A 139,762-nucleotide genomic window follows, 5' to 3' on the forward strand; every position below is an offset into this window, starting at 1 on the left:
CAATGTTATTATGGTTCACTTACATAGAACAGTTGTGCAGATGGATGTAAGTCCAGCAAAGAAGAGACTGTTGACTAATCCAGCTAAGGTGCAGTGCACAAGCAGTCTCTCTCTCTCTGCTGGTCATCCCCAGTACTGCAACTCCTCAGTCAGCTCTCAGCCTCCACTCAGCAGCAGCCACAAGTCACGCACTCCATTCTTCCCTCTTTATCCACTTATTTTCTCCTGATCTGGGTGCTGGGCTAGAAGCTACCCATTGGGATTCAACTCTATAAATATGGTGTCCCTGACATACTTTCCCAATGATCCATCATCCCAGCTCTACTAAGTCACACACTTCTCTCTCTCTCTCTCCGTGACTAAACTCTACAGTTAAAGTAGATATATATACACTAGGTGTACAAAACTTTAGACATCAACATCAGAACAGCCTCAATTTGATGGGGCATGGACTCTACAAGATGTCGAAAGTGTCCTACAGGAATTCTGGCCCATGGTGACTCCGTGAGTCCCACAGTTCTGTCATGTTGGCTGGTCCCTTGGGTGATGGATCATTCTTGATACACAGAGAAAACTGTTGAGTGTGAAAAACCCAGCAGCACTGTAGCTCTTGAAACATTCAAACCAGTGCGCCTGGCACCTACTACTGTACCCCATTCAAAGGTACTTCAGTATTTTGTCTTTTCCATTCACCCTCTGAATGGCACACACACACAATCCATGTCTCAACTGTCTCAAGGCTTAAAAATACTTCTTTAAACTGACTCCTCTCCTTCATCTACACTGATTGAAGTGGATTAAACAAGTGACATCAATAAGGGATCATATCTTTCACCTGGATTCACCTGGTCAGTCTATGTCATGGAAAGAGAAGGTGTTCCTAATGTTTTGTACTCTCAGTGTATATGAGGATATGATTATTATCCCTATCATAGGATGTGATCCCTATGTGAATCAGATGAATGATCATGTTATGTGCTGTCCCAACTGATCTGACTCAGGATCTCAGTCTTTGTTCATAAACACTATAAGGGCAGAGGCTCTGGCTTGGGTCATATTTCTGGTTCGTATTCAGTCATATTTTTGACAGTGAGAAGTACAGTATGTATGTACATTAACCTTTGGTGAATCTGTGGTACTTGTCTGAAAAGGTTTGTCTTGGTAATGGCGTATTCACTGTGGTGGATAGATGCACTCAGACTACTGCGTATGTGGTATGCCTAGAAAAGGTATATGTCCTGTCTTAACCAATTGCATAATTCCTCTGTTCTCTCATCTCGCCCCTCCAACTCCCCAACCCCCCCCCCCCCCCTCCCCTCCTCCTCCTCCTCCCTCAGGCCTGAGCAACATCATCGGGATCATTGTGTACATATCAGCAAACGCAGGGGACCCCTCTAAGAGCGACTCGAAGAAGAACAGCTACTCCTACGGCTGGTCCTTCTACTTCGGAGCCCTGTCCTTCATAATGGCCGAGATGGTGGGCGTCCTGGCAGCCCACATGTTCATCGACCGCCATCGGCAGCTCCGGGCAGGGGCCAGGGCTGCCGACTACCTCCAGGCCTCGGCCATCACACGCATCCCATCCTACCGTTACCGCTACCGACGCCGCTCGCGCTCCTCCTCCCGGTCCACAGACCCCTCGCACTCCCGCGACACCTCGCCTGTGGGCCTCAAGGGTTTCAGCGCACTACCCTCTACAGAGATCTCCATGTACACGCTGCCCCGGGACACCCTGAAGGCCGGGGGCACGCCGACCGCCACCTACAACTCGGAGAGGGACCATACCTTCCTGCAGGTCCACAACTGTATTCAGAAGGAAAAAGACTCGGCCAACACCAACACAGCCAACCGCCGCACCACACCAGTATGAGGGAGCCCTGAGAGCAGAGCCCGGGGGAGCGAAGGCAGGGAGGCCCCCACCCAGGTCTCTAATATACCATAGGCCAGGATGAGTTTCCATCTTTATAGAGATTGATGATTTTATTTCATTCAACTGCATGATTTTCCCATCTACCATTGTTGAGAGAGTCTAAAGGGGTTTGTTGGGTTCCTTTGGAGTAAATGGTTGTACTGGGAGAATGGGGCAGATTGTCCTTAGAGACTGAGTGATTTTTATGGGTGGGGATGGGTGATGAGGGTGGTGCACTGAAAGGGAGGGTTTTGATTTAAATTTGATTCATGATTTCATAACCTTTCGGTTTTGACAGTTTGGCTCCACAGTTTTGGTGGTGCAACATGCTGCTGTACTTTCCCATCATACCACCTGCCATATGCCTCTGATTTGTTGTCATATTTATTCATTTATTTATTTTCTGTATTAAAACTGTGAATTTTTGCAGCTTGGGGTTCAGTAAGAATTAGCCCAGTCTGTAAACTCTAACAAAGGTACTATATGTGTATTACATTTATAAATAAATGATTAAGTTAATAATCAAGAGATACAGACTTTACTGAAGAAGAAAAAAACAACAAGTAAACTAAACTAAGTGCTGTTGGTAACACGAGAAGAGACTCTTTTAGGATCTGCTGGAAGGATGACAGAGCCAGAGAGAATGTGCTGTAGTTACACTACACTACGGAGCTGCTGAGACTTGATGAGGGACAGACGCACACAGTCAACAGTAGAAAAATAGAGATTATTTTAATAGAACCTTCTCGCCTTTTTCTGAGTCCCTGTTCGCTTTCTTTTTTTTTTGGGGGGGGGGGGGGGGGGGGGTCATGGGGTGTCATTTTTGGGGGGGTGTCATGGGAGTGTTGAACCCCTCAAGAGAAACCACCAACAACAACAATGGGGTCAAAGTTCAAACCAAGAAAAAAAGACTCCAAACACGTCTTCTCGAAGAAAAGGGAAGGAGGAGAGGGGGAGGAAAAGAAGAGGACGCCAAATACAACAATAAATACTTGCGTAAAAGGCAAGCAACAAGATAAATATGAAATAGTACAAGAGAAGCTAAGTGAATCAAATTTTCTGAAATTAAATGCATGCTATAAAATTAGAGCAAATCTGCTCTTTTAAAACGTACGTTTTAAAGGATAATGATAATTAGAAGTGGAAAAGTGATGACGGTAACATTGAAACTAGTCATGTTTCATGAGTATTTTCTCTCTTATGTTTTTTTGTTTACTTCATTTATCTTCATTTTATCTTATGCTTTTGTGAAAGAAACCAAACAATCGACATTGAACAAAATCAGATTTTTTTTTAATGGTTTGGTTTAATTCTTTATATAAATATATATATATACACAGTGCCTTGCGAAAGTATTCGGCCCCCTTGAACTTTGCGACCTTTTGCCACATTTCAGGCTTCAAACATAAAGATATAAAACTGTATTTTTTGTGAAGAATCAACAACAAGTGGGACACAATCATTAAGTGGAATGACATTTATTGGATATTTCAAACTTTTTTAACAAATCAAAAACTGAAAAATTGGGCATGCAAAATTATTCAGCCCCCTTAAGTTAATACTTTGTAGCGCCACCTTTTGCTGCGATTACAGCTGTAAGTCGCTTGGGGTATGTCTCTATCAGTTTTGCACATCGAGAGACTGAAATGTTTTCCCATTCCTCCTTGCAAAACAGCTCGAGCTCAGTGAGGTTGGATGGAGAGCATTTGTGAACAGCAGTTTTCAGTTCTTTCCACAGATTCTCGATTGGATTCAGGTCTGGACTTTGACTTGGCCGTTCTAACACCTGGATATGTTTATTTTTGAACCATTCCATTGTAGATTTTGCTTTATGTTTTGGATCATTGTCTTGTTGGAAGACAAATCTCCATCCCAGTCTCAGGTCTTTTGCAGACTCCATCAGGTTTTCTTCCAGAATGGTCCTGTATTTGGCTCCATCCATCTTCCCATCAATTTTAACCATCTTCCCTGTCCCTGCTGAAGAAAAGCAGGTCCAAACCATGATGCTGCCACCACCATGTTTGACAGTGGGGATAGTGTGTTCAGGGTGATGAGCTGTGTTGCTTTTACGCCAAACATAACGTTTTCCATTGTTGCCAAAAAGTTTAATTTTGGTTTCATCTGACCAGAGCACCTTCTTCCACATGTTTGGTGTGTCTCCCAGGTGGCTTGTGGCAAACTTTAAACGACACTTTTTATGGATATCTTTAAGAAATGGCTTTCTTCTTGCCACTCTTCCATAAAGGCCAGATTTGTGCAATATACGACTGATTGTTGTCCTATGGACAGAGTCTCCCACCTCAGCTGTAGATCTCTGCAGTTCATCCAGAGTGATCATGGGCCTCTTGGCTGCATCTCTGATCAGTCTTCTCCTTGTATGAGCTGAAAGTTTAGAGGGACGGCCAGGTCTTGGTAGATTTGCAGTGGTCTGATACTCCTTCCATTTCAATATTATCGCTTGCACAGTGCTCCTTGGGATGTTTAAAGCTTGGGAAATCTTTTTGTATCCAAATCCTACTTTAAACTTCTTCACAACAGTATCTCGGACCTGCCTGGTGTGTTCCTTGTTCTTCATGATGCTCTCTGCGCTTTTAACGGACCTCTGAGACTATCACAGTGCAGGTGCATTTATACGGAGACATGATTACACACAGGTGGATTGTATTTATCATCATTAGTCATTTAGGTCAACATTGGATCATTCAGAGATCCTCACTGAACTTCTGGAGAGAGTTTGCTGCACTGAAAGTAAAGGGGCTGAATAATTTTGCACGCCCAATTTTTCAGTTTTTGATTTGTTAAAAAAGTTTGAAATATCCAATAAATGTCGTTCCACTTCATGATTGTGTCCCACTTGTTGTTGATTCTTCACAAAAAAATACAGTTTTATATCTTTATGTTTGAAGCCTGAAATGTGGCAAAAGGTCGCAAAGTTCAAGGGGGCCGAATACTTTCGCAAGGCACTGTATATATATATATGTATGTATATGTATGTATTTTATTTTTCAAATTCACACAGCCTTAGTCATTTCTTTGTTTCTTTTGATTTTCAATGTGTTGTTCAAATTGAAAATGAAATCTTTAAAGGTGCCAAAACCGAATGATCCTTTACTTGGATGCATCAAGTCCTGATGAATAAAATGCCAATCCTAGGGAGAACAAATCAGCCTGTTTCACTGTGTCTCTAACCTACTGTATCCTTACACTTAACACCCTTGTTCTATGTTTCTGATACACTCTCACACTGTCTCTCTGTGTGTCTCTACTCTCTACACTTGTGTTAACAAGCATGTTTCTGTCTTCAGGCTACAGAATGGGAGAAACCATGATTGTAAAGATAAAACAGCACATAAGACACATCACCGCATGGTGTCTTTCTAGGACATGACATTCCTGGAAAAGGAACACAGGTTTTCAATAAAACCAGGACTCTGTAGGTGGAGCTATCCATGTAGAAATTATATACGACACCCTTCTACACGACAGCCCTAAAAGCATCACTTTCAGGACCTGATGCACCCCTTTTTCTCTGCAATGAGGTGAGAGCGTGTGTGTGTGTGTGTGTGTGTGTGTGTGTGTGTGTGTGTGTGTGTGTGTGTGTGTGTGTGTGTGTGTGTGTGTGTGTGTGTGTGTGTGTGTGTGTGTGTGTGTGTGTGTGTGTGTGTTTGTGGCAAGCATGAACATGTGTGTGTTTATGCGAGCACACGTGAGTGTGTGAGGCAGACACGTAATAGCAGCCCTCTGAGTGGAACCAAAGGGTCTGAGGCTGTGGCAACACTGGCTGTGTTTGTGTATTTTTTATTAAGAGGGAGCAATATAGTGGTCTCTCTGTCCAGCATGGCTCATGAAGAGGGAGTAATATAGTGGTCTCTTTATCCAGCATGGCTCATGAAGAGAGAGTAATATAGTGGTCTCTATCCAGCATGACTCATGAAGAGGGAGTAATATAGTGGTCTCTGTCCAGCATGGCTCATGAAGAGGGAGTAATATAGTGGTCTCTCTATCCAGCATGACTCATGAAGAGGGAGTAATATAGTGGTCTCTCTATCCAGCATGGCTCATGAAGAGGGAGTAATATAGTGGTCTCTCTATCCAGCATGACTCATGAAGAGGGAGTAATATAGTGGTCTCTCTATCCAGCATGACTCATGAAGAGGGAGTAATATAGTGGTCTCTCTATCCAGCATGACTCATGAAGAGGGAGTAATATAGTGGTCTCTCTATCCAGCATGGCTCATGAAGAGGGAGTAATATAGTGGTCTCTCTATCCAGCATGACTCATGAAGAGGGAGTAATATAGTGGTCTCTCTATCCAGCATGACTCATGAAGAGGGAGTAATATAGTGGTCTCTCTATCCAGCATGGCTCATGAAGAGGGAGTAATATAGTGGTCTCTCTATCCAGCATGGCTCATGAAGAGGGAGTAATATAGTGGTCTCTCTGTCCAGCATGACTCATGAAGAGGGAGTAATATAGTGGTCTCTCTGTCCAGCATGGCTCAAGAAGATGGAGTAATATAGTGGTCTCTCTGTCCAGCATGGCTCAAGAAGAGGGAGTAATATAGTGGTCTCTGTCCAGCATGGCTCATGAAGAGGGAGTAATATAGTGGTCTCTGTCCAGCATGGCTCATGAAGAGAGAGTAATATAGTGGTCTCTCTGTCCAGCATGGCTCATGAAGAGGGAGTAATATAGTGGTCTCTCTGTCCAGCATGGCTCATAAAGAGGGAGTAATATAGTGGTCTCTGTCCAGCATGGCTCATGAAGAGGGAATAATATAGTGGTCTCGCTGTCCAGCATGGCCCATGAAGAGGGAGTAATATAGTGGTCTCTCTGTCCAGCATGGCTCATGAAGAGGGAGTAATATAGTGGTCTCTCTATCCAGCATGGCTCATGAAGAGGGAGTAATATAGTGGTCTCTCTGTCCAGCATGACTCTCCAGGAGAGCCAATGAAGAGTGTGGGATCAGCTCCCGCACAGGCCAGTCAAAGCCCTTCTCTGTCCCATTACTCCAATGGTGGAACCAGTTTCCCCCTGATGCTTTTTATTATTGTATTTTACTACTAGCACTAACTTTGTGATCTCTGTGCAGTGTGGGAGCAATGAGCCATCTGCAATCTTTTTGGGCTCCAACTCTATTCAAATTAAAGGTTCAGCAGGTTCATGGGGAAAAGAAAAAGACCCCAAACTGTTTATATTAGACAAAGTGCTGAGATCTTGATTCACTGTATTATCTGAGTTCACTGACAAAAGCTTCTCTCCATAAATTTGTCTAAGGATGTGTCCACGAAGCACTCTGAATGAATAAGGCTTTTTTATGTACAGGATAGGCATTTTTATTTAGAATTCATAAAGAGCAGCCATTTTACAAGGCTGGATTACATTAAATCCTAAATGGAGGAGAGGAGATTCTGATATTACCATGAAGCCACATTGAGTCCTACTAGCCACACACACACACACACACACACGTCAGTTTATTATGTTTTGGGAATGGACGTTCTCCCTCTCTCTTCCAACTCTATCTCTGTCCCTCCCTCTCTCACTTCCTCCATCTTGTCTGGCTAACATGCTTGTCCTTAATTTGCCTCTCCTGCACAATCTCTCATTCTCTATCCCTCTGTGACTTACACACTCACATACTATCTCCTCCCTTCTCCAACCCGTCTTCCCCCATTGACTTATGCTTTGTTTTGTTCTTGCTATCACCATGCCTCTTCTTGCTTATATGCCCCTCTCCTCTACTTTCTCATCTCTTTCCTCTTCCTCTCGCTCTCTGTCTGTCTCTCTATGTTCTCTGTCTCTTCTGTTGTTTTAGCTTGCTCTCTCATGAATGCAGAACATCTCTCTCCCTCTCTCTCTCCTTCCCTCTTCATCCCTCCCTCTCTATTTATCTCTCCCTCTCTCTGTCTTAGAATGCAGGATATGTGATGAAAGGAGGGAAGTGCTGTTGACATCACTGAAATCTAATTGACAGTGTGGCGATGGTGTCCGTCCATACAAGAGTCCCAGCTCACTGCGGGGGAAGATGCATTTGTGGGCCACACTCCTAATGAGCTCCTTACCACTGGATTCTCTGTGGCTTCAACATCCCCGTCTCCCCATCCTGACAGTGGAGAGTTCAAGTCTGGAGTGGCTAGACGTGCCCTTGAAGAGTCAAGTTCTTTCTTGGCAGGCTAACAGAGTTGGACATTCCATGGGGACGTCATGGAGGGTTAACTCTCCGCGCCCACCGCAGTGAGAGGAGAGCAAGGCTCCGGCTACACGGTTCGCATCATAGGCTGGGTTTCCTATGCTCTGTCGCTGAAGTTTACAGAGTGTCATATCTGAAATGGAGGGGGGGGGTGGAGGAACATACTGTCTCCTTCTGGCTGGGAATACTAAGAGACCATCTTCTTCTCTGGGCTGTCTTTGTGTCTAAGTACAGCAGTCTCCAAGGTTACATAACCTCGCATCAAATCAACAATGACCTTTATCTGACTTTAACAGCCAGTGTCCTGGGACAGAGCACCCCATGGGACCGTCAGGCACGTCACCTGAAGACTCGCCTCTTATCCCCAACGAAAAGGCCACCGCAAGAGAAGGCTGGAAACTGTTCAGCTGAAGAGTGACCCCACAAGGTTAGCTGTACAAGACAGTGAGAGAGAGAGAGAGAGAGAGAGAGAGAGAGAGAGAGAGAGAGAGAGAGAAAGAGAGAAAGAGAGAGAAAGAGAGAGAAAGAGAGAGAGAAAGAGAGAAAGAGAGAAATGGCCTCTTGTTTATGCTGACTAGAGAGTTGCTGACTGCGCTCACCTAGGTTATTTTGGGGTCAGGGAGAGGTGAGGCTACAGATAGCTAGGCATGGCTCCTCTACAAGACATGTACTTTCACAAAAACATTTGAAACAGTAGTAGAAAAGAAACAGGTTCCTCATGAAGAAACAGTAGCAGAAAAGAAACAGGTTCCTCATGAAGAAACAGTAGCAGAAAAGAAACAGGTTCCTCATGAAGAAACAGTAGCAGAAAAGAAACAGGTTCCTCATGAAGAAACAGTTGTTGAAAAGAAACAGGTTCCTCATGAAGAAACAGTTGTTGAAAAGAAACAGGTTCCTCATAAAGAAATAGTAGCAGAAAAGAAACAGGTTCCTCATGAAGAAACAGTAGAACCACTAGACAGCATGACAGGGATTTCTTTTTAAGGCAGTGGAGGAAATGGGCCATGATATCCTACACATCCTGCACTCTGGTGGTGAGAGGCAGTACTTCATGAAGGGAGGAAGGGCACTCCTGCTCCTATAAGCTTGGGGAAGAAAGGAAAGCTGTGTCCATGGGAACGGGCTTGGAATACTGATGCCACAGTGCAGGGGTGCATTGGAGCTGCAGTCTATTCTGGCAAGCTCAGGCTAAGGCCTTAGGTATTCTCGTTACAGCTGTCCTCTAAATGTCTGAAGGCTATCATCAAATATTGCCTTTTTGTCAGAACTGGGCTTACAAGGTACCCCCTGTCACTATTATTTGATTGTGAATATCTTAAAGATAATAATACAACATTGATCAAATAGCAGCAGTGAAATAGTCTCTCATCATGTCCACATTGCGTTTGTCACTAAGCTTGTCAAAGTCCCCAGTCAGTCCTTCTGGTCCCCATAAGGGATTGTATGATTTGTGACCCACTGCCTCTAAATGTTGAAAGTAAAGAGACATTAGACTAAAATGCACCATGAACTCCTTCTTTTCCTCCACTGGTAACGGCCGTGGCCAAACTTGGAGATGTTGTCGATTAACTTAAGGTCGATCTTCTCCAACAGAGACTGAAAACAGAAGTGAAACAATATGACATTTTGCAACCACACATGCCTTTCATATACAGTGGGGAGAACAAGTATTTGATACACTGCCGATTTTGCAGGTTTTCCTACTTACAAAGCATGTAGAGGTCTGTAATTTTTATCATAGGTACACTTCAACTGTGAGAGACAAAAATCCAGAAAATCACATTGTATGATTTTTAAGTAATTAATTTGCATTTTATTGCATGACATAAGTATTTGATCACCTACCAACCAGTAAGAATTCCAGCTCTCACAGACCTGTTAGTTTTTCTTTAAGAAGCCCTCCTGTTCTCCACTCATTACCTGTATTAACTGCACCTGAACTCGTTTCCTGTATAAAAGACACCTGTCCACACACTCAATCAAACAGACTCCAACCTCTCCACAATGGCCAAGACCAGAGAGCTGTGTAAGGACATCGGGGATAAAATTGTAAACCTGCACAAGGCTGGGATGGGCTACAGGACAATAGGCAAGCAGCTTGGTGAGAAGGCAACAACTGTTGGCGCAATTATTAGAAAATGGAAGAAGTTCAAGATGACGGTCAATCACCCTCGGTCTGGGGCTCCATGCAAGATCTCACCTCGTGGGGCATCAATGATCATGAGGAAGGTGAGGGATCAGCCCAGAACTACATGGCAGGACCTGGTCAATGACCTGAATAGAGCTGGGACCACAGTCTCAAAGAAAACCATTAGTAACACAACGCCGCCATGGATTCAAATCCTGCAGAGCACGCAAGGTCCCCCTGCTTTTGGTCTAAACTCCACTCGCTGTGTTTGGAGGAAGAAAAAGAATGAGTACAACCCCAAGAACACCATCCCAACCGTGAAGCATGGAGGTGGAAACATCATTCTTTGGGGATGCTTTTCTGCAAAGGGGACAGGACGACTGCACCGTATTGAGGGGAGGATGGATGGGGCCATGTATCGCAAGATCTTGGCCAACAACCTCCTTCCCTCAGTAAGAGCATTGAAGATGGGTCGTGGCTGGGTCTTCCAGCATGACAACGACCCAAAACACACAGCCAGTGCAACTAAGGAGTGGCTCTGTAAGAAGCATCTCAAGGTCCTGGAGTGGCCAGACCTGAACCCAATAGAAAATCTTTGGAGGGAGCTGAAAGTCCGTATTGCCCAGCGACAGCCCCGGAACCTGAAGGATCTGGAGAAGGTCTGCATGGAGGAGTGGGCCAAAATCTTTGCACACACTGCTGCAGTGTGTGCAAACCTGGTCAAGAACTACAGGAAACATATGATCTCTGTAATTGTCACGGTTTTCTTTAGGTGAAGTAGAGGCGGACCAAAATGCAGCGTGGTTGTTATTCATTGTACTTTAATAAAGAAACTGTACACGAATAAACTAACAAAACAACAAACGTACGAAAACCTAAAACAGTCCTATCTGGTGCAAAACACAGAGACAGGAACAATCACCCACAAACACACAGTGAAACCCAGGCTACCTAAATATGGTTCCCAATCAGAGACAATGACTAACACCTGCCTCTGATTGAGAACCATATCAGGCCAGACATAGAAATAGACAAACAAGACATCCAACATAGAATGCCCACTCAGATCACACCCTGACCAACCAAAACATACAAAGCAAACTATGGTCAGGGTGTGACAGTAATTGCAAACAAAGGTTTCTGTACCAAATATTAAGTTCTGCTTTTCTGATGTATCAAATACTTCATGCAATAAAATGCAAATTAATTACTTACAAATCATACAATGTGATTTTCTGGATTTTTGTTTTAGATTCCGTCTCTCACAGTTGAAGTGTACCTATGATAAAAAATTACAGACCTCTAAAGGCTTTGTAAGTAGGAAAACCTGCAAAATCGGCAGTGTATCAAATACTTTTTCTCCCCACTGTATATAGGTGCATGATTTGTGATCCGCCATCTACTAATGAGATTCCATGTTTTATTCATCAACTGTCTTCAACAGTTCATGTTTCAGCATGTTGAAATATTGTACTGTATCGTCCCTCTATTACCTGCTGGATGAGGGACAGGGGAGGGGCCTCCTTCAGACAGACAGACTCCTGACCATATCCTCTCCATGAGACCTGAGTGTGAGGTCCTCCCTGATGGTCTGTCTCCCTGGCTGTCAGACTCCCTGCCATAGTGGCGCAGTCAGTTCCCTCACCCTGCAGGACAACACTGACTCTCTGCCAGCCTATCTGCCAGGCCCAGGCCAGGACACCCCTCACAAACCTACACACAGGCACACGAGCATGCACAAACACACACACTCACACAATGCTTGGCCCTCCTCTCTCCTGTCTCAGCATGCTCCCAGGCTAGATGGCTTCAGTCCCACTACTAACAGCTGCTGCCTCAGGCCTGGGGCCCGGACCCACTGTACTGGACTGCAGGTTCCACTGCTCCAGGCCCAAAGCCCCAGCCCAGTCCAGCCCAGGACAACAACAAACAACCTTATTCCTCTGACTGGCACTACAATTACATACCAGGTTATCTGAGACAAACCTACATAACACACCAGTTGAAAAAATAATAAAACATCATTACAGTAGAAGAGCAGAGGCAGGGCCTCCCGAGTGGCACAGTGGTCTAAGGCACTGCATCACAGTGCTAGCTGTGCCACTAGAGATTCTGGGTTCGAGTCCAGGTTCTGTAGCAGCCAGCCGTGACTGGGAGACCCATGGGGCGGCACACAGCGTCGTCCGGGTCAGGAGAGGGCTTGGCCGGCAGGGATGTCCTTGTCCCTTCACACACTAGCGACTCCTGTAGTGGGCTGGGTGCAGTGCACGCTGACACGGTCACTAGGTACACATGCAGTGTTTCTTCTGGCACATTGGTGTGGCTGGCCTCTGGGTTAAGTGGGCATTGTGTCAAGAAGCAGTGTGGTTTGTGTTTCAGAGGACACACAGCTCTTGACCTTTGCCTCTCCCGAGTCCATACAGGAGTTGCAACAATGAGACAAGACTGTAACTACAGTGCCTTGCAAAAGTATTCATCCCCTTGGTGTTTTTCCTATTTTGTTGCACTACAACCTGGATTTTTATCTGGATTTCATGTAATGGACATACAAAAAATATGTGAAATGAAAACAATTACTTCTTCCAAAAAATTCAAAAAAATATCAAACGGAAAAGTGGTGCGTCCATATGTATTCACCCCCTTTGCTATGAGGCCCCTAAATAAGATCTGGTGCAACCAATTACCTTCAGAAGTCACATAATTAGTTAAATAAAGTCCACCTGTTTGCAATCTAAGCGTCACATTATCTCAGTATATAACAACTGTTCTGAAAGGCCCCAGAGTCTGCAACACCACTAAGCGAGAGGCTCCACCAAGGATGCGGCACCATAAAGACCAAGGAGCTCTCCAAACAGGTCAGAGACAAAGTTCTGGAGAGGTACAGATCAGGGTTGGGTTATAAAAAAATATCTGAAACTTTGAACATCCCACGGAGCGCCATTAAATCCATTATTAAAAAATGTAAATAATATGGCACCACAACAAACCTGCCAAGGCAAGGAGGGTATTAATCAGAGAGGCAACCAAGAGACCAAAGATAACCCTGAAGGAGCTGCAAAACTCCACAGCGGAGAGTGGAGTATCTGTCCATAGGACCACTTTAAGCCGTACACTCCACAGAGTTGGGCTTTACAGAAGAGTGTCCAGAAAAAATCCATTGCTAAAAGAAAAATAAGCAAATATGTTTGGTGTTCGCCAAAAGACGTGGAGACTCCCCAAACATATGGAAGAAGGTACTCTGGTCAGATGAGACTAAAATTTAGCTTTTTGGCCATCAAGGAAAATGCTATGTCTGGCGCAAACCCAACACCTCCCATCACCCCAAGAATACCATCCCCACAGTGAAGCCTGGTGGTGGCAGCATCATGCTGTGGGGATGTTTTTCATCAGCAGGGACTGGGAAACTTGTCCGAATTGAAGGAATGATGGATGGCGCTGAATACAGGGACATTCTTGGCATTCTGGTTTCAGTCTTCCAGAGAATTGAGATTGGGACGGAGGTTCACCTTCCAGCAGGACAATAACCCTAAGCATACTGCTAATGCAACACTTGAGTGGTTTAAGGGGAAACATGTAAATGCCTTGGAATGGCCTAGTCAAAGCCCAGACCTCAATCCAATTGAGAATCTGTGGTATGACTTAAAGATTGCTGTACACCAGCGGAACCCATCCAACTTGAAGGAGCTGGAGCAGTTTTACCTTGAAGAATGGGCAAAAATCCCAGTGGCTAGATGTGCCAAGTTGATAGAGGCATACCCCAAGAGACTTGCATCTGTAATTGCTGAAAAAGGTGGCTCTACAAAGTATTGACTTTGGGGGGGGGGGTGAATAGTTATGCCTGCTCAAGATTTCTGTTTTTTTTGTCTTATTTCTTGTTTGTTTCACAATAAAAAATACTTTGCATCTTCAAAGTGGTAGGCATGTTGTGTAAATGAAATGATAAAAACCCACAAAAAAATCAATGTTAATTCCATGTTTTAAGGCAACAAAATAGGAAAAATGCTAAGGGGTTGAATAATTTCACACGCCACTGTACCAATTGGATACCACGAATTTGGGTAAAAAAAGAAAAATTTCAGAGGCAGAAATGTGCTGTTTCATAATTGATAAAGCCCTGAGAAGGTATTTCAGAGCAGATGGAGAGATTCTTCCAGAAAGAGACCATTACCTGAACAGTTGACCTCACCTTCATTAGAAAGGCAGGGAGTAATTAGTTCTGTATTTTACAGTGTTACTGGCAGATTTGGAGAAAGAAGTGATATTATGTATAAGAGTGCTGTAGGTGTTGGGACTGGACGTATCTGTGCTTGCGCTGCAGTGAGGGTCAGTGCCTCTGGAGATAATTATTACACAACACAGGCCATCTCCATGACTCTCCCTCCAGACACTGTATCACTTCTTTCAGTGGATGCATCATGTTCATATCACATTCTTTGGGATTTGTTTCCCCTCCTTGGACCTCAACAACGAGAAATGCTTCCGTTGGGGAAAGTTTTGAAAAACTGAAATGTGCTATTGTGTGAACAATGCTCCAAAGACTTAAAGTAGCACTTCAGTCTCATTCTCACCTCATTGAACACCTGATTTATTTAACAAAAGGCACATCTCAATAGGTGGTCCAGTGTAGCCTAGTGGTTAGAGCATTGGACTAGTAACCGAAAGGTTGCAAGTTCAAATCCCCGAGCTGACAAGGTACAAAATCTGTCGTTCTGCCCTTGAACAGGCAGTTAACCCACTGTTCCTAGGCCGTCATTGAAAATAAGAATTTGTTCTTAACTGACTTGCCTAGTAAAATAAAGGTTAAAAAAAATGTCTGACACGGCACAAGTGGGGGTGTTCTCTATTGCTCCTCTATTGCTCCTCTATTGTTCCTCGAGCCAATGGACTTCCCATCAAACCAACTCCTTGAATGACCTCCTCCTGCAGTTGTGTCTAAAAAACACTATTTTAACCCTTTACTGTGTGTACTTTACTGTCTTTATACTTGGGATATCACCTTCACAGGAAAAGTTTAAAAATCACTGGAGGACATCTTTAAGTTAATAGGAAATAAGGACCTTGAAAATCCTTCTGAAAATCCTTTTTTTTGCAAAGGGTGCAGAATACTGTATTATGCAGAGATGTGTAGCGGGAGACGTGAGGGACGTCTAAATGGAGTGCGAGGCCCTCAGGGTCCTCCTCATTACCTGCTGAAGTGGAGGTGAAAGCACTTTTGAGTGGAAGGCTTAATTGCTGTATAGAGCTAGGTGAGCTCTGTACTGAAGCCAAATATGGGTAGAACACATGGACATACACAGAGTGTACAAAACATTAGGAACATCTGCTCTGATTTTTAAACCATGAGACAATTGAGACAAGAATTGTGTATGTGTGCCATTCAGATAGTGAACGGGCACGACAAAATATTTAAGTACATTTAAACAGGGTATGGTAGTATGTGCCAGGCGCACCAATTTGTGTCAAGAACTGCAATGCTGCTGGGTTTTTACATGTTCAACAGTTTCCTGTGTGTATCAAGAATGGTCCACCACCCAATGGACTTCCAGCCAACTGTTGGATAAAACTGTCAATAATCAACTGACTGGCTTTCTTGATGTTTATAGTATTCTCTCAAGTATGCAATCTGGCTTCCGCTCAGGTTATGGGTGTGTCACCATTGCCCTTGATTCTAAGCAACATTGTGCTATTTTTATTGACTTGGCCAAAGCTTTTGATACGATAGACCATTCCATTCTTGTGGGCCGGCTAAGGACTACTGGTGTCTCTGAGGGGTCTTTGGCCTGGTTTGCTAACTACCTCTCAAATAGTGCAGTGTATAAAGTCAATCTCTGCTTTCTCAGCCACTGCCTGTCACCAAGGAAGTACCCCAAGGACGGTGCACTGTCCTCTCAGCACATAAAGCTGCAGGTAGGTTAAATCTAGACTTGGTTTCTATCGTAATCACTCCTTTCACCTCAGCTGTCAAACTAACCCTGAATCGGATGACCATCCTACCCCAGCTAGATTACAGAGGCGTAATTTATAGATTGGTAGGTAAGGGTGCTCTCGGGCGGCTAGATGTTTACCATTCGGCCATCAGAATTGCCACCAATGCCCCTTAAAGGACACTACTCTGTAAACGGGTCATCTCTGTATACCTGTCACAAGACACACCGATTAATGCTTATTTATTAAAGTCTTAGGCCTCACTCCCCCCCATCTGAGGCATCTACTCTTCCTCCACATACAACACCCGTAGTCCAGTCACTTTCTTAGTGTTGATGGCATAAGTGCCAGGATGTTACCCTGACTAAATTCCCATTACACACAGATTTTAGCAGAGCATTTATACAATCTTGCAGTGTAACTATGCAGGCAGTCAAAATTCACAACCCATCTATTAGCCTTGAACTGTACTAACCACAGCTGCTGTTTTCATTATTCACCGAGCTGTCATCTGCAGCTTCCCAATATGCTGACAGGCAACTGTACAAGGCCACAAGTACTGCCCAAATGCATCAACATCCTTCAGCTCCCTCAAGGTAGGCAACCACGACCTTGGTGGGCCTGGACACAGGCAAGCAGCGCTTTTAAAGTCACCAATTTCATGAGCCATGTTGACCTTGACAAGTTTGAAACAAGTGTGGAACCATTCTTGCCCACGTGGGCCGATCGTCAGGCAGTACGCACAGCCAAAATGGACTATAAAAATATTGAATTGCCAAAATTTTTAACTGTATTATTTAACCTGGTGGTCAACGTGACTAAGTCACAGAAATGTGAGTTAGAGGCACTCAAACGCAAGTCTTAAGGGGCAGGCCAGTTATGTGCATCTGTTAAGTTTGAGTCTTTGTACACCAGTGTCAGACAATAGGTGGTACAAACAATAGCTACATGACTTTGTGACAAAAACTAATCTAGTCAAATTCCCTGAAGGTTGCTGGGCTGTCAACTGTCCTACTTATCAAGACTCAAATTTATCAAGCCACATTTAGCAAATAAGCAATTCATTTTTTGTTGAAACAAATTCATGCATCGACCCAAATACAAGAAGTCAATTTGCTGGGCCACATAGGCCTCAGATTAGTGTGAGATTATGCATATCATAAGAAACGAGAAAGGGCTTTTCACTTGTTTTATTATTAAACAACTCCGCAGTGCAGCATGAGGACTCATACCACCAGACAGAGCTAGAGGACGACATTTAAGCAGTCTCTTCCTTGGCAATGCGGTCCTTCTTGAGTGGTCCCTGTAGACAAAAAGGACAAGTGGTCAGTGACAATGCATATACAGAGTTGAATAAGCAGCCTCTACACCATCTGTGGCTCCAGGGGTGATGTTCCCAGAGAGTGAACAGGGAACAGCAAAAAAATGATGCCGCTCCCCTGCCTCACTGAAGTTTGATCTAGCACCTGAATGGAACCCAAATTCATACCAAGAGTGAACCAGGTTACGATAAGTGCACTACAGGCATAGGGGACTGAGCTGCAATGCCGGTTGTATGTGAACTAGTGGGTCCACTACATTGATCCAGGGGACTTGTGAATCAGAGTGAAGACAAGGGAAGAGACAAGTAAATGTCATGGAAACGGAACGCACCATGAACGCCTTCTTTTCCTCCACTGTCTGGAAGCGGCCGTGGCCAAACTTGGAGGTGGTGTCGATGAACTTGAGGTCGATCTTCTCCGTGGCACGACGGCTGGACTGCACCAACAGAGACTGAAAGAAAGCAGCATATATTTTTTAAATACAGATTAGTGATGCATTCCTTTAACGGGCCATACAGGACAATAACATTTAGCGCATTGTCCATCTGGTATGAAACAAATGCCCTAAAGTCAATACACGCCAGAACTCTACATGCAACAGGGCCAGCACACGGCCATTAGTTTCATCGGCCCAGGGAGGGAACTACCCGTATTTAAGTACCTATTCAGTTCAGCCAACCTATAAGTACCTAAATGCCAACTGACAATGCATTGGAATAAGCATGCATAAGATGGAATTGTCTCTTTCCTCACCTTACGCAGGGTTAGCACCCTCTTCTTGACTCCAATTGTGCAGCCCTTCAGCATGACAAAGTCATTGGTCACCTCCCCGTAGTGGACAAAGCCACCCAAAGGGGTGATGCTCTTGTTGGACAGATCGTACTCGGTGGCGGCGTTGTTCTTCACCAGCTTGCCGTCCTTGGTGTGGTAGCCCTGACCGATCTTGTAGATCTTCTTGTTGATCTCTGTGCGGTGGTGGTAGCCCTTCTGACCAGCGCGGGCCACGGAGAAGGCCACACGGGAGGGATGCCAGGCACCGATACAGGCCACCTTACGCAGACCACGATGGGTCTTACGGGGGAGCTTCTTTGTGTGCCAACGGCTGGTGACACCTAAAGGGGAAATTTCAGTGTTTAGTACCTGAGGACTTGGCATGAATAACTGAAGCTTGGTTAACTAGTCATTTGTGGGTTGTGGTCTCAGAAGTCAACATGGAATGCATCCTCATGCCTGACGCAGTGTTCCGTGGTCTCACACACAAAGCCCTTAACCTTGTGACTAGGGGGCAGTATTTTCATTTTTGGAAAATAACGTTCCCGTAGTAAACGGTATATTTTGTCAGGACCAGATGCTAGAATATGCATATAATTGACAGCTTAGGATAGAAAACACTCCAAAGTTTCCTAAACTGTAAAAAGATTGTCTGTGAGTGTAACAGAACTGATGTTGCAGGCGAAAGCCTGAGAAATCCAAACAGGAAGGGACTCTTATTTAGAAGGCTCTGCATTCCTATTGAGCAGTGAATGGGCTATCAACCAGGTTACTTTTTCTATGGCTTCCCTAATGTGTCTAGTGTCACAATACATAGTTTCAGGTTTTTATTTTGAAAAATGGGCCTGAACGTCAACATTACATCAGTGGTCAGCTGAAGTCTCTCAGAGTGTTTGGTGCATAAAGGACAAATGCGGCCATTGTTTCGCTCTATCCTACTAAGAAGCCACCAGTCCCGGGTTGATATATTATCGAATAGATATTTGAAAAACACCTTGAGGGTTGATTATAAAAAAACATTTGCCATGTTTTTGTCGATATTATGGAGCTAATTTGGAATATTTTTCGGCGTTTGTGACTGCAGTTTCCGGGCGATTTCTCAGCCAAATGTGAACAAACGAAGCTATTTCGCCTACAAAAATAATATTTTTGGATTAAAGGAACATTGGCTAACTGACTGCGAGTGTCGTGAGTGAAAACATCCGAAGCTCAAAGTCAAACGACTTAATTTGATTGCTTTTCTGATTTCCGTGACCAAGTCACCTGCTGCTAGCTGGACAAAATGCTATGCTATCGATAAACTTACAAATGCTTGTCTAGCTTTGGCTGTAGAACATATTTTGAAAATCTGAGATGACAGGGTGATTAAAAGGCTAAGCTGGGTCTCAATATATTTCACTTGTGATTTTCATGAATAGGAATATCTATGTCCACTGCGTTATGCTAATTAGAGTCAGTCGATGATTAAGCCCATTCATGCGGGATGGGGAGTCACTAGAGGTTAAGACATACCTTTGTATCCGTGACCCTTTGTGACACCGATGACGTCGATCATCTCATCCTGGGTGAAGACATTGGTGATGGGGATAGACTGCTCCAGCTTCTCACGGGCCCAGTCCACCTTGTCAGAGATGGAGCCTCCATTGAGCTGCACCTCCATCAAGTGGGACTTCTTCTGCCTCAGGGGCAGCAGCCTCATCTGGAGGGGGAGGAGAGAGGCAGTTGAGCCTGCTAGTCCTGGGACAAGGACCAGTATAGCTAGTACAAACACCGTGTGTTCAACCCAAAATTGGGTTAAATGTGATCTAGGGACATAGTCTCAGAAGGAAGGCAGCATGGAATGTATCCTCATGCGTGTCGGACGTCATGCATGACGCAGTGTTCCGTGGTCTCATCACAGACAAAGGGAGATCTGATTCATTAAAACTACGTGGCATTGCAGGGAGCGTTTTCTATCCTGCTCACTCACCTGCGTGTGGGCGATGATGCGGACGACCTGGCAGTACTTCTTCATGGAGGCGAAGTCCTTCTCCAGCTGCTTCTTGCCATCGTCATCCTGCCACTTCTTGCAGTACTTTGTGAAGGCCTTCTTCTTGGACTTGTACCTGAGAGCATGCAGCGTGACCGGAGGGTAGGGGAGAAGAGGCACACGGGTTGGCACAGGTCCTTCATAACCCCAGGGGGCCAGCGGAAGAACACTGTACTCAGCTGCTCGCCCAGCCTTCACAGGGGCGAAGGGGGCAGTTACAGCTTCAGAAAGGTTTTCGGCTCATGGCGCGGTTTCTAAGAAGCGCTTTCCACCGGCCAGAGGAGCCCGGAGCTCATCAGGTCACGAGGCACCCGAGCGGAGCTGCCACCAGGGGGGGCACCAGATGTTAAGTATACACTATCTAGTCAAAATGTTTGTTTAAATATCTATAAGTATACACTATCCAACCAAGTCAAAATGTTTGTTTAAATATCTATTATTTTTCACATGTATAACGACTCACCAGTTCCTGTAGAAGCGACGCTTGCACTCGTCACTGATGTGCTCAGCGAAGATGGTCTTGAAGGAACGCAGGCCACGGGGGGTCTCGACATAACCCACAACACCCACCACAACCATGGGAGGAGTCTCCACAATGGTCACAGCCTCAACCACTTCCTTCTTGTTCACCTCTGTAGGAAAATAGTCAGGTATGAAGGTTAGTAATACAGGAGCTCCACGGTAGACTTATATTGCATAATGTCAATGCTCAACGACTGCGCTCAGTGCTCGACATTCATCAAGGGTTAGACCCAATATGTCCGCCCGTCGAGGGGATCATCACAGGCAGAAAAAAACACACACTAATGCAAGACCGAAATTAATATGGCTTGGTTATGTATTCATAAATCCCACAGCAATATTCACCCAGTTAATTAAACAAAACCGAAAGAAGCCAAATACTCACTTGAGCCAGGTCTGTCGACTTCACGCACGATGTGAGTCATGCCAGCCTTGTAGCCAAGGAAGGCAGTCAAGTGGACTGGTTTGCTGGGGTCATCCTTGGGGAAACTCTTCACCTTACCACGGTGACGTCTGCTCCTCTTACGGGGCAGGAAACCCAAGGATCCGTGGCGGGGAGCCGAAAATTTACGGTGGGACTGTGAAGACAACGCAATTTAGCACATTGTCCTGTCCATGAGGCATACAAAACTATATGAACGCACTTGAGTCAGTATGTCAGAACTCGACATTGAACAGGAACAGCACGAGGCCAACCATTCTGTCCGCCCGTCGAGGGACTCGTCACCCATATTCAATGCAACCTCACTAAATAAATCCCAACTGAAGGATGTAAACAGAGTCTTGGAATAAACATGTGTAACGGTAGTCGTTAGAGGTTCGGAGGACCTGCTACTGTTGGGCGGGCTAATGGGTCAGGCCTCATAAAACGTAAAGCCCGTTATAAAACAGAAATTTAACTAACACGTTGTCAGTTTTAAACTGTTTGATTGTGAACCAACGTTACAAAATGTCTATTTAAAATGCAATTGAGAACGAAGCATGCTAGGCCTCAGTGGATCAGCCATTTTAAACTACCAGTATGCCAACGATTACTTCATATAGTCATTCTGTAATAATCTAAGACCATGTTATTATGGTAAGGTGTAACATCATACAACTATTAATTACAGATAGACACATCTTACCTACTGACTTAGAGGGGGAACATATAAGGTTTAAGAAGATGCTAAACAGATTGAAACCGCAAGTCCAAAAGAAAGAGGAACTCACCATTTTGTCTCAGAGCCGTTTGAAAAAGAGGCCTATGTAAGGGGGATGTTTGGTATTTATACAAGGACGTAACCCATCACGTGATTAACGTCGCAAAACCATGACATGGCTCCGCCTTCCTGCTGTACAAACGCTTGCTTCAAAATCTAGAATTCCACTGTACCAGAAATGCATCAGCTAATAGATAAGGCAAAAGCTCTTGTGATTGGTGCAACACCTTTCTTATTTTACAACTGTCCATCTCAACTTGTTCTCAACTAGCCTACCTGGTTAAATAAAAAATGATTAACATTTCTTTGAATCAAATTAGGCATTCTGTTAGATGATCTATATCCCTCTGACTGAATAAAAAACAACAGTAAAACCAGTCAGAGCATATAAAACATTCTATACATCCATGTAAGGTACACAATAAATAATAAACACACAAATTGAAGATCAAGGCAACAACTCAGTTCAGTCCAGTAGCCTAGTTAGTAGAACTCCAGATCTTTCTGAAATGCTGAAAAAAAATCTAATGAACGTTCTTCAAAAAACTATATTGACTCAGCCCAGGTCTGAAATGGATCAACAGAAAACCTGCACACATTCAATCATGTAAAAATATAAATAAAAAGTATGTCAACCCCTTTTAGATAGCACAGTCAATTTGCCAGCTGTTTTGTCTGAAGTATTTCATTTGATTGAATAACATGTACCAAATTAACTCATAAAACCCAGTTCTCATCCTAGGGGAATGAGCAATGGTAACCCACCTGGTATTTATTCCCATCACAAAAATGGACATTGAATAGTAAGCTACCATTGGTCAGATGACAAATCAATATGAGAGAATGCTACATTAAGAATATCCACTCATCTCAGCTCAGCCATGCATTTGGTCTGGGCTAGTAGTTGAAGGGAAGGTCTTGATTGAATGGATTACTTTGCATGCAGTTTTTTTAGGGTTGTTGTTAGAAGTGTTCTCCCAGGTATGAACAGCAGGGGGCTGTACTAGCAAAGATGAACACTAGCATGCTAAAGTCTGAATAAGTCTTAGGTCACAGGGCCGTTCCCCCACAGTTCTGAATTTAACTAATGGACACATTCATGGATACACTATGACAGTATTCACAGTTGTAGGAGTAGCCTCCCTGTGGGCCAATAGAAAGGGCTAGAAAACAGACAAAAAAGCCTGTGCATTGGCTGCTGCTAATAGTCTCTTCCCATTTTGACCCAGAAGAAGGTAGCCAACCCTGCTTCTCCACACACACAGCCCCTCAGCGGGCCTGTTGCTCCCGGTCAAGGTTTATCTTCTGGAAGAAGATCTTCCCAAACTCATAGGTGCTGATCATGACAGCACAGGCTGGGGCAACTTTGATCACCCTGGGTAGGAAACCTGAGGGGGATAAAGAGACACAATTTACCTGATTTAGTCCTCCATTCAGACTGCTTACTATACCAGCGCTTCAGGCATTGCAAATATATACCTTTTATATATCCTTTGGACTTACCTGCAAAGAGCCCCCTGTATCCCGATTCAGCCCAAATTCCCCTCATGATATGCCATGTGGATGTGGGATTCTTCACAGGGACTAGGAGGAAGGGGAGAAAGACAGAGATTTAGTGGGCAATCCTACGTTCTATCAGAGAGGATAAAATACGATTTCAGAGGTGAATGGCCATATGAGTACATAAGACCCTGTAATTACACACCTCCCAGTGTCTCCATCTCTCCCAGTTGGATCTGTCTTTGTGTCTTCACCACGTCAAAGGGTAAAGTCATGATGGCAGCAACCTGGGACAGAAGACAATAGACACACTCTCTATAAGCAATACCCAGTGAAATCAACAGCAATACCCAGTGAAATCAACATAACTTACCCCTTGATCTATTGATCAGCAGTATGTTATGTAACTAGACAGGTGAAACACTAAAAACAGCCTTTAACCAGGGGGTCCACCTGTTATCAATTATCAACAGTCTAATGGTTGTCACAATGACACAGCAATTCTCTATTTTATTCTGGTGTCAACTCAACCCTTATAATAACTCATGAGAGGACTGTCGAACTGCCATGATTTGACACAGGGAACTTCCTGTTTTACTACAGATCTAGGCTAAGTAAGTGTGTCCACTTCTCTCACACATGAGAGAATCTCTCTAAACAAACATAGGCCTGTTTTCAGCAGGGAGAGGCATTTTATTTTATTTATCATGGCCTCTTTCTGTGATAAATACAAATAACATCTGTGTTACAACTGGCTTTCCTTTCCTGGTGAGAGATAGCACACTCAACTCTTCTCCATATTTGTCAATGATCTACCTATAATAAAACACACCTCTGCCTCACTTACAGTACACTGAAAAGAATAGGAGCGGGGAAAAAATAATTTGACTATTTAGCTGTATACATCTTGCAATGTACAAACCATCCATCATCTTCTTCATGAAATCTAATAGAAGACATCTGCTTAACATGCATTGTAAATGCAGGGGTCCTGCACAGGTCCACCTGTTATCAATTATCAATAGTTTGGCCTAGGTCTCTGCTGGCCCAGGTCTCTGCTGATGATTGCCCAGGCGGAGAGGTGTGTAAGGAGGGAAACACCTGCTGCAAGGTCCCCTCAGATGGCTATGAATGTTGCCCAATGTATCAGGTATGTATGGGGTGGTACTGTTGATACTGTTTAGTGGTCTCTCTATCCAGCATGGCTCATGAAGAGGGAGTAATATAGTGGTCTCTCTGGTCCAGCATGGCACATGAAGAGGAAGTAATATAGTGGTCTCTTTATCCAGCATGTCTCATGAAGATGGAGTAATATAGTGGTCTCTTTATCCAGCATGTCTCATGAAGATGGAGTAATATAGTGGTCTCTCTATCCAGCATGGCTCATGAAGAGGGAGTAATATAGTGGTCTCTCTATCCAGCATAGCTCATGAAGAGGGATTAATATAGTGGTCTCTCTATCCAGCATGGCTCATGAAGAGGGAGTAATATATAGTGGTCTCTCTATCCAGCATGGCTCATGAAGAGGGAGTAATATAGTGGTCTCTCTGTCCAGCATGGCTCATGAAGAGGGAGTAATATAGTGGTCTCTCTGTCCAGCATGGCTCATGAAGAGGGAGTAATATAGTGGTCTGTCCAGCATGGCTCATGAAGAGGGAGTAATATAGTGGTCCCTATCCAGCATGGCTCATGAAGAGGGAGTAATATAGTGGTCCCTATCCAGCATGGCTCATGAAATGGGTCTCCAGGAGAGCCAAGGAAGAGTGTGGGATCAGCTCCCGCACAGGCCAGTCAAAGCCCTTCTCTGTCCCATTACTCCAATGGTGGAACCAGTTTCCCCCTGATGCTTTTTATTATTGTATTTTACTACTAGCACTAACTTTGTGATCTCTGTGCAGTGTGGGAGCAATGAGCCATCTGCAATCTTTTTGGGCTCCAACTCTATTCAAATTAAAGGTTCAGCAGGTTCATGGGGAAAAGAAAAAGACCCCAAACTGTTTATATTAGACAAAGTGCTGAGATCTTGATTCACTGTATTATCTGAGTTCACTGACAAAAGCTTCTCTCCATAAATTTGTCTAAGGATGTGTCCACGAAGCACTCTGAATGAATAAGGCTTTTTTATGTACAGGATAGGCATTTTTATTTAGAATTCATAAAGAGCAGCCATTTTACAAGGCTGGATTACATTAAATCCTAAATGGAGGAGAGTAGATTCTGATATTACCATGAAGCCACATTGAGTCCTACTAGCCACACACACACACACACACACGCCAGTTTATTATGTTTTGGGAATGGACGTTCTCCCTCTCTCTTCCAACTCTATCTCTGTCCCTCCCTCTCTCACTTCCTCCATCTTGTCTGGCTAACATGCTTGTCCTTAATTTGCCTCTCCTGCACCGGGGTGAGGCCGGAGGAACATACTGTCTCCTTCTGGCTGGGAATACTAAGAGACCATCCTCTTCTCTGGGCTGTCTTTGTGTCTAAGTACAGCAGTCTCCAAGGTTACATAACCTTGCATCAAATCAACAATGACCTTTGTCTGACATTAGCAGCCAGTGTTCTGGGATAGAGCACCCCATGGGACCGTCAGGCACGTCACCTGAAGACTCGCCTCTTATCCCCAACGAAAAGGCCACCGCAATAGAAGGGCTCGGTTGAGCACGGCTGGAAGTAGGTAGGTAGGTAGGTAGGTAGGTAGGTAGGTAGAGAGAGAGAGAGAGAGAGAGAGAGAGAGAGAGAGAGAGAGAGAGAGAGAGAGAGAGAGAGAAAGAGAGAAAGAGAGAGAAAGAGAGAGAAAGAGAGAGAGAAAGAGAGAAAGAGAGAAATGGCCTCTTGTTTATGCTGACTAGAGAGTTGCTGACTGCGCTCACCTAGGTTATTTTGGGGTCAGGGAGAGGTGAGGCTACAGATAGCTAGGCATGGCTCCTCTACAAGACATGTACTTTCACAAAAACATTTGAAACAGTAGTAGAAAAGAAACAGGTTCCTCATGAAGAAACAGTAGCAGAAAAGAAACAGATTCCTCATGAAGAAACAGTAGCAGAAAAGAAACAGATTCCTCATGAAGAAACAGTAGCAGAAAAGAAACAGATTCCTCATGAAGAAACAGTAGCAGAAAAGAAACAGATTCCTCATGAAGAAACAGTAGCAGAAAAGAAACAGGTTCCTCATGAAGAAACAGTAGCAGAAAAGAAACAGGTTCCTCATGAAGAAACAGGTTCCTCTCCATCTACGTAACATTGCAAAAATCCGAAACTTTCTGTCCAAAAATTATGCAGAAAGATTAATCCATGCTTTTGTCACTTCTAGGTTAGACTACTGCAATGCTCTACTTTCCGGCTACCCGGATAAAGCACTAAATAAACTTCAGTTGGTGCTAAATACAGCTGCTAGAATCCTGAGTAGAACCAAAAAATTTGATCATATTACTCCAGTGCTAGCCTCTCTACACTGGCTTCCTGTCAAAGCAAGGGCTGATTTCAAGGTTTTACTGCTAACCTACAAAGCATTACATGGGCTTGCTCCTACCTATCTCTCTGATTTGGTCCTGCCGTACATACCTACACGTACGCTACGGTCACAAGACGCAGGCCTCCTAATTGTCCCTAGAATTTCTAAGCAAACAGCTGGAGGCAGGGCTTTCTCCTATAGAGCTCCATTTTTATAGAACGGTCTGCCTACCCATGTCAGAGACGCAAACTCGGTCTCAACCTTTAAGTCTTTACTGAAGACTCATCTCTTCAGTGGGTCATATGATTGAGTGTAGTCTGGCCCAGGAGTGGGAAGGTGAACGGAAAGGCTCTGGAGCAACGAACCGCCCTTGCTGTCTCTGCCTGGCCGGTTCCCCTCTTTCCACTGGGATTCTCTGCCTCTAACCCTATTACAGGGGCTGAGTCACTGGCTTACTGGGGCTCTCTCATGCCGTCCCTGGAAGGGGTGCGTCACCTGAGTGGGTTGATTCACTGATGTGGTCATCCTGTCTGGGTTGGCGCCCCCCCTTGGGTTGTGCCATGGCGGAGATCTTTGTGGGCTATACTCGGCCCTGTCTCAGGATGGTAAGTTGGTGGTTGAAGATATACCTCTAGTGGTGTGGGGGCTGTGCTTTGGCAAAGTGGGTGGGGTTATATCCTTCCTGTTTGGCCCTGTCCGGGGGTGTCCTCGGATGGGTCCACAGTGTCTCCTGACCCCTCCTGTCTCAGCCTCCAGTATTTATGCTGCAGTAGTTTATGTGTCGGGGGGCTAGGGTCAGTTTGTTATATCTGGAGTACTTCTCCTGTCCTATTCGGTGTCCTGTGTGAATCTAAGTGTGCGTTCTCTAATTCTCTCCTTCTCTCTTTCTTTCTCTCTCTCGGAGGACCTGAGCCCTAGGACCATGCCCCAGGATTACCTGACATGATGACTCCTTGCTGTCCCCAGTCCACCTGGCCGTGCTGCTGCTCCAGTTTCAACTGTTCTGCCTTCTTATTATTCGAACATGCTGGTCATTTATGAACATTTGAACATCTTGGCCATGTTCTGTTATAATCTCCACCCGGCACAGCCAGAAGAGGACTGGCTACCCCACAGAGCCTGGTTCCTCTCTAGGTTTCTTCCTAGGTTTTGGCCTTTCTAGGGAGTTTTTCCTAGCCACCGTGCTTCTACACCTGCATTGCTTGCTGTTTGGGGTTTTAGGCTGGGTTTCTGTACAGCACTTTGAGATATCAGCTGATGTACAAAGGGCTATATAAATACATTTGATTTGATTTGATAAAGAAACAGTAGTAGATAAGAAACAGATTCCTCATAAAGAAACAGTAGCAGAAAAGAAACAGGTTCCTCATAAAGAAACAGTAGCAGAAAAGAAAGGTTCCTCATGAAGAAACAGTAGCAGAAAAGAAACAGGTTCCTCATGAAGAAACAGTAGCAGAAAAGAAACAGGTTCCTCATGAAGAAACAGTTGTTGAAAAGAAACAGGTTCCTCATAAAGAAATAGTAGCAGAAAAGAAACAGGTTCCTCATGAAGAAACAGTAGAACCCTAGACAGCATGACAGGGATTTATTTTTAAGGCAGTGGAGGAAATGGGCCATGATATCCTACACATCCTGCACTCTGGTGGTGAGAGGCTGTACTTCATGCAGGGAGGAAGGGCACTCCTGCTCCTATAAGCTTGGGGAATAAAGGAAAGCTGTGTCCATGGGAACGGGCTTGGAATACTGATGCCACAGTGCAGGGGTGCATTGGAGCTGCAGTCTATTCTGGCAAGCTCAGGCTAAGGCCTTAGGTATTCTCATTACAGCTGTCCTCTGAAGGCCATCATCAAAACCGGAAGGTTGCAAGTTCAAACCCCTGAGCTGACAAGGTACAAATCTGTCATTCTGCCTCTGAACAAGGCAGTTAAGCCACTGTTCCTAGGCCGTCATTGAAATTAAGAATTTGTTCTTAACTGACTTGCCTGGTTAAATAAAGGTAAAATAAAAATCTTACCTTTTTGTCAGAACTGGGCTTACAAGGTACCCCCTGTCACTATTATTCGATTGTGAATATCTTAAAGATAATAATACAACATTGATCAAATAGCAGCAGTGAAATAGTCTCTCATCATGTCCACATTGCGTTTGTCACTAAGCTTGTCAAAGTCCCCAGTCAGTCCTTCTGGTCCCCATAAGGGATTGTATGATTTGTGACCCACTGCCTCTAAATGTTGAAAGTAAAGAGACATTAGAATAAAATGCACCATGAACTCCTTCTTTTCCTCCACTGGTAACGGCCGTGGCCAAACTTGGAGATGTTGTCGATTAACTTAAGGTCGATCTTCTCCAGGGCCTCCCGAGTGGCACAGTCGCGGCTGGCTGCGACAGAACCTGGACTCGAACCCAAAATCTCTAGTGGCACAGCTAGCACTGTGATGCAGTGCCTTAGACTATAAGGCACTGCATCACAGTGCTAGCTGTGCCACTAGAGATTTTGGGTTAGACTGGGAGACCCATGGGGCGGCACACAATTGGCCCAGGGTCGTCCGGGTTAGGGGAGGGTTTGGCTGGCAGGGATGTCCTTGTCCCTTCACACACTGGTGGGCTGGGTGCAGTGCACGCTGACACGGTCACCAGGTGCACATGCAGTGTTTCTTCTGACACATTGGTGTGGCTGGCCTCTGGGTTAAGTGGGCGTTGTGTCAAGAAGCAGTGTGGTTTGGTTGGTTTGTGTTTCAGAGGACACACAGCTCTTGACCTTTGCCTCTCCCGAGTCCATACAGGAGTTGCAACAATGAGACAAGACTGTAACTACAGTGCCTTGCAAAAGTATTCATCCCCTTGGTGTTTTTCCTATTTTGTTGCATTACAACCTGGATTTTTATCTGGATTTCATGTAATGGACATACAAAAAATATGTGAAATGAAAACAATTACTTCTTCCAAAAATTTCAAAAAAATGTCAAACGGAAAAGTGGTGCGTCCATATGTATTCACCCCCTTTGCTATGAGGCCCCTAAATAAGATCTGGTGCAACCAATTACCTTCAGAAGTCACATAATTAGTTAAATAAAGTCCACCTGTTTGCAATCTAAGCGTCACATTATCTCAGTAAATTTATACAACTGTTCTGAAAGGCCCCAGAATCTGCAACACCACTTAGCGAGGGGCACCACCAAGGAAGCAGCACCATGAAGACCAAGGACCTCTCCAAACAGGTCAGGGACAAAGTTCTGGAGAGGTACAGATCAGGGTTGGGTTATAAAAAAATATCAGAAACTTTGAACATCCCACGGAGCGCCATTAAATCCATTATTAAGAAATTGAAATTATATGGCACCACAACAAACCTGCCAAGGCAAGGAGGGTATTAATCAGAGAGGCAACAAAGAGACCAAAGATAACCCTGAAGGAGCAAAACTCCACAGTCTAGAGTGGAGTATCTGTCCATACGACCACTTTAAGCTGTAAACTCCACAGAGTGGCCAGAAAAAATCCATTGCTTAAAGAAAAAAATAAGCAAACATGTTTGGTGTTCGCCAAAAGGCATGTGGGAGACTCCCCAAACATATGGAAGAAGGTACTCTGGTCAGATGAGACTAACATTTAGCTTTTTGGCCATCAAGGAAAATGCTATGTCTGGCGCAAACGCAACATCGCTCATCACCCCAAGAATAACATCCCCACAGTGAAGCCTGGTGGTGGCAGCATCATGTTGTGGGGATGTTTTTCATCGGCAGGGACTGGGAAACTGGTCCGAATTGAAGGAATGATGGCTGGTGCTAAATACAGGGACATTCATGGCATTCTGGTTTCAGTCTTCCAGAGAATTGAGATTGGGACGGAGGTTCACCTTCCAGCAGGACAATGACCCTAAGCATACTGCTAATGCAACACTTGAGTGGTTTAAGGGGAAACATGTAGATGCCTTGGAATGGCCTAGTCAAAGCCCAGACCTCAATCCAATTGAGAATCTGTACCAATTGGATACCATGAAATTGGGTAGAAAAAGGGGTAAAAAATAAATAATAGCAGAGGCAGAAATGGGCTGTTTCATATTTGATAAAGCCCTGAGAAGGTACTTCAGAGCAGATGGAGAGATTCTTCCAGAAAGAGGCTGAACAGTTGACCTCACCTCCATTAGAAAGGCAGGGAGTAATTAGTTCTGTATTTTACAGTGTTACTGGCAGATTTGGAGAAAGAAGTGATATTGTGTATAAGAGTGCTGTAGGTGTTGGGACTGGACGTACCTGTGCTTGCGCTGCAGTGAGGGTCAGTGCCTCTGGAGGTTATTATTGTAGTAGGATGTCCCTTGGGGGTATCCGTACCTATGTAGGACATGCGAGGGTTAGGTTAATAAACAGGCTGGAGCTAGAACCTCATTGTCGCGCGTCTTTATTTTAGATCATACTACATGGTGTCAGAAGTGGTTTTAAAATTCACATAAACGTGAAAGAGGTACCAAGTAAATCATACATTCAGGTTGTTTCAAAGCAGGGAGGGCACAGTGTTGGAGATAAAACAGAGTATATCATTATTTTGCTAGCTAACGAGCAAGGACTAAGTTATGTTAGATTTGCGTCAATTCGAATCTGGTATCAGGATAAATATGACAATGAGTCACAGATTGTATACTATGTATTTTTTATTAGCTAAGCAATAAGTGGTAAATGCAATTTTCGTATATACGGGCTCTCTGTCCCACCTCGCAGGGCAAACAGAGAACTGACTTGTTCTTGACAAAGATATTATAAATATACCCTGACAGAAATAGTTCCTGCTTCCAAGCCGGCCTGTCAGAGTAGAGATTGGGCGTGGTTTAGACTCACCCAGCCTATCGTTGATTGTTGGCGCAGAGGCTGGTCCCAGCCCCCTAAGCGCTTCAGTTGACAGATGTAACTGTTCCTGTGAAGAATATCTATGCGCACCTGGCTCCTGTTATCTAACAAAAGACTGTTTGTTCCCGCAACACTACGTTCTGAATGTGCCACCCCCCAACTCATTGCATAGTTCCTGTCTTCATGTTATTCTGTATTTCTCCATCATGAGAAAGGCCCATGGCCCTGAAACTGTTAACAATGTTTCAAGTCAGCTATGTTGCAAAACACATACATACATCCACACAAACCAACAGCAGATAATATTCAATCACATACATGGTAACGGGCTATAGTGCATAACACAGAATCCTCATAGTTACTGCTAAGCAGCATGTTGCAAGAGGAAGAAGCTGGCGGGATTTCAGGGTTTGAGACTCCAAGTTCAACGGGCTCTGGCGCAAACACAGACAGGCCAGTGGCTAGTGCTGACAGATTTCACATTAGTCCCCCAGATAATTTTGTTTGTATGGACATTCAAAACTGTCCGGAATGGATCAGGAGCTTTGAAAGGTAGAGGGTAGCATCAGGCTTAAACGTGAAAAATGAGGCATTTCAAGTTAATACACTGATCTACTCTATGGGTGATGAAGCCGAGGATATATTAAATGCTTCAACGTTGACTGAGGAAGAGAAACTTAACTACAGTGCCGTTAAAGACTGTTTTGAAATGCATTTTGTAGGGAGACACAACATTTTGAGGGAGCTAGGTTTAATATGCGCAAACAGGAGCAGGGTGAAACGACCAACAGTTGTCAGTTTGGCGCCCTCAGGGAAGAGCTGATCCGAGATCGGATTGTAGTCGGAATAAGAAATATATCACTTTCTGAAAAGTTACAGTTGGATTCCCAGTTTATCTGGTCCAAAGCTGTAAACCAGGTTAGGCAGAGTGAGACAGTAAAAAGACAGCAGACGATACTGCGCGACAGCAGCTCCTTGCAGAACGAAGAGAGTGAGGAAATACATGCATTTTCATACAGAGCAAAAATAACGGAGGGGAACAGAGAACAGAGACAGACGTGGAGAAAACAATCACAGACAGCACCAGTAGCTAGTTCCAATGTTTGTCGCAAATGTGGGAAAGATTGCCCAGCAAAGGATGCGGAATGCAGGAAATGTCACAGGAGAGGACACTTTTCAGCTGTCTGTCAATTAAAGCAAATGCATGATGTTTCAGAGGAGGTACAGCAGGACAGCATCTTTCTGGGAGAAGTAAAGGGAAACAATCCTGGCTGGCATTCAGACATTAAACTCAATGGGGAGGTTGTGTCATTTAAACTAGACACTGGGGCAGCAGTGACAGCTATCCCAACTAGGCTGTATAGCTATAGCAGAGATGGCCCTTTGCTCTCTACAAACAAAAAACTGTTGGTTCTGTTAGGGACAAAAGCACTGGACGACTTGCCTCCCAGAGTTCTGCGCTTCCGCCTCAGATTACTGAGGTTCACCTACAAGATGGTGTATGTGCCAAGGAAGGCACTGATCACAGCAGATCCACTCTCCAGGGCCCCAATTAAACATCCATTATCAGAGGAGGAGCCATGTCTAGAGGGTGAGGTACAGGTGTCCATTAATGCAATAAGGGACAGTCTACCTGCATCTCAGACCAGATTGCAGAGGAGCAACAACGAGACCACATCTGCCAACAGATAGTGTAGCAGTGCAAAAAGGGATGGCCCAGGCAGGAGGAACTGCCTCAGCTGCTGAAGCCCTATTGGGTGCACCAAAGTGACTTCCACTGTAATGGAGACCTTCTCATGAAAGGACAACAGATAGTTATCCCAGAGACTCTACAACCAGAAATGCTAGACAGAGTGCATGATGGACACATGGGGATAACCAAATGCAGACTGAGGGCTCAACAGTCAGTGTGGTGGCTTGGTCTGAGTACTCAGATTGCCAAGCTAGTGGCCCATTGTGAGGTCTGTACAAAATGTCAACCTTGTCACCCGGAGCCAATGATGGCAACGGAGCTGCCAAAACGGCCATGGCAAAAGGTAGGGGCGGATATGTTCTATTGGAAAAATGACACTTATCTGCTAGTGGTAGATTACTACTCAAGATACATTGAAATAGCAAAGACACCCATAACCACATCAGCTGGTGTTATCAATGGATTAAAGTTTTAAAAATTCCAGGCAAGGGGTCGCTGAGGTCCTGGTTACAGATAACGCTCCCCAGTTCTCTGCGAGGTCCTTTTCTGCTTTTGCCGCAGAATATGACTTCATACATGTGACCAGTAGCCCCTACCATGCACAGAGTAATGGTGAGGCAGAGAGAGCTGTGAAAACAGTCAAGGGACTGCTGAAAAAGAACAAGGATCCATACAGGGCTCTATTAGCTTACAGAGTTACACCACTGCATCATGGGCCGTCGCCTGCCGAGCTCCTGATTGGGCAGGAGGCTGCGTTCCCCATTGCCTGTCTCGCCGGCTCAGCTTAAACCCCGATGGCCTAACAGGAAGGCCTTCACTGAGTGGGACAAACGTCTGAAACAAATGCAAACTGGAGACTTTAATCGGAGACACCGTGCTAAGGAGAGGCCAGAGCTGACCGAAGGTCAACACGTGTGGATTACAAACTCAAAGACACCAGCAATAGTGCTGAGGAAAGCGGATGCCCCACGCTCCTATGTGGTGGACACAGGCTTAGAAGAGGTACGAAGGAACAAAACACACCTCAGAGCTCTTCCAGATCTACCAGCCACACAGACTGAGGCCACAGAAAAGGCACAAAAAGAGGGTGAAGGAGAGAGAAAGCTCACAGAGCCACAAGCGCGCCCAAAAGGTATGTGAAGCCACCAGAGTGGCTGAAAGACTATGTTACGTGAAGAGAAAACATACTGCTGGGGAACATAACCAGCAAAAAGAGACTGTACCTAAGTTAATGTTCATACTGTGTGATTTAATACTTTCATACTGTTTCAGGATGGGAAGTAGCATGTTAGAGAATAATACTGGTTTCCAAATTGCATTTCAGTTATGCTTCAGTGGTTATGCATGTTGAGTTCTTGTTCATGGGAGAGGGGAAGATGTAGTAGGATGTCCCTTGGGGGTATCCGTACCTATGTAGGACATGCGAGGATTAGGTTAATAAACAGGCTGGAGCTAGAACCTCATTGTCGCGCGTCTTTATTTTAGATCATACTACAATTAATACACAACACAGGCCATGTCCATGACTCTCCCTCCAGACACTGTTTCACTTCTTTCAGTGGATGCATCATGTTCATATCACATTCTTTGGGATTTGTTTCCCCTCCTTGGACCTCAACGACTAGAAATGCTTCCGTTGGGGAAAGTTTTGAAAAACTGAAATGTGCTATTGTGTGAACAATGCTCCAAAGACATAAAGTAGCACTTCAGTCTCATTCTCACCTCATTGAACACCTGATTTATTTAACAAAAGGCACATCTCAATAGGTGGTCCAGGTATGTCTGACACGGCACAAGTGGGGGTGTTCTCTATTGCTCCTCTATTGTTCCTCGAGCCAATGGACTTCCCATCAAACCAACTCCTTGAATGACCTCCTCCAGGGATATCACCTTCACAGGAAACGTTTAAAAATCACTGGAGGACATCTTTAAGTTAATAGGAAATAAGGACCTTGAAAATCCTTCTGAAAATCCTTTTTTTTGCAAAGGGTGCAGAATACTGTATTATGCAGAGATGTGTAGCGGGAGACGTGAGGGACGTCTAAATGGAGTGCGAGGCCCTCAGGGTCCTCCTCATAACCTGCTGAAGTGGAGGTGAAAGCACTTTTGAGTGGAAGGCTTAATTGCTGTATAGAGCTAGGTGAGCTCTGTACTGAAGCCAAATATGGGTAGAACACATGGACATACACAGAGTGTACAAAACATTAGGAACACCTGCTCTTACCATGACAGACTGACCAGGTGAAAGCTATGCTCCCTTATTGATGTAACTTGTGAAATCCACTTCAATCGGTGTAGATGAAGGGTAGGAGACGGGTTAAATAATTATTTTTAAGCCTTGAGACAATTTAGACAAAAATTGTATATGTGTGCCATTCAGATAGTGAACGGGCACGACAAAATATTATTATTAATATTTGAACAGGGTATGGTAGTATGTGCCAGGCGCACCAATTTGTGTCAAGAACTGCAATGCTGCTGGGTTTTTACATGTTCAACAGTTTCCTGTGTGTATCAAGAATGGTCCACCACCCAATGGACTTCCAGCCAACTGTTGGATAAACCTGTCAATAATCAACTGACTGGCTTTATTGATGTTTATAGTATTCTCTCAAGTATGCAATCTGACTTCCGCTCAGGTTATGGGTGTGTCACCATTGCCCTTGATTCTAAGCAATATTGTGCTGCTATTTTTATTGACTTGGCCAAAGCTTTTGATACGATAGACCATTCCATTCTTGTGGGCCGGCTAAGGACTATTGGTGTCTCTGAGGGGTCTTTGGCCTGGTTTGCTAACTACCTCTCTCAAAGAGTGCAGTGTATAAAGTCAGAATATTTGCTTTCTCAGCCACTGCCTGTCACCAAGGAAGTACCCCAAGGACGGTGCACTGTCCTTCTCTCAGCACATACCAAAGCTGCAGGTTAAATAGGTTAAATCTAGACTTGGTTTCCTCTATCGTAATCACTCCTCTTTCACCTCAGCTGCCAAACTAACCCTGAATCGGATGACCATCCTACCCCAGCTAGATTACAGAGACGTCATTTATAGATTGGCAGGTAAGGGTGCTCTCAGGCGGCTAGATGTTTACCATTCGGCCAGCAGAATTGCCACCAATGCTCCTTATAGGACACTCTACTCTGTAAACGGGTCATCTCTGTATACCTGTCACAAGACCCACTGATTGATGCTTATTTATAAAACAGTCTTAGGCCTCACTCCCCCCTATCCGAGGTATCTACTCATCCTCCACATACAACACCTGTTCCGCCAGTGACATTGTGCCAAAGTTGCCACAAGCGAAAACATTCCCGGCCCAACAAATTGAGGCTGAGGGCAAAAGGGTGTGCAACTCAATAGAAAGGTGTTAATGTTCTGTACTTTGTATAGCCAGTTGGCTGAATGGAAAATGACTTGCATTTAGAAAGACATGTGGCTGTATACTTTCACATTCATGTAAAGCAATGGTCTAAATCGGACAAGGAATTTATCTCGACATACCATCATCCTGATTAGTGCGCTCTGGACTGCAGTGTTCTTTCCCTTGAAAATCCAGACAGCCTGCAGGAGCAGGCCATATCACAATAGTCCAGTCCATTTCTCAGTGTTGATGGAATAAGTGCCAGGATGTTACCCTGACTAAACTCCCATCACGCACAAAAATGATTTTAGCAGAGCATTTATACAATCTTGCAGTGTAACTATGCAGGCAGTCATGAGATTCACAACCCATCTATTAGCCTTGAACTGTACTAATGAACCACAGCTGCTGTTTTCATTATTCACCGAGCTGTCATCTGCAGCTTCCCAATATGCTGACAGGCAACAGTACAAGGCCACCAGTACTGCCCAAATGCATCAACATCCTTCAGCTCCCTCAAGGTAGGCAACCACGACCTTGAGGTGGGCCTGGACACAGGCAAGCAGTGCTTTTAAAGTTGCTAATTTCATGAGCCATGTTGACCGTGACAAGTTTGAAACAAGTGTGGAACCATTCTTGCCCACGTGGGCCGATCGTCAGGCAGTACGCACAGCCAAAATGGACTATAAAAATATTGAATTGCCAAAATTTTTAACTGTATTATTTAACCTAGTGGTCAACGTGACTAAATTCACAGAAATGTGAGTTAGAGGCACTCAAACACAAGTCTTAAGGGGCAGGTCAGTTATGTGCATCTGTTCAGTTTGAGTCTTTGTACACCAGTGTCAGACAATAGGTGGTACAAACAATAGCTACATGACTTTGTGACAAAAATAATCTAGTCAAATTCCCTGAAGGTTGCTGGGCTGTCAACTGTCCTACTTATCAAGTGTCAAATTTATCAAGCCACATTTAGCAAATAAGCAATTCATTTTTTGTTGAACAAATTCATGCATCGACCCAAATACAAGAACTCAATTTGCTGGGCCACATAGGCCTCAGATTAAAGTGTGAGATTATGCATATCATAAGAAACGAGAAAGGGCTTTTCACTTGTTTTATTATTAAACAACTCCGCAGTGCAGCATGAGGACTCATACCACCAGACAGAGCTAGAGGACGACATTTAAGCAGTCTCTTCCTTGGCAATGCGGTCCTTCTTGAGTGGTCCCTGTAGACAAAAAGGACAAGTGGTCAGTGACAATGCATATACAGAGTTGAATTAAGCAGCCTCTACACCATCTGTGGCTCCAGGGGTGATGTTCCCAGAGAGTGAACAGGGAACAGCAAAAAAATGATGCCGCTCCCCTGCCTCACTGAAGTTTGATCTAGCACCTGAATGGAACCCAAATTCATACCAAGAGTGAACCAGGTTACGATAAGTGCACTACAGGCATAGGGGACTGAGCTGCAATGCCGGTTGTACGTGAACTAGTGGGTCCACTACATTGATCCAGGGGACTTGTGAAACAGAGTGAAGACAAGGGAAGAGACAAGTAAATGTCATGGAAACGGAACGCACCATGAACGCCTTCTTTTCCTCCACTGTCTGGAAGCGGCCGTGGCCAAACTTGGAGGTGGTGTCGATGAACTTGAGGTCGATCTTCTCCGTGGCACGACGGCTGGACTGCACCAACAGAGACTGAAAGAAAGCAGCATATATTTTTTAAATACAGATTAGTGATGCATTCCTTTAACGGGCCATACAGGACAATAACATTTAGCGCATTGTCCATCTGGTATGAAACAAATGCCCTAAAGTCAATACACGCCAGAACTCTACATGCAACAGGGCCAGCACACGGCCATTAGTTTCATCGGCCCAGGGAGGGAACTACCCGTATTTAATATGTACCTATTCAGTTCAGCCAACCTATAAGTACCTAAATGCCAACTGACAATGCATTGGAATAAGCATGCATAAGATGGAATTGTCTCTTTCCTCACCTTACGCAGGGTTAGCACCCTCTTCTTGACTCCAATTGTGCAGCCCTTCAGCATGACAAAGTCATTGGTCACCTCTCCGTAGTGGACAAAGCCACCCAAAGGGGTGATGCTCTTGTTGGACAGATCGTACTCGGTGGCGGCGTTGTTCTTCACCAGCTTGCCGTCCTTGGTGTGGTAGCCCTGACCGATCTTGTAGATCTTCTTGTTGATCTCTGTGCGGTGGTGGTAGCCCTTCTGACCAGCGCGGGCCACGGAGAAGGCCACACGGGAGGGATGCCAGGCACCGATACAGGCCACCTTACGCAGACCACGATGGGTCTTACGGGGGAGCTTCTTTGTGTGCCAACGGCTGGTGACACCTAAAGGGGAAATTTCAGTGTTTAGTACCTGAGGACTTGGCATGAATAACTGAAGCTTGGTTAACTAGTCATTTGTGGGTTGTGGTCTCAGAAGGCAACATGGAATGCATCCTCATGCGTGTCAGACGCCATGCCTGACGCAGTGTTCCGTGGTCTCACACACAAAGCCCTTAACCTTGTGACTAGGGGGCAGTATTTTCATTTTTGGAAAATAACGTTCCCGTAGTAAACGGTATATTTTGTCAGGACCAGATGCTAGAATATGCATATAATTGACAGCTTAGGATAGAAAACACTCCAAAGTTTCCTAAACTGTAAAAAGATTGTCTGTGAGTGTAACAGAACTGATGTTGCAGGCGAAAGCCTGAGAAATCCAAACAGGAAGGGACTCTTATTTAGAAGGCTCTGCATTCCTATTGAGCAGTGAATGGGCTATCAACCAGGTTACTTTTTCTATGGCTTCCCTAATGTGTCTAGTGTCACAATACATAGTTTCAGGTTTTTATTTTGAAAAATGGGCCTGAACGTCAACATTACATCAGTGGTCAGCTGAAGTCTCTCAGAGTGTTTGGTGCATAAAGGACAAATGCGGCCATTGTTTCGCTCTATCCTACTAAGAAGCCACCAGTCCCGGGTTGATATATTATCGAATAGATATTTGAAAAACACCTTGAGGGTTGATTATAAAAAAACATTTGCCATGTTTTTGTCGATATTATGGAGCTAATTTGGAATATTTTTCGGCGTTTGTGACTGCAGTTTCCGGGCGATTTCTCAGCCAAATGTGAACAAACGAAGCTATTTCGCCTACAAAAATAATATTTTTGGATTAAAGGAACATTGGCTAACTGACTGCGAGTGTCGTGAGTGAAAACATCCGAAGCTCAAAGTCAAACGACTTAATTTGATTGCTTTTCTGATTTCCGTGACCAAGTCACCTGCTGCTAGCTGGACAAAATGCTATGCTATCGATAAACTTACAAATGCTTGTCTAGCTTTGGCTGTAGAACATATTTTGAAAATCTGAGATGACAGGGTGATTAAAAGGCTAAGCTGGGTCTCAATATATTTCACTTGTGATTTTCATGAATAGGAATATCTATGTCCACTGCGTTATGCTAATTAGAGTCAGTCGATGATTAAGCCCATTCATGCGGGATGGGGAGTCACTAGAGGTTAAGACATACCTTTGTATCCGTGACCCTTTGTGACACCGATGACGTCGATCATCTCATCCTGGGTGAAGACATTGGTGATGGGGATAGACTGCTCCAGCTTCTCACGGGCCCAGTCCACCTTGTCAGAGATGGAGCCTCCATTGAGCTGCACCTCCATCAAGTGGGACTTCTTCTGCCTCAGGGGCAGCAGCCTCATCTGGAGGGGGAGGAGAGAGGCAGTTGAGCCTGCTAGTCCTGGGACAAGGACCAGTATAGCTAGTACAAACACCGTGTGTTCAACCCAAAATTGGGTTAAATGTGATCTAGGGACATAGTCTCAGAAGGAAGGCAGCATGGAATGTATCCTCATGCGTGTCGGACGTCATGCATGACGCAGTGTTCCGTGGTCTCATCACAGACAAAGGGAGATCTGATTCATTAAAACTACGTGGCATTGCAGGGAGCGTTTTCTATCCTGCTCACTCACCTGCGTGTGGGCGATGATGCGGACGACCTGGCAGTACTTCTTCATGGAGGCGAAGTCCTTCTCCAGCTGCTTCTTGCCATCGTCATCCTGCCACTTCTTGCAGTACTTTGTGAAGGCCTTCTTCTTGGACTTGTACCTGAGAGCATGCAGCGTGACCGGAGGGTAGGGGAGAAGAGGCACACGGGTTGGCACAGGTCCTTCATAACCCCAGGGGGCCAGCGGAAGAACACTGTACTCAGCTGCTCGCCCAGCCTTCACAGGGGCGAAGGGGGCAGTTACAGCTTCAGAAAGGTTTTCGGCTCATGGCGCGGTTTCTAAGAAGCGCTTTCCACCGGCCAGAGGAGCCCGGAGCTCATCAGGTCACGAGGCACCCGAGCGGAGCTGCCACCAGGGGGGGCACCAGATGTTAAGTATACACTATCTAGTCAAAATGTTTGTTTAAATATCTATAAGTATACACTATCCAACCAAGTCAAAATGTTTGTTTAAATATCTATTATTTTTCACATGTATAACGACTCACCAGTTCCTGTAGAAGCGACGCTTGCACTCGTCACTGATGTGCTCAGCGAAGATGGTCTTGAAGGAACGCAGGCCACGGGGGGTCTCGACATAACCCACAACACCCACCACAACCATGGGAGGAGTCTCCACAATGGTCACAGCCTCAACCACTTCCTTCTTGTTCACCTCTGTAGGAAAATAGTCAGGTATGAAGGTTAGTAATACAGGAGCTCCACGGTAGACTTATATTGCATAATGTCAATGCTCAACGACTGCGCTCAGTGCTCGACATTCATCAAGGGTTAGACCCAATATGTCCGCCCGTCGAGGGGATCATCACAGGCAGAAAAAAACACACACTAATGCAAGACCGAAATTAATATGGCTTGGTTATGTATTCATAAATCCCACAGCAATATTCACCCAGTTAATTAAACAAAACCGAAAGAAGCCAAATACTCACTTGAGCCAGGTCTGTCGACTTCACGCACGATGTGAGTCATGCCAGCCTTGTAGCCAAGGAAGGCAGTCAAGTGGACTGGTTTGCTGGGGTCATCCTTGGGGAAACTCTTCACCTTACCACGGTGACGTCTGCTCCTCTTACGGGGCAGGAAACCCAAGGATCCGTGGCGGGGAGCCGAAAATTTACGGTGGGACTGTGAAGACAACGCAATTTAGCACATTGTCCTGTCCATGAGGCATACAAAACTATATGAACGCACTTGAGTCAGTATGTCAGAACTCGACATTGAACAGGAACAGCACGAGGCCAACCATTCTGTCCGCCCGTCGAGGGACTCGTCACCCATATTCAATGCAACCTCACTAAATAAATCCCAACTGAAGGATGTAAACAGAGTCTTGGAATAAACATGTGTAACGGTAGTCGTTAGAGGTTCGGAGGACCTGCTACTGTTGGGCGGGCTAATGGGTCAGGCCTCATAAAACGTAAAGCCCGTTATAAAACAGAAATTTAACTAACACGTTGTCAGTTTTAAACTGTTTGATTGTGAACCAACGTTACAAAATGTCTATTTAAAATGCAATTGAGAACGAAGCATGCTAGGCCTCAGTGGATCAGCCATTTTAAACTACCAGTATGCCAACGATTACTTCATATAGTCATTCTGTAATAATCTAAGACCATGTTATTATGGTAAGGTGTAACATCATACAACTATTAATTACAGATAGACACATCTTACCTACTGACTTAGAGGGGGAACATATAAGGTTTAAGAAGATGCTAAACAGATTGAAACCGCAAGTCCAAAAGAAAGAGGAACTCACCATTTTGTCTCAGAGCCGTTTGAAAAAGAGGCCTATGTAAGGGGGATGTTTGGTATTTATACAAGGACGTAACATCACGTGATTAAAGTCGCAAAACCATGACATGGCTCCGCCTCCTGCTGTACAAACGCTTGCTTCAAAATCTAGAATTCCACTGTACCAGACATCTCACTCAGCAATTTGGTCTGGGCTTGTAGTTGAAGGAAGGCCAATGGATTGGTTTGCTGCAGTTTTGTTAGGGTTGTTGTTAAAGTGTTTTCCTATGAACAGCAGGGGACTGTCTAGCGGGGCAGGAAACAAGGATGTGGCGGGGAGCCGAAAATTTACGGTGGGACTGTGAAGACAACGCAATTTAGCACATTGTCCTGTCCATGAGGCATACAAAACTATATGAACGCACTTGAGTCAGTATGTCAGAACTCGACATTGAACAGGAACAGCACGAGGCCAACCATTCTGTCCGCCCGTCGAGGGACTCGTCACCCATATTCAATGCAACCTCACTAAATAAATCCCAACTGAAGGATGTAAACAGAGTCTTGGAATAAACATGTGTAACGGTAGTCGTTAGAGGTTCGGAGGACCTGCTACTGTTGGGCGGGCTAATGGGTCAGGCCTCATAAAACGTAAAGCCCGTTATAAAACAGAAATTTAACTAACACGTTGTCAGTTTTAAACTGTTTGATTGTGAACCAACGTTACAAAATGTCTATTTAAAATGCAATTGAGAACGAAGCATGCTAGGCCTCAGTGGATCAGCCATTTTTAAACTACCAGTATGCCAACGATTACTTCATATAGTCATTCTGTAATAATCTAAGACCATGTTATTATGGTAAGGTGTAACATCATACAACTATTAATTACAGATAGACACATCTTACCTACTGACTTAGAGGGGGAACATATAAGGTTTAAGAAGATGCTAAACAGATTGAAACCGCAAGTCCAAAAGAAAGAGGAACTCACCATTTTGTCTCAGAGCCGTTTGAAAAAGAGGCCTATGTAAGGGGGATGTTTGGTATTTATACAAGGACGTAACATCACGTGATTAAAGTCGCAAAACCATGACATGGCTCCGCCTCCTGCTGTACAAACGCTTGCTTCAAAATCTAGAATTCCACTGTACCAGAAATGCATCAGCTAATAGATAAGGCAAAAGCTCTTGTGATTGGTGCAACACCTTTTTTATTTTACAACTGTCCATCTCAACTTGTTCTCAACTAGCCTACCTGGTTAAATAAAGGTGAAATAAACATTTTTAAAAACAGGAAAACCAGTCACCGCATATAAAACATTCTATACATCCATGTAAGGTACACAATAAATAATAAACACACAAATTGAAGATCAAGGCAACAACTCAGTTCAGTCCAGTAGCCTAGTTAGTAGAACTCCAGATCTTTCTGAAATGCTGAAAAAAAATCTAATGAACGTTCTTCAAAAAACTATATTGACTCAGCCCAGGTCTGAAATGGATCAACAGAAAACCTGCACACATTCAATCATGTAAAAATATAAATAAAAAGTATGTCAACCCCTTTTAGATAGCACAGTCAATTTGCCAGCTGTTTTGTCTGAAGTATTTCATTTGATTGAATAACATGTACCAAATTAACTCATAAAACCCAGTTCTCATCCTAGGGGAATGAGCAATGGTAACCCACCTGGTATTTATTCCCATCACAAAAATGGACATTGAATAGTAAGCTACCATTGGTCAGATGACAAATCAATATGAGAGAATGCTACATTAAGAATATCCACTCATCTCAGCTCAGCCATGCATTTGGTCTGGGCTAGTAGTTGAAGGGAAGGTCTTGATTGAATGGATTACTTTGCATGCAGTTTTGTTAGGGTTGTTGTTAGAAGTGTTTTCCCAGGTATGAACAGCAGGGGACTGTACTAGCAAAGATGAACACTTTTAGTGTGCAAGGAAAGCATGCTAAAGTCTGAATAAGTCTTAGGTCAAAGGGCCGTTACCCCACAGTTCTGAATTTAACTAATGGACACATTCATGGATACACTTATGACAGTATTCACAGTTGTAGGAGTAGCCTCCCTGTGGGCCAATAGAAAGGGCCAGAAAACAGACAAAAAAGCCTATGCATTGGCTGCTGCTAATAGTCTCTTCCCATTCTGCTCCAGAAGAAGGTAGCCAACCCTGCTTCTCCACACACACAGCCCCTCAGCGGGCCTGTTGCTCCCGGTCAAGGTTTATCTTCTGGAAGAAGATCTTCCCAAACTCATAGGTGCTGATCATGACAGCACAGGCTGGGGCAACTTTGATCACCCTGGGTAGGAAACCTGAGGGGGATAAAGAGACACAATTTACCTGATTTAGTCCTCCATTCAGACTGCTTACTATACCAGCGCTTCAGGCATTGCAAATATATACCTTTTATATATCCTTTGGACTTACCTGCAAAGAGCCCCCTGTATCCCGATTCAGCCCAAATTCCCCTCATGATATGCCATGTGGATGTGGGATTCTTCACAGGAACTAGGAGGAAGGGGAGAAAGACAGAGATTTAGTGGGCAATCCTACGTTCTATCAAAGAGGATAAAATACGATTTCAGACGTGAATGGCCATATGGGTACATAAGACCCTGTAATTACACACCTCCCAGTGTCTCCATCTCTCCCAGTTGGATCTGTCTTCGTGTCTTCACCACGTCAAAAGGTAGAGTCATGATGGCAGCCACCTGGGACAGAAGACAATAGACACAGTCTCTATAAGCAATACCCAGTGAAATTAACATAACTTACCCCCTTGACAGGTGAAACACTAAAAACAGGCTTTAACCAGGGGGTCCACCTGTTATCAATTATCAACAGTCTAATGGTTGTCACAATGACACAGCAATTCTCTATTTTTTTTCTGGTGTCAACTCAACCCTTATAATAACTCATGAGAGGACTGTCGAACTGCCATGATTTGACACAGGGAACTACCTGTTTTACTACAGATCTAGGCTAAGTAAGTGTGTCCACTTCTCTCACACATGAGAGAATCTCTCTAAACAAACATAGGCCTGTTTTCAGCAGGGAGAGGCATTTTATTTTATTTATCATGGCCTCTTTCTGTGATAAATACAAATAACATCTGTGTTACAACTGGCTTTCCTTTCCTGGTGAGAGATAGCACACTCAACTCTTCTCCATATTTGTCAATGATCTACCTATAATAAAACACACCTCTGCCTCACTTACAGTACACTGAAAAGAATAGGAGCGGGGAAAAAAATAATTTGACTATTTAGCTGTATACATCTTGCAATGTACAAACCATCCATCATCTTCTTCATGAAATCTAATAGAAGACATCTGCTTAACATGCATTGTAAATTCCCAGTAGTGGTATTAATGAGATACTCACAGCTCCAGAGATGGCCCCTGCTGTGAAGCTGATGGAGAAGGTGGCCTGAGACACATTGTACTGATCACACAGCTGGGCCTTCACCAGCTCATAGTTGAACCAGTACAGGGCTGCACAAACAGAAAAACAGTCAGGTTGAAAAGTCACTGAGAAACATTATCACACCGAAGATAGTATTTATTATTCACCCAAACAGGCGGTCTTCATTATGTAACCCGCCAACTACTATCAACCAGTCCAACTAAGCTCTAGCAGTTACAGATAAATGGTTAGTGACATAACGTCCATGGAGGTGAAGTCTCACCTGAGAAGGGGACGTCTCGTAGGACGGTGGGTCCCCAGCCCCTCCACAGGGACAGCCAGCCATCCTGGGCAACACTAGAGCGGATACACACCCTCAGCTCGCTGTAGGTCAGCTTCCGGGACTGCATCTTGGTACGCACCAGCTCTAATGGGCTGATCACACTCACTGCTCCCACTGGAGAACACACAGACACAGGGGAGTCAACGGAAGAGGGGCAGCAACAAACACATTACAGAAGGGAACAATGTAATAATGGCATTATTATATATCTACATTCTTAGTGTGGTGTGTGACAACTGAACTGTATCATAATCAAGACTTAATCAACTTCAAGACATTGTGAATCCCCGTCCCATGTAGTCCACTTACGTCTAGCGAGACCCCCAGCCACCAGGGGGATGTAGTTGCCTTGGAACCCCATGCCGTAGCGCAGTAAGTCTCTGAGCTGGTCATAGCAGGTGAAGTAGATGACCGTGGCAGGCACCGCCATCACCCTGTACACAAACAGCAAGAAACTGTCAATCTCAAAGCTCTGCAAGCTGTTACATGATTAGGTGCAAAACAACACACCGAAATTGAAACCATGAAGTCATAGTTCTGAGTTTCTCTCTTTTATACGATCAAGGACTGATTGCTCTTGTTACCGTTCTTTATTACAAATACATGTACTTGAAATACTCCAGTGACTCACAGTGTGGGAGGCAGCCCGCTCCACAGAGACCTGACCCCCTCGTTGCGCGTGATCTTCACAAAAGCATCCTGAGAAAAACAAACACCACACCGTGTTTGTCCTTGGGAACTGTGGAGTTCCAAAAAAATACAAACATTTGGGACTTCAAAAGACTGGTCGTTCCCCATCCAGTGTTTTAACGATGTCAAACCAGGTGATGTTGTGCTGTGTTGGTGGGAGCAAATAAGAGGGTTCTGAGTCTCTTACCAGGGTGCCACTGAAGTGGGTTGGTGTTTTGTACCAGCTGGTGCAGCTGGCCCCATACTGACACACATAGATGTGATCCATCAGGCCATTACAATACAGGAAGCACTTCCCTGAGACACAAAACACAAGAACAGGGTCACCAAAACAACCATACTGGTTAATATGTTACTGTATGAGACATGATGCTCTACTTCTATCTATACTATAGATAGGTAAATGTGAACCTACTGGGAGTAATGCCAAACGTTGGCGTCTCTGTAGGGCACGCATTCATGTGTCATTATAGTATGTCCGTTTGATACATCTATAGCTTCTAGTTCTATGTCAAATGAATGGATATTCAATAGTTCTGTAAAATAATGACATTGGTAAAAAAAAAAAAACTAAGTTTGTTTTTCAGTCAATAGTTGAACTTATATTGATGTGAGGGTGTCCATGACAGAGGTTAGATAAGCTATTAATAACAGAGGATATGGCAATGACCGGTCAGACAGACACTGGGAACGATAACACCAAGGCTGCTCTAGCAAAGGCCTGCTCTGGACTACTAGTGTTTGCCTTATTTTAGGTATTGGCAAATGGTCAATCCAAGGCAAAGTATTTGAAGAGAAATCTATAAACAAACAAATGAGCTCCTCTAGTAATAGAAAATTACAGAGTAAAATAAGTGTTATACAGTATAACCTATGAACTACTTGTTTGTTTCTTTGAGATTCATAAACACAAGTACCACAAGGCACAATTTGATACCCGGTAGCTATGAATCATGTTGAAATCTTTCAAGTACCAGAAAGCACTCATTGTTACCACATAATTTCCTTGTGAAGTTCAATATGCTAATACTAACTAGCTGGTTACAATATCTCCCTTAGTTTTCTTTATAAAATGTTCAGAGTGAGTTATGGTGTAGCTGAGTGGAGAGATAGAGAAAGAGCGCCAAGGCTGTAGCCCATATAATCATTCAGCTGAGAGTATGAGGGTGCACTGAGGAAGAGTATGAAGTTACACACACATACATACACACACACACACACATATATATAGACATTAGAGGTCGACGGATTATGATTTTTCAACGCCGTTACCGATTGGAGGACCAAAAAAAGCCGATACCGATTAATCGGCCGATTTACTTAAACAAATGTATTTGTAATACTGACAATTACAACAATACTGAATGAACACTTAATTTAACTTAATATAATACATCAATAAAAATCCATTTAGCCTCAAATAAATAAAACGTTCAATTTGGTTTAAATAATGCAAAAACAAAGTGTTGGAGAAGTAAAAGTGCAATATGTGCCATGTAAAAAAGCTAACGTTTGAGTTCCTTGCTCAGAACATGAGAACATATGAAAGTTGGTGGTTCCTTTTAACATGAGACTTCAATATTCCAAGGTAAGAGGTTTTAGGTTGTAGTTAATATAGTATTTATAGGACTAGTTCTCTCTATACCATTTGTATTTCATATACCTTTGACTATTGGATGTTCTTATAGGCACTTTAGTATTGCCAGTGTAACTGTATTAAAATATTCCATCAGTTTATGTTCCACATTATACTGTCATTATACAACATTATCTTCAAGTCTCCAAGTCTCAGAGCGAGTGACGTTTGAAACGCTATTAGCTCGCACCCCGCTCACATCGGTTACACCAGGCTGATAAGCTTGAAGTCATAAACAGCGCTGTGCTTGCGAAGAGCTGCCGGCAAAACGCACGAAAGTGCTGTTTGAATGAATGCTTACGAGCCTGCTGCTGCCTACCATCGCTCAGTCAGACTGCTCTATCAAATATCAAATCATAGACTTTATTTTTTATTTTTTTATTTTACCTTTATTTAACTAGGCAAGTCAGTTAAGAACAAATTCTTATTTTCAATGACAGCCTAGGAACAGTGGGTTAACTGCCTGTTCAGGGGCAGAACGACAGATTTGTACCTTGTCAGCTCGGGGGTTTGAACTTGCAACCTTCCGGTTACTAGTCCAACGCTCTAACCACTAGGCTTACATGGCACATATTGCACTTTTACTTCTCCAACACTTTGTTTTTGCATTATTTAAACCAAATTGAACGTTTTATTTATTTGAGGCTAAATAGATTTTTATTGATGTATTATATTAAGTTAAATTAAGTGTTCATTCAGTATCGTTGTAATTGTCATTATCACAAATAAAAAACATATATATATATTTTTCTTTCTAATAAATCGACCGATTAATCGGTATCAGCGTTTTTGGTCCTCCAATAAATCGGCATCGGCATTGAAAAATCATAATCGGTCGACCTCTAATAGAGGGTACATATAATTGCCAAAGATTTCAAAATCAATTTGCTCAGACTATGGTTAAAGCGCATTTGTTTTGTTTTCCCAGGAAACCCAGTTTGTTAGTAGGTCATATTGGCAGAGCAGTGCCAGATAGGCACATGTAGTCAGTCAGACTGGGCAAAGTCTGGGCATGCAGCGAGCGGCGCCGGCGGGTTTACTCACATTTGGAGGGGCGGATTACACCACTCCATGAAGCAGAATCAGCAGCTAAAGCTATGAAACAAAGCAAAGAGAGAGATAGAAACAGAGATAGAGAGAATGAAAGAGCACAAGACACACAAAATAAGCATTTGAGCAGAGAAAAGCTAAAGCATGTCTCACATTCCACTAAATGTAGCCCGACATGGCTGCCAAAGGTCAACATTGCAGACATAAGGACTTCTAAACCCCCTTTACCTCAACCCCTCTTCTATTATTTAGGCTTAGGGAGCAGATGGGCAAGAGGCTGAATGTAGTCTCTCACAGGGAAAGTGATGACAGTGCAGTTGAGTTTATTTATTTAATTTATATATTTTTTTATTTAACTAGAAAATTCAGTGAAGAACAAATTCTTATTTACAATGACGGCCTATGAACAGTGGGTTAAGTATTAGATGTTGAACACTGCCTTGTTCAGGGGCAGAACAACAGATTTATACCACGTCAGCTCTGGGATTCGATCTAGCAACCTTTCGGTTACTGGCCCAATGCGCTAACCACTAGGCTACCTGCCGCCCCAGTTTTCAGGGGTGGGGAGTGGGGACATAAACATCTAATACTTAGACTATCCCTGCAATGGTAAGAAGCAATAAGCAGACTCATCGTATAAGCAGTGAATGTTATCTGTTAGTGTTCTACCTTGATAGAATGGTGTTTGCTGGGCCTGCAGCCTTATCTTCACCACGTCCAGTGGTGTGACTGTGAAAGAGAGACAGATTCAATTATACTGATCTATTAACACCCATCGTGGGTCTCGTCATTGAGGAACATCTGCATACATGAGTGTGAGCATATGTTTGTGTGAGGTGCAGTGTGTGTGTGGATCTGGGAAAATGGAATAGTGTTCTACAAGAACGGTGTCTTCTCTGAAACAAAATCTGTGTGGGGAGGGGGGGGTTGTCCCTACACACAAGGCTTGGACACTTGTTCCGCAGGCTTTGGAGTCTGGTCAAACTAGCCAGATCTCAACCTGTACAACCAGACTGGAGTGGAGCTCAGATGGACACACAAAGTGAACCAGTGACAGCCTCTGATGCAGTTGTGGCAGACTCCTGTGTTGTAGTATAGTGGAGGCTTCGGTCACCCATGAACATGGAACATTTCATCCTAGTTCTTCAGTTGCCATGGCACCTAGTGGCAGGCTAGGCAGAGAGCTCATGTAAATTCTGTACATATTTAATAACATTTAATCGTTTTTATACAAATACTATTTTTTTTATTTTTTTTTACAAATATTTCATTTTTCAACAGCTAAAAGAGTGCAGATCAAGTCTTGATATCATGAATCGTAATACAGCCCGTAACCTGATGAAAATCAGCGTGGTCAACAAGTTAGCTAATTCTGTAGAGACAGTATCTAATATAGCTTTGTTACAATTGATTTCAGTACGGTATATCGATTCACTCTCCTTAAATATTTGTCATCTGATTTATTTGTTTCAGTCTCTGAATTGTTTAATCTAATTTTTCACCACCAGCTCCTGATATCAGGGCATAAAATCTATAATATGTCTCCTGAATTTGCCTGGGGCACATGCACACATTCGCACTAGGTCCGAGCTCATTTTCCCTGGCTAAACTAGCTGGCTACTGAACTATGCTAGTTTTTGTCCTCATTGCCAAACTTCAGAAATATTGCACCCTTAACTTCAAAACTCTTTTGCTACAACAGTTATAATTTTTTTTTTGTTTTTTTTAACAGTCATGACTGTTTTGTGAAATCTGTCGTAAGATGGTGGAGAAGGATATCATTGCTACTTAAAATGGACCCAACATCAGTTTTCAGATTCACCGGCGTCATTGGCATAGGGTTAGCTGGACATTTCCGACTGGTCTTGGAACTGTGACAACAGGAAGCCTCTCCTCGCTAGGTGCGATGGGATATGTAGTGATTTTGCCAACACAGCCAGATATGTACATAGCCTTGTACCTTTACCCATTTTTACACTGACTATTGTTGATTAAAATCAGACTTCTCTGGTATTATTTAGTGTTTACACTGTTCAAAATTGTCCGAAAAATAATATTAATAACCCTCCTATTTCTGGATCTCCTTATTGTTATCATTACTATTATTATGATCATCATTATAATAATAAATAATGACATAGGCTTAGAATAGCAGCCTTGTATAACCACCATCGAGCTGTAGGCCTAAGACCACATCCTGTGTACTGTAACTTTCTTAGGCCTATATTTCTATAGTTATATAGGCTACTGCATCAATCAATCATTAATTTGTTCGTGCCATCACACAGCATACGAGACATTCATGAAGGCCAGCATCCTGGAGTTGGCCTCATCACTGTTGACATTGAGACTGGTGTTTTACAGGCACTATTTAATGAAGCGGCCAGTTGAGGACTTGTGAGGCTTCTGTGCCCAAGACACGTTCACAGAGATGAGCAGGGACCCTGGGCATCTTTCTTTTGGTGTTTTTCCAGAGTCAGTAGAAAGGCCTCTTTAGTGTCCTAAGTTTTCATAACTGTGACCTTATTAATTGCCTACCATCTGAAAGCTGTTAGTGTCTTAACGACCGTTCCAGAGGTGCATGTTCATTAATTGTTTATGGTTCATTTAACAAGATTGGGAAACAGTGTTTAAACCTTTTAGAATGAAGATCTGTGAAGTTTGGGATTTTTATGAATTATCTTTGAAAGACAGGGTCCTGAAAAAGGGACGTTTAGTTTTTTTTGCTGAGATACATATTCAAACTCAGTTTCGCTGACATTTAATCCTAGTAAAAATTCTCCATCTTAGGTCAATAAGGATCACCACTTTATTTTAAGAATGTGAAATGTCAGAATAATATTAGAAAGAATGACTTATTTCAGCTTTTATTTCTTTCATCACATTCCCAGTGGGTCAGAAGTTTACATGCACTCAATTAGTATTTGTTAGCATTGACTTTAAATTGTTTAACTTGGGTCAAACTTTTCAGGTAGCCTTCCACAAGCTTCCCACAATACGTTGGGCGAATTATGGCCCATTCCTCCTGACAGAGCTGGTGTAACTGAGTCAGGTTTGTAGACATCCTTGCTCACACATGCTTTTTCAGTTCCACAAATTTTCTATGGGATTGAGGTCAGGGCTTTGTGATGACGACTAAAATACCTTGACTTTGTTGTCCTCTTCTATTTTTGTTTTATCAGACCAGAGGACATTTCTCGAAAAAGTACAATCTTTGTCCCCATGTGCAGTTGCAAACCATAGTCTGGCTTTTTATGGTGGTTTTGGAGCAGTGGCTTCTTTCTTGCTAAGCGGCCTTTCAGGTTATATAAATATAGGAGTCGTTTTACTGTGGATATAGATACTTTTCTACCTGTTTCCTCCAGCATCTTCACAATGTCCTTTGCTGTTGTTCTGGGATTAATTTTCACCAAAGTACGTTCATCTCTAGGAGACAGAACACGTCTCCTTCCTGAGCGGTATGACTGCTGCGTGGTCCCATGGTGTTTATACTGGCTTACTGTTGTTTAAACAGATGAACGTGGTACCTTCAGGCGTTTGGAAATTGCTCCCAAGGATGAACCAGACTTGTGGAGGTCTACATTTTTTTCTGAGGTCTTGACTGATTTCTTTAGATTTTCTCATAATGTCAAGCAAAGAGGCACTGAGTTTGATGGTAGGCCTTGAAATACATCTACAAGTACACCTTCAATTGACTCAAATTATGTCCATTAGCCTATCAGAAGCTTCAAAAGCCATTACATAATTTCTGGGAATTTTCCAAGCTGTTTAAAAGCACAGTCAACTTAGTGTACAATTGTTTACACATGGGGACAAAGATCGTACTTTTTGGAGAAATGTCCTCTGGTCTGATGAAACAAAAATAGAACTGTTTGACCATAATGACCATCGTTATGTTTGGAGGAAAAATGGGGAGGCTTGCAAGTTGAAGAACACCATCCCAACTGTGAAGCACGGGAGTGGCAGCATCATGTTGTGGGGGTGCTTTGCTGTAGGAGGGACTGGTGCACTTCACAAAATAGATGGCATCATGAGGATGGAAAATTATGTGGATATATTGAAGCAACATCTTAAGACATCAGTCAGGAAGTTAAAACTTGGTTGCAAATGGGTCTTCCAAATGGACAATGACCCCATGCATACTTCCAAAGTTGTGGCAAAATGGCCTAAGGACAACAAATTCAAGGTATTGGAGTGGCTATCACAAAGCCCTGACCTGAATCCTATAGAAAATGTGTGGGCAGAACAGGAAAAAGTGTGTGCGAGCAAGGAAGCCTACACACCTGATAGTTACACCAGCTGTGTCAGGAAGAATGGGCCAAAATTCACCTAACTTATTGTGGGGAGCTTGTGGAAGGCTACCCAAAACAATTGACCCAAGTTAAACAATTTAAAGGCAATGCTACCAAATACTAATTGAGTGTATGTAAACCTTCTGACACACTGGCAATGTGATGAAAGAAATACAATCTGAAATAAATCACTCGACTATTATTCTGACACTTCACATTCTTAAAATAAAGTGGTGATCCTAACTGACCTTAAGACAGGGAATTTTTTACTAGGATTAAATGTCAGGAATTGTGGAAAAACTGAGTTTAAATGTATTTGGCTAAGGTGTATGTAAACTTCCGACATCAACTGATATATATATATATATATACAGTGCCTTGCGAAAGTATTCGGGCCCCTTGAACTTTGCGACCTTTTGCCACATTTCAGGCTTCAAACATAAAGATATAAAACTGTATTTTTTTGTGAAGAATCAACAACAAGTGGGACACAATCATGAAGTGGAACGACATTTATTGGATATTTCAAACTTGTTTAACAAATCAAAAACTGAAAAATTGGGCGTGCAAAATTATTCAGCCCCTTTACTTTCAGTGCAGCAAACTCTCTCCAGAAGTTCAGTGAGGATCTCTGAATGATCCAATGCTGACCTAAATGACTAATGATGATAAATACAATACACCTGTGTGTAATCAAGTCTCCGTATAAATGCACCTGCACTGTGATAGTCTCAGAGGTCCGTTAAAAGCGCAGAGAGCATCATGAAGAACAAGGAACACACCAGGCAGGTCCGAGATACTGTTGTGAAGAAGTTTAAAGCCGGATTTGGATACAAAAAGATTTCCCAAGCTTTAAACATCCCAAGGAGCACTGTGCAAGCGATAATATTGAAATGGAAGGAGTATCAGACCACTGCAAATCTACCAAGACCTGGCCGTCCCTCTAAACTTTCAGCTCATACAAGGAGAAGACTGATCAGAGATGCAGCCAAGAGGCCCATGATCACTCTGGATGAATTGCAGAGATCTACAGCTGAGGTGGGAGACTCTGTCCATAGGACAACAATCAGTCGTATATTGCACAAATCTGGCCTTTATGGAAGAGTGGCAAGAAGAAAGCCATTTCTTAAAGATATCCATAAAAAGTGTTGTTTATGAGTTTGCCACAAGCCACCTGGGAGACACACCAAACATGTGGAAGAAGGTGCTCTGGTCAGATGAAACCAAAATTGAACTTTTTGGCAACAATGCAAAACGTTATGTTTGGCGTAAAAGCAACACAGCTCATCACAATGAACACACCATCCCCACTGTCAAACATGGTGGTGGCAGCATCATGGTTTGGGCCTGCTTTTCTTCAGCAGGGACAGGGAAGATGGTTAAAATTGATGGGAAGATGGATGGAGCCAAATACAGGACCATTCTGGAAGAAAACCTGATGGAGTCTGCAAAAGACCTGAGACTGGGATGGAGATTTGTCTTCCAACAAGACAATGATCCAAAACATAAAGCAAAATCTACAATGGAATGGTTCAAAAATAAACATATCCAGGTGTTAGAATGGCCAAGTCAAAGTCCAGACCTGAATCCAATCGAGAATCTGTGGAAAGAACTGAAAACTGCTGTTCACAAATGCTCTCCATCCAACCTCACTGAGCTCAAGCTGTTTTGCAAGGAGGAATGGGAAAAAATGTCAGTCTCTCGATGTGCAAAACTGATAGACATACCCCAAGCGACTTACAGCTGTAATCGCAGCAAAAGGTGGCGCTACAAAGTATTAACTTAAGGGGGCTGAATAATTTTGCACGCCCAATTTTTCAGTTTTTGATTTGTTAAACAAGTTTGAAATATCTAATAAATGTCGTTCCACTTCATGATTGTGTCCCACTTGTTGTTGATTCTTCACAAAAAGATATAAAACTGTATTTTTATGTTTGAAGCCTGAAATATGGCAAAAGGTCGCAAAGTTCAAGGGGGCCGAATACTTTCGCAAGGCACTGTATATATATATATATATATATAAAAAAGTTTTATAATTATATAGACCTGATCATCTGTTGAAGAAATTGACCAACACCGACTAGTTCAAGTATACCCAGTTTGTCATTTATTGATTTTAACAGATCGGTTTTGTCCTTTACCATTCCCGGTGGTGAAAATATTAAATTGTCTGTGTCTGTAGAAGAGTCACGTTTTCGTTTTGAAGTAGGTTCCCCTGTCTTACTCTCTGCCATGTTTGGGTGTTGCTTGTTTTCATCATATTTGTTGATACATTTCTCTAGTCTTATGATTTGTTTTGTGTTGTTATCCAGATTGAAGGTGCTAATATTTAGTCTAACTTACTGATTTTGAATATTACGTTTTTATCTTGAGGTAGTCTACATAGCTGTGTTCAGTCCACCATCTTGGTGTTTGCAATCTGTGCTTATACTGGTTCCCCTAAATTTCCCTAGATAGGTTTATTTATTTATTGGCACAGAGGACATGTTTGTTGTTGTGCCCCTCTATTGGACATTGATCTTACCGAACACTGATGTGAGCAGCGCCCCAGTGCCAGAGGCCAGCATCTGCTGCACTGGAGTGATCCCAGCTGAGGGAGAAACAACAGGCTCTTCCCCCATCCTGACCACCTGAGACAGACAGGGAGACAGAAAACATCAACTTTAACCACACTATTCAAATGTCATTGTCATAGTGTTACTTTAGTTCTCTCTTTTAATGAGAGGCTAGTTAGTGCTTGACAGATTCCATTATATGTGAAATAAACAAGGCTGTTGGGGAGTGCCTCTGCTTTGAGATAGGCTATACTCTGTCAAACTGTGCCTGATTACTGAGACAAAATACAGAATGTCCTCAGGGCAAGACAGCCAACCTGGTCACTGCCTGGACAACAGCATGACTATTGTAAAGCTTGAGCTTAGCCTAATCCTAGGCTCCTGCATATTATCCAAACGTGTGTCTTAGTGGTCCTTGAATAGCCAACAGCCACTACTAGTCCAAATAACAAACATCTTGTTATTCAGGAGTCTATTTCTAAGTGATAGTGACTAGACGTACAGTAGCCTCGTTCATGTGGGATAGGAGGGGTTATAATAGAGCGCTTGACACACTAAGATAAGGTATCTGTTGTGTGCACGTCTCCCCTCTCCTAGCTACTACACCCAGTTTTCAAACCCCACACACTCCCACAACACCTCACCGATACAATAGCACGTCTGGTAACTTAAAAACTACTATCCACAGAAGATTGACTAAGCCCACATTCAATACAGACAGCGGGGGGGATTAGAACCTGACGAATTGAAAATGGGTGATATCAAACGTGTTTACGAAGATACATTAATAATTGGCAGATTATGAATGAAAGAGTCTAGAAAGTAACAAGAGAGAACATCTACCTCTCTCTTTACAGTACCACTAACATAGGGCTAATTGTTTCTAGAGGAGATTTATAAACATTTCTAGCCCAGTTCTTGATCAGAGGGAGCCATCTCAAGCATATGATCAAATGTGTTGCTGAGAGGCTCTTGCTGCCAAGGGATTTTTTTTATTTTACCTTTATTTAACTAGACAAGTCAGTTAAGAACCAATTCTTATTTTCAATGACGGCCTAGGAACAGTGGGTTAACTGCCTTGTTCAGGGGCAGAACGACAGATTTTTACCTTGTCAGCTTGGGGATTTGATCTTTCAACCTTTTGGTTACTAGTCCAATGGTCTAACCACTAGGAATGCCTGACAGCTTGAAAGACATTTTGGACACTACAGTGAAAATGGTTAACTTTGTTAAAGCAAGGCCCCTGAACTCATGTATTTTCTGCAATCTGCAATGACTTGGACAGAGACCACGTAACGCTTTTATAACGTAGCGCTTTTATAACATACAGAAGTGCACTGGTTATCAAAGGGCAAAGTATTGACAATTCTTTTTAAATTGAGAGATAAGCTTAAAGTTCTTCACTGAGCATAATTTTCACTTATCTGACCGCTTGCATGATGATGAGTTTCTCACACGACTGGCCTATCTGGGTGATGTTTTTTCTCGCCTGAATGATCTGAATCTAGGATTACAGGGACTCTGCAACTATATTCAAAGTGCGGGACAAAATTGATGCTATGATTAAGAAGTTGGAGCTCTTCTCTGTCTCGATTAACAAGGACAACACAGGTCTTTCCATCATTGTATGACTTTTTTGTGTGCAAATTAACTCAAGCTTACGGACAATGTCAAATGGAATATAGTGAAGCACCTGAGTGAGTTGGGTGCGCAATTATGCAGGTACTTTCCCAAAACAGATGATACAAACAACTGAATTCGTTATCCCTTTCATGCCCTACCTCCAGTCCACTTACCAATATCTGAACAAGAGGGCCTCATCCAAATTTCTGGATTGGGCTGTGCTCAGAGTATCCTACTTTGGCAAATTGCGCTGTTAAAGACACTGATTCCCTTTGCAACCACGTACTTGAGAATGTGAGAGTGGATTCTCAGCCCTCACCAGCATGAAAACTAAATACAGGCACAGACTGTGTGTAAAAATTATTTAAGACAGACTCTCTCCAATACAACCCAACATTGCAGAATTATGTGCATCCTTTCAAGCACAACCTTCTCATTAACCTGTGATGAGTTAGTCACAAATAAGGTTTTATATGTAAGATGGTTAAATAAAGAGATATATATTATTATTTGTGCTCTGGTCCTATAAGAGCTCTTTGTCACTTCCCACAAGCCGGGTTGTGACAAAAACTCACACTCATTCTTATGTTTAATAAATCTATCGTATAATGTGTGTGTGGCAGTCTTACAATGATGGCAAAAAACAACATTGTAGAGTGCACTGACCCTGGTGCTAGAGGGGGTACAGCTGGAGGTTGAATGTTTGAAGGGGACGGGACTATAAAAAGTTTGGGAACCACTGTGCTAGTTCAATCTCTCACTCACAGAGAAATGGCTAATTTAGTCTTTACATTTCCACCCTGTTGGGATTATGCACATAACAGATTGGAAAATGCACCTCAAAAAATGTAAGTGCCTGAGTTTGATCAACATGTTTTTCTGAAAGCTAAGTAACTGTAATATTGCACTGTACTGCATCTCATGTTTGCACTACACCCACATCTACAAAGATACATCTCCACCCAGTCAGCAAATCTGACTTTGTAGCCTTGTTGGCGTGGTGATATAATGATGATGAAGGACTAACACACGGACATGTTGTCGTGCTAAAAAAACGGAAAAAAAAACTAAAACATGTTGTCGTGCTCCTTTCTCAATTATAAAACGCTCACAAAACATTTGTTGTGGTAGCTAACGTTACATGAGCGACCATGCATGTACAGTAGAGTAGCTAATCTAATGGCAAAACAGGAACACATGACAGCCCTCCCCAATTCAAGATGCTTGATAGCTAAGGCTAGCTAGCTAACAGACACTAGCTAGCTGACTAAATATCGCAAAACAGAAGATAAAACATGTCAAAGCTTGATACTCACCTCTAGTCTATAGCGTAGCTATAACGGGTATCTATCTGCGTTGTGAATTTGATGGGATTTCATGGCATGTTGCCTGTTTCCCTAAGTGTTGAATGGACATGCTGTCCACAACCGTGAGCTGCTGTTAGCTAACTTGACAAAGCTATCGAGCTAAGAACAAGTAAACCGACCCCTGATTCGTCTGCCGTGACAAGACACGCCTTCCATTAGTCTGACCACGGTTCTTGCTTGGTTATTCTTCTTCTTCCCTTGCAAAAATAAATTTAACTATATTTTAAGACATTTAAATACTCTACCAACAAAAAAGCTGTTTGAATTATAAATGTGCGTCCTCCCCTCCCTGACTTGCCTCTTTACTTGAAATAAATGCCTCCCCTTCGTATCTCTATTACACTGTTCCTGCCATCTCTGCACCATCACTGTCCATATCAGGCGTGTTGCCTCTGCCTTTCTCATTGAAACTACAACATCCCCACTACTAAGTGCTTGTTTAGCCAGTACATCAACTGCCTCGTTCCCCTCCACCCCCACATGGGCTGGGACCCAAGTAAATCTTATCTGTATACCCATCTGTCTAATCTTGCCATGGGTTTGTAGACCCTCATTAAACATGGCCTTGTCTGCTACGTGACCTAAAGGACTGGAGACTCATCAACACTGCACATGAATCAGAGCAAATAACTACTCTGTCTGGCTTGACTTCCTCCACCCACTGCAAGGCCAACAGTATGGCTATCAACGCTGCTTTATATATAGCCAGATAATCTGTAATACGTTTCCTGACTGCCACCCCACATTCCTGCACCGCAAACGCTGACCCAGTACGTCCTGAACCATATGTGTAAACGGCCATATAATCCTGATACACAGTATCCAGACATCTCTTAAACAAATCAGATGGATCAACACCCTCCCTATCTTTCTGTAGTCTGATCAGCACTTCTAGATCAACTACTGGAGGCCGGAGTAGCCATTGTGGATTTACAGGAATAGCTACCGTCAGACTGAGCTCCCTTCATTACAGTCCCATCTCCTTCGCCTGGCTATTGCCCACCTGAAGCTTGTGTTCTGTCTTCGCTCATGTTCCCAGCATGCCTGTAAAATCCCTTTGCAGGATGCGACACCCCATGTCCCTGTAGGTTGACCCAATAATGAATTGCCAACTGCTGTCTCCTAATCTACAATGTCATATCCCCAATCTACACCTGTAGCGCAGCCACTGGTGAGGTCCGAAACGCCCCACTACATTATCTTGCCCTTGCTTGTTTCTCCTCCATCCTATCTGTTATTATTGGTTTGTCCCAATGACAGTATTTATATTTGTCCTTTGAACTACTGCACCTTCTAGCGGAGAAGCTTTTCTAGTACCTGTCAGTGGCGCGTGTGTGGTAGATTGACACCTAATGTAAACCATTCAGAATGTCGAATAGCTAGGAAGACATTTAGGGGCGTGAACATATTTCCTGCACTTGATATTTTGTTGTTGAGAAACTTCAGCGCGTTCAGGAGTCGGCTACATTGTCAAGGAGCGCTGACACCTGTAAAGTCACTGAAATAGAGGTAAGGTCAACTTTTTAAAATGTAGATAGTGGCAAGATCTCAATGACAAATATATGAAATTCTAAACTTCTCAAGTGAAATTGTACCAAATGTTCTACTTCAAATTAAATTGCATATATTGTTTATGCTATCCTTGTCATTGCTTTTAAATTATTGTCATTGTTCATTGTCTTTTGTGATAACAATTACAAATAATTTAATATGGACCTAGGTGGGTGGGTCCATCTTTTAAAATTCTAAATGCACTTTCTGACCAACATGGTTGAGTGTGTGCCAATAGAAAAAGAAGCATGATGATATGTCAGGGTCCACAGTTCTTCTGGAACTGTTAAAGACCATTTTCGTCTCCTTTTGAAACCACCTTGTCACAAAATACAGTAAGTGAACAGTACTGATTGTCAGGTGAATATTGTCTGTGGTTAATACACCTGTGTTCCCTATTGCTCTTGATACCACAATGAAGGAAAGTATCTCTTATGGGAGGCACTTGGCTCAGATTAAGGGGAATTTTTCTTTCATAAAAACAGGTAAACTGAAAGTAGAAATGCTGTATGCTGCATCATTTTTGTGTCTAGTAGCCTAAACAACACTGAAGCAATGGTAGACTGCTTTAATGATCTCCCATGTGAAGCTCAGCACTTAGTAACAGTATAATCATATCCCCTTTTCTGCATCATAGATTCATTATTTAAATGTGGTTGCATATGAGGATGGCTTTGTCATGGTAAGAATGTGGAACTGTTAACTTTCTGAAGCTCACCCCATGGAACATAAAAGAGGAAGTGAACCTATGGAAATAGCTTGGGGAATTTTGATATACTTTAGTAGGCTACAGCACTACCTAGTTAAGAGGAATGTGAGAGTGCTGTCTAGATTTAGTTCTGATGACTTCATTGTTGAGAATTTATGCATTTCTGTACAAAAGAGCTTTCTAACATTTGTCAGTTATTGATTGTACAATAAATGCATATAATATATAGTTTGTGTTACACGTTATTTCCATCTCTCTCTTTCTCTCCAGATGCAGAGGTATCTGGTGCTCTGTATGGCCCTGCTGGCCCAGGTCTCTGCTGATGACTGCCCAGGCGGAGAGGTGTGTGAGGAGGGCAACACCTGCTGCAAGGGCCCCTCCGATGGCTATGAATGTTGCCCAGTGTATCAGGTATGTATGGGGTGGTGCCTGCAGAGCTTAGCCCTTAGCTTTATTTGCAGCCTGAACCCGAGTTCCCGAACCCTTGTACACTGAATTATATCTATTAGAAGTGTACAAACCAAATAGGTAGACTATGGTGTCATTGTCTCTTACCCTGAAATAGATACCTCTTTAATTGCACCCTTGTGCTAGCATTCTCTCGTAGTATCTGTTTGGTCTGTAAGATGTGAGATTCTAACACACTTTGTTAATCAAACTACTCTCTTACCATTTATCTCAGGCTGAGTGCTGTGAGGATCATATCCACTGCTGCCCTGAGGGAACACTCTGCGTTGTGAATGAGTCCATGTGTGTGAATGGAACTGTCTCCCTACCATGGGTGGAGAGAATCTCTGCTAAACAGTCCATATATCCTAAAGTAAGAATGTCAGTGAATCCAGGAAGAAAGTTTAGATGACCATTAACAACGTTGAAATGCACTGTAACAATGACACCAGTTGACTTTCATGGCAATATGTGTCCCTGTTTTCAATCATTCACATTGTTGAGGAAAACTCGTTGGAGGAATCAGGCAGAACTCATTTATCAGCAATAAGAGTTTATTCAAGCAACTGCAGGGACGATCACTACACAAAGAACTGCTTTCAGGCTGAACTAGAATTCAGCCTGGTTACGCCTTTAGTGGCCTAGAGATAAGGAGCCAAAAACAAATCAACCCTTTGTGAGGTGTGTGAAGAGGGTACTGAAAATTAACAGTGAAAAGTACATACAGTACTATTCAACTCAAGCATTTACATAGCATTAGACTGTAACAAAACCATTTCTCCCCAACAACGTAATTAACCTAGATGAACGGAAGGAAATCAAAAATACTATGATCAATCATATTTTTTGTCATTGAAAAAGTCAAATGTATTTTTTTCTACCCCTCTAGTCTTTCAGAATGATCAGTGCATATGCCGGGGATGAGGATGATAACATCTGCCCTGACAAGTCCCACTGCCCTGAAGAGTTCTCCTGTCTGAAGGCCACTACAGGCTATGGTTGCTGTCCTGTTGCTCATGTAATAACCTAACCACTGCTGCAATCTAGCCTTTTGCGCCAGATTCATACTGTTATACCGTTCACATAAACATGCATTGGTGTCAATGGAAAAACTGGAGTTCTGTGCACAAAAATCAAGTTAGGATGCAGGCCTGAGTTAATAGTAAATGTATCTAATGTACACACAGGCTGTGCCTTGCTCTGATGGGAAACATTGCTGTCCTGAAGGCCACCAGTGCAGCACAGACTGCAGCTCCTGCATCAAACAGACAGGTTAGACTCTTGTGGAGTCACATGTTGCCATCTTATGCTTCTGTTGCAACATCATCACTAACCCCTCTGCCTTCTTCCACCCCGGTAGAGCCTGTTGTTGCAGTGATGTGCAGTGACAGAGAATCTGAGTGCCCAGTGGGAACCACATGCTGTGAGACTCCAGATGGGAGTTGGGGGTGCTGCCCCATGTCCAAGGTACAGGGGGGCTATATGGAGGGGGCTAGGGGGTTATTATCATGGATTTGCGAGTCAGGAATAATATCGGTCCTTTGAATGTGTGACATGTACACTCTCCAGTGTCTGTAATCACTCAATGGAGAGATGTCTAATCAAGGATTTGCATGGCCTATGTGCTAACCCTTTGTTTATATAAGGTCATCTCATGAGGTGATTCTCTGTGTGTCTATGTGCACTGACCAGGCCGTGTGCTGTGAGGATAAGATTCACTGTTGTCCTGAGGGCAGCACCTGTGACATCAAGCAATCCAAGTGTATATCCACTACCAACAAGGAAATGCCCATGTGGGCTAAGTTCCCTGCTCGCAAGAGGGCAGAGTGGGAAAACCAGAATGGTAGGTTTCACCTCCCCCAAAAAAAGGCATATTTTCCTGATCTATTTTTGTACCAATCACTGTCTGGATGTTAATGTGTATATGATTATTTTGCTGTACGTGCTTTCAGAAGTTGCCCAAGTGACGACACCTATTCCAGTCACTACCACCTCAGCCAATAGGAGTCCTGCTTCTCTTTGGGAGAACAATACAATAGTGTTGTAGAATATTTTGTTAGCTCGTCCAGTTGTGTTGATCACTAACACCCTGCTGTCTCTCCAGACGTTCCCTGTGATGAGACAACGGCCTGTTTGGATGGAACCACATGTTGTAAAACACAGGAAGGAGGATGGGCATGCTGTCCTCTGCCACAGGTATACTATGCCTCATACTGTAGGGGCCCATTCACTCTCTTAGCTAATCAATTTCTTCAAGATAGATCAACCTGATTGCATGTCTTTTGCTTCTCCTGTGACAGCTTCCCCTTTTAGTTTGGGTTCTTCTCTCTTCCAGGCAGTTTGCTGCAGTGACTTCGTCCACTGCTGCCCACATGGTAAGAAGTGCAACCTGGCTGCCCAGACGTGTGACGACCCCTCAGGCTCCCCCTCTGAACCCTGGCTGAAGAAGGTTCCTGCTGTGCCTCGGGAGGGTAAATTGCCAGGAGATGTTACCTGTGACCCCACCCACGTGTGTCCCGACAACACCACCTGCTGCAAGACAGTGTCAGAAGGCTGGGCCTGCTGCCCCTTGCCTGAGGTAGGGACAGAGAGATGTGGCTACTACTGCTGTGGATAGGCAAATTCATGAATGGCCTCTTAACTTGACTGCTCTGCGATGCGGTGAGAGATTCTGTATGACTAAGAAAGAGGCACTTGGTCTTTACGACATCCCAACATCACATCCTCATTCTTTACTCCTGTCAGCTTGCTGCTGCTTGTGATCTTAACCTTTCTTCTGCCTTGTTAAGGGGTTTTGGAGCTTGAACCAATTGTTGTTTTTATAGTATTGGAAAGTAGAACTGGGAAACTGGGTAATATAGAGAGTCACAACTTTTCTCTAACTTGCATCATCTCTTCTGCTACCAGCAATACCTCTACATAATTCCTATAAAGGCTTGTGAGTCTTAAATGTCAGAAAATGTTTGTTGTGTGTCTATCCCTTCCTCCCTCCAGGCTGTTTGCTGTGAGGACCATGAGCACTGCTGTCCCCATGGCACCACCTGTGACCTGGCTGGCCTCACCTGTGATGGTCCCTCAGGGTCGGAGCCCATAGTGGGGAAGGTGCCAGCTCTCACAACCCTGGCTTCTGATCATGAAGAGGCAGCCACAGACCAGCAAGGGGTGCAGATGGATGACATGGAGCTGCCTACAGAGGATGACAAAGGTGATGAAGATGAGGAGGGGCCCAGGACACAGTATGACGCCCACACCACCTGCTGCTTTATTAAATATTTTGTTAGCTCGTCCAGTTGTGTTGATCGCTAACACCCTGCTGTCTCTCCAGACGTTCCCTGTGATGAGTCAACGGCCTGTTTGGATGGAACCACATGTTGTAAAACACAGGAAGGAGGATGGGCATGCTGTCCTCTGCCACAGGTATACTATGCCTCATACTGTAGGGGCCCATTCACTCTCTTAGCTAATCAATTTCTTCAAGCTAGATCAACCTGATTGCATGTCTTTTGCTTCTCCTGTGACAGCTTCCCCTTTTAGTTTGGGTTCTTCTCTCTTCCAGGCAGTTTGCTGCAGTGACTTCGTCCACTGCTGCCCACATGGTAAGAAGTGCAACCTGGCTGCCCAGACGTGTGACGACCCCTCAGGCTCCCCCTCTGAACCCTGGCTGAAGAAGGTTCCTGCCGTGCCTCGGGAGGGTAAATTGCCAGGAGATGTTACCTGTGACCCCACCCACGTGTGTCCCGACAACACCACCTGCTGCAAGACAGTGTCAGAAGGCTGGGCCTGCTGCCCCTTGCCTGAGGTAGGGACAGAGAGATGTGGCTACTACTGCTGTGGATAGGCAAATTCATGAATGGCCTCTTAACTTGACTGCTCTGCGATGCGGTGAGAGATTCTGTATGACTAAGAAAGAGGCACTTGGTCTTTACGACATCCCAACATCACATCCTCATTCTTTACTCCTGTCAGCTTGCTGCTGCTTGTGATCTTAACCTTTCTTCTGCCTTGTTTTGGAGCTTGAACCAATTGTTGTTTTTATAGTATTGGAAAGTAGAACTGGGAAACTGGGTAATATAGAGAGTCACAACTTTTCTCTAACTTGCATCATCTCTTCTGCTACCAGCAATACCTCTACATAATTCCTATAAAGGCTTGTGAGTCTTAAATGTCAGAAAATGTTTGTTGTGTGTCTATCCCTTCCTCCCTCCAGGCTGTTTGCTGTGAGGACCATGAGCACTGCTGTCCCCATGGCACCACCTGTGACCTGGCTGGCCTCACCTGTGATGGTCCCTCAGGGTCGGAGCCCATAGTGGGGAAGGTGCCAGCTCTCACAACCCTGGCATCTGATCATGAAGAGGCAGCCACAGACCAGCAAGGGGTGCAGATGGATGACATGGAGCTGCCTACAGAGGATGACAAAGGTGATGAAGATGAGGAGGGGCCCAGGACACAGTATGACGCCCACACCACCTGCTGCTTTATTAAATATTTTGTTAGCTCGTCCAGTTGTGTTGATCGCTAACACCCTGCTGTCTCTCCAGACGTTCCCTGTGATGAGTCAACGGCCTGTTTGGATGGAACCACATGTTGTAAAACACAGGAAGGAGGATGGGCATGCTGTCCTCTGCCACAGGTATACTATGCCTCATACTGTAGGGGCCCATTCACTCTCTTAGCTAATCAATTTCTTCAAGATAGATCAACCTGATTGCATGTCTTTTGCTTCTCCTGTGACAGCTTCCCCTTTTAGTTTGGGTTCTTCTCTCTTCCAGGCAGTTTGCTGCAGTGACTTCGTCCACTGCTGCCCACATGGTAAGAAGTGCAACCTGGCTGCCCAGACGTGTGACGACCCCTCAGGCTCCCCCTCTGAACCCTGGCTGAAGAAGGTTCCTGCCGTGCCTCGGGAGGGTAAATTGCCAGGAGATGTTACCTGTGACCCCACCCACGTGTGTCCCGACAACACCACCTGCTGCAAGACAGTGTCAGAAGGCTGGGCCTGCTGCCCCTTGCCTGAGGTAGGGACAGAGAGATGTGGCTACTACTGCTGTGGATAGGCAAATTAGTGAATGGCCTCTTAACTTGACTGCTCTGCGATGCGGTGAGAGATTCTGTATGACTAACAAAGAGGCACTTGGTTTTGGTCTTTACGACATCCCAGTATCACATCCTCATTCTTTACTCCTGTCAGCTTACTGCTGCTTGTGATCTTAACCTTTCTTCTGCCTTGTTAAGTGGTTTTGGAGCTTGAACCAATTGTTGTTTTTATAGTATTGAAAAGTAGAACTGGGTAAATGGGTAATATAGGGAGTCACAACTTTTCTCAATACTTCTACATCATTTCTATAAAGGCTTGTTGTGTGTCCTTTCCCTTCCTTTCCCTTCCTTAAGGCTGTTTGCTGTGAGGACCATGAGCACTGTTGCCCCCATGGCAGCACCTGTGACCTGGCTACCCTCACCTGTGATGGTCCCTCAGGGCCAGAGCCAATGGTGGTGAAGGTGTCCACCCTCACAACCCAGGCACCTGATCATGAGGAGGCACCCGCAGACCACCAGGGGGTGCAGATGGATGACATGGAGCTGCCTACAGAGGATGATGACAGTGAGGAAGACGAGGAGTTGCACAGGACACAGTGTGACGCCCACACCAGCTGCCCAAAGGCCGCCACCTGCTGCTTTATGAAGTCCACCCAGAAATGGGGCTGCTGCCCACTGCCACAGGTGAGTGTTACAGTAATGGTTAGTGCTGAGCAATTGGTGCTTTTGAGATCTGTTCGTTTTCGGTTCGATTATTTAAAAAATAATAACGGATTTCGGTTTCGACAATTTGGGTTGAATGCTGTAACAGCACAGAATAAAACAATAAAAGTCCCATGGTGGAAGTGACTGGCCATTACTGCTCATCACATTGCTTTACTTTAATAAAATATTAGGTTTTGTGTGTATTACATTTGTTTTAATTTATAACTTTGTTATTTCATTCCAATTCATCATTTCATCTCTATAGAGCGGCTTCCTATGCTGTCTGACAAAATAACTATTTTGTAGTTCTTCAACATAAATAAGGCATACTTTTATGACTGCTGAATACCAACTATCAATCACTTTGATCATGTATTTTCAGGTAGAGATACCTGGTGAAGCAACAGCTGCTCCAAAGACAGTACACTATGAAGATAGGCAGAAAGTGCTTCTACAATAGAAATATCCAATCATGTCATGGCGACATTGGCTATCTAAGCTCATGTGCAGAAACGCCATTGGGTCTAACGGGCATCACGTGCCGAACTGCGCATGTTCATGCCACCAAATCAAAGGCACTTCTTCAATATAGTAATTTTTTATTAAAATTAAAACGTGTAAGATTGTCACTTTCATGAGGTTGGAGTAATAACTTGTTCAACTACTTAAGACGTTGGATCAAATCTAGGTTGTACCTTTAGATTTGAGGAAAAAAAATGTAAGGACACTTTTTTTTACTTGTCCCACTGACTTTTCAAACCCCAGCCTGGTCTGCTTCTCAAGCCTCTCTATATCCCTTCTGTAGCAGGCATAAAAGAAACACAGACCGGACAAGTCGATGCGCAATGGTTTATAGTCATTGTAGTTAATTACAATGTTTTATGCACTAAACTATGTAGAATATTGGCCTGTTGGAAACAACTCCCTACAACATCTCACAGTTCAGGCTGGATCTGATTTATCTCTAAAGAAACTGCAACGTGGGCATTGAGCTCATTAAAAAAAACTGAACGAAAAGGAATTAAAATAATTGAACTAACATCGGTCAATTAGTTGCTTGATAACCAAAATGTTGGTTAATCACTCAGCACTATTAATGGTGTTCCCATTAAGGAAGGATTTTAGGGAATGAAAGCCCTTTCCCTCACTACTCGCTGTTCCCTCTTCCCCAGGCAGTGTGCTGTGCTGATGGAGAGCACTGCTGTCCCAAAGACTACATATGTGATATGAGCAAGACTTCCTGCTCTAAGGGTGGAGTGGTGATCCCATGGTACAACAAGCTGGCAGCTGAGCCAGATGACAGTGCCCTCACTGCCCCCCTCTCTGTGAAGTGTGACACCCAGAACAGATGCCCTGAAGGCTCCAGCTGCTGCCAACTTTCCACAGGACAGTGGGGCTGCTGCCCCCTGCGCAAGGTGTGTGTGAGCGAGGGTGTGTGTTGGTATGCACATGCGTATAGAGAACCCTAGAAACAGTTTTGCTCTGCTATCTCACATGGGGAAACTTTCATGTCTGTACCACATCTGGCTGTGATTGGGAGTCCCATAGGGCAGCGCACAATTGGCCCAGCATTTGTCCAGGTTTGGCCAGGGTAGGCTGTCATTGTATATAAGAATTTGTTCTTTACTGACTTGCCTAGTTAAATTAAATAAAAATAATTTCTCTGTCTTGTCTCCCTGTATAGGCTGTGTGCTGTGCAGATGAGGAGCACTGCTGTCCACAGGGCTACAGCTGTAACATGGGCTCAGGGACTTGCCAAAAGCGAATGTTTCTTCAGTTCCAGACGGTACCCCTAACTCGGGTGTCTGCGCCTGAGCCCCCGACCCCACAGGAGAAGGAAATCCACTGTGGGGGGCCGTTTGTCTGCAATAATGAGGAGACATGCTGCAAGGTCTCCGCCACTACATGGGCCTGCTGTCCCGTTCCAAATGTATGATATACACCTCCGCCCTCTCACCACAGACACCACAAACGCTTCTAGAAATGTCATACTAATGTTAGTGGAGTTCAAGACTAAGGCATCTACTCTCCTTCTATTGAATAGTCAAATTCCTATATGGTTTCTCTCATTGCTTCCTCGATCTCTTTTTTTTACTCTCCCTTCCACCTAACCCTGTCCTCCTCCACCTGTCCTCCTCCACCTGTCCTCCTAGGCGGTGTGCTGCAGTGACATGAAGCACTGCTGCACTACAGGCTACACCTGTGGTGAGGGAGGGTCCTGCACCCAGTCCACTGGCTTCAAATGGGACCACTGGCAGGTGTTCTTCTCCAACAAGAAGAGAGCCCTGCGTGTGTGACAACATTGGGCTAGACCCATCACTCCAACCGTTGGTAGGCCCACACTCCACCACTAGACGCATTGCACTAATGAAGGGACGCAGGAGCTTAATATCACTGTTACAGTATATCAAATTGTGTTTTTTACAGAGGACAAATTGTGTGTGTGTATATATATATATAGGAAAGGGAAGTGAAAATAAGTAACATTTTGCGCCATTGGTAGGTGCTTGGAATGTTATTACATTTACTTCAAGAGATACCCATGCTTGCTCATAAACAGAAACTATCAAGGATTTGAAATCACTCCAAAAATTAGATGCCAATGTTGAACAATCTTTTAGGGTTGTGGCTCAGGGAAGGATTGGAATGTGATAAAACTAGTTGTAAGATACTATCAAGATTGACACAGAGGAGCATATAAATGACAAGAACTTAGTACTGTTTTACAATGTTTGTTACCTTTTAAACAGGAAAAGTGTTGTGTTTTTTAGTTGATCATGTGAAGTGCATTGTGCCTCATAGTTTCAGGTATACTTTTGAAATGCCATATGTAGGCCATCATTGTAAATAAGAATTTGTTCTTAACTGATTTGTCTAGTTAAATAAAGGTTCAATAAAATAAATATGCCACCCTGTGGCTGAACTGATACTGTCTACTTGGGAAAACTTGAAATAAATATATATATATATAAATAAATAAAGGTTAAAAATATATATATAACTAGGAAAGTCAGTTAAAAACAAATTCTTATTTTCAATGACGGCCTAGGAACAGTGGGTTTACTGCCTTGTCCAGGGGCAGAACGAGAGATTTTTACCTTGTCAACTCAGGGATTCGGTCTTGCAACCTTTCGGTTACTAGTCCAACGCTTTAGCCACTAAGCTACCTGCCGCCCCACATACCCTCCAACGCTCTAACCACTAGGCTACCTGCCACCCATATGCCCTCCAACGCTCTAACCACTAGGCTACCTGCCGCCCCACATACCCTCCAACGCTCTAGCCACTAAGCTACCTGCCGCCCCACATACCCTCCAACGCTCTAACCACTAGGCTACCTGCCACCCATATGCCCTCCAACGCTCTAACCACTAGGCTACCTGCCACCCCACATACCCTCCAACGCTCTAGCCACTAAGCTACCTGCCGCCCCACATACCCTCCAACGCTCTAGCCACTAGGCTACCTGCCGCCCCACATACCCTCCAACGCTCTAACCACTAGGCTACCTGCCGCCCCATATGCCCTCCGTCTTGTTGCTACCACGTTTTAAGTAAGAGATGGATTATCCCACTTCCTTGTGTTTTAGAAATGATGCCATTTTAAATAGTCCGTAATGATTCTGGCTGTTGCTACCAAAGGGAATTAATTTGCTGTAAAATGTGATTAAAAAAATAAAAGTAATTGCCAAACTAATTGTACACTATGCATGTGTTGGGTTCTGATCAGTGTTCACTCAAATCTGTGCCCAGGATGTAACTATAGTAGGCCTTGCAAGTAAAAAGGTAAAAACTCAAGAGGGGATAAAGGTGAGTACTGAGTGGACTATAGTTGGAGAAAAACCACATTCAACGTCTGATATGTTTTATGGCGGACTACACCCCAAAAGGTGTATTGGCGCCACCTACTCGATGGTTGGAAACCAATCAAATATGAATAAATCCATACGTAATAATGATACTAACTTAATCCACCCTAATAAAAAATAGTATATAGACAAAACAAAATCCAACTTTGTATTTTAGGTACCCATATCTCCCTTAGGTTCTAGGACCTGAGACGGTGGTACGGCTTGGGGAAATATTCCTTAACTCCTTTGCTGTGAAATCTTTCTGCCCCAGGAACCGCTCCGCCGCAATCACTATGATTTCCAACTTCCTGAACCTTCTCCCCACCTTGGCAGTGCCAATAATTACCATAGCTATAAAAGCCACAAAGTTCACCTTCTTAACCTTTAAAATGTCAGGATCCTGCTGGTGAAAGGCAACTCCTGCAGCTTAGGCCTATCCACTACCTTGGATTCTTCTGGAGCACCATTCAAACCTTTTCATAGCTGCTGCATATGAAATACTCTGTGCAACCCTGACTAAGCCACCTCATTCTCTTACACCCTTGTGGGCCATTCGGAAGACGTGGCTTCATTGTTCCCACCGCAATTGCAACATGTCACATATTCATCACTTTTATAAACATATGGTCCCTTCCACTTGGACATCTCAGCTTCTCCCTTCTGCAAACACTTGCTACATGACCAAAATCTTCACAATGATCACACTGCATTGGTCTTGGGATAAATGCTCTGACTGCATTTGAGTAGGGAGACACCACATCAAAAGAACAAATAGACTTCATTTTTTCACCATTCATCACATGATTCATCCAACGTGCTTCAATTACTCCAGGAATATTTTTCATCTCTTCAAAATCAACTTCCCACGAGACGCCTGCGGCGGCCTGATGTACCCCCCTTGAGGGGTGCCCTGTTCCGAAGAGACACACAAGACACTTTAAACTTGTTTTATTTTATTTCACCTTTATTTGACCAGGTAGGCTAGCTGAGAACAAGTTCTCATTTACAACTGCGACCTGGTCAAGAATAAAGCTAAGCAGTTTGACACATACAACAACAGAGTTACACATGGAATAAACAAACATACAGTCAATAATACAGTAGAACAAGTCTATATGCAGTGTGTGCAATTGAGGTGAGATAAGGGAGGTAAAGGCAATAAATAGGCCATGGTGGCGAAGTAATTACAATATACAAATTAAACACGGGAGTGATTGATGTGCAGAAGATAAATGTGCAAGTAGAGATACCCGGGTGCAAAGGAGCAAGATAAATAAATGCAGTATGGGCTAGTGTAAGCATGAGTATTTAGCTGAGCATGTTATAACCAGGCCTTTAGCTATAACACATTAACCTCTGCATATTAACTGTAGCTGTCTACTACACATTGCTCAACAGGAAGCATCACACAATTGAACTTACACGAATGTGCTGATGTCTCAACTCACAGCACATAGACAGGAACTGGCTCGACCACAAAGCCTTAAATCAGCAGTATCGGCCAAAGCCTGACCCTGTGAAAACAGGAGCACGCATACATTAAGACACATAGACTCATTGCACACATAAGCTGCATAAGATAAACTTATCTAGGACACACACACACACACCTTGGACTCAGGAAAACAACAAGGACATTAAGCAACGGCTGAAGCATGGGCTGCAGGAGCCAATCAGCAGAGGCTACGCCTGGACCTGATCCAACCAGAGAACCAGGACTTCAAGACTCAACCTACTTTCTGTGCTGTATAAAACATGTAAACAAACTGTATTAGCTCTCTCTCTTCTAGCTCACTCGGAGTTACTAGAAAGAGCCCGTGCACGCTGTACCAGATATCTTTACTCTGAATAAACTGTCGCTTGTCATACAATCTACCGCTTTGTCCGAATCTATCCTTGACCGGCTCACTCTCCTGCACATCTCAATTATCAACACTAGCAATTTAGAAAATCGATTAAGGCACGTTCCTTCTGATGAGCCCGCCTCTCGTGATCCTCACAACCTTCACTTTACCCAGTACTCTCTCCACCAGTTTGGTTAACTCAAATGGTTTCTTCAAGATTGGTACTCTACTCAACCACCGGATTAAACACCAACAAACCATACTCCTACTATTCTCGTCAGTGTGCCCCACTGGGAAGTTATGCTACGGATAGGTTAAAATGGCATATTGCTGTTTCTTGCAGGCAGTTCATATGCACACTAGATCAGTGCTTTTACGATGACGTGGCACTGTTTATGACGTTTGGAAGCCCGCCTCTCCCTTTGACGTATGAATCTTTCAAGATGGCGATGCACCTGCTTCATCGGTGGTAAAAAAAACGGTGTACATAAACGATAAAACAAAGCGTCGTTTCCAGTTGACAATAACTTTAATATCGGAGGACAACGTTGTCTTTATTACCTTTCAAACATGTCGACAGAGGAACTGTCAACTTCGGACAGCGAAGCTGCCTTTGCTGGGGCAGGCGAGCGATGGGCGCCCGTCGGCGCTGTAGCCAGTCCGGAGGATGAGAGCGGGAAGGGAAACGCGGTCGAGCCGAGGAGGAAAGGCTCAGCTGCGTCTGGTGAGACGGAGATGGCCGCAAGATTGAGGAAATTGGAGGACGAACAGGGCCTGCTGAATTCCTCGCTCCTCGCGTTGACATCTCATTTTGCACAAGTGCAGTTCCGCTTGAAGCAGATAGTTCACGCTCCGACTGATGAGAAGGAGAGGATGCTGGTAGAACTCGAGGAGTTTGCCTTCAAAGGCTGTCCTCACGTTGTGGGATGCAGGCCACAGGATACTCAACAGCTCGAAAACGCGGTAAGTAGTCCATCTAGCCCACGGCTGGTCAGACTTGGTAGATCTAAGAATGTAAACAATGGTTCCTCTTCAGTAAGTGAAAAAATGATGTCAACACAAACACTCAATTGCTTGAGGTTGTGTGATTATGCAAGCTATAAGCTATCCATTATGTGTAGAAAAATAGGTTATGTTAGTCCCCCACAAAACAGACCACAGACCGGCGTCAGTACACAGTGTTCCACCAGTAATAGCTGGTGAGGGGATGGGAGTGAGTGTGGTGGTCACATTAGTTGCTGCCCGTAGGCTGGTCATCATTCAGTGTCAGTAGGATAGCTGTGAGGATGACCACTGGACACACAGACTCAGACACACCCTGGGATGCAACACTCGGAAACATGCGATCGTACACACACAGGCAGTAGCAGCCACCGTCTTGTCAAACATCTCACAGGAAATGAAATTATCCTGCGGCTACCTGGCTTTTGATTAAGGCTTTGGTTTGCATCAAAACATCAAGGCTGTGCTCTCTGTTCTGTTCCCTGAGATCTGTTATCTCCAGAGGAAGATAGAAAATGGTGGTTTCTCATCAACACAATAAGTGACTCACAGGCTCAGTTAACATGCTTCCAGAAGATCATTATCACTATTATTACAGAGATCAGACCTGACCTCTGTAATCATAGCTTCTGTATGCACAACTAAACCAAACCCCATTGTTTACTCCATGCAACTCTCCATTTACCTTCATCATAAGGCCTGCTTATGTAATACTGTCTTTGATTAAAGGTTTTCTTTTTCTGATTTCCTCTGTGTCTACATGCTTTACTTGTAGGAGGACCTGGTGAGTATGGCTACAGCTCTCTGTTCCTTTCCAGCATGTGTTTAGTCTGTCTTTAGTAAACATGCACGATGAATAAGGGCTGTGTATAGACCCTCCCCATCACTCCCTGTCCCCTTTGTACACCCCAGTCCTCCACTGAAAGTGTATTCTGTGTTCTCTCTTCTCCACACAGAGTGAGAGGGAGAAGAGGGAACGTCTGGAGGTCCAGAGGGAGAAGCAGAAGGAGCTCATCGTCCAGCTGAAGACCCAGTTGGATGACCTGGAGCGCTATGCCTACCAGGAGGGCAGCTACGACTCCCTGCCCCAGTCTGTGGTCATGGAGAGACAGAAGGTAGGGCTCCGTTCATGTACCAGAAGTCTCCTAACAGTCTATTCAATACAATGTTGTTTCCTCCCCATGTGTAATGTCCTGGTAATACTCATGACGGTTCCACTCTTCCACTGCCAGGTAATCATTGACGAGTTGATCAAGAAGCTGGATGTGAACTTCAATGAGGACATAGGGAACCTGACGCCTGAGGAGCTAAGACAGAGAGTGGACGCTGCCATCGCTCAAATAGTCAACCCAGCCAGGGTCAAGGAGCAGCTGGTGGACCAGCTCAAGACCCAGATCAGGGACCTAGAGATGTTCATCAACTTCATCCAGGGTAGGTGGCAGTGGGCCTGGGATGCCATGTTGGCTGTGGTTAGGTGTCTTGGAAGCTCAGTAATACACACTTTGTTACCGAAATATTCCACCAATATTCTGACTTACTACTGTATTTTCCCTTTACCCAACAGATGAGGTAGGGAACCCTCTTCTGTCTGATGGTGAACCCAGCCAGCAGCCAAGGACAGCAGGGCCCAACACCAGAGCCCCTGGAGGGAGGAAGAAAAGTCAGTTATCACCCAGCATTATTATCATAGGCTCTACAACATCACTCACAATACATCTGTTCTAACGATTCTCTTCTCCTGCCCATAGTGGACCCAGAGCAGGCCCAGAAGATGAGGCAGACAGGCTTGCAGCTGATCCAGCGGGCCCTGGCTGTGCTGCAGATCTTTGCAGTGAGCCAGTTTGGCTGTGCGGCTGGCCACGTTCCCCAGAGCATGTGGTCGCAGGGGGAAGTGGGCCAGGACTACGGCCCTCTGCTGCAGCGTCTGGAGGGGGCTGTAGACCGGGTTCGAGTGCAGGCCTCATGCAGACAGCCCTCAGTAGATCACGTGGTCAGCTACAACAGCAGCTTGGCCCTGGGGTCCCGTGATGAGCTCACTGCCTCAGTGAGGAAGGAGCTGGCCATGGCTCTGAGAGACCTGCTAGCCCACGGTCTCTACTCCCCCTCCCAGGGCATGAGCCTGGTGCTGGCCCCCATCTCCTGCCTGCTGCCCTACAGACCTGGCCCATCGACCATCCACCCCTGGGAGCTCTTTGTCAAGTACTACCACTCCAAAAATGGCAAGGCCTTCGTGGAGTCGCCTGCCCGCCAACTCTCGCAGTCCTTCAGCCTACCTGTTGCGGGCAATCCAGTCACTGTCACACCCAAACAGTCTCTGCTCTGGGCCATTCACTCAGTGTTGCTGGAGCACGATCGCTACAAGCGAGGAGCAGACTCAGAGTTCAAGGCTCTGGTATGCATGGCTCTGAATGAGCAGAGGCTAGTGTCATGGCTTAACCTGCTGTGCAAGTCAGGGGCCTTGGTGCACCCGCACTACCAGCACTGGAGCTACATGGCCCAGACAGGCTTCGAGGGAGCCCTGCGCATCCTGGGACGTATCAGCCACCTCAAGTTTAACCTGCCGGTGGACCTGGCTGTGAGGCAGCTCAAGAACATCAAGGATGCCTTCTGAGAAGGGATTGTCGAGAGACACCCAAAACCATGCTTTCAGCTCACGTGGTTACCAGGCCTGATTTAAGGGTAAAAAATAATACAATCAACTGGCCTTTGAGGACCGGGGGAGGCATGGTTTGGGTCTTCCTCAAGTGCTGAAATTATAATTGGCATAAAATAATTGTGCTAATGTTGCTTTATCCGTTTAACTTTAAATGTATCTTGGGTCGTTGGGTCAAAATATTTTTGTTAGCATCCTGTCTAAAACATGGCATGAATTCCGTGCAAAGCTGTTCAACAAAAATCAAGTGTGCAATGTTGAGATGCATTATATAGCAAATCTGATTTTTATATAGCAAAACTGTAACTAACATTTTATTTATTCATGCCTCCCATAACCACACAAAGGGATCTTAATGACTTGTTACATTGCATTATATGGAGCTTGTTGCCTCCCCTTAGGAAACACTTCCTTTATGTGATGTTGTTTGACTTGTCCCTATGGAGATGAGATACAGTAGCTCAGACCTATGCAGATAATATCGTGAGGTTGGCCTTTTATAGTAATTCACTACTGTATAATGATTACCTATAGAATGGGTGATCATCAATGTGACCAAATGTATAGTCATTCCCTCCCCATACTCTAGTATGGGCAAAAACAGACCAGTATCCTGCACTGTCACTAAACTGTACATTTTGTGTTCTCTACGGAAGAGAATAATATGGGTTTACTACAGTTCACATTCACAGAGCATTGCTCTCTGTCTGTGGTTACGCAAAGCTCCACTGTTGTGTTCACAGAAGACGCGCACTATTCAATGCACTCAGGTCAAATGAACATGGCAACAGTGTATGCTCTCACCAATGAATGTACAAGAGAGGTCAAAATTCTAAAGATGTCACAAGTGTTCTGAAAATCAAAATAATCCCTCATGCAGCATGTAGTGTCTCTCCGTTGAGAAATAAGCAGAACCTGCCTAACGTGTCTTAAAGAAGGTGGATAACGTAGAGACCCTGTATTAACTGCTGCTTTACTGGTCCAAATGGAAGTGATTCAAAAAATTACAAAAATATATACGATTGAACTATTTAGCTTATATGTAATTATATATTTAATCGTCCAATATTTAAGATGATTGTGGGATGTGATTGTTTTCTCTTTCTATTCGTTTTTTGAATGGTGAATGAAAACCACTTGAAGTGAAATCTTCCTATTACATGTGAATCACATGGGGTGTATCCTGAAAAGCTGAATGTACAAACCATAGATACTGTTCATTTCCACATGAGTGAAAACTGTTATCATCCTTGGTATGGTTTTTCCAACCCTCATATTAAGGTGTTACATACTTGGTTATTGGTTAAGTGCTGCTCCCAGAATTTCTGTTCTATTCTCTTATGGTCTATGGTATTGTATTGAGATCTATTTTGTTGTATAGTAAATTGCAAATGCCTCAGCCGGACCACTACCAGACTATGCTTGGATCTGGTCTGTGCTTTACTGGTGTGCATCTACATGTAGTGTATGGGAGGACAGGTTGTCCTACATCGAAAGGGATACTTTGGTTTGCATACTTCTGATGTGCTAGTGTGAATATCAATACCCCCTTCATTTAGCCTGCATTGTTACTTATCACTTTTCAAATGCTCAAATGTGCTCATGTCAAAACTACTGTTAACGCAAACATAGACACACACACATCACAATACTACTACTAAGCAATGTACATTTCTCTATGAAATATGAGACTTAGTTACTGTCTCTGATTTGTTTTTGCTTTTCTGTGTATACCTTACTGGTCAGATTGAGAAAAAGTTATACAGCTGTTTGTTGTTTTTGTTCAATAACTATGAATGTGAGCAAATAAACTATTTCAAAAACCTATTTCAGCCCATGCACAATTTGTATCCATTCATTGCTTTCAACACACTTGTTGTCAATGCACATTAATAAGTCATATAAAATACAGGGGTAATAATGATGCCTGACACTTTTGTCTTTAGTCAGGTTGCAGGCCTTCACTTTGCATAGCAGCATCAGAGGACACTGGCAACTGTGCCATCAACTGAATAGGACACCTTGATTGCCACATGTCACAGAGAAACTCAATATAGGGCTGACTCTAGGTTGCCTTTTATAAGCGTGACATAAATGGCTCCTGAGTGGCGCAGCGGTCTAAGGCACTGCATTTCTGTGCTAGAGGCATCACTGCAGACCCTGGTTCAAACCTGGGCTATATCACAATTGGCTGTGATTGGGAGTCCCACAATTGGCCCAGGGTTGTCCGGGTTAGGATAGGCCGTCATTGTAAATAAGAATTTGTCCTTAACTGACTTTTAAAAATATATATGATGTTCCAAAATAAATTAACTGTTCCAGGACCAGTTCTGAGCATTTTTTATTATTTTTATTAAACATAATACAAAAATCAGCTTACATTGCTACATCAAACATGTCAAACAAAACAAAACACAGGTAGATATTAACAAGAAAATACTCGAACATACAAAAAATATCAAGAAAATAATACAAAAAATAAACAATTTTAGTGCAATTGTATTCACCCTGAAAAAATCTTATAATGATTCAGGAAGATGTTATTCACTAGGGTTAATGTTTTAATAAGATAATTAAATTCAATCAGAAAAATGTGTAATTTTGGTATAGAATTTTGGAATTTGGCAACAAGAATTTTAAAAAATGAACAATCATTTCAGTGGTCTTGTTATCATTGCAATAGTAACATATATCTTTCATGTCAAAAACATGGGTAGTGTTCATAATGGTAAATAAGTATTTTGCAAGGTTTTCTGACACAAATTTACATTCAAAGAACAAGCGAGAGATTCTCACTTGTTCTTTGAATGTAAATTTGTGTCAGAAAACGCAGATATCATCAATAGGAACACATTTGGATATCCTAGAATTACATGGATATATCTTATGTAAAATTTTGAAGTGCACTTCCTTAACTTTGTTTGGTATACAGTATTTGTAAGGCCTTAACCATGCATTTTTCCAGACAGTGTCAGAAAAATGTTCCTCTCGGTGTAAGTTGGTTTTGTGAATGAAGAATTTGTCTTATATATTTATTACAACAAGATCTCTCAAGTAAGCCCACACCTTCCAATCTGAGTTCTGGATAAACTTTGTGATCATTCCCAAAGCTATGATGAGTTTTCATTAGTGTAGTTAGACCACTGGGAACGGCTTTGATCACAGAAATAAACTCTCTGAAAGGTACTGGAAACTCATTCAATGTTATAAATTGTTCATATGTGAGAATATTACACTTGTTGTCGAAAACATGAAGAACAAAGTCAATATTCCTCTCATGCCAGCTGGGGTAGAACAATGACTTATTCCTTACAGTTATGTCTGAATTATTCCACAAAAGAGCTTTATGAGGGGAACAATTGTGCAGGAAACATATTTTCCAGGTCATTAAAGCTTGTTGGTGAAACCTAGCCAATTTAGCAGGTAATCTTTCAGGAATATAATTACATTTCAGTAAAAATTTAAGACCTCCCAATTTATTAAACACATTATTTGGAATGAAATACCATATTGAATCAGTATTGATCAAACATTTTTTTCAACCAGTTTATTTTGAAAGTGTTATTTATGTCAACAAAATCCAACACTTCTAGGCCGCCTTCAGCTCTTTTGTTAGAAAGGACAGATCTTTTTCCGTTTGTGAGACTTATTTTTCCAGATGAAGAAAGGTCTTATTGATCTCTTTACGAGTAGCTGAATTTACACATAACGATAATGAGGGGTACACAAAATGAGACAGTCCCTCTGCCTTGGACAGAAGTACACTCCCAAGTATAGAAAGATCTCTTTGTAACCAATTATTAAATATATTTTTAGTTCTCTTAATTTTAGTAGAGAAATTCAAATGTTGTCTGACTAAGTTGTTTTTTGTATTCCTAAATATTTAACACAGTCCTTTACAGGAATATTTTCTATTTCTTTATCATCAGAGTCAAATAAACATAAGATTTCACATTTAGAAACATTCAGCATTAATCCTGATGCAATAGAAAATGCAGTTATAGCATTAAGGGCATGGGTGACCTGGTCTTTGTCTCTTAAGAAAATAGTAGTATTATCAGCCATTTGGGAAATTTTGATTTCTTTGTTAAAAATGGTTAAGCCATACAAATTGGCATTATTCAGAATATCTAGAGATAGAAGTTCCACAACCAAAATGAATAAAAATTGTGAAATTGGGCATCGCTGTCGTACACTTCTGTTGATACTAAATATTTTGGAAGTATTAAGGTTTAGTAACACAGAACTATTTATATCTTTGTAAAACATGCAAATTACTTTAATAAAATGTTCACCAAATCCAAAAAGTTTAAGAGACCTAAAGAGAAATTCATGTTCAATTGTGTCAAAGGCTTTACAGAAGTCCAAAAATAGGACAACCGCATCTGAGTCAATCGCATCTGAATAATCTATAAGGTCCAAGACTAAACGAATGTTAGAGCTTATGTGACGGCCCTTCATAAATCCTGTTTGAGTCTAATTTATAATGGTATCTATTCCTTTCTTTAATCTTTTGGCATAAACCAGAGCAATCCATTTATAATCAACATTTTAAAAAGTAATTGGTCTCCAATTGTTAATGAGAGAAGGGTCTTTATCGGGCTTCGGAATCAATGAGATAAGGCCCAGTTTCATAGTGGAGACCATTTTCCCATTTTTAATGCAATCTTGAAACATATTGAAAATCGTGTCGTGTAGTAACTCCCAAAACTGTCTATAGAATTCAACTGACAGGCCATCGGGGGCCAGGTTTGCCTTTTTTCATTGAATTCAGAGCCTCTCTAATTTCTTCAGTTGACACAGGTGAATCGCAAACTGAGTGGAAATCATCCTCAATTACAGGGACATAATTCTAAATGTGGCAAATGTAGCTTTCACAACCATCTTCCTAAAATTGAGACCTGTAAAGATTTTCATGCCACCTTTACCAGTTCTGAGCAAAGAGGTGTTCCGCTCGGCGGAAATGACGCATCATTGATTTGATGTGAAAGGTCACGAAAATCTTCTCAACTTCCTTTCCTGCTAGCGGTGGCCACAGAATAGCACCAGTGAGTGAATTTCTCAACGCAATAATCTTCAACCATCTTGATAAATCCTGACGTTTACATACTTTTTAATTGTTTTTTTACCCTAAAGTATACGTTTAAGATCCGGGTTTGGGGATAATTTCCCTAAATTTTACATTTATATTGGAAAAAGGTGTACTTTTATATAGTGTCCGCTATCCATATAGCTAGCGTTTCAACATGGCAGCTTGCTTGAGGGTTCATGTCGATTCAAAACCAACCACTTCGGTTATGTAATTTATATAATCGGATAACTACAATGTGCTCGGTTAATGGCGTTCGGTTGCCTATTTAAATGTAATTGCATGAATGTATACAACATCTCACCTGAATAGGAACGTTAATAAGCTAGCTAGGTAAATAAACAGCGATGGCTGTCTAGCTGGGCTGGGCAATAGAACGAGTCAAAATTTACCCAAGGCTGAAAAACCGCAAAAGAAAGTTGGTTAAGACATGTAATTTAACTTTTCATGAAATACTGTTTTTCATTACATGACTTTGCTAATTTACGTCGTTGTTGCTCCTGCAATCGCGTTCAGTCATTGGTCATCTGACGTCCAAGCTGACGTAGCTAGTTTAGGTAATAGCATATCGGTATACCGTAGATAACAAAGATACTACTGATATCTAGAAGCAGTGAATATGGTCCCACATTGACCATTCCATGGCGTCTTGTGTTAGTAATCGTGCTTCTCTTTTATAACTCTTGTCACGCAGAGATGGGCAAGTTCATGAAACCTGGGAAGGTGGTGATGGTCCTTGCTGGGCGCTACGCTGGTCGTAAAGCTGTTATAGTCAAGGTAAGTTTGATCCTGAGCTATTGCTAAAAATGTTCATATTTCACTCCCAGTTTGATTAGTTACTGTTTGCTTGGATAATACTCTTGAAATGTGGTCCATAAACACTGGTAACTGAACAGCTAACTATATATGGATTCTCTTCCTACAGAACATTGATGATGGCACCTCAGACCGCCCTTATAGCCATGCACTGGTCTCGGGCATTGACCGCTACCCCCGCAAAGTGACCACAACCATGGGCAAGAAGAAGGTTGCCAAGAGGTCCAAGATCAAGGCCTTCGTAAAGGTGTACAACTACAATCACCTCATGCCAACCAGGTCAGTGCCAGGTGGACATGGGAGTAATGGTTTGGTTAGGTGGCTACCTGCTGACATGTGAGACTAAGCTGTAGGTGACTAGCAGTATTGCATCCATATCTACATTTTATGGAATTCTAGCAGTGGCCAAACTGACGGATCTTTTAAGTTGGATGCAATGTCAAGGAATGTATAGATGGTGTACAGACTGGACCCTTTTCTGTTTGATGTGGTGAACTACTTTCACACTCCTAAGCCATGTTGTACTGAGCTGACCCAAAGTATAGTTTGGGTCAGCACGCTAGTGAAGTCTGACTTCTCAACACATTTCATCTCTGCATGCATTAGTAAACTTGATAGATGGTTTGATTTTCATTCTTGATTCTTGGAATGTTCAGAGTAGTTGATGGAGAAGTGTTATCCACTCGTGTTTGTCCTTTTTTATAGGAATTTGAAGTAGGTGTCTTACTAAGTCTCTTGCTGTGTTTTTCCTTGTGCTCAGATACTCCGTGGACATTCCCCTGGACAAAACTGTCGTCAACAAGGATGTCTTCAGAGACCCCGCCCTGAAACGCAAAGCCAGGCGGGAGGCCAAGATTAAGTTTGAGGAGAGGTGAGTCTTTTCCCACACCAGGAACCAGGACTTGTGAGAAATGCACAGGTTCTTTGTCCTGATAATATCTGACACATGATACAAGTAGCTTAACTACTATAGGATAATAAAATAGCAGGCTTTTTCATCCATTGTAAACCTTTTCTAAAATGTTATTTTTTCTATCCACAGATACAAGACAGGCAAGAACAAATGGTTCTTCCAGAAGCTTAGATTCTAGGCGTTCATTGGTTTCACTAATAAATGTATAAAAAAATCTTGACTGGTGTTTTCATTTGTGGTTTTATCATAAAAAGCAGTAAAAAGGTGTTTACAAAAGCTGCTTGTTAATGATAATGTCATGAATTAACTTATTGGCCCAACCAGACTTGTGTGAACATGGCATTGACAAGTGGAAACGCTGGAAAGTACAAGCTTGTCCTTTTACATTTTGCTCATGTCCATTTCCACACACTCATATTGGTCTAATGGTATCAGTATGGCACAGTGGTCACCAAGCTACTGGATGCATGTTTTCCAGCCACTGGCACACCTGAGAAATCTATTCAAGGTAATTTTATATAAGTCAGCAAAAAAATATATTTTTTTCCCATGCTTGTTCAATGAACCATAAACAATGAACATGTGCCTGTGGAATGGTCGTTAGGACACTGGTCACAGTTATGAAAACTTCGGACACTAAAGAGGCCTTTCTACTGACTGAAACACAAAGAAAGATGCCTGTGGTCCCTGCTCATCTGAATTAGTTTTAGGCATGCTGCAAGGAGGCATGAGGACTGCAGATGTGGCCAGGGCAATAAATTGCAATGTCTGTATTGTGAGATGCCTAAGACAGCGCTGCAGGGAGACAGGACGGAGAGCTGATCGTCCTCGCAGTGACAGAACATGCAACAACACCTGCACAGGATCGGTACATCCGAACATCACACCTGCGGGACAGGTACAGGATGTCAACTGCCCGAGTTACACCAGGAACGCACAATCTCTCCATCAGTGCTCAGACTGTCCACAATAAGCTGAGAGAGGCTGGACTAAGGGCTAGTAGGCATGTTGTAAGGCAGGTCCTCACCAGACATCACCGGCAACAACGTCGTCTATGGGCGCAAACCCACTGTCGCTGGACCAGAGGACTGGTAAAAAGTGCTCTACACTGACGAGTCACAGTTTTGTGTGATGGTCGGATTCAAGTTTATCTTCGAAGGAATGAGTGTTACACTGAGACCTGTACTCTGGCATTGGATCGATTTGGAGGTGGAGGGTCCGTCATGGTCTGGGGCGGTGTGTCACTGCATCATCGGACTGAGCTTGTCCTCATTGCAGGCAATCTCAATGCTGTGCGTAACAGGGATGACATCCTCCTCCCTCATGTGGTACCCTTGCTGCAGGCTCATTCTGATATGACCCTCCAGCATGACAATGCCACCAGCCATACTGCTCGTTCTGTGCGTGATTTCCTGCAAGACAGGAATGTCAATGTTCTGCCATGGCCAGCGAAGAGCCCGGATCTCAATCCCATTGAGTACGTCTGGGACCTGTTGGATGTGAGGGTGAGGGCCAGGGCCATTCCCCCCCAGAAATGTCCTGAAACTTGCAGGTGCCTTGGTGGAAGAGTGGGGTAACATCTCACAGCAATAACAGCCAAATCTGGTGCAGTCCATGAGGAGATGCACTGCAGTACTTAATGCAGCTGGTGGCCACACCAGATACTGACTGTGACTTTTGATTTGACCCCCCCCTTGTCGAGGGACACGTTATTCAATTTCTGTTAGTCACATGTGTGGAACTTGTTCAGTTTATGTCTCCGTTGTTGAATCTTATATTCATACACATTTACACATGTTAGGTTTGCTGAAAATAAACGCAGTTGACAGTGAGAGGACGTTTCTTTTTTTGCTGCGTTTATATATATATATATATATATACATATATTCAGTAAAAGCTGATGTATTGAGTGCTGTGCTGGAGCATAATCAAGGATTTAATGAGTGGGCGTAAGGGCTACCGAAGCGCCTACCTCTTGTCGAAATCTGCCGTGTCGGATTGAAGAAACTGAAACTGAAAGAAAAAGACGTACCATTACACAACAGGTAAGTGGTTTACTCAGCTTTGTCTTCTATAAAATCGTAACTAAATGATTTTAAACTAATTTTAATTTCAAATGGATTGGATATGTGTTAAGAGTCATACTTTTTTAAATTAAAGATTTAAAATGAACGGTCAAGGGTACTTGGACGCGTTGATAGTTGGGCCGAATCAAAAAGGAATGTGTAACGTTAGCCTATATGAATACCGAAAGCTTTAAACTAGATCGTTTCAAACTACTTATCATTTTATGGTGGAGACGTTGGCTACGTTTAGACAGCCAGCCCAATTCTGATATTCTTCCACTAATTGATCTATCACAGCTCTTTTTCATTATTAACACATTTTCCACGACATTTTATAATCTTTACAGATTAGCGTCAATTTCTCCGACAGTCATGTGTGATGAGGTAAGGGGGACCACATCTTCAGTGAGTCCTATCATTTTTATAAACAGGCGGCTGACCTAATGGAATTGAATGGAATTGTTTTTCAGGATTTTCCCTTAATGACAGACACCCAGGGATCACAAAACACCTTGGATGGAATCCTACATGCTATCAGCAAATGCAAGGTATATTTGACCAAAGAAAGGATATTGATTGGGAAAGCCCCAAAACTTGTCTGACTCCAGTCACACAAGTCATAGACTGTTCTTTCTGCTACCGCATGGCAAGCGGTACCCGAGCGCCAAGTCTAGGACCAAAAGGCTCCTTAACTGCTTCTACCCCCCAAGACAGAAGACAATGAAATGGCCACCAGGACTATTTACATTTGTTTTTACACAGCTGCTACTCGCTGTTTATCTATGCATAGTCACTTTACCCCTACCTACATGTACACATTTCCTCGACTAACCTGTACACCTGCACATTGACCCGGTACCCCCTGTATAATGCCTCCTTATTGTTATTTTATTGTTACTTTTTATAATTGGTAAATATTTTCTTAACTCTTTCTCATTGTTGGTTAAGTAAGCATTTCACGGTAAGGTTCTGTTGTATTCGGCGCATGTGACAAAGTTGGAATTGCTAAATAAATGTGAAATATATATAAAAGTTTTTTTAAATTTGGATTTCATGTAGTGGACATACACAAAATAGTCCAAATTGGTGAAGTGAAATGGAAAAAAGAACCATATCAATGGAAAGGTGGATCGTGTATATGTATTCACCCCCTTTGCTAAGAAGCCCCTAAATAAGATCTGGTGTAACCAATTACCTTCAGAAGCCACATAATTAATTAAATAAAGTCCACCTGTGTGCGATCTAAGTGTGTGTGTGTGTGTGTGTGTGTGTGTGTATGTATATATATATATATATATAACTGTTCTGAAAGGCTGCAACACTGCCAAGAAAGTGGCACCACCAAGCAAGTGGCACCATGGAGACCAAGGAGCTCTCCAAACAGTTCAGGGACAAAGTTGTGGAGAAGCACAGATCAGGGTTGGGTTATAAAAAAATATCAGACATTTTGAACATCCCACGGAGCACCATTAAATCCATTATTTAGAAATGTAAAGAATATGGCACCACAACAAACCTGCCAAGAGAGGGCCGCCCACCAAAACTCACAGGCATTAAGCAGAGAGGCAGCAAAGAGACCAAAGATAACCCTGAAGGAGCTGCAAAGCTCCACAGCGGAGATTGGAGTGTCTGTCCATAGGACCACTTTAAGCCGTACACTCAACAGAGCTGGGCTTTACGGAAGAGTGTCCAGAAAATTATCCATTGCTTAAAGAAAAAAATAAGCAAACACGTTTGGTGTTCGCCGAACTGCATGTGGGAGAATCCCCAAAAATATGGAAGAAGGTACAGATGAGACTAAAATGGTCAGATGAGACTAAAATGGTTTTTTGGCCATCAATCTGGCACAAACCCAACACCTCTCATCACCCCGAGTACACCACACCCACAGTGAAGCATGGTGGTGGCAGCATCATGCTGTGGTGTTTTTCATCGGTAGGGATTGGGAAGCTAGTCAGAATTGAAGGAATGATGGATGGCGCTTAATACAGGGATATTCTTGAGGGAAACCTGTTTCAGTCTTCCAGAGATTTGAGACCGAGATGGAGGTTCACCTTCCAGCAGGACAATGACCCTAGCATACTGCTAAAGCAACACTTGAGCGGTTTAAGGGGAAACATTTAAATGTCTTGGAATGGCCTAGTCAAAGCCCAGACCTCAATCCAACTGAGAATCTGTGGTATGATTTAAAGATTGCTGTACACCAGCGGAACCCATCCAACTTGAAGGAGCTGGAGCAGTTTTACCTTGAAGAATGGGCAAAAATCCCAGTGGCTAGATGTACCCCAAGAGACTTGCAGCTGTAATTGCTGCAAAAGGTGGCTCTACAAAGTATTGACTTTGGGGGGGTGAATAGTTATGCACGCTTAAGTTTTCTATTTTTTGGTCTTATTTCTTGTTTGTTTTCAAAGTGGTAGGCATGTTGTGTAAATCAAATGATACAACCCCCCCCAAAAATATATTTTAATTCCAGGTTGTAAGGCAACAAAATAGAAAAAATGCCAAGGGGGTGAATACTTTCGCAAGCCACTGTGTGTGTATATATAGATATATAGAGAGAGTTAGAGAAAGAGAGGCTTTGTCTACTGTATAATAATTAATGCATATTTAATCTCCTTGGTTTGTGAGTGTAGCCTATAGCTCAAGGGCCTCATAGAATCTGTGTTCTCAGGTTCAACACAATCAGTTGCTGAAGGAGCAGCAGGACCTGTCCAGAGCCAGGGATGACCAGGAGGACCTTGCTAAACAGTTCAGACAGCGCGTAGTCAAACTGAGGATATCTCTGGAAGAGGATGACAACAACCAAGCCAGGGATGTAGACTCTGAAAGGGTATGACAACCTCTCGCAAACCACTAAACCGAAGATCAACACTAGAATTAAAATTTGTCTTAGGATATCACTATATTTCGCTTTTCCTATACTTAGTGGCTTTTTGCGGGGTTGAGAGAGGTCTTGATAGAGGTTTTGGATTCTGCCTGAATGACTGATAGGAGTAATGTTTCTCTGCAGAAGAAGATAGCCGCCCTGCATGATGAGGAGAGCAGACTGAAGAGGGAGATCCAGAGAGCAGAGGAAGAACTGCAGCTTGAGGAGGAGAGCGCCCACCACCTCAAGCAGCAGACTGATGTAGGGCCACACCCCAAAACTCAGGAGCTATATTATTAGTCTTGGTGTGGCTGTGTACTGTAGTAGGTGTGTTGAGATTTAGTTGACTGTTGAAGATGGTCTCTCTCGGTTTTAGGTGTCTACTGCTGCAGTGCCTGAAAAGAAGGTTGTGTTCACTGGAGAAACGGGTGATGGCGCAAACACACTCCATTTTAATGTAAAGCCACATATAGTGTATCCAATGGAGGAGGGCACTGCACTGATCACTTTTGACGATGAGGAAGGTAAGACCGAAACCTTTACTCTGTCTAGCACCTATTTTATTTCTGTGGTTATTATACCGCCTTTCCTCCACAGTGGCCCAGAAGATCCTGAGCCTGAGGGAGCATAAGGTGGATCTGGGTGGGGATTGTGCCATCACTCTGGAGGCCAAGCTCGTACAGCTGCTGGTGCCCTGTCAAGTAGAGGTACAACCACAGAGACCCATCTCCATTCACTAGTGTTTAGGTGTCAGGAAGATGATGTAATGAGTGCAATACAAGGGCCTGAACAACTGTGGCTCTGTTATGAAGAGTGTCATGTGCAGAATAACTTGGATTACATCCAGTTTGTTTATTTCATTTGTATGTATGTCATTGCATTCCTTTGTGTGAACCAGTGTCTGTGTGTGCACCTGTCTCTCTACCTCAGATGGACACTGAGGTATGTTCCCGCCGTATCCTGGTTTCCAACCTGCCCAAGAAGGCCGGGAAGGACCGCTTGCTCGACAAACTGGAGATCCACTTTGCCAAGAGCAAGAATGGAGGGGGGGAGGTGGAAGAGTCTGACATGCTGCATGATTCTGGCAACGTCGTCATCACTTTTATAGAAAACAATAGTACGCAAATCAAGTTCCTGTCAGAAAATGTCGTTTTCTTCATAAAGGGAAAAAGCTCAGACTAAATGAATTTTCATCATACTGTTATTTCTGTCCATTCCTTCTGACTTTATATAATGAGAAATGTACAACTTTTGATTATCTGAGCGTACTGTGCATTGTTTACCACAGTTGCCAAAGGCCTGACTGGCAAGCTGTACCACGATGTGGAGTTTGAGAAAGGGAGGAAGCACAGTGTGAAGGTGACTCCATTTCTGAACGGAGAGATCACAAGTTTCCAGGTAAGCAGATTTCATGTTCATGGCCATGAGTTTATCCCTTTAACTCCATGACAACCAGACCATAAAATAAGCAATTTATCATAGGCCAACTACACTATCAGCAGAAATACCTTTATGCCTAGTGAAATCAATTCTGAGAGTAATGTTATAAACCATACACAGTATCAGCCTGTGGTTCTGCGCCCATTAAAATTTGGTTACAAGTTACAACTACAATGGGATTGTTATTCAATTAGGAAACTCAAGGCCCTATACACAAGATAATAGGTGCTCAACTCATTGTTTGGGACTTACAGACAAGCTAGTCTAACCATTAGTGTCTAGAAGCTGTCTGCAGTAAAGCAATATCCTCAAATCTGACCCCTCTACCAGACACGGCTGTCAGCGTGTGGGCGTACTGTGCTGCTGACTGGCATCCCTGCCGTCATGGAGCAGGAGAACCTGCAGGACCTGCTGGAGATCCACTTCCAGAAGAGCAGTAACGGTGGGGGAGAGGTGGACGCCTTCCTCTACAACCCTCTGGGGCAGCACACCCTGGCCCTGTTCGAGGAGGACTGTCCCACTGAAGACCAGAGCCAGTGAGAGGGCCAGGCACTGATAGCCCTCCCCCCAGTGAGCTCAACAGACACCTTTCTATTGCTGCTCATCTATCCCATCTCAGTACAGGGTCAGTTAAATCCAGCCTGGGGATCTAATCCTGGCCTGCTATCAGCATGTTCTGATAGCATTTGATTGAAAGATGAGATCATACCTCTAATCTTAGGGGTTGGCACTGTGCCAAACCTTTTGTCTGAGGTTGTCCTTTCCTGTTTCAAAACCTAATTTGGTAGAACCATCTATTTATATAGAATTTCTGATTATGTATGCAGATCATTTTGGGTGAAACGTTTTTAGTGAAGAAAAAAATATTCAGAACAAAAGTTGCCAAAGAAATGTAAATTATGCTTGACAAGACTAATTTAGATATCTTTAAGTTAACATTTAGAAGGAATGTGTATTCTACAGCTCTCTAAAGGTGTCAATATTTAGTGTTCTATAATCGTGGTATTCTATTGTTTTCTGTCATTAGTATTGAATGAGCAATCCTGTACGGTAGAATCAGTGATTGTAATAAAGTCTGTCCAATGGACCAAGTCAGACATTACGATGGTGTGTGTGGTTCGTTCATTATTACTGAGAAGGGACTACACTGACAATGTGAGATTTAAGTTTTAATCGCGTAAAGTGCATGAGCATCAAAGCAGTACAAATAGTTTAGCAAAACCACATCCAGTCAGACAATGGAACACAGATGGAGTTTATTGTAAAAATCTAGTAACAATGTCCCACAACAAAAACACAAAGATCCAGCAGGATAGCCTAGTGCAACAACTAAAAACAAGTTAGATCCACAGGACAACGACAGTCCACACACCCGGTCAGGCACTTAGGGAGGAATGGAGAAAACCAAGCGATATGAAAGAGGCAAATACATGAATAGAAAGTAAAGCAGCAGGGTGAGAACATAAACCTGGATATACAGTTAATAATTGGGAAGACGGTTGTTCCAATTGACAAGAAAAACCCACAGACAAATAACTACTCATTGTTACCTTAAGTTTACATAATGATTACACACAACCTAGTGCGGAAGTCAGACAGTCTATAGCATCTATTGAACGTGGTCTCTCTCGTACTCTGAAGTCTACATTATAAACTGGTTGGCTGACAGCCGTGGTTTATCAGACCGTATACCACAGATATGACAACATGTATTTTTACTGCTCTAATTAAGTTGGTAACCAGTTTATAATAGCAATACGGCACCTCGTTTGTGGTATATGGCCATTATACCACGGCTTAGGGTTGAGTCCAGACACTCAGCGTTGAGCATATGAACAGCCCTTAGCCATGGTATATTGGCCATATACCTCAGGCCTTATTGCTTAAGTATATCATGTAGCTATAGCTAACCTCTGTGTATGCTTGAGTTCACTTGGACCTCTCCATTTTAATCTCAATCTTTTCAACATCACTTTCTTAGTGGCATCTTTCCAATCCAGAAAGACACGCGATCACTCGACTGACTTTCTTCTGCTCAGTCACACACATGCACACTTGACTTAAATCAAACTATGGTCAGTGTATCAGTGGCCTGATATACATAGGTTCTACAACAACAAAAAGTATTTTAAATCATATTCTACTTCCTCAAGTTACAGAGTGACATTTAGAAAGTAACAAATCCTGTGACGTGGTTTTGATCTGATCCGTTCCTACAGTCAACACATTCCTTATGATGTCAGCCAGTGAAAATGTCTAACAGACTCAATTGTTCCTATTAAGTACCTGTAAAAAGTTATTCCCATATTGCAAATGACCAATAACTTACCAGTAATCCCCTACAATAGTTGTGCGTATTTCAACTATTACAACAATACATCAGTTTGTGTCTAATAGCATGGACAATCCTATAGACCATCTCATGTAGTGTTTATTAAAAAGCTTGGAGGACGATTTCTTCTGTAACCTGTGCTACAGTATGATAAAGGACTGAATAGGAAGAAGACTGACTTTGTTCCTAATACAGACTAGACTAGGTTGGTTGAACCGAGGCTGCGGCCGTTTCACAGCATTACTTATACAGTATTGTGTAACTGTCGGTATTCCATGCAAGTTGCAACATTTGAATGACAGAATAACCCTATCCCTTCACAAGTCCCCACAGAAACACCAAGAGTAACAGACGTGACCTGTTCATCTCTGCCGGTCTGCCAGCCTATCAGAAGGAGTGCATTATGGGTTGTGCTGAAGCTGCTGGTCTTGAAGATGGAGCGGGGGACTGGCCGCGATATGATTGGCATGTGCAAACTGCCAATTAAACGACCAGTGGTGCCCATTCACTCTGTTTCCGGCCATACTGAGGAGTGGATGGCGCCAGGAGAAGTGAAGAGTGGAAACAAAAAAAGAGCATCATCTTTATTTTGTTGCTTAGAGCAAAATGTATTTAGTTCTAATTAATATCGGAGGGAAGTACTCTGTTTAAAGGGTCAAAGCAAGCATTAGGGCAGACCTGCTTACCTGCATGTCTGTCAGCTCTTTGTGGAATCGCTTGGCCAGGTCTGGACCATTCTGCATTGTAGGAATTTGGTAGGTCTGAGGGAGGGGAGAGAGAATATAATCTGGAGCGTTTTGTTTGAGGGCAAAACAAAAGGGTCTCAGAAAAATGTAAATACACCAAGGCTTGTGGTTACCTTCCCTTTGTAGAGCAGGCTGCCGACAGGACAGACCACACAGGCCGTCCCGGCACCAAACACCTCCGTAATCCTGCCTGAGTCCAGAGCACCGAGCAGCTCCTTCATGCCCATGGTGCGCTCTGTCACTTTGAACTCTCCCTGAAGGAAACAAAACAAGTCCGTATGACTGTGCATCACTAGAATCCCAATAAAATTATTCTGCTAACCATCTTCTGTCTTCTATGTCAATGGATTACACTGGTCTTAAATCCTCTCTATTGGTTCTCAAATAACTCATCTTTTCCCATTATAACCTCCCTCTTCCTCCCCTACTTACCCATTCTCTGGCCAGGTCTAGCAGAGACTGTCTGGTGACTCCTGGGAGAATGATGCCATCTAGAGGAGGAGTCAGCAACTCTCTCTCTGCATACAAACAGGTACTCTTACTCACATGCATAAGCTGTACACTTAACATCCAACAGGGGGAAGCACTGACACAGCCTATTTTGACAGTCCAGGCAGACACTAAGCAAACAAACAGACATACAGACTAGAGACAGTCAAACAGACATACGGTACCTTCAGAAAGTATTCATACCCCTTCACCTAGTCTGCATTTTTGTGTGTTACAGCCTGAATTCAAAATTGATTAAATATTTTTCTAAAATCTCTCAATCAAAGCAGACAACCAGGTTTTCCTCTAGGATTTTACCTGTGCTTAGCTCCATTTATTTTTTATCCTGAAAACCTCCCCAGTCCTTAACAATTACAAGCATACCCATAACATGATACAGCCATCACTATGCTTGACAATATGGAGTGGTACTCAGTAATGTGTTGTATTGGATTTGCCCTAAACACAACACTTTGTATTCAGGACAAAAAGTGAATTGCTTTGCCACATATTTTGCTGTATTACTTAAGTGCCTTGTTGCAAACAGGATGAATGTTTTAGAATATTTTTATTCGTACAGGCTTCCTTTCTCCCCCACTCTGTCATTTAGGTTAGTATTGTAGAGCAACTACATAGTTGTAGATTCATCCTCAGTGGTCTCCTAATTACAGTCATTAAACTCTGTAACTGTTTAAAAGTCACCATTGGCCTTGTGTTGAAATCCCGAAGCGGTTTCCTTCCTCTCCGGGCACTGGGTTAGAAGGGACGCCTGCATCATTGTTTGACTGGGTGTATTGATACACCATCCAACGTGTAATTACTAACTTTAACAAAGGGATATTCAGTGTCTGCCTTTCATTTTTTTAACACATTTACCAATAGGTGCCCTTCTTTGTGAGGCATTGGAAAACCTCCCTGGTCTTTGTGGTTGATTCTGTGTTTGAAATTCACTGCTCAACTGAAGGACCTTACAGATAATTGTATGTGTAGTGTATGAGGTAATCATTAATAAATCATGTTGATTACTATTATTGCACACAGAGTGAGTCCATGCAACGTATGTGACTAACTTATTTCGGCTTGCCAGGGATTAAATACTTATTGACTCAAGACATTTCAGAATTTAATTTGACATTGTGTGTAGGCCAGTGATAAAATCTCAATTTAACCCATTTTAAATTCAGGTTGTAACAACATTTGGAAAAAGTCAAGGGTTGTGAATACATCCTGAAGGCGCCGTACAGACAATAGACAGTGAAACAGACCTCCTCCCTCATTCGTCCAGTAGATGAAGAGGTTCATGGTGCCGACCTCTGTGATCTCCTCCTGCTCTCCATACAGCCACAGGACCTGCTGACAGCCCTGCTTTATAGCCTCATTCTGCACTGCTATAGTAGGCCCATAATTACTGACAGAGAGGGTAGAGAGACAGAAAGTATGAGAGTGAAAGGGAGGAACAGACATGGGAGAGAGGAGGGGTGATGGAATATTTCATTTCAGAAGGCAGCTCCCTTGGAAACACACAACCCTCATAAACAGCTCCTCCTGCTGGGGGGGCTGACCTTGTGAGAGAGGTCAAACAACATGGCTACCAGAGGACAGACAGGACATTAAGTTCATGTTCAGGTAACATGCAGCCAACATGTTGTCTAGAGGAATGTGCATGGTTAAAATAGCTAAACAATTACATTATAAGCCTCAAACTGTCTCTATTCAGAAGTAAACTTGGGGCCCCAGAGTCAGACCATATCTTCATAATTCCATGACGTTATACAAGAGTTGTTATATAGCTAATAAGCTATTAAGAAACCACTTTTTCAGAAATTCCAACGTAACAAAGCAACCCATTGTTGCTGTCGCAAATTGTTGAGTCACTTCTACTTGGAAGTGTGTGTGTTAGTGTGATACTCACCCCCCCATCTTGTAGGCTCCGACCCCCCCTCTCCAGGCCCTGACATAGCTTGGGTCTGCCAGCAGAGAGACTGGGCTAAAGGCCCCTGTGGTAAAGTAGGGCCCTACAGGACCCACGATGCAAAATAGTAGGGCTTGGCTGGCCCTCGACACACCCAGGGAAGGCTAAGGCCAGGAGGGGGAGAGGGGAGGAAGGAGAGGGGTGTTACTGGAGGAAACAGTGACAGCGCTATGTCACTACCTAGGGCTAAGTGTAGATGGTTAAAAAATAGATATGATCATTATTTTTATTTAACTAGGCAAGTCAGTTAAGAACCAGTTCTTATTTACAATGATGGCCAAGGAACAGTGGGTTAACTGCCTTGTTCAGGGGCAGAACGATAGATTTTTACCTTGTCAGCTCAGGGATTCGATCTAGCAACCTTTCAGTTACTGGCCCAACGCTCTAACCACTAGGCTACCTGCCCCCACCCCCAATGTGAAATGTGAAACCATGGAGACGGTCTCCTGTGTCTGTGAGAGGGGGAGCAGTGCTCACCTCAATCCCAATGTAGGTGGGTCTGATGTAGAGGCTGGCGTCTAGGGAGTAGGGGACCCAGTCCTGGTCCACCTCCACCAGCTTCCTGATGCACTCCAACAGCTCCACCTTATCAAACAACTACACAGAGACAGGAGGGACAGAGGACCTGTAACTACTTGGTTCAGTTCAATCGAGTGGAAAACCAGCGCTTACATGAGGTTCTTCAGGACCAGGTCTGAGAGAGACTCACAGGGAGACAGCTACGGTCAGCAGTGCGGTGCATCCTCTCCATGTTCAGGTTGGGTCGGAACAGACGGATGTGGTTGTCCACCCCTCTGAACGCCTTCATGCCCTCAAACAGCTGAGAGACAGACACAGACATACTGTTCATACATCTGGCAGAATGAACCATCTCTGAAAGAATAAGCTAGGTGACTTGTATCAAGGACCGAGGTCTCAGTAAGACAGGGCTAGCCTCGTCAGGCACTCTGTCTGCACTATGGCTCCTTCTCTCACCTCTATGGAGTAGTGCAGGGCAGAGGTGGCAGGGTGCAGCGACAGGTTCTGAAAGGGCTTGATCTGGGGAACCTTCCAGCCCTCTTTCTCTGACCAATAGATGGTCAGCATGTGGTCTGAAAACTGCTTGCCAAACACCAGGGAGGCGGGGTCTGGCTTGGGCTTCCCCGCAGTGTTGCGCTCGATAGTGAGGTCTGCGGCCTGAGAGAGGAAGCGGGGCAGAGCAGAAGAGACAGACGGACAGACAGACGAGGAGGGGAAAGGAACAGAGCGAGGGCCGAACACAATGATTTTCTTTATTGTAATGAAAGGGCTTGCTTGGAGCGGAAATTAATGGTGGCTTGGGAGCCAATTAAGCACTTAAATTAAACTGAATTAAATAATCAAAGCACAAGGAAGTGAGAGAAGGGAAGAAAGGGTACAGAGTCACGTGGTGGACTAAGAAAAAGTTTGATCAATAGACCCCCAGGCTGACTGGTAGGCTACTGAACACGTGCCAAATGACACTTCTACCTGTAAACAAGCTTCAGCCGGCCTCTGTTAATAAACAGCCATGCCTTAGAGTCATGGCAAGCTCCTAAAAACCTCCTGTGTTGGGGGTTGTGATGACTCAGACAATAGAGAGTAATACAATGACTCAGGAAACTGTCTCAGGTGTCTGGTCATTACTTCTCCTTTATATATTACCTTGAATGAGCTGGCAAACCGCAACGACCCCAAAGAGTAGGGGATGGCTTGAATGAACCGTCCATGAAGTGCCTAATAAACAAGAGAAAACATTACATTTAATAATCTCAGTAAAATAAAAAGAACATAGGCTATCAGCATTCACATTATGACAAATAACCTACTAAGAGCCTTGTAATACAATCTACTCTCACACTGGAAACTTGCCTTCTCAACCAAGGTGACAATGTTGTCCCTCTTCTAGATAGATGTAAAGCACCACGTGTCTGGCGTGATATTTTATTTATTTATATATTATATATTGTGTTCAGTACCTGCACTGTGTCTGTGTAAGGGACAGCTGGAGCAAAGCAGTAGGCTGTAAATACACTAATAATATATATATATATATATACATACACACACACACAAAAAGGTATGTGGACACCCCTTCAAAACTAGTGGATTTGGCTATTTCAGCCACACCCATTGCTGACACGTGTATAAAATCGAGCACACAGCCATGCAACCTCCATAGACAAACATTGGTAGTAGAATGGCCTTACTGAAGGACTCAGTGACTTTCAACGTGGCTCCGTCATAGGATGCACCCTTCCCAACAAGTCAGTTCGTCAAATTCCTGCCCTGCTAGAGCTTCTCCGGTCAACTGTAAGTGCTCTTATTGTGAAGTAGAAACATCTAAGAGCAACAACGTGCTGCGAAGTGGTAGACCACACAAGCTCACAGAACGGGACCGCCGAGTGCTGAAGCGCGTAAAAATCGTCTGTCCTCAATTGCAAAACTCACTACCGAGTTCCAACCTGCCATTGGAAGCAACGACAGCACAAGAACTGTTCGTCGGGAGCTTCATGAAATGGGTTTCCATGGCCGAGCAGCCGCACACAAGCCTAAAATCACCATGCGCAATGCCAAGCGTCGGCTGGAGTGGTGTAAAGCTCGCCGCCATTGGACTCTGGAGCAGTGGAAACGCGTTCTCTGGTGTGATGAATCACGCTTCACCATCTGGCAGTCCGACGGACAAATCTGTGTTTGGCCAATGCCAGGAGAACGTTACCTGCCCCAATACATAGTAACAACTGTAAAGTTCGGCGGAGGAGGAATAGTGGTCCGGGCTAGGCCCCTTAGTTCCAGTGAAGGGCTAGGCCCCTTAGTTCCTTAGTTCCAGTGAAGGGAAATCTTAATGCTACAGCCTACAATGACATTGTAGACGATTATGTGCTTCCAACTTTGTGGCAACAGTTTGGGGAAGGCCTTTTCCTTTTTCAGCATGACAAAATGTGATCCATACAGAACTGGTTTGTTGAGATGGGTGTGGAAGAACTTGACTGGCCTGCACAGAGCCCTGAACTCAACCCCATCATACAACTTTGGGATTAATTGGAAGTCCTTACACAACCTGGAGGTTTGTTTTGGGTTATTGTCCTGTTGAAAAACAAATGATAGTAGCCCAAACCAAATGGGATGGCGTATCGCTGCATAATGCTGTGGTAGCCATGCTGGTTAAGTATGCCTTGAATTCTAAATAAATCACAGACAGTGTCACCAGCAAAGCACCCCCACATCATCACAACTCCTACATGCTTCACGGTGGGAACCACACACGCAGAGATAATCCATTCACCTACTCTGCGTCTCACAAATACACAGCAGTTGGAACCAAAAATCGAACATTTGGTATCTTCTTATTATTGATGTCCTTTAGTAGATGGTTCATTGCAGCAATTCCACCATGAAGGCCTGATTCACAGTCTCCTCTGAACAGTTGATGTTGAGATGTGTCTGTTACTTGAACTCTGAAGCATCTATTTGGGCTGCAATCGGAGGTGCAGTTAACTCTAATGAACTTATCCTCTGCAGCAGAGGTAACGCTGGGTCTTTCTTTCCTGTGGCGGTCTTCATGAGAACCAGTTTCATCATAGCGCTTGATGGTTTTTGCGACTGCACTTGAAGAAACTTTCAAAGTTCTTTAAATTTTCCGCATTGACTGACCTTCATGTCCTAAAGTAATGGACTGTTGTTTCTCTTTTCTTATTTGAGCTGTTCTTGCCATAATATGGACTTCGTCTTTTACCAAATAGGGCTATCTTCTGTATACCACCCCTACCTTGTCACAACAACTGATTGGCTCAAACACATTAAGGAAAGAAATTCCACATTCACTTTTAACAAGGCACATCTGTTAGTTGAAATGCATTCCAGGTAACTACCTCATGAAGCTGGTTGAGAGAATGCCAAGAATTTGCAAAGCTGTCATCATGGCAAAGGGAGGCTACTTTGAAAAATCTCAAATATATTTTGATCCGTTTCACTTTTTAGGTTACGACATGATTCCATAACGTGTGTTATTTCATAGTTGACGTCTTCACTAGTAACCTACAATGTAGACAATCTACAATAGTAAAAATAAATTTAAACCTTTGAATGAGTAGGTGTCCAAACTTTTGACTGGTAATGTATGTTTTGGCCTGTCTTGTGAAGGTATGCGGAGAGAGAGAGAGAGAGAGAGAGCGTGTCTGTGTGTTGGAGACATAGCCAACACCTCATAGCAGGCATGCCATTTCTATGGAAAACCACCTCTTTTACAATGAAACGTAATTTGACACTGTATTTCCATGCATTGAGATTTCGCTTTTATCGTTAAAAAAACACCCTTCACATTTTAAAGCTTACATCTGTAGATTCTGACTGGCTAAAGATTAGGAATAATGTAATCCACCCTAAATATTCATTACTGCATTGTTATTTTGCATAACAATGAAAATCTGTTTAAAGATGCTATTTTTACGCCACACATTTATTTATCACCCCCGCTCCGAATGCTGGCGCAAAGACACCCCTAGGCCTATTCATATGTGACTGCACGCTTTATGTCCACACTGCCAACATGAATAACGTCACCAAAAGCAGTAGCTGCGCCTGTGTAGCTGATAGACTGAAGGTAAAGCAGCGCGGGACAAGTAGCACATCAGTTAAACAAGTAAATAGTAGAGGTCCATTAACTCTTACTTGTTCAACACATTAGCCCCTCATTGTTAACTATTTACAGAGACGATCGAGATAAACAGACAATAGCGATATAAGAGAGTGATCTTTGGACTCACCGTCCTCAGAGCTGCCATCGCCGCTACGTAGCTAATGAATGGTATATGTGTCCGTGTGGGAGCAAATTCTATAAGCAGTGCGTTCCGTATTGGACCTTGGCATAATGACAACAATGTTCTTGAGATTAAAATAAGAAAACACCAACCATGTCCAAATTCGTATCTGATATATATTTCTTATATATTTCATTTGTAAATTGTGCAAGAATAGGTTTGCAAATTCCATTGAATTTCAAGGAGGCTATTTTACCTTTACACGAAATAATAAAGACGTCATCTGAAGATATGCTGGTATGAATACTGAATTCATTGTTAATAAAATATACAGCAAATTATAATGGAAGATGGTAATAGTCAGCACAGCAATGTGTTGTTGAAGATGACATAGGCGTGACGAATCTCTGCCATCTGATTGGACAAAACAGACAGGGTTAGATGGGTTCGAATAAACGAGGTTAATCAAGTTCAAACGACCAAGAGTGGAGATGGCCACGATTGGTCTACTAATGGGGAGTTGTAGCAATCTTGTTATTTGATTGGACGTCGTGCTTTCGGTGGGATGGGCATTTAAATACTACAACGTAACCATCATTTGGATGTGTATTTGTTATATAATGCATAATTTCTCCTGTAATATTGTATAAATCTTTGTAATAATAATAATATGTTGAACCCTGTCGTTTTCTTTACATGCCAATGTTGTCCATCAGCATTCAGCACACTTGCATTGTCCAATACCGTGTCCACAAAGATTGTCTATTATATTAACAAGATAGTCAAGTGGCAGCTCTAAAAATAGAAATGCATGTCCTCAAAGATGGAAGATAGACGGGAGGAGGCGAGATCAGGTGGGACCATTCTAGCCAATGAGGAAAAGGAGGGCCGAACAGGCCCCCATTAATATCGACAGAACTGAAGTGAAGCGGGTCAAGAGTTTCAAGTTCCATGGTGTCCACATCACTAACAAACTATCATAGTTCAAACACACCAAAACAGTTGTCATGAGGGCACGACAACACCTTTTCCCCCTCAGGAGAATGAAAAGATTTGGCATGGGTCCCCAGATCCTCAAAAAGTTTTACAGCTGAGTAAAACATCTTGCTTCACATTTTCCTCTCTGGTGTGCATATGGAAAGCTGATGCAACTCTCGGGAAGCATTTCCCGGTTGCACACATTTTATGATCTTTGGGTTTCACAACTTCTTCTAGTGCACCACTGAGATATACAGTATATTAAATACTAGGCACTCTGGCTATCACACTCACATAACCTATGTAGCTAAGCCTACTGACTGAAAATAATGAATTTACCTTACATGCAAGTGGATGCTATCCTATGGGAGGGTTGCAAAATATTTTGTCTAATATATGTCTTATTGTTACTAATCAAATGTATTTTACTGTATTCAAAATGTGTGTATTGTAAATAAAAAATATTGGCATAAGTGAGGTTGTATAATCTATTCCAAGTAACCTAAGTTTAATCAATGTGGGCATCTGTGTTTTGTGGAGCCTGCATCACTTGTTGGTCTAGTTTCATTTCATGTTGAATTAGGCCTACTCTGGGGATTTCTCCTGGGGATTTGTTCTACCCTGTAGCAAAACAAATGACAAATCCATGTCACTGAGATTTGTGCTCTGTAGTTTGGAGCATTGTGAAGAACATTAAAATCATTCAAAATACTTCACCAGAAAGCATGACTTAGCCACAGAGGATCATTAGCTTATTTTTAAAAAATAGCAGTGGATTGTTTAAAATCACAAGCATGTAGGCCTATATGCCTAGTTGGGAAGCATTTCAATTTGGGCAGCGCATGTAGCAATAGGCCTAGCTAATTATTGAGATGCGCCTGTCAGTGAAAAGCAATGCATCTAAAATATGTGTGAAGATAATGTGCAGAATGCGCTCAGCTCTCCAGAATGTGATTAGCTGTCTCCCGCCAGTTCTTGCGCATTCCTTGTTTGTATTAGTTGTTTGACTGTTGAGTGTTCTTTTTTATAAACTCATCTTTACGTATGTCACCAGTAGTACATTTACCGTTAATCTGCATAATTTGGTTACATTCAATTCGGTTAATGCATGGATTAAAGGACAAATCCACCCCAAAACAATATTTTGGTATTTGTTTCATTAGTCCATTGATTACATAATCCCCAAATGTTTTGCTTGTCAGCACTCAAGTTTTCAAGACATGTAATTTTACAGCAAAGTGCATCATGTGGGGATGATTTCTTTTTTTTTTTGTTCACCTTTATTTAACCAGGTAGGCCAGTTGAGAACAAGTTATCATTTATAACTGCGACCTGGCCAAGATAAATCTAATCAGTGCGATACCAACAACACAGAGTTACACATGGGATAAACAAACATACAGTCAATAACACAATAGAAAAATCTATATACAGTGTGTGCAAATGTAGTAAGATTAGGAAAGTAAGGCAATAAATAGGCCATAGTTGTAAAATAATTACAATTTAGCAATTAACACTGGAATGGTAGATGTGCAGAAGATGAATGTGCAAATAGAGATACTGGGGTGCAAAATAGCAAAAAAAACTAAAAAACAATATGAGCTAGTTGGGTGGGCTATTTGCCAGAGGTGGGACCAAGTCATTGTTTTACAAGTCACAAGTAAGTCTCAAGTCTTAGCACTCAAGTCCCAAGTCAAGACAGGCAAGTCAGAGTCAAGTATCAAGTCCTAAACTTTGAGTTTCGAATCTTAAACAAGTCATAATGTGCTCTTCACCAAATGTAATACCATTTCATATGTTTAACAAGAGTAATAGTATATGATATTTACGCAAATCATGAATGCTTTTAAAAATATCTATATATTTATTACTTTCCAAATAAACCGTTATATTTCCATAGAAATACATGAGTAGCCATGAGAAAGACACACCCACCCAATAGTGATCGACTATCGAGGATCGCTATGGGGCGAAATCGGGCTATGTAGGCTTGTACACAATCGCCCAAACTTAACACACACACACGCTCTCTCTGTGTGGTTACAGTAGACTAACGTATGTCAATGGTTTTAGGAACAGCAGTAACATCAGGCAGGATTTAGGCTATCTTGGGTGCGATGATCACGTTCCCGCACTGACTGACTGTGTGGAGGCTCATTGATTTAACGTTACGTTAGCCTACATGATGCACCAGTAAAGTAATTAAATATATAGCTGTCGGCTATATTAGCCATGACTTAACATTCTATGTGCAGCTTCAAATGTCGAACAAAGTTGGAAATTTTTGCGCCTCCCCGCATGTTTTGCAAGTTGCAATCCGTTTTTTTGTTGACACAGCGTCGTCTTTATATCTGAAAATAATAATTTGGGGTATCATCTTTCCAAGGGTTCCATCTGAATTCACCCGCCGACCTTCCTCTGCACTGCCACGCACAACTTTTTCTCAGCTGGCACAATTTGCTTGGCTGCTGTCCGATTCAAACTATAATCAGTTAAATGAAGAGTTGATGCGCTGCACACGTTTTTTAATAGCATCATTTTTAATATTTGGGCTTGAGGAGGGTATCAGGTCGAGTTATAAGGCTCAAGTCCAAGTCAAGTCACCAGTCATTATGGCTGCTGTCCCCGTACAGGGACCAACATCAGGGGAAATTTCAGTGACAACTAAAAATACAATTTCGTAACATTAAACATTCTTGAAAATGCAAGTGTCTTACACCCTTCAAAAGATTAGAATCTTGGTAATCAAACTACATTTTCCAATTTAAAATAGCTATTGCAGAGAACAAATCCCATGCTTTTGTTTGAGAAGAGCAATCAAGAACAGAAACATTTTCCGCCATGACAGTTTTTAGACTTTCACATCTGAAGGTAAAATTATGACTTACATTCTGATATCTTGCTCTTATTTCTCTTCCTGAGTATACCTTTGATCAAATGAAGTGCCGTTTTCATTGATAAAATACATTTTTAATAGCCTAAATCTAAACATTTTGTAAACTATTTGTGCCGGGAATTCCAGGAGCATTCGGCGTGATTCGCCCATGTAAACAATCGCTTATATAGTCATGGTGGGTTTCAGTGCATTCCTCTGGATGTTCGCAACACAGTCAAACAACGTTGTTTTTTTTGCTGGGAGAATTGACCGAAGTGAGCTGATTTGAAGACAATGATAAATGACTACCTGACGCACCAATAATTTTAGCGAAGCTTCATTGATTGACTATATTTCTGCCCAATGACCACTGATCTTCTTGAAATCTAGCTGGGTAGTGTTGATGACTAGGTATATGAGAAACGAGACCAAGTTGCGACTCTGGACAAAGCGGATACGGTATAGTATAGGCAGTTTATTCAAGAGTAATGATATCTGGCAATTCGTGTGGCACGGCCCCGTTGAGACCGGACACATATCGGACAGTTCATTTTATACATTGAAATGACGTAGGTAGATTCTGGTAGTCCTGGCTTCTGGTAGGTTGCTTGTAGATGATAGACAGTCTCCTCCAGCCTGGTATCAGTATCCCATTGGTTCTCGACAGAGTTCTTTGTCTTTGGAGCCCATCCAGAAGGGGAGGGGCTGCGTGTGTGTATGTGTGTGCGTTACTGTCTTGGCAAGTCTGTGTGTCCTTTCAGTGAGTGTGTGTGTGAGAGATATCCTGTATGCGCCCTACCATGTTTTACTGTGAAAATACGTTGCTATGTGTTGTCTCAGTTATAGCAATGCAATAGCAGTAAGCTGGTCATTTGCATAGGAAATAGCACTTCATTACAGTAGATAGCCAATGAGCTGAGGTAAACGCCAGTAGGTAATGGTTTGGGGTTGGACCACAATTCCTTGGTTGTAATCGCACGCGCAGGCAACTCCATTTTCGCCTTGACGATCAGAGGGGTTGCTGTAAGGCTTTTTACACGCAGCTGTATTTCGGAAAGTTGTAGTTTCAACGATTTCATTGAAGATATCCTGGCGAATACTTCATGTAAAGCGAAGTCAAACGCTAAAGTAAAAGTGAAAGTGAGACAGATTTTTTGTTTGAGGAATCTTGGAGTGTTATGATTCAAACGAACTGAGGAGCTGTTTCTGCAAGGACAGGACGTACTTCTGGACGGGTAAGTGCTAATGCCGTTTTATGAAATATAAAAAAAAATGTATATATATATATTTTTTGCAATGAAATGTGTAGTTTGTTTTTGTGTGTGTGTGTTGGTTTGTTTGGGTGTGTGTGTGTATATATATATATATATATATATAACAATGGCCGGAGTTGAATGGAACACCTTAGTGACTGTTACCTCTGCTCTATACAATCAATACATATATGTTTATTTTATGTGATGATAAAAGGCTCATACAATACAAATATTTTTTAAATGTTTTCTTTCACAGTGATAGCGACTCTGACTGGGAGGCCCCGGTGCCAAGCTGCCCGCTCTACCTGTGCCCCCAGTGGTGTTCATATGCCACAGTTCATTACTGCAGGCATGACTGTGCCTCAGAGCCAAAAGGGCACAGCATGGAGGCGTCGTTGTGTTCTGTGTCGCATGAAATGCACCACTTGTTCAGTTTGCCTCTGCTTTACATCAGAAAGAGACTGCTATGGGACATGGCACAGGTAGCAAAATATTATGACGAGGACTTCCAAGGGGTGTGTACTGTTTTTAAAAATTTTGATATTTATTTTCTAATATTTTTAAAACATTTTTTTGTGTGTGTGTGTGTGTGTGTGTGTGTGTGTTAGAATTGCTTTTTGATATGTTGTATATAGTTATTTGCACTACTGTATATAGTTATAGGTCATTTCACCAATTCGGCCACTTGGGTACATTTGGGCAACTTGTGTGGGACACCTGGGTGACTTCATGCTAAATGTCATGTAGCTCACCAATTCCTGAAGTTATCAGTCTCAAACTTTGCACACCTACAGATGCCCTCTTGTGTTATCCATCAAAATTATCTCCAGCATCCTATCTGACTGTATGGCTATTCTAGTACATGTGAAAGATGATGCTACAACAATAAAAAACAGAAAACGTATGCTCTTTCTTTATCTTTTCTTCCACCAGATCTACTGTGTTATATTCTCCTCAATTAACATTTCCACAAACTTCAGAATGTTTCCATTCAAATGATACCAAGAATATGCATATCCTTGCCTCTGGGGCTGAGCTACAGGCAGTTAGATTTGGGTATGTCTTCAGGCAGAAATTGAGAACAAAGGGTTGCAGCCATAACAGGTTGTTAGTCAAAGTCGAGTTGCAAGTCATATTTGTGACTCGAGTCTAACTCGAGTCCAAGTCATGTGACTCGAGTCCACACCTCTGCTATTTACAGATGGGCTGTGTACAGTTGCAATGATTTGTAAGCTGCTCTGACAGCTGATGGTTAAAGTTAGTGAGGGAGATTTAAGACTCCAGCTTCAGTGATTTTTGCAATTAGTTCGATGGCAGTTATGTCATTTAGGACCTTGAGCGTGGCTGAGGTGCAACCATGACCAGCTCGGAAACCAGATTGCATAGCGGAGAAGGTACGGTGGGATTCGAAATGGTCAGTGATCTGTTTGTTAACTTGGCTTTCAAAGACTAGAAAGGCAGGGTAGGATAGATATGTCTAACATTTTGGGTCTAGAGTTTCTCCCCCTTTGAAGAGGGGGATGACAGAAGCAGCTTTCCAATCTTAAGGGATCTCAGACAATACGAAAGAGAGGTTGAAGAGGCTAGTAATAAGGGTTGCTATAATTGCGGCGGATAATTTCAGAAAGAGAGGGTCCAGATTGTCTAGCCCAGCTGATTTGTAGAAGTCCAGATTTTGCAGCTCTTTCATAACATCAGCTATCTGGATTTGGGTGAAGGAGAAATGGGGAGGCTTGGGAAAGTTGCTGTGGGGGGTGCAGAGCTGTTGACCGGGGTAGGGGTAGCCAGGTGGAAAGCATGGCCAGCTGTAGAAAAATGCTTATTGAAATTCTATTATCATAGATTTATCGGTGGTGACAGTGCCTCAGTGCAGTGGGCAGCTGGGAGGAGGTGCTCTTATTCTCCAGTGTCCCAGAACTTTTTGGAGTTTGTGCTACAGGGCGCAAATTTCTGTTTGAATAAGCTAGCCTTTGCATTCCTAACTGCCTGTGCTTATTGGTTCCTAACTTCCCTGAATCGTTGAATATTGCGGGGGCTATTTGATGCTAACACAGTAGGCCACAGTATGTTTTTGTTCTGGTCAAGGGCAGTCAAGTCTGGAGTGAACCAAGGGCTAGATCTGTTCTTATTTCAAAATTTTTTGAACGGGGCATGCTTATTTAAGATGGTGAGGAAAGCACTTTTAAAGAATTACCAGGCATCCTCTGATGGAATGAGGTCAATATCCTTCCAGGATACCCGGGCCAGGTCGATTACAAAGGCCTGCTTGCTGAAGTGTTTTAGGGAGCGTTTGACAATGATGAGGGGTAGTCTTTTGACCACGGACCCAGGAAATGAGGCAGTGATCACTGAGATCCTGGTAGGTTCCTTGATCATTTGTGTGAGATTGAGGGACGGCCGGGGTATTAAGCATATCCCAGTTTAGATCACCTAACAGTACCCACGCTGAAGATAAATGGGGGGGAACTAATTCACATAGTGTCCAGCGCACAGCTGGGGGCTGAGGGGGGGGTCTATAACAAGCGGCAACAGAGAGACTTATTTCTGGAAAGGTAGGTTTTTAAAGTAGAAACTCAAACTGTTTGGGCACAGAACTGGATAGCATGACAGAACGCTGCAGACTCTCTGCAGTAGAATAACCCCATCCCCTTTGGCAGTTCTAGCTTGGGCAAAAATATTGTAGTTGGGGATGGAAATTTCAGAATTTTGTGGCCTTCCTAAGCCACGATTCAGACACAGTTAGGACATCAGGGTTGGCGAAGTGTGCTAAAGCAGTGAATAAAACAAACGTAGGGAGGATGCTTCTGATTTAACATTCATGAAACCAAAGCTTTTACGGTTACAGAAGTCAACAAATAGCGGCTGGGGAATAGGAGTCAAACTGGGCCCCCAGTTAACTTCTACATCACCAGTGGAGGAGTAGGATAAATCAAATCAAATGTATTTATATAGCCCTTTGTGCATCAGCTGATATCTCAAAGTGCTGTACAGAAACCCAGCCTAAAACCCCAAACAGCAAGCAATGCAGGTGTAGAAGCACGGTGGCTAGGAAAAGCTCCCTAGAAAGGCCAAAACCTAGGAAGAAACCTAGAGACGAACCAGGCTATGTGGGGTGGCCAGTCCTCTTCTGGCTGTGCCGGGTGGAGATTATAACAGAACATGGCATGTACGGCAGGACCAAATCAGAGAGATAGGTAGGAGCAAGCCCATGTAATACTTTGTAGGTTAGCAGTAAAACCTTGAAATCAGCCCTTGCTTTGACAGGAAGCCAGTGTAGGGAGGCTAGCACTGGAGTAATATGATACATTTTTTTGGTTCTAGTCAGGATTCTAGCAGCCGTATTTAGCACTAACTGAAGTTTATTTAGTGCTTTATCCAGGTAGCCGGAAAGTAGAGCATTGCAGTAGTCTAACCTAGAAGTGACAAAAGCATGGATTCATTTTTCTGCATCATTTTTGGACAGAAAGTGTCTGATTTTTGCAATGTTACTTAGATGGAAAAAAGCTGTCCTTGAAATGGTCTTGATATGTTCTTCAAAAGAGAGATCAGGGTCCAGAGTAACGCCGAGGTCCTTCACAGTTTTATTTGAGACGACTGTACAACCATTAAGATTAATTGTCAGATTCAACAGAAGATCTCTTTGTTTCTTGGGACCTAGAACAAGCATCTCTGTTTTGTCCGAGTTTAAAAGTAGAACGATTGCAGCCATCCACTTCCTTATGGCTGAAACACATGCTTCTAGCGAGGGCAATTTTGGGGCTTCACCATGTTTCATTGAAATGTACAGCTGTGTGTCATCCGCATAGCAGTGAAAGTTAACATTATGTTTTCGAATGACATCCCCAAGAGGTAAAATATATAGTGAAAACAATAGTGGTCCTAAAACAGAACCTTGAGGAACACCGAAATTTACAGTTGATTTGTCAGAGGACAAACCATTCACAGAGACAAACTGATATCTTTCCAACAGATACGATCTAAACCAGGCCAGAACTTGTCCGTGTAGACCAATTTGGGTTTCCAATCTCTCCACAAGAATGTGGTGGTCGATGGTCTCAAAAGCAGCACTAAGGTCTAGCAGCACAAGGACAGATGCAGAGCCTCTGTCTGATGCCATTAAAAGGTCATTTACCACCTTCACAAGCGCAGTCTCAGTGCTATGATGGGGTCTAAAACCAGACTGAAGCATTTCGTATACATTGTTTGTCTTCAGGAAGGCAGTGAGTTGCTGCGCAACAGATTCAATATAGGCCGATAGTTTTTTATATTTTCTGGGTCAAGGTTTGGCTTTTTCAAGAGAGGCTTTATTACTGCCACTTTTAGTGAGTTTGGTACACATCCGGTGGATAGAGAGCCGTTTATTATGTTCAACATATGAGGGCCAAGCACAGGAAGCAGCTCTTTCAGTAGTTTAGTTGGAATAGGGTCCAGTATGCAGCTTGAAGGTTTAGAGGCCATGATTATTTTCATCATTGTGTCAAGAGATATAGTACTAACACACTTGAGCGTCTCTCTTGATCCTAGGTCCTGGCAGAGTTGTGCAGACTCAGGACAACTGAACTTTGAAGGAATACCTTCAAATATCAAATTTTATTTGTCACATACACATGGTTAGCAGATGTTAATGCGAGTGTAGCGAAATGCTTGTGCTTCTAGTTCCGAAAATGCAGTAATAACCAACGAGTAATCTAGCTAACAATTCCAAAACTACTACGTTATACATACAAGTGTAAAGGGATAAAGAATATGTACGTAAAGATATATGAATGAGTGATGGTACAGGGCGGCATAGGCAAGATGCAGTAGATGGTATCGAGTACAGTATATACATATGAGATGAGTATGTAAACAATGTGGCATAGTTTAAAGTGGCTAGTGATACATGTATTACATAAAGATGCAGTAGATGATATAGAGTACAGTATATACGTTTACATATGAGATAAATAATGTAGGGTATGTAAACATTATATGAAGTAGCATTGTTTAAAGTGGCTAGTGATATATTTTACATCAATTCCCATCAATTCCCATTATTAAAGTGGCTGGAGTTGAGTCAGTGTGTTGGCAGCAGCCACTCAATGTTAGTGGTGGCTGTTTAACAGTCTGATGGCCTTGAGATAGAAGCTGTTTTTCAGTCTCTCCGTCCCAGCTTTGATGCACCTGTACTGACCTCGCCTTCTGGATGATAGCGGGGTGAACAGGCAGTGGCTCGGGTGCTTGTTGTCCTTGATGATCTTTATGGCCTTCCTGTGACATCGGGTGGTGTAGGTGTCCTGGAGGGCAGGTAGTTTGCCCCCGGTGATGCGTTGTGCAGACCTCACTACCCTCTGGAGAGCCTTACGGTTGTGGGCAGAGCAGTTGCTGTACCAGGCGGTGATACTGCCCGACAGGATGCTCTCGATTTTTCATCTGTAGAAGTTTGTGAGTGCTTTTGGTGACAAGCCAAATTTCATCAGCCTCCTGAGGTTGAAGAGGCGCTGCTGCGCCTTCTTCACCATGCTGTCTGTGTGGGTGGACCAATTCAGTTTGTCTGTGATGTGTACGCCGAGGAACTTAAAACTTACTACCCTCTCCACTACTGTTCCATCGATGTGGATAGGGAGGTGTTCCCTCTGCTGTTTCCTGAAGTCCACAATCATCTCCTTAGTTTTGTTGACGTTGAGTGTGAGGTTATTTTCCTGACACCACACTCCGAGGGCCCTCACCTCCTCCCTGTAGGCCGTCTAGTCGTTGTTGGTAATCAAGCCTACCACTGTAGTGTCGTCGGCAAACTTGATGATTGAGTTGGAGGCGTGCATGGCCATGCAGTCGTGGGTGAACAGGGAGTACAGGAGAGGGCTCAGAACGCACCCTTGTGGGGCCCCAGTGTTGAGGATCAGTGGGGTGGAGATGTTGTTACCTACCCTCACCACCTGGGGGCGGCCCGTCAGGAAGTCCAGTACCCAGTTGCACAGGGCGATGATGACGAGTTTGGAGGGCACTATGGTGTTAAATGCTGAGCTGTAGTCGATGAACAGCATTCTCACATAGGTGTTTCTCTTGTCCAGATGGGTTAGGGCAGTGTGCAGTGTGGTTGAGATTGCATCGTCTGTGGACCTATTTGGGCGGTAAGCAAATTGGAGTGGGTCTAGGGTGTCAGGTAGGGTGGAGGTGATATGGTCCTTGACTAGTCTCTCAAAGCACTTCATGATGACGGAAGTGAGTGCTACGGGGCGGTAGTCGTTTAGCTCAGTTACCTTAGCTTTCTTGGGAACAGGAACAATGGTGGCCCTCTTGAAGCATGTGGGAACAGCAGACTGGGATAGGGATTGATTGAATATGTCCGTAAACACACCAGCCAGCTGGTCTGCGCATGCTCTGAGGGCGCGGCTGGGGATGCCTTCTGGGCCTGCAGCCGTGCGAGGGTTAACACGTTTAAATGTTTTACTCACCTGGGCTGCAGTGAAGGAGAGTCAGCATGTTTTGGTTGCTGGCCGTGTCAGTGGCACTGTATTGTCCTCAAAGCGGGCAAAAATGTTATTTAGTCTGCCTGGGAGCAAGGCATCCTGGTCCGTGACTGGGCTGGTTTTCTTTTTGTAATCCGTGATTGACTGTAGACCCTGCCACATACCTCTTGTGTCTGAGCCGTTGAATTGCGATTCTACTTTGTCTCTATACTGACGCTTAACTTGTTTGATTGCCTTGCGGAGGGAATAGCTACACTGTTTGAATTCAGTCATGTTTCCGGTCACCTTGCCCTGATTAAAAGCAGTGGTTCGCACTTTCAGTTTCACGCGAATGCTGCCATCAATCCACGGTTTCTGGTTTGGGAATGTTTTAATCGTTGCTATGGGAACGACATCTTCAACGCAGGTTCTAATGAACTCGCTCACCGAATCAGCGTATTCGTCAATGTTGTTGTTTGACGCAATACGAAACATATCCCAGTCCACGTGATGGAAGCAGTCTTGGAGCGTGGAATCAGATTGGTCGGACCAGCATTGAACAGACCTCAGCGTGGGAGCTTCTTGTTTTAGCTTCTGTCCGTAGGCAGGGCCTTATATGCATCGCAGAAGTTAGAATAGCAATGATCCAAGTTTTACCAGACCTGGTTGCGCAATCGACATGCTGATACAATTTAGGGAGTCTTGTTTTCAGATTTAAAGAGGAGTCCGTAATTTGCTTTCTAATAATCATGATCTTTTCCTCAAAGAAGTTCATGAATTTATCACTGCTGAAGTGGAAACCATCCTCTCTTGGGGAATGCTGCTTTTTAGTTAGCTTTGCGACAGTATCAAAATAAGGGTATGGCTAAAGGCTATAAGAACTGGTCGTCTAGTGCGTTGGGGACAGAATAAAAGGAGCAGATTTCTAGGCGTGGTAGAATGGATTCAGGGCATAATGTTGTCACGAACCGGCTCAAAGTTCGTAACAAAAAGGAGACAACGTGGAGACCAGGAATAACAAAATATATTTATTAAATAAAGTAAAATAAGTACGATTAACAATGGTGTGTGTAATCAGTAGTGCAAGTGAGTGTTTTGCATGCATTAATGTGATAATGCGGGGTGTTGAAAGGTGCCAAAGCAAAACAACCAAAGGCCACAAAAATACCACAACAAAATCTATAAAGGTGTCTGCATGGAGAGAGTCTCCTCCATGAATGGGGAGAGTCCAGGTGTGTCCCATTTCTCTGACAACCCTCCCGGCTCCGCCCACCGACATCCTATTTAGGAAAACAAGAGCAAAGAGAAATAATTCGTCAGACAGAGTGGGAGGGTCGTCCCCCGTCCCCCGTCCCCCCCACCATAAAACCGGATACCAACAAGGACCCCGAAACACCATACCAGTCACAAATACAAGTTGACCCAGTCTTTGCGTCCATTTGCCCTAGCCAACCTCATCCTCCCCAGACCTCAGCGAAGAGGAAGCAACCTTTAAGAGGAAGAAGAAGACAAGACCAGAAGGGAACTGACAGGAGCGACAGAACAGGACAATACCAAACACAAAATAACATTCAAGAAACACATTAGTTCCTTTTTAGTTGTTGGTGGTGGAAAAGTATCAATAGCTACTACCTTAGCCTGAACAGGACGCACTTCACCCTGCCCAACCACCTTTCGAAGGTATGTAACGGTCGCTTGAGCAAACTCACATTTAGCCAGATCACCAGAGGCAAACAGGCGTTGCCGGAAATCACACATACCATAACAGGGACTGAGGGGGCTCGGAAGACTTCCAGTCATCCTGGAGAACAGAGAAGTCTACGCACCTTATGTCCAAACAAGGTCATTTGGACTGAAACCCGTGCTCTCCTGTGAAACCTCCCTAGCGGCTAAATGTAACCAAGGCAACCCCTCCTCCCAATCCTTATCCAGCTCAGTACAATAAGCTTTCAACAAAGACTTAACTGTTTGATGGAAACATTCCAGTGCTCCTTAACTTTGCGCGTGATAGGCGCTCGACAAATTGTGTTTCATATGGAGCTGTTGGAGAACCTGACCAAATAGATTAGAGGTGAAATTAGATCCCTGATCACTCTGAATGACCTTAGGGATTCCAAACAGTGAGAAACTGAGTCAAAGCTTTTAACACAGACTTAGTCATCTTAGACCGGAGAGGATAGGCAGCAGGAAACCTAGTGGTCTGACACAGTGAACAGGTAACTACTACCCTTTTTATAACGAGGCAGAGGACCAACAGTCAATAATCAGATACTCAAAAGGTTGGCTGAGTACAGGAATAGGAAACAGTGGTACCAGCTTAATTAGGTTTACCAGTTAATTGACAGGCGTGACACGTTTTGATGAACTCAGAAACATCCCTCTTTAACCTAGGCCAAAAGAAATGTCTTAATATGCGATTGTAGGTTTTCCTCACAGCCATATGTCCAGCAACGTCGTTGTGGGAAGTTGTCAAAACCAACTCACGAAGCTTAACTGGTACAACAACCTGACTAATCACCTCCCCCAGAAAACTACCATGAGACACCCACTTTCTCATCAGGACATCCTCTAGGAGAAAATAGCCATGGGAGATGTCTACCAACTGTTCCACGGGCACAATTTGGTCCCGCAACTCTTCCAATGTGGGTTCAGTCCGTTGCGCATTGATTAGACCTGAGCGGGTTACAGATAACGGGATAACAGGGAAAGCAGTGACAGACTTCTTTGTGGTATTCTCGCTAGTTGGCACAGTGACCAGTTCACCACGGCTCATAGAACGCATCACTGCACACGTAGAGAACACCTCTGGGAAACTCTGCACACTCATCAGGAATCCCTGCAAATAACGGCTTAGTGGAAACCACTAGAGATGGAAACACGACAGGCCATATACGCTCACCAGCCAAGTTATTCCCAAGGATAACATTGATACACTCAATGGGCAACGAAGGACGCACCCCCACCTTGCACCAGTCCACAATCCAACATCAGTTTATGCAATGGGACTGACAGAGTGTTCAAACCTATTCCCCTAATTAGAACACTATTCCCCGAAGCAGCCTCAACAGAGAAGGGTAACAGACTCCAACACAAACAATTCAGAGGCACCAGTGTCTCAGGATCTTCACTGGCACTAGGTCCTTACTTCCCAACAGACACAAAACCCTCTGTAATGAAAGGTAAATAGTCTGGGTCAATATGGACTTTCACATGCCCCTGGGCCTGAGACAATGTGTCAGGAGTGAACTGATGTGGAACAGGTGCCGCTAACGCTGTAGGCTTAGATTTAACGTAAGCACACGTACTGAATTTACCCTTTGCCCTGAGAACCGGACATTCGTTTTTCCAATGACCTGAACCTTGACAGTAGTGATCCTCTTGACCAAAGTCAGCCAAAGTGAGCAAGGCCCAAGTCTCTCTGAAAGCCCCCACTCACTCCGAATAAGTTACCCAGTGGTAACTTCAAGAATATCACTCCCCATCAGATTGGCCTTCAACATTAAACTAATTTAATTTTAGACATTTATCACTAATTTCAACCTTGTAGTGTTCAGCAACCTTCAGCTGTTCTTCAGTACATCATTCTAACAGTTCCTCTGATGGAAAGCGAATGAACTTGTCTACATAAGACACCATAGTCACAAGAAAAAAAAATCTCGCTCTTCCCCTCTGCTGAGCACACCAGACCACAACCAGAGAAATGACAATCACACTGGGCACCACAGAAGAGAGATGGGATATATATGGAGCTTCCAAAACCTACAGTAACTCAACCCTAGTCTTCGTGCAGATTTGCGGTGGGTAATTACGCACTAACCCGCTGGCAAGGAAATAAACCACCCAGCACGCTGGCAGATTCCCCCAAGCCACGGACGTGTCCCCAAGACAACTGCTCAATCCACAGACACCACAAAAATAACCATGTCCAACGTATTCCAAAATGAAACACGTCGCTAAGCCTAACAGGGGAGAAAGGCTATAGCTCCAGGTAGCAAGTAACACTACCCTATCTAAATCTCCCACTGAGGTACACAGCCGATTGTACTCACTTCAGGCCGATGTCCCAACAGTGAGTAGAGCAAGAGGCCTGGAAAATAACCAATATAGTCTCTCCAACGCAGCACACAACTATCCACCGCAGTGGCAAGTTTACCAAACAAAAGGCAACCAACACTGGGCACCAAACATTACAAAAATCAAAAAAGCTGTAACAAAAAATGCAAACAAAGCATCTACAAAGTTTAACATTAACTCCACGTTTACTCTCAAACATAATACCTTCAAGATCCCGGATGAGCTCTCACTTGTCACGAACCGGCTCAAAGTTCGTAACAAAAGGGAGACAACTTGGAGACAAGGAATAACAAAATATATTTATTAAATAAAGTCAAATAAGTACAATTAACAATGGTGTGTGTAATCAGTAGTGTAAGTGAGTGTTTTGCATGCATTAATGTGATAATGCAGGGTGTTGAAAGGTGCCAAAGTAAACAACCAAAGGTCACAAAAATACCACAACAAACTCTATAAAGGAGTCTGCATGGAGAGAGTCTCCTCCATTCTCCTCCATGAATGGGGAAGTGGTGTATTTATTCCATGAATGGGGCAGTGGTGTATTTATCCTGGGACACACCAGGTATTTATCCTGGGAGTCCAGGTGTGTCCCATTTCTCTGACGATCCTCCCGGCTCCGCCCACCGACATCCTACTAAGGAAAACAAGAGCAAAGAGAAAGAATTCGGCAGACAGAGTGGGAGGGTCGTCACAATGTACAGACAATGGTATGGTAGGATGTGAGTATAGTGGAGGTAAACCTAGGCATTGAGTGACGATGAGAGAGGTTTCGTCTCTGGAGGCACCAGGGGGGACAAAAGAGCTATCTAAGGCATGTTGAGCGGGACTGAGGGCTCTACAGTGAAATAAAACAATAAGAACTAGCCAAGACAGGAGTAGACAAGGCATATTGACATTAGAGAGAGGCATAAAGAAATCACAGGTGTTGATCAGGAGAGCTAAGACAACAGTGTATCCGGTGCCTCGGCTAAGGAAAAGGCCTACTGTATGTCTCCCCAGCCTGGTGAGTACTGTGCCGGCTCCCAGCCCGGAGCTTCCAGAGATGCCGGCCTCCAGTCCGGAGCCTCCAGCGACGATGGCCGCCAGTCCGGAGCCTCCTGCGACGACGGCCCCCAGTCTGGGGCCCGCCCTGGCCAAACCGAAATACAGACATAAAAAGGATCTCTAAGGTCAGGGCGTGACAGTACCCCCCCCAGACCCCGCTCCACCGCTGGCTCCGCTGGCTGGCTCACCCCCGCAGGAGGCTCCGCTGGCTCACCCCACTTGATGCGGGGACCCTCGCCGCCGACCCAGCGGATAGATGCCCACCCAGATCCACCCCTATACTGTCACGCCCTGACCTTAGAGATCCTTTTTATGTCTGTATTTTGTTTTGGCCAGGGGGGCGTGAGTTTGGGTGGGCATTCTATGTTTTGTGTTTCTATGATTTTCTATTTCTATGTTTTGGCTGGGTATGGTTCTCAATCAGGGACAGCTGTCTATCGTTGTCTCTGATTGGGAACCATACTTAGGTACCCTTTTTCCCACCTGTGTTTGTGGGAAGTTAACTTTGTTTGATGGCACATAGCCTTAAGCTTCACGGTTTGTTTTGTATTGTTTATTGTTTTGTCGGACCACATCAGGCGATCACGTCTGCAGTCCAGTCGTGATGGATCGTTGGGGCTCCGTCTCGACAATAATGGTTCCAGGCCAATTGGCAAAGAAGGTATTATAGCCCTAAAATTAGCTGGTATATGGGCCTACCTCGAGGCTAGCTCAACGCTAGCTGGTGCTTTCTTCGGGGCAGAGGCGTTAGCTAACAGTAGCCACTCGTTTGCAGCTAGCTAGCTGCGATGGTCCGGTGTAATGATTCAGAGCGGCAGGAATCCGGTGATGTGGTAGAGAGAAGCAGTCCGATATGCTCTGGGTCGATATCGTGCTGTGGAGACTGGCAGGTATTGTCCGAGCTAAGGCTGGCTGGTGACCGAGAAAAAGGTGAAGACCGCTAGCTGTGGCTAACAAAGACTAGTAGCTAGTTAGCTGGCTAGCTCCTGATGGAGTTCCAGATATAAGGAATAAAAATAGCAGATCCGTACCACAATGGGTGAGGCAGGTTGCAGGAAAGTATATTTAGTTCGTAGATAGAAAGTGAGATTAATATATATATATATATATATACGAAAAAGACTGGCTATTTACACTGGATAAGACAAAGACAAACACACACGTCCTACTGCTGCGCCATCTTGTGTCAGACGCTTTGGGACTATGTCATCAATGGACTAATGTGTCTGGTTGCCTGTTTTGGGATGTCTGTTTTTTCTGATTGTCTTAACTCACCACCACTAATAAGCTGAGTTTCTGTTAATGGGATTTATATGTTTAAATTAATGATTAGAATATTCCACCCTGAAACCATATGATTGTATGAAATTGATTAGAATCATGAGATTGTTCTAATAATGTGTGTGGTTTTAGTCAGTAGAATTATATATCCGTGAGTGTAATTTTAGTCAGAATTAGGGTATAACAATACTGTGTATCTGTACAATATGTCTATTATAGTATCTTAAAAACAGACTGTCTGAGCAAGATTCGGTGCCGACCTTGGCTAGGGGCCACTGAGAATACTTCCCAGGGTCTCCCTATCTTGAGAGAGGACGGGGTGATTCTCACGGCCTCCCATAATCTTTGTCGGCTGGGTAGCAGGACAGTATGTGCATAGGATACTTACTGTTTGTGTGGAAGTATGTGCGCAGCTATAAAATGGATGTCTTTGTATTCTTGACTTTAGAACGTTCTCTTAATAAACTGTACTAACCTTTTGCATAAGCTGAGTCTGACTAATTATTATTATTATTCCCATGGTCTTATAAACCTCGGATTGGTCAGAGCTATTGATTATTATCATTGGGATTGAAAATTCTTGTGACAGTTTCTCAGCAATTTTTTTCTTCAGCAAGTCAATTAAGTGTATATATGCTACTGCTACATTGTCCTATAGGCTATCTCATAGTTCCATGTGCTCATTTATTTAGCCGCCAGTATGACTCAGTGTATTCACATGGCAGAGGCTGGTGCTCTCCCATTAGTGGAATTTGAACTTTTGGGGTTTTAATCATTTGAATCCCGATTTGTATTATTAGCCACGTGCGAATGATTTTGAGAAACGAAAACGTTACTCTTGAAATGAAACTGTTCCACGATAATGTGCATATCATAAGTGGTATGAAGATGGGTAGAAATGGTAGGATAAATTGTAAGCTTCTCCAAACTTTAATTTCACAAACTTGAAGGTGTACAAAGATTAAATAAAACACCCAGCACTGTGTTGCTTTCTAGACTAGTTGACTATTACCGCTACGTGTTTGACATGGGCAGCAGCAGGCCTGCGAGACAAGTGCGAGAGAACACAATTAGATTTTGTTCCCATTCCCTTTACGCCAAGTTTAGAATTGTAAACTAATAGAAAATGTAAGTGAAACTATTGCGAAAACTGCTCCAGATCACTTGATATCCACCACAAAGGGGAAAGAATAGAATATGGAGGGTGGAGAGGGTCAGACCCGATTTAACTTAAACGGTCTATCGTACAGCAGAGCGTGTCCAACTCCAAACCAACCACACTGAATAGATAGAAGCATATCATGAGTGCAGTTTACAAAACAGAGCTGAGTGCTCTCCATGCAAAATAGGTCCCATATATACATATCCCATGTTTTTTCCTCTCTCCCCTACCCCAATCCCATTATCATTTATATCAACAATGCAACGGAAAAAATAGTTTAATAATTTTTTATTGCAACAACACAAATTATTGCAGCTTTACCATCTCACCACCAGGGGGTGCTGTACCATCTCCAGCACCTCTACATCCCGTGGCAATGGATAAGACAGGGTGATTGGTTCAATAATCACAAGCAGGATGGCAATAGAACATAACAGGTCCTGTTATTGGTCAGGTAGGCACAAGGCCCGGAGTGACAGGCCTGCTCATGGGACCTGGCTCTTGTAGCCGTAGTTGAGTTCTGCCCCTCCACTAAGCAGCAGGTCTATCCCAGTGCAGAACGTAGCATCAGCAGCCAGGTACAGAGCAGCCAACCCACTCTCAGCTTCTGTCCCCATTCGACCAAGCAGCTGTTGGAGATGAGGAAGAATGTTAAAGATGAGGCATCAGGTTCATCAAGACGAGAGATGCAAGTGAAATTAGGAAGTCTCTACCAACCCTCCCTTTTCAATGCATTCTGAAATATGTCATTGTAACAGATCTTATATTTCATCATATATCTTGTATTGGCTCCTGTCCAGTGAGCACTTGCCTGAGCGTTCTCTCCTTCTTTAATGGTAGCTAAGGTATCTGCAGTCTGTCCAGCCAGCTCCTCCCACAGAGGTGTCATCACATTACCAGGGGAGATGCTACAAGATAATACACATTTAGACTGCAGCAAACAGAGCTAGAGATAAGAGGAAAAAGTGGAAAAATACAAAAGTATTTTTAAACAGGACAGACAAAAGTAGAAAATCCTAAATGTTTGTAAATGGAGACAGATGCCAGTTCTACTCACCAGTTGACTCTCACTTGGTATCGACTCTCATCTACAGCCATGGCTTTTGTCATGGCAATGATCGCCCCCTTGTGGAGGAAAAGAGACATTACCCCTGTTAGGCCTACTTCTCCAAGCCTCAAACAGTGGAATAAAGTACTGATGCATACTGTTATCTATATTTTTTGTTCACCTTAGTGGCTACATATGGTGCTGCATTTTTCTGACCAATGGAGCCCACCAGACTGGACAAGTTAATGATGTTCCCCTGTCGCTGTCGCAGGTGGGGCAGGGCATACTGAGGAGGGGAGATCCCGTGATGACGTAACACATATTATAAGGTATATAATAACCCATTATTAAGGCTCATACATGCTTATAACAAGTAATAAAGCATCATACCTGAAGGCTTTCAGTAAAGGAAATATAATGAGTGAATTATTTACTTTGGAGGCCAGGAAGTAACTGATGAGGTTAAGATTCAAAAGATCTCTGAACTCATCTGCAGTAGTGTCATCTGTGGGTTTATGAGGTGGGTCTGAAAGAGGATGAAAGTGAGGGAACTCAATGAATACAGCATAAACACTAACCAAATGTCTATGGAGTATGTGAATTGTAGAAGAGGGGGAAAAACATGCATTTCATATCCACAAAAAAAAAGTGTTAAGTGGTACAAAAACGTGTGCAGATCTTTAAAAAACGATGAAAACCAGTATAGCATTAAAAATACATCCGCGTTCCGACTTGCACCTTTGTCAGGGTGTGACGATCAGGTGATCGGTTTGATGGTGCAAGCTGCAAAGCGTATACACGAAGTACAAAACATTAGGAACACCTGCCCTTTCCACATCAGACAGACTGGGTGAATACAGGTGAAAGCTATGATCCCTTATTGATGCCACTTCAAATCAGTGTAGATGAAGGGGAGGAGACAGGTTAAAGAAGTCTTTTTAAGCCTTGAGACAATTGAGACATGGATTGTGTCTGTGTGTCATGCAGAGGGTGAATGGGGCAAGACAACATATTTAACTTCCTTTAAACAGAGTATGGTAGTAGGTGCCAGGCGCACCGGTTTGTCAAGAACTGCAACACTGCTGTGTTTTTCACCATAAATAGTTTCCTGTGTGTATCAAGTATGGTCCACCACCCAAATGACATCCAGCCAACTCTGGGAAGCATTAGAGTCAACATGGGCCAGCATCCCTGTGGAACGCTTTCGACACCTTGTAGAGTCCAGGCTGTTCTGGGGGCAAAAGGAGGGGTGCAACTCAATATTAGGAAGGTGTTCTTAATGTTTTGTACACTCAGTGTATGTGTTTTTAATGCTTGAATATGCCTGTTTAAATAATGGCTTGCCAGGGCCTCCCAAGTAGCACAGCGGTCTAAAGCACTGCATCGCAGTGTTAGTTGTGTGACTACAGATCCTGGTTATATACCGGGCTGTATCGCAGCCGGTCGCGCCTGGGAGACCCATGAGGCGACGCACAATTGGCCCAGCGTCGTCCGGGTTAGGGGAGGGTTTGGCCGGCCCGGGATTTCCTTGTCAGTGCATGCACACTGACAGTTGTTCGGTGCTTCCTCCGACACATTGGTGCAGCTGGCTTCCGGGTTAAGCGTGCATTGTGTCAAGAAGCAGTACGGCTTGGCGGGGTTGTGTTTCGGGACAATGGGACAAGACTGTAACTACCAAATTGGATATGACAAAATTGGGGAGAAAAAGAGGGTAAAAAAAAGTATATATATAATAATAAAAAGAAGTGCCTGGACGTGGATTGGTATACCAACTATCAGCTGATTTGTGTATATATCATTTCCTTTCTTTCTTTCCTTAACAACATCAATTCTCATACAAAATGATAACAGATACTCACGCCACCCAGCATTGTTGACCAGACAGTCTATTTGACCATAATGCTCCACTGTCACTGAAATCAACCTCTGCAGAGAGAATACCATACGTTGAGTTGACTGCACTCTGTCATTGACCACCACACTGTGTTAGACGTGTATAATTACTCTCTCCAGGTATGTGGACCTATGATCCCATTACCTATGTACCTACCTAACTTGCTACATAGAGCCTAAGCTGAAAAACCAGCTAGACGCACCACTAAAATAACATAGAAACATACACACATCCCTCAGTCAAACACACAAAACAGGTTATAGCAATGTCACTACTGTTCACAAGCACCAGGATCTGGACACTGAATGATGATTGGATGTGTAGAAAAAAAAGAAGTCGCTCTGGATGAGAACATCTGCTAAATGACCTAAATGTAAAACATTATGGAAAGCTTCCGTCTTGCAGTGTTAGTCTGACCACTAATACATTTTAATAGTCTGATGAGGCTTCATCTATCTGTCCACTCCAGTTGAAGTCGAAAGTTTACATACACTTAGGTTGGAGTCATTAAAACTTGTTTTTCAACCACTCCACAAATTTCTTGTTAACAAACTATAGTTTTGGCAAGTATATCTACTTTGTGCATGACACAAGTCATTTTTACAACAATTGTTTACAGACAGATTATTTCACTTATAATTCACTGTATCACAATTCCAGTGGGTCAGAAGTTTAGATACACTAAGTTGATTGTACCTTTAAACAGCTTGGAAAATTCCCGGAAATTATGTCATGGCTTTAGAAGATTCTGATTGACTCAAATGATGTCAATTAGCCTATTGGAGGTGTACCTGTGGATGTATTTCAAGGCCTACTTTCAAATTCAGTGCCTCTTTGCTTGACATCATGGGAAAATCAAAAGAAATCAGCCAAGACCTCAGAAAATTAATTGTAGACGTCCACAAGTCTGGTTCATCCTTGGGAGCATTTTCCAAACGCCTGAAGGTACCACGTTCATCTGTACAAACAACAGTACGCAAGTATAAACACCATGGGACCACGCAGCTGTCAATCCGCTCAGGAAGGAGAAGCGTTCTGTCTCCTAGAGATGAACGTACGTTGGTGTGAAAAGTACAAATCAATCCCAGAACAACAGCAATGGACCTTGTGAAGACGCTGGAGGAAACAGGTACAAAAGTATTTATATCCACAGTAAAACAAGTCCTATATCAACATAACCTAAAAATCCGCTCAGCAAGGAAGAAGCCACTGCTCCAAAACCACCATAAAAAAGACAGACTACGGTTTGCAACTGCACATGGGGACAAAGATCGGAATTTTGGATAAATGTCCTCTGGTCTGATGAAACAAAAATATAATTGTTTGGCCATAATGACCATCGTTATGTTTGGAGGAAAAAGGGGGAGGCCTGCAAGCCGAAGAACACCATCCCAACCACGAAGCACAGGGATGGCAGCATCACGTTGTGGGGGTGCTTTGCTGCAGGAGGGACTGGTGCACTTCACAAAATAGATGGCATCATGAGGATGGAAAACTATGTGGATATATTGAAGCAACATCTCAAGACATCAGTCAGGAAGTTAAAGCTTGGACGCTAATGGGTCTTCCAAATGAACAATGACCACAAGCATACTACCAAAGTTGTGGCAAAATGGCTTAAGGACAACAAAGTCAAGGTATTGGAGTGGCCATCACAAAGCCCTGACCTCACTCCTATCGAACATTTTTGGGCAGAACTGAAAAAGTGTGCGAGTAAGGAGGCCTACAAACCTGACTCAGTTACACCAGCTCTGTCAAGAGGAATGGGCTAAATTCACCTAACTTACTGTGGGAAGCTTGTGGAAGGCTACCCGAAACGTTTGACCCAAGTTAAACAATTTAAAGCCAATATTTACTAGGACTAAATGTCAGGAATTGGGAAAAACTGAGTTTAAATGTATTTGGCTAAGGTGTATGTAAACTTCCAACTTCAACTGTTTAATATATATATATATATATATATATATATATATATATATATATATATTTTTTTTTTTACAAATTAATAAATGTATGTCAGCACAGACCTCAATGCCTGAGCGAACTCTCAGTCTGGGAGGCAAGCACAAAAAACAAGGGAAGAAAACAGGAAACCAGGGCACAGGAAACACAGAGAGCTTCAAATAATGACCGACTGGGCCTTTAACAGTGATTTCTAAGCAGTTTATAAGCAGACCTTCAAATGAGGAGCAAGGGGCTTGCTAGAGCTGTGAGTAAACTAACTCAGACGAGAAGAGTCCTTTCACAGACAGGGAAAATCCAACAAAGACTAAATATAGGTGGAGTGTAGATTACAATACAAAACGTTTTAGTAAGCATTCTGATAAACCACAGGTCATGTGATCCATTGAGGAATGAGGATATAAACTCTGTTGAAATGTTGTGCATATGAGTGATCATTTGACTCTCATTTCACTGTGCTATAAAATAAGTCATTGCCCAGACCCTACCTTGATGTCCTCCTCTTTGGAGATGTCACAAGGTACAAATTTGCATGACCCTGGCCCTGCCCTGTTCAGCTCGGCCTCTAGAGCCTGTCCTGCTGCCACTGTCAAAAATAATAAGAATATATATATAAAATAAGAATACAGTAAACTTATGAATATGCAATGTAAAGATGATGTCGAGAGGGATTTTTTTAATGATTCATAAAGTCTTCAACAATGGATTACTGATGAATGAAGATTCCGAGACACATTTTTGTAGTTTTCTTGTAACTGATGGCTTCTACGGTTGTGGCTAGATGGATAGGATAACTAATGCAGCAGGTTAGGATAACTAATGCAGCAGGTTAGGATAACTAATGCAGCAGGTTGGGAGAATTAATGCAGCAGGTTAGGATAATTAACGTAGCAGGTTAGAATAATTAAAGTAGCAGGTTAGGGTAATTAATGTAGCAAGTTAGGCGAAAAAGTTTAAGGTTAGGCTTAGCTACAATCCTACAGTTGTCACCGACGCAACTCGAGCATGCAACTTTTGGTACGAAGCTGTACTCCATCTAGCCACAACCGTAGAAGCCACCAGTTCTCCCACACCTGCAATGGTATACTTTAATCTGAGCACCCCCTCTTGCACTCACCCCCTCTTGCACAGAATACAACTTTGGCTCCATTCTCCACTGGGGAAAGAACAACAGAATAGCACATTATTATTGTTTCCCCAGTACCTCACTCTGCTCAAATCTCAACAAACGTACTTCAAATCAGCAACTTTGATTCTTACCGAATACTTTGACAATCCCTCTACCAATCCCTTTGGACCCGCCGGTCACAATGACAACTTTGTCTCCGTAACGCAATGTACTGCCTGACATGTTCACTAGAGCCAACCCGCCACGGGTGATGATTTCAGTGATGATACGTTCGCAAAGAACCGCCACTACCTGGTTGACTGTGTTGGTCGAATGCCGCAAACAAAGTGACTTGCCCTCTTTCCAATCTACACTTTTTATTATATTTCTTTACATGCAGCAAAATATATAATTGCATCCCTCTGTTTGTCTTTTTGTCTTTTACATTTCTACGTTAACTTTCTCTTCCCTCCTCCAAGTTCCTTAAAAATCACGGGTTTGTTGTCGTCTGTGAAGACAGGTGAGCGGCTTTGTGGAACTTGTAGTTTAAACTCCATGCAAGTTCTAACGCACATCCTGGTGCTGCAACCTGCTGTGTCAACATGCATACCGGTATCTCAGTCTATGTATGAGGCATATTCTGAAATGGAAAAAATAAGCCATTACATTCATCAATTAACCAAGAAGCCCATGGGATGGTTTTTGCAATTGTCTAATGCATAATTTAAAAAAAATATTTAAATGCTTTAATGCTCACTTTCCTGTAAAATCCACCTCATATCAGTGTTATAACTGTTATACATTTGACATGTTTTTCCCACCTTCCAACTGACACACGCCTCTAAATAGTTAACTCAACCATCAATTCTTATTTTACATTTACATTTGAGTCATTTAATCGTATCCATAGCGATTTAACAGAGCAATTAGGGTTAAGTGCCTTGCTCAAGGGCACATCAACAGATTTTTTTAACCTAGTCGGCTCGGGATTCAAACCAGCCAACTCTCGGTTACTGGCTCAACGTTCTTAACTGCTAGGCTACGTGCCGCCCCATGTAACCTTTTTCTGGCCCAGAAATAATGCTGTTGACATCTTACAGTGGTCACTATATGTCACTTACATTTTTGTTGACACAACACCTGTGAGTCATTACCTGCCTGACACGTGTGCACCATACCCTATACTATACCATACACTAAGCCAACTGAATAAAGGCTTACGAAAGGATCATCAGAAAAGGAGTGTCATGGCTTTTTGTTGTAGGCTTTCAGTTTTACTGTTTGGTCTCATAACATGTGTTAACATGTTTGTAAATGTGACTTGGGCCCTACGTTTTTCCTGACCACACCTCACCAGGAAATGCATTGGCTCTGCTACATAACTCATTTATGGCCCTGAGTGTTTCCTGGTAAGGTGACATGGTCAGAAAAACACAGGGCCCTAGTCAGGAGTATTATAAATACTGAAGCCAGGATGGAACTCCAAAATACATTCTCACTGGGAGTTTATGGGTGTTCATTTGGGTCTCGTGAGGACATCAGTACATGTGTTGAGGATGGTGTGTGTGTGTTTGTGTGTTTGTTTATGACAGGCAGAGAGGGGAAATTGAAGAGGGCTTTAAGAGAGAGGCAGGGGGCTGACATTAGGGGGTGGGGGTAGGAAGAGGACTTTAAGAGAGAGGCAGGGGCTGACATTAGGGGGTGGGGGTATGAAGAGGGCTTTAAGAGAGAGGCAGGGGGCTGACATTAGGGGTGGGGGTCGGAAGAGGACTTTAAGAGAGAGGCAGGGGGCTGACATTAGGGGGTGGGGGTATGAAGAGGACTTTAAGAGAGAGGCAGGGGGCTGACATTAGGGGGTGGGGGTATGTAGAGGGCTTTAAGAGAGAGGCAGGGGGCTGACATTAGGGGGTGGGGGTATGTAGAGGGCTTTAAGAGAGAGGCAGGGGGCTGACATTAGGGGGTGGGGGTATGAAGAGGGCTTTAAGAGAGAGGCAGGGGGCTGACATTAGGGGGTGGGGGTATGAAGAGGACTTTAAGAGAGAGGCAGGGGGCTGACATTAGGGGGTGGGGGTATGTAGAGGGCTTTAAGAGAGAGGCAGGGGGCTGACATTAGGGGGTGGGGGTATGAAGAGGACTTTAAGAGAGAGGCAGGGGGCTGACATTAGGGGGTGGGGGTATGAAGAGGACTTTAAGAGAGAGGCAGGGGGCTGACATTAGGGGGTGGGGGTATGACGAGGACTTTAAGAGAGAGGCAGGGGGCTGCCATTAGGGGGTGGGGGTATGAAGAGGACTTTAAGAGAGAGGCAGGGGGCTGACATTAGGGGTTGGGGGTATGAAGAGGACACCATGCTGAGGTTGTAGAGAGAAGGCAGTGGATTGAATTTCGACCTGACAGCATTCTCCAGAGAAATAGTAGGCATGAGAGAGAGCAAAGGGGAGAGACTGAAGGCTGTGACCTACAAACAAGCTTAACTATCTTCACTTCACCCAGGGTGGGGTATCAGCAGACAGATTAACACTACCCCTGAAGGAGCCATGGGAGGTGGGAGATAGAGACTTACGGAGAGATCAAACAGGGGATAGACAGACAGAGAGACGGCCAGAGGGAGGGCCGGACGGACAGACAGACAGACGGCCAAAGGGAGGGCCAGACAGACAGACAGACAGACAGATACCCTGTGGTGGAGGTACAGTAGCGGAGGCACCGTGATTTTCTTGAGTAATTAGTCTCTTTCAACAGTAGCTGACTGACAGAGGGGTGAGTGGAACAGTGCAGGCTGCTTCTTGTAAATAACACCAATAATATGGTTACTTCACAGCAGCATGCTTGGGCATGGCATGTAACTAGGATGTTTATGAGTAGGACTCTGTGTTATTCTAATAATGACTGTGTTGACTGTAAAGACTAATGTTCTGATTAAAGAAATAGTCATTCTGACCGAACATAAAGGTTAACGGTTCTGATTGAAATAACACCTGTCTAGTTCATGCTTTTATTTCTTATTCTTTACTGTAGATGTAAAATGTGTCTTGCATTCTACCGGTCAAGACTTTCAGAACATCGACTCATTCAAGGGTTTTTCTTTATTTAACTCTTTTCTACATTGTAGAATAATAGTGAAGACATCAAAACTATGAAATAACACATATGGAATCATGTAGTAACCAAAAAAGTGTTAAACAAATCAAAATGTATTTTGTATTTGAGATTCTTCAAATAGCCACCCTTTGCCTTGATGACAGCTTTGCAAACTATTGACATTCTCTCACCAGCTTCACAAGGTAGTCACCTGGAATGCATTTCAATTAACAGGTGTGCCTTCTTAAAAGTTCATTTGTGGAATCTCTTTATTTCTTAATGTGTGTGAGCCAATCAGTTGTGTTGTGACAAGGTAGGCAGAGTATACAGAAGATAGCCCTATTTGGTAAAAGACCAAGTCCATATTATGGCAAGATCAGCTCAAATTAGCAAAGGGAAATGACAGTCCATCATTACTTTAAGACATGAAGGCCACTCAATACGGAACATTTCAAGAACTTTGAAAGTTCAAAGTGCAGTCACAAAAACCATCAAGCACTATGATGAAACTGGCTCTCATGAGGACCACCACAGGAATGGAAGACCCAGAGTTACCTCTGCTGCAGAGGATAAGTTCATTAGAGTTACCAGCCTCAGAAATTGTAGCCCAAATAAATGCTTCACCGAGTTCAAGTAACAGACACATCTCAACATCAACTGTTCAGAGGAGACTGTGTGAATCAGGCCTTCATGGTCGAATTACTGCAAAGAAACCACTACTAAAGGACACCAATAAGAAGAAGAGGGTTGCAAGGGCCAAGAAACATGAGCAATGGACATTAGACTGGCGGAAATTTGTCCTTTGGTCTGAAGTCCAAATTGGCGATTTCCACCGTAAAGCATGGATGAGGAGGTGTTATGGCGTGGGGGTGCTTTGCTGGTGACACTGTCTGTGATTTATTTAGAATTTAAGGCACACTTAACCAGCATGGCTACCACAGCATTCTGTAGCAATACGCCATCCCATCTGGTTTGGGCTTAGTGGGACTATCATTTGGTTTTTCAACCGGACATTTTTATTTTATTTTTTAAATGTAACCTTCATTTAACCAGGCAAGTCAGTTACAATGACCCAACACACCTCCAGGCTGTGTAAGGGCTATTTGACCAAGAAGGAGAGTGATGGAGTGCTGCATCAGATGACCTGGCCTCCACAATCACCCGACCTCAACCAAATTGAGATGGTTTGGGATGAGTCAGACCGCAGAGTGAAGGAAAAGCAGCCTACAAGTGCTCAGCATATGTGGGAACTCCTTAAAGACTGTTGTAAAAGTATTCTATGTGAAGCTGGTTGAGAGAATGCCAAGAGTATGCAAAGCTGTTATTCTGCTGTAGAAACTAGTAAAAATAAAGAAAAACCCCTCAATGAGTAGGTATTCTAAAATTCTTGACCGGTAGTGTATTTGGGGGTGAATTGGCGTAAATTACTTTAAGCTTACATTTCTGTTAAATAATTATGAGTATTAAAATTGCCAATAATGTGAGTTGTTTCTCCTCCCACTTCTTTATCTGCCTTTACCTGATATGTCTCTTCTTCTGCAGTACCTGATATGTTTCTTGATAACTTCAGCAGCGTTGTGCATTTCTCTCTAGAGTAAGGGGACAAACTGTCCTCACAAAGAACTAAATAGAAGCTGAATGACAGACCAAGGAATGGAGAACCATGACAAGGGTGGAGGTGAAGGAGGAGGAGAAGGAGACAAGAAACATCTCCCAGAGGAGGTGAGCGAGAGCGACAAGGAGACCAAGGACCAGCGCAACAAGGCGGAGAAGGGAGAGAAGGAGACAGAGAACAATGGCAGTGAAAAGGAGAGGGTTGAGGGGAAAAGGGAAAGCTGTCGTCGCTCAGGCTCCCTGTGGAGGGGGGGCTGGGCCCTGACGGAGCGGCTAGCCATCAACGTGTCAGGGATGCGCTACGAGACACAGCTCCGCACTCTGGCCCAGTTCCCTGACTCCCTCCTGGGGGACCCTAACCGCAGAATTCGCTACTTTGACCCTCTGCGCAATGAGCTGTTCCTGGACCGGAACCGGAACTGCTTTGACGCCATCCTCTACTTCTACCAGTCTGGCGGGCGGCTGCGGCGGCCTGCTAACGTGCCCCTGGATGTGTTCTTAGATGAGCTGCGCTTCTATGAGCTTGGTGAGGAGATCATGGAACGCTTCAAGGAGGATGAGGGCTTCCCCAAGGAAGAGGTGCCTGCGCTGCCTGAGAACGAGATGCAGAGGAAGGTTTGGATGCTTTTTGAGCACCCAGAATCCTCCTCGGGCGCACGCATCATCGCCATCATCAGCGTCATGGTCATTGTGGTGTCCATCGCCATCTTCTGCTTGGAGACGCTGCCTGACTTCAGGAACGAGAAGGAGCTCCGAGAGGTGAGAGGGCGCCGTTGTGGGGCCAGGGGCCTGAGGGCCAAACAGAAATGACACACAGGAGAGAGAGAATGAGAGAGAAACAGAGAATAGTAGAAAAGGAAACAAACAAAGGGACCAGGAGAAAGGAGAGGCTGCGGGAGATGTGCATAAAGCACATATAGAGGAAGGAGAGGAATGAAGAGAGGGATAAAGAGAGGAATGAAGAGAGGGATGAAGAGAGGGATGAAGAGAGGGATGAAGAGAGGAATAAAGAGAGGAATGAAGAGAGGAATAAAGAGAGAAATAAAGAGAGGAATGAAGAGAGGAATGAAGAGAGGAATGAAGAGAGGAATGAAGAGAGGAATAAAGAGAGGAATAAAGAGAGGAATGAAGAGAGGAATAAAGAGAGGAATGAAGAGAGGAATAAAGAGAGGGATGAAGAGAGGGATGAAGAGAGGAATAAAGAGAGGAATAAAGAGAGGAATAAAGAGAGGAATAAAGAGAGGAATAAAGAGAGGAATAAAGAGAGGAATGAAGAGAGGAATAAAGAGAGGGATGAAGAGAGAGATGAAGAGAGGAATAAAGAGAGGAATAAAGAGAGGAATAAAGAGAGGAATAAAGAGAGGAATGAAGAGAGGAATGAAGAGAGGAATGAAGAGAGGAATAAAGAGAGGAATAAAGAGAGGAATAAAGAGAGGAATGAAGAGAGGAATAAAGAGAGGAATGAAGAGAGGGATGAAGAGAGGAATAAAGAGAGGAATAAAGAGAGGAATGAAGAGAGGAATGAAGAGAGGAATAAAGAGAGGAATGAAGAGAGGAATAAAGAGAGGAATAAAGAGAGGAATAAAGAGAGGAATGAAGAGAGGAATAAAGAGAGGAATGAAGAGAGGGATGAAGAGAGGAATAAAGAGAGGAATAAAGAGAGGAATAAAGAGAGGAATGAAGAGAGGGATGAAGAGGAATAAAGAGAGGAATAAAGAGAGGAATGAAGAGAGGAATAAAGAGAGGAATGAAGAGAGGGATAAAGAGAGGAATAAAGAGAGGAATAAAGAGAGGAATAAAGAGAGGAATGAAGAGAGGGATGAAGAGAGGAATAAAGAGAGGAATGAAGAGAGGAATAAAGAGAGGAATGAAGAGAGGAATAAAGAGAGGAATGAAGAGAGGGATAAAGAGAGGAATAAAGAGAGGAATAAAGAGAGGAATAAAGAGAGGAATAAAGAGAGGAATGAAGAGAGGGATGAAGAGAGGAATAAAGAGAGGAATGAAGAGAGGAATAAAGAGAGGAATGAAGAGAGGAATAAAGAGAGGAATAAAGAGAGGAATGAAGAGAGGGATGAAGAGAGGAATAAAGAGAGGAATGAAGAGAGGAATAAAGAGAGGAATGAAGAGAGGAATAAAGAGAGGAATAAAGAGAGGAATAAAGAGGAATGAAGAGAGGAATAAAGAGAGGAATAAAGAGAGGAATGAAGAGAGGAATAAAGAGAGGAATGAAGAGAGGGATGAAGAGAGGAATAAAGAGAAGAATGAAGAGAGGAATAAAGAGAGGAATGAAGAGAGGAATAAAGAGAGGAATAAAGAGAGGAACGAAGAGAGGAATAAAGAGATGAATGAAGAGAGGGATGAAGAGAGGAATAAAGAGAGGAATAAAGAGAGGAATGAAGAGAGGAATAAAGAGAGGAATAAAGAGAGGAATAAAGAGATGAATGAAGAGAGGGATGAAGAGAGGAATAAAGAGAGGAATAAAGAGAGGAATAAAGAGAGGAATAAAGAGAGGAATGAAGAGAGGAATAAAGAGAGGAATGAAGAGAGGAATAAAGAGAGGGATAAAGAGAGGAATAAAGAGAGGAATGAAGAGAGGGATGAAGAGAGGATGAAAGAGTAAGGAATGCATCTCGACAGGGTGCTAAGAGAACAGAGGTTAGAACATTGAGAGACTGATGATGGGGTGATCATCAACAGTCACTGAAGGATGACAATTAGTAAAGGATGACAGTTGGTGAAAGTCAATGACAGATGTCACCCTGTGGAACATAAATACTACATGTGTGACGACACAGGCCCCTTACAGGGTTAAACACAACATGCGACACACACACACACACACACACACACACACACACACACACACACACACACACACACACACACACACACACACACACACACACACACACACACACACACACACACACACACACACACACACACACACACACACACACACACACACAGGACAGAGACATTTCTGAGATTATTTTAGTCATCTCGTTAAAATTGAGGGAAAGGAATGGGAAGAGTGGGGGTGAGGAGAGGGGGAACTAGTGTGGTAGGAAAACAAGAGAAATAGGTTGGAGGAGAGAGAGAATCACAGTTAGGGAACTAGAGAAAGAGGGAGGTTGCAGGTAAGAGCGGGAGAGAAAAAGGGGTGGGACAGAGAGAGATGAGGGGCAGGAAGGGAGGGGTAAATATGGACTGCACAAAGAACATTATGCTTTATTGATGGTATCTCCAGATCACTGTCCATCTGTGTCTCACATTGACTGGTCCTCCATGATCACTGCCAAGACGACTCCGTATGGGAATAGATGGAGTTGAGAGGGAGAGAGAGAGAGAAAGAGGGAGAGAAAGAGGGAGAGAAAGAGGGAGAGAGGGAGAGAGGGAGAGAGAGAGAGAGAGAAAGAGGGAGAGAAAGAGGGAGAGAAAGAGGGAGAGAGGGAGAGAGGGAGAAAGAGGGAGAGAGAGAGAGAAAGAGGGAGAGAAAGAGAGGGAGAGAGAGAGAAAGAGGGAGAGAAAGAGGGAGAGAGGGAGAGAGAGGGAGAGAGGGAGAGAGGGAAAGAGGGAGAGAGGGAGAGAGGGAGAGAGGGTAAGTGAAAGTGGAGTGCAAAAGAGGAGAGTGGAGAGGAGCCTGTCTCACGTTACTCCTTAGAGATCTAAAGGAGTATATATAGCGTAAGGACAACCCTAAGAGCACATCAACATGTAAACGTTGGTTCCCATTAATAAACACACTGACTCATACCCACTGAAAGAGGGATGGAAAGAGTAGTACAGAACACCTATTTGATGACTCGCACAAAACGAAATGTACTTCACCTGCCAAGTGGCTTACTGACAAGGTTGGCTTAGCTGCCTTTGGATTTTGAGGGATCATGCAAAAGCACAGAACACAAGGTATACGGTGGGTCTTACCGAAGCGCATATACACACACCCAACCTCTCACACTCACTCAGTCACTCACACACACTCACATGATCAGAACATCTGACAGAAGACACACAGCGCTCTGTACAGACTCAAAATGGCAGCATAGGTGGCAGCAACTGAAAATAAATCCTTGTCTTTTACAAGACGACCACCTCCCGTTGCAACGGGAGCTCTAGACACTGCATACAGACATGCTGTATGGTTCTGTGACCATTTGGAATGAGCGGCTAGTTGTTATTCCTTTCTTATTGGGTGACAAAGAGTGAGAATGTCTGTCGGGGCAGTGTGATCATGGCTTTTCAACCTCATAAAGGTGAGGAGAAATGGAACTAAAGTAGTGGGTGACAAATGTGAGGGCAAATGTCACTGTCATTTCAGTTGGTAAAAGCATTCCAGGCCTCTACATAGAGACTAACATATGCAGTATATGCCCAAACAAACAACTGCTGTATATGCACCTCACACAGGCACACTCATGCAGGTACACGGACAGGCACTAACACACAAACAGAGTATCATAGACTTTTGCTTCAAAATAATTTTATCACAGGCAATAAAAATTGCTGGACATATTGCTGGATATACCATAAAACCTACATTTGACTGTCTCACTTTGAACCCCAAGACTGCTTCTTAGAAAACATTGTCAGGATGAAATGAAGTGTCAGATTCCTCAGTCAGTCCAGACGCTGTGCTGTAACATTAGCCGTTGTCACATGCAGTCATGCTCGATAATGTTTTTCTTCTGTTTAAATATAGAGACGAAACACATTTGCATCAAGGTCTGTGGAAGGAAAGAGAGAGTGTGATTACACAAGTGAAGTTATACACAGTATTACAGTTATCACAGTCTTAATCAGACTGATGCATTCTCCACATGTGCTGAGGAAAAACTTGGCCACCTTTAAAATAATCACTTCTCCTCCCTCTCTCCTCCTTCTCATGTTTACTGTAGTCATCATGGTTCTCCCCGACCTCTGTCTAACCTTACACCCTTACTATTTCTTATTAATGAATTCATGTCCTTCATTACCCTTGTAATGAACACGAGGGGAGACAGAGAGCTGGTTTCAAGTGCAGGGTGCAGCAGGTGTTTATTGTAAAGGACCACAGGAGGAGGCAGGTAGCTGGGTCTAGGGGCAGGCAGAAGGTCCTACACAGGAGGAGGCAGGTAGCTGGGTCTAGGGGCAGGCAGAAGGTCCTACACAGGAGGAGGCAGGTAGCTGGGTCTAGGGGCAGGCAGAAGGTCCTACACAGGAGGAGGCAGGTAGATGGGTCTAGGGGCAGGCAGAAGGTCATACACAGGAGGAGGCAGGTAGCTGGGTCTAGGGGCAGGCAGAAGGTCCTACACAGGAGGAGGCAGGTAGCTGGGTCCAGGGGCAGGCAGAAGGTCATACACAGGAGGAGGCAGGTAGCTGGGTCCAGGGGCAGGCAGAAGGTCCTACACAGGAGGAGGCAGGTAGCTGGGTCCAGGCATAAGGTCATACACAGGAGGAGGCAGGTAGCTGGGTCCAGGGGCAGGCAGAAGGTCCTACACAGGAGGAGGCAGGTAGCTGGGTCCAGGCAGAAGGTCATACACAGGAGGAAGCAGGTAGCTGGGTCCAGGGGCAGGCAGAAGGTCCTACACAGGGAGTCCAAAAGGGAACAGTACAGGCAGGGAAAAGGCTAGTAACGTAGTCTGGGAGATCAGGCAATAGGTAGATAACAGGAAATCCGATAAGCTAAAGTACAGGCAGGGAATAGGCAAAAGGCACCGTTAGTGAGATAGGCAAAAAACCATCATACACAGGGGGAGTAAATCACAGGAAAGCCAGCGCTCTGAAAGACGTGTGTCACAAAACAAACAAAACCTCACAATGATGTGGAGCAAAGAACTGAACTAAATAGTGTGTGATAATGACATACAGGTGTGTGAACAGGTGATTAGAATCCAGGTGATTGGGATCTGGAGAGTGAGCTGCGTTCAGGGGGATCTACGTGTTGGAGGGTGTGAGTTGGAAGGAGACGTTACAACCCTGTTTGTTATCTCTTGTCTAAACCACGGTCATCCCCCCCTTCACTGTTTTATCTCCCCTCAATCTCTCCTGCTTCATTTCTAACACCACTCACTTTCCCTCTCTCCTTCTCTCCCTCCAGAAATTCACCTACCAGCCCCATCCTACCATCCCCAACATCACCATCCTGGTCCCTCCCACTGGCAGTGCTTTCCATGACCCCTTCTTCCAGGTGGAGACCATATGTATCTTCTGGTTCTCCTTTGAGCTCATTATGCGCTTAGCCAGCTCCCCCAGTAAGCTCCACTTCTTCAAGGACGTGATGAACACTATCGACTTCCTCGCCATCATTCCCTTCTTCGTCACTCTGGGCACAGAGCTGGCCAGGGACAAAACCTCCAACAAGGACCCGGGCATGTCTTTGGCCATCATCAGGGTCATTAGGCTGGTCAGGGTGTTCAGGATCTTCAAGCTGTCGCGTCACTCCAAGGGCCTGCAGATCCTGGGCCAGACTCTGAAGGCCAGCCTGAGAGAGCTGGCCCTGCTCATCTTCTTCCTCTTCATCGGAGTCATCCTCTTCTCCAGCGCTGTCTACTTCGCCGAGGCGGACAGCCCCGACACGGTGTTCACCAGCATCCCCGAGGCTTTCTGGTGGGCCGTGGTCTCCATGACGACAGTGGGCTACGGGGACATGTACCCTACGACTCTGGGGGGCAAGCTGGTGGGCTCCATGTGTGCCATCGCTGGTGTGCTCACCATCTCCCTGCCAGTCCCCGTCATTGTGTCCAACTTCAGCTACTTCTATCACCGAGAGACGGAGTGTCTCGAGAAAATCAGTGAGTACACCCACATCAGCACCTCTCTCTGGGAGGGTGAGGATGAGGAGGGAGACGAAGGGGAGGGAGATTACACTCCCCTGTATGTGGGCGACTGCAAGGGAATCTGTAACCCCCTCAATGGGACACTGCTGTCAGGACTGTGTGCGGGGCAGGACGGGTGGGAGAACAAAGGCAACGTGTACCTCAGGGAACCCCTGGTCACTCAGGTGTGAGACAGGATAGATGGATAGACAGAGGATCTGCTGAAAGAGAGAAAGATTGAGGATGGCAAAGTAAAGAGATACAAAAAAAATACTATTTTACTCAAGGACTTACTTGCACTGTCAATGGCTTACACCGTTTACTACAAACAGAACTGATGAGACCATGGCAGATATTGTGACAGCTTGCTTTTTGCTAATGCCACTGAGAATCGAGTATGATGCCATCATATTGACAATAAAAACAGCTGAAACAGAATGTATATTTATTTATGATATATTTACCAGATTGTAATAACAGTTTATACAGTACATACAACTCTAGCAATTGTAAATGTTGGTGTTTATAAGACATGAGTGAATTGCAGTGCCATTTATTTGTTATTGTGTGCTAGCTAGCTAAATGCACAGGGCCGTTTTGAATGTGTGTAGAGAGTTGACTAAGGGCGTTTTTACCATTTTTGTGAACCCAGTGCAGTTTGCAAATTTTTTGTGCAGCGTGAACACTCTCAAAGAACTCAGACCCCCTCAGAAGAAGACAGAAGAGCCCCCTAAGCAAACCGAACTGAGATCATCTCGAGAGATGGTCTGAGTTCGGTTCTCCTGAATTCCGAGGTTTGATTCCTTTTTTAGGGCAATGTGAACACAAAGCTCCCCAGGTTCACTTGTCATTATTTCCGCACAACACACGAGGCTACTGCAGCATTGTTTCCCTTGCCGTAACCACTCACATTGGTGCGACAAAAGAGAGAAGTGGATGTGCAGGTTCATGGAAAAAAAAGTGATGTTTTTTATATTGATTAGCGATTGTCAAGAATCCACAGAAATGTTTAGTTTTTAGTTCAGACTATTTGTTTGCCATATGTGATCTATAGGCTAAGAGAGGTTCATAAACTGTTTATTTGATTGTGGGGTTTGAATAGTGTGAGAAGACAACAACATATTTGGTGAGAATCACAACATAGGGTCCAAAATCAATTCTAGCTCTTAAAAGGGCGGTAGCCTAAATTGGGTGTACACTTTTCAATTACAGTATTATTTCATCTGCAGTTATTCTTCTGCTATTTATTCTGTTACCAATAATATTTACATGTTCATAGTGTCTTCTGATTAAAATGATTATTTCTCCCCTTTTCACTAAATGCAGTCTATTAGCTTTCAAAATGTAAGCAGGTGTATATAGCTGTCCGATAACACGTTTTGATAGAATGTCTTGTCATGCACTGCACTTTGTAAAAACCCTGGAGTGCATTGAGTGAATTTTGGAAAAAGATCTTGGTTCCTTTCTAAACATGGCAATGCAAAGAGGACTCGGACCACAGGATAGGTGAAGTGAACTGACAAAAGAGTTGAGTCCTCATTCAAAGATCAGTTCTTTTAAAGAGGACTATGTGTAAAAACACTCAATGTCCTGATGGGACTGGGCACCGTCTCTTAAAGCTATGGCAGAAATGCTCTGCAGTGATATTGTGTTGACATGGAACACAAAGAGATCAGCCTGGGGGCTGTGGTGCAAACAGAGAGCAGCCCTAAGCGTTGGTCCTGGGCCAGTGAAGAGTTTTCAGTGTGTAATGGAGACAGCTAGGCTGGGCGGCAGGGAAATCTGATCCTGGACCTGTCAGGCTTCCAGCTGACCCTTCCTCCCAATGGCTGTGCAGGGCTAACACTAGTAGATACCACTGGCCTACATACACACTCACCCCACTGGGTAGAAGTACTTTACTGGTCATCCAAAGACACATCCCTGCCCCTGTCCATGTTACCATGGTGCCTCAATTATCTTGCCTACTTAGAATGTGTCTTAACAAAATGCTTTGCACAGTGTTCAGTGTTTATACTGTGCTTTATAAATATGTTCTTATGATCAGAGATTGTGAGCTGCACAGATAGTGGGTTGTGTGTGTGCGTCTGTGTATGTGTGTACGCTGTGTATGTGTATATGTGTGTGTGGTTACCAGTATGTGTGTGTGTGTGTGTGTGTTTGTGTGGTTACCAGTACGTGGTCTATGACTGTGTGTGCGTGTGTGTGTATGTGTATGTATGTGTGTGTGTGTGTGTGTGTGTGTGTGTGTGTGTGTGTGTGTGTGTGTGTGTGTGGTT

At 43.6% G+C, this 139,762-nt stretch overlaps 11 protein-coding genes, 1 long non-coding RNA gene and 5 other non-coding genes across 28 annotated transcripts in view; 6 read left to right on the top strand and 11 right to left on the bottom strand.

Annotated features, from left to right (window-relative positions):
- The window catches only part of LOC116352857 (voltage-dependent calcium channel gamma-2 subunit), a 74,277-nt gene extending 71,686 nt beyond the window's left edge, over positions 1-2,591 (top strand). The window contains exon 4 of the mRNA XM_031834719.1: positions 1,338-2,591. Within this exon, the coding sequence (XP_031690579.1) occupies positions 1,338-1,870 (533 nt within the window). The 3' untranslated portion in view covers positions 1,871-2,591. The remainder of the gene's footprint in view (positions 1-1,337) is intronic.
- Positions 2,592-17,327: 14,736 nt separating this feature from the next.
- LOC109897399 (60S ribosomal protein L3-like) lies at positions 17,328-22,104 on the bottom strand. Its single transcript, XM_031834724.1, has 8 exons — positions 22,009-22,104; positions 21,182-21,374; positions 20,738-20,906; positions 20,215-20,350; positions 19,758-19,944; positions 18,228-18,586; positions 17,806-17,925; positions 17,328-17,455 (listed from the first exon to the last, which is right to left on the bottom strand). The coding sequence occupies exons 1-8, from the start codon at positions 22,009-22,011 to the stop codon at positions 17,411-17,413; spliced, it is 1,212 nt and encodes a 403-aa protein (XP_031690584.1). The 5' UTR covers positions 22,012-22,104; the 3' UTR covers positions 17,328-17,410.
- Positions 17,541-17,671, bottom strand: LOC116376048 (small nucleolar RNA SNORA54). The gene has a single exon (XR_004211444.1). It is a non-coding gene; the product is annotated as a small nucleolar RNA SNORA54 (small nucleolar RNA).
- Positions 20,058-20,151, bottom strand: LOC116376055 (small nucleolar RNA U83B). The gene has a single exon (XR_004211450.1). It is a non-coding gene; the product is annotated as a small nucleolar RNA U83B (small nucleolar RNA).
- Positions 22,105-22,369: 265 nt separating the features above from the next.
- LOC109898701 (solute carrier family 25 member 39) lies at positions 22,370-60,898 on the bottom strand. Of its 6 annotated transcripts, none has more exons than XM_031834728.1 (12): positions 59,555-59,700; positions 56,585-56,690; positions 50,438-50,497; positions 49,763-49,813; positions 47,270-47,379; positions 47,024-47,091; positions 46,702-46,826; positions 46,333-46,506; positions 46,029-46,138; positions 45,273-45,354; positions 23,502-23,582; positions 22,370-23,386 (listed from the first exon to the last, which is right to left on the bottom strand). In XM_031834728.1, exons 2-12 carry the CDS (start codon positions 56,679-56,681, stop codon positions 23,268-23,270), a joined length of 1,077 nt encoding a protein of 358 aa, XP_031690588.1. In that variant the 5' UTR covers positions 56,682-56,690; positions 59,555-59,700; the 3' UTR covers positions 22,370-23,267. The 6 variants fall into 6 exon arrangements, with proteins under 6 accessions (XP_031690588.1, XP_020349385.1, XP_031690587.1 ...); XM_020493796.2 differs by lacking the exons at positions 22,370-23,386; positions 23,502-23,582 and adding exons at positions 43,812-44,955; positions 45,071-45,151 and having other exon boundaries at positions 59,555-60,898; XM_031834727.1 differs by lacking the exons at positions 22,370-23,386; positions 23,502-23,582; positions 59,555-59,700 and adding exons at positions 43,812-44,955; positions 45,071-45,151; positions 60,609-60,783.
- Positions 24,617-71,754, top strand: LOC109898709 (progranulin-like). 2 transcript variants are annotated; one of them, XM_031834720.1, is made up of 19 exons: positions 60,986-61,114; positions 62,136-62,276; positions 62,548-62,685; positions 63,202-63,330; positions 63,500-63,584; positions 63,673-63,779; positions 64,005-64,155; positions 64,417-64,508; positions 64,648-64,890; positions 65,307-65,517; positions 65,638-65,729; positions 65,869-66,111; positions 66,520-66,730; positions 66,851-66,942; positions 67,082-67,324; positions 67,698-68,027; positions 69,221-69,463; positions 69,733-69,978; positions 70,202-71,754. In XM_031834720.1, the coding sequence occupies exons 2-19, from the start codon at positions 62,136-62,138 to the stop codon at positions 70,343-70,345; spliced, it is 3,141 nt and encodes a 1,046-aa protein (XP_031690580.1). In that variant the 5' UTR covers positions 60,986-61,114; the 3' UTR covers positions 70,346-71,754. The 2 variants fall into 2 exon arrangements, with proteins under 2 accessions (XP_031690581.1, XP_031690580.1); XM_031834721.1 differs by lacking the exons at positions 60,986-61,114; positions 62,136-62,276 and adding an exon at positions 24,617-24,648.
- On the bottom strand, positions 37,948-43,671 carry LOC109898705 (60S ribosomal protein L3-like). Of its 2 annotated transcripts, none has more exons than XM_031834725.1 (8): positions 43,618-43,671; positions 41,822-42,014; positions 41,378-41,546; positions 40,855-40,990; positions 40,398-40,584; positions 38,852-39,210; positions 38,427-38,546; positions 37,948-38,075 (listed from the first exon to the last, which is right to left on the bottom strand). In XM_031834725.1, exons 1-8 carry the CDS (start codon positions 43,618-43,620, stop codon positions 38,031-38,033), a joined length of 1,212 nt encoding a protein of 403 aa, XP_031690585.1. In that variant the 5' UTR covers positions 43,621-43,671; the 3' UTR covers positions 37,948-38,030. The 2 variants fall into 2 exon arrangements, with proteins under 2 accessions (XP_031690585.1, XP_031690586.1); XM_031834726.1 differs by lacking the exon at positions 43,618-43,671 and adding an exon at positions 42,649-42,668.
- On the bottom strand, positions 38,162-38,292 carry LOC116376049 (small nucleolar RNA SNORA54). The gene has a single exon (XR_004211445.1). It is a non-coding gene; the product is annotated as a small nucleolar RNA SNORA54 (small nucleolar RNA).
- Positions 39,291-39,374, bottom strand: LOC116376058 (small nucleolar RNA U83B). The gene has a single exon (XR_004211453.1). It is a non-coding gene; the product is annotated as a small nucleolar RNA U83B (small nucleolar RNA).
- On the bottom strand, positions 40,698-40,791 carry LOC116376057 (small nucleolar RNA U83B). The gene has a single exon (XR_004211452.1). It is a non-coding gene; the product is annotated as a small nucleolar RNA U83B (small nucleolar RNA).
- A 1,447-nt stretch (positions 71,755-73,201) lies between the features above and the next one.
- On the bottom strand, positions 73,202-74,063 carry LOC116375917 (uncharacterized). The gene is made up of 2 exons (XR_004211334.1): positions 73,509-74,063; positions 73,202-73,412 (listed from the first exon to the last, which is right to left on the bottom strand). It is a non-coding gene; the product is annotated as an uncharacterized LOC116375917 (long non-coding RNA).
- On the top strand, positions 73,687-79,224 carry LOC109897402 (RUN domain-containing protein 1). Of its 2 annotated transcripts, XM_031834722.1 has the most exons (6): positions 74,099-74,705; positions 75,520-75,528; positions 75,701-75,859; positions 75,977-76,175; positions 76,309-76,404; positions 76,493-79,224. In XM_031834722.1, exons 1-6 carry the CDS (start codon positions 74,313-74,315, stop codon positions 77,353-77,355), a joined length of 1,719 nt encoding a protein of 572 aa, XP_031690582.1. In that variant the 5' UTR covers positions 74,099-74,312; the 3' UTR covers positions 77,356-79,224. The 2 variants fall into 2 exon arrangements, with proteins under 2 accessions (XP_031690583.1, XP_031690582.1); XM_031834723.1 differs by lacking the exon at positions 75,520-75,528 and having other exon boundaries at positions 73,687-74,705.
- A 3,111-nt stretch (positions 79,225-82,335) lies between these two features.
- LOC109898707 (60S ribosomal protein L27) lies at positions 82,336-84,435 on the top strand. The gene is made up of 5 exons (XM_020493804.2): positions 82,336-82,445; positions 83,181-83,263; positions 83,412-83,581; positions 84,063-84,173; positions 84,345-84,435. Exons 2-5 carry the CDS (start codon positions 83,183-83,185, stop codon positions 84,391-84,393), a joined length of 411 nt encoding a protein of 136 aa, XP_020349393.1. The 5' UTR covers positions 82,336-82,445; positions 83,181-83,182; the 3' UTR covers positions 84,394-84,435.
- A 1,694-nt stretch (positions 84,436-86,129) lies between these two features.
- LOC109898711 (interferon-induced 35 kDa protein homolog) lies at positions 86,130-91,689 on the top strand. Its single transcript, XM_031834730.1, has 10 exons — positions 86,130-86,260; positions 86,629-86,665; positions 86,752-86,829; positions 88,953-89,111; positions 89,292-89,408; positions 89,524-89,671; positions 89,745-89,854; positions 90,078-90,264; positions 90,436-90,545; positions 90,918-91,689. The coding sequence occupies exons 2-10, from the start codon at positions 86,654-86,656 to the stop codon at positions 91,125-91,127; spliced, it is 1,131 nt and encodes a 376-aa protein (XP_031690590.1). The 5' UTR covers positions 86,130-86,260; positions 86,629-86,653; the 3' UTR covers positions 91,128-91,689.
- Positions 91,690-91,821: 132 nt separating this feature from the next.
- LOC109898710 (branched-chain-amino-acid aminotransferase, cytosolic) lies at positions 91,822-101,296 on the bottom strand. Of its 3 annotated transcripts, XM_031834732.1 has the most exons (12): positions 101,140-101,295; positions 100,890-100,984; positions 97,789-97,860; positions 97,102-97,302; positions 96,836-96,946; positions 96,604-96,723; positions 96,067-96,230; positions 95,420-95,562; positions 94,098-94,183; positions 93,779-93,919; positions 93,606-93,680; positions 91,822-93,444 (listed from the first exon to the last, which is right to left on the bottom strand). In XM_031834732.1, exons 2-12 carry the CDS (start codon positions 100,905-100,907, stop codon positions 93,403-93,405), a joined length of 1,173 nt encoding a protein of 390 aa, XP_031690592.1. In that variant the 5' UTR covers positions 100,908-100,984; positions 101,140-101,295; the 3' UTR covers positions 91,822-93,402. The 3 variants fall into 3 exon arrangements, with proteins under 3 accessions (XP_031690592.1, XP_031690591.1, XP_031690593.1); XM_031834731.1 differs by lacking the exon at positions 100,890-100,984 and having other exon boundaries at positions 101,140-101,296; XM_031834733.1 differs by lacking the exon at positions 101,140-101,295 and having other exon boundaries at positions 97,102-97,471; positions 100,890-100,934.
- An 18,956-nt stretch (positions 101,297-120,252) lies between these two features.
- Positions 120,253-126,633, bottom strand: LOC109898704 (17-beta-hydroxysteroid dehydrogenase 14). The gene is made up of 9 exons (XM_020493801.2): positions 126,146-126,633; positions 126,003-126,041; positions 125,374-125,471; positions 122,889-122,955; positions 121,464-121,555; positions 121,211-121,315; positions 121,039-121,106; positions 120,793-120,889; positions 120,253-120,610 (listed from the first exon to the last, which is right to left on the bottom strand). Exons 1-9 carry the CDS (start codon positions 126,234-126,236, stop codon positions 120,467-120,469), a joined length of 801 nt encoding a protein of 266 aa, XP_020349390.1. The 5' UTR covers positions 126,237-126,633; the 3' UTR covers positions 120,253-120,466.
- Positions 126,634-128,370: 1,737 nt separating this feature from the next.
- Positions 128,371-138,465, top strand: LOC109897403 (potassium voltage-gated channel subfamily A member 1). Of its 2 annotated transcripts, none has more exons than XM_031834735.1 (3): positions 128,371-128,751; positions 130,615-131,445; positions 136,766-138,465. In XM_031834735.1, the coding sequence occupies exons 2-3, from the start codon at positions 130,711-130,713 to the stop codon at positions 137,672-137,674; spliced, it is 1,644 nt and encodes a 547-aa protein (XP_031690595.1). In that variant the 5' UTR covers positions 128,371-128,751; positions 130,615-130,710; the 3' UTR covers positions 137,675-138,465. The 2 variants fall into 2 exon arrangements, with proteins under 2 accessions (XP_031690595.1, XP_031690594.1); XM_031834734.1 differs by having other exon boundaries at positions 128,372-128,751; positions 130,668-131,445.
- The last annotated feature ends 1,297 nt before the right edge of the window (positions 138,466-139,762 follow it).

The sequence above is a fragment of the Oncorhynchus kisutch genome, linkage group LG10 (assembly GCF_002021735.2).
Source record: "Oncorhynchus kisutch isolate 150728-3 linkage group LG10, Okis_V2, whole genome shotgun sequence".
Classification (NCBI taxonomy): Eukaryota; Metazoa; Chordata; class Actinopteri; order Salmoniformes; family Salmonidae; genus Oncorhynchus; species Oncorhynchus kisutch.

Bases quoted from the DNA above. Each gene is read 5' to 3' on its own strand.
- LOC109898707 (XM_020493804.2), top strand. From the start codon at position 83,183: ATGGGCAAGTTCATGAAACCTGGGAAGGTGGTGATGGTCCTTGCTGGG. The intron at 83,264-83,411 runs GTAAGTTTGATC...CTCTTCCTACAG, and splicing joins GTAAAGCTGTTATAGTCAAG to AACATTGATGATGGCACCTC. The intron at 84,174-84,344 runs GTGAGTCTTTTC...TTCTATCCACAG, and splicing joins AAGATTAAGTTTGAGGAGAG to ATACAAGACAGGCAAGAACA.
- LOC109898710 (XM_031834731.1), bottom strand. From the start codon at position 101,199: ATGAATTCAGTATTCATACCAGCATATCTTCAGATGACGTCTTTATTA. The intron at 97,861-101,139 runs GTAAAATAGCCT...CTTGTTTATTAG, and splicing joins CTTTATTATTTCGTGTAAAG to GCACTTCATGGACGGTTCAT. The intron at 93,445-93,605 runs GTAAGCAGGTCT...TCCACTCCTCAG, and splicing joins AAGAGCTGACAGACATGCAG to TATGGCCGGAAACAGAGTGA.
- LOC109898704 (XM_020493801.2), bottom strand. From the start codon at position 126,236: ATGTCAGGCAGTACATTGCGTTACGGAGACAAAGTTGTCATTGTGACC. The intron at 126,042-126,145 runs GTAAGAATCAAA...TTCTTTCCCCAG, and splicing joins AGGGATTGTCAAAGTATTCG to TGGAGAATGGAGCCAAAGTT. The intron at 125,472-126,002 runs GTGAGTGCAAGA...TATTTTTGACAG, and splicing joins TGTATTCTGTGCAAGAGGGG to TGGCAGCAGGACAGGCTCTA.
- LOC109898705 (XM_031834725.1), bottom strand. The intron at 41,547-41,821 runs GTGAGTATTTGG...ATTTTCCTACAG, and splicing joins AGTCGACAGACCTGGCTCAA to AGGTGAACAAGAAGGAAGTG. The intron at 40,585-40,854 runs GTGAGTGAGCAG...CTCCCCCTCCAG, and splicing joins GCATCATCGCCCACACGCAG to ATGAGGCTGCTGCCCCTGAG.
- LOC109898709 (XM_031834720.1), top strand. From the start codon at position 62,136: ATGCAGAGGTATCTGGTGCTCTGTATGGCCCTGCTGGCCCAGGTCTCT. The intron at 62,277-62,547 runs GTATGTATGGGG...CATTTATCTCAG, and splicing joins AATGTTGCCCAGTGTATCAG to GCTGAGTGCTGTGAGGATCA. The intron at 63,780-64,004 runs GTACAGGGGGGC...TGCACTGACCAG, and splicing joins GGTGCTGCCCCATGTCCAAG to GCCGTGTGCTGTGAGGATAA.
- LOC109898711 (XM_031834730.1), top strand. The intron at 90,265-90,435 runs GTACGCAAATCA...TGTTTACCACAG, and splicing joins CACTTTTATAGAAAACAATA to TTGCCAAAGGCCTGACTGGC. The intron at 90,546-90,917 runs GTAAGCAGATTT...CCCCTCTACCAG, and splicing joins GAGAGATCACAAGTTTCCAG to ACACGGCTGTCAGCGTGTGG.
- LOC109898701 (XM_031834728.1), bottom strand. From the start codon at position 56,681: ATGGGGGAAGAGCCTGTTGTTTCTCCCTCAGCTGGGATCACTCCAGTG. The intron at 49,814-50,437 runs GTAGAACACTAA...TTTGTTTCATAG, and splicing joins GCAAACACCATTCTATCAAG to CTTTAGCTGCTGATTCTGCT. The intron at 47,380-49,762 runs GTGAGTAAACCC...TTTGTGTCTCAG, and splicing joins TGTAATCCGCCCCTCCAAAT to GGAAGTGCTTCCTGTATTGT.
- LOC109897399 (XM_031834724.1), bottom strand. The intron at 20,351-20,737 runs GTGAGTCGTTAT...GCATGCTCTCAG, and splicing joins CGTCGCTTCTACAGGAACTG to GTACAAGTCCAAGAAGAAGG. The intron at 17,456-17,805 runs GTGCGTTCCGTT...TTTTGTCTACAG, and splicing joins AGGAAAAGAAGGCGTTCATG to GGACCACTCAAGAAGGACCG.
- LOC109897403 (XM_031834735.1), top strand. From the start codon at position 130,711: ATGACAGACCAAGGAATGGAGAACCATGACAAGGGTGGAGGTGAAGGA. The intron at 131,446-136,765 runs GTGAGAGGGCGC...CTCTCCCTCCAG, and splicing joins ACGAGAAGGAGCTCCGAGAG to AAATTCACCTACCAGCCCCA.
- LOC109897402 (XM_031834722.1), top strand. From the start codon at position 74,313: ATGTCGACAGAGGAACTGTCAACTTCGGACAGCGAAGCTGCCTTTGCT. The intron at 75,860-75,976 runs GTAGGGCTCCGT...TTCCACTGCCAG, and splicing joins TGGTCATGGAGAGACAGAAG to GTAATCATTGACGAGTTGAT. The intron at 76,176-76,308 runs GTAGGTGGCAGT...TTTACCCAACAG, and splicing joins GTTCATCAACTTCATCCAGG to ATGAGGTAGGGAACCCTCTT.